General features: G+C 41.6%; 115 non-coding genes across 115 annotated transcripts; 112 read left to right on the plus strand and 3 right to left on the minus strand.

Moving 5' to 3' along the window:
• The first annotated feature begins 3,311 nt into the window (after window positions 1-3,311).
• trnai-uau (transfer RNA isoleucine (anticodon UAU)) lies at window positions 3,312-3,384 on the plus strand. Its single transcript has one exon. It is a non-coding gene; the product is annotated as a tRNA-Ile (tRNA).
• A 1,110-nt stretch (window positions 3,385-4,494) lies between these two features.
• On the plus strand, window positions 4,495-4,567 carry trnak-uuu (transfer RNA lysine (anticodon UUU)). Its single transcript has one exon. It is a non-coding gene; the product is annotated as a tRNA-Lys (tRNA).
• Window positions 4,568-4,693: 126 nt separating this feature from the next.
• trnas-aga (transfer RNA serine (anticodon AGA)) lies at window positions 4,694-4,775 on the plus strand. Its single transcript has one exon. It is a non-coding gene; the product is annotated as a tRNA-Ser (tRNA).
• A 181-nt stretch (window positions 4,776-4,956) lies between these two features.
• On the plus strand, window positions 4,957-5,028 carry trnah-gug (transfer RNA histidin (anticodon GUG)). The gene has a single exon. It is a non-coding gene; the product is annotated as a tRNA-His (tRNA).
• Window positions 5,029-5,680: 652 nt separating this feature from the next.
• Window positions 5,681-5,753, plus strand: trnak-uuu (transfer RNA lysine (anticodon UUU)). The gene has a single exon. It is a non-coding gene; the product is annotated as a tRNA-Lys (tRNA).
• A 125-nt stretch (window positions 5,754-5,878) lies between these two features.
• On the plus strand, window positions 5,879-5,960 carry trnas-aga (transfer RNA serine (anticodon AGA)). The gene has a single exon. It is a non-coding gene; the product is annotated as a tRNA-Ser (tRNA).
• Window positions 5,961-6,141: 181 nt separating this feature from the next.
• On the plus strand, window positions 6,142-6,213 carry trnah-gug (transfer RNA histidin (anticodon GUG)). The gene has a single exon. It is a non-coding gene; the product is annotated as a tRNA-His (tRNA).
• A 10,778-nt stretch (window positions 6,214-16,991) lies between these two features.
• Window positions 16,992-17,065, plus strand: trnat-agu (transfer RNA threonine (anticodon AGU)). Its single transcript has one exon. It is a non-coding gene; the product is annotated as a tRNA-Thr (tRNA).
• Window positions 17,066-17,790: 725 nt separating this feature from the next.
• On the plus strand, window positions 17,791-17,864 carry trnat-cgu (transfer RNA threonine (anticodon CGU)). Its single transcript has one exon. It is a non-coding gene; the product is annotated as a tRNA-Thr (tRNA).
• An 840-nt stretch (window positions 17,865-18,704) lies between these two features.
• trnat-ugu (transfer RNA threonine (anticodon UGU)) lies at window positions 18,705-18,778 on the plus strand. Its single transcript has one exon. It is a non-coding gene; the product is annotated as a tRNA-Thr (tRNA).
• A 141-nt stretch (window positions 18,779-18,919) lies between these two features.
• Window positions 18,920-19,008, plus strand: trnar-ucu (transfer RNA arginine (anticodon UCU)). The gene is given in 2 exon segments: window positions 18,920-18,956; window positions 18,973-19,008. It is a non-coding gene; the product is annotated as a tRNA-Arg (tRNA).
• Window positions 19,009-20,216: 1,208 nt separating this feature from the next.
• trnat-agu (transfer RNA threonine (anticodon AGU)) lies at window positions 20,217-20,290 on the plus strand. Its single transcript has one exon. It is a non-coding gene; the product is annotated as a tRNA-Thr (tRNA).
• Window positions 20,291-21,914: 1,624 nt separating this feature from the next.
• trnat-ugu (transfer RNA threonine (anticodon UGU)) lies at window positions 21,915-21,988 on the plus strand. Its single transcript has one exon. It is a non-coding gene; the product is annotated as a tRNA-Thr (tRNA).
• Window positions 21,989-22,129: 141 nt separating this feature from the next.
• On the plus strand, window positions 22,130-22,218 carry trnar-ucu (transfer RNA arginine (anticodon UCU)). The gene is given in 2 exon segments: window positions 22,130-22,166; window positions 22,183-22,218. It is a non-coding gene; the product is annotated as a tRNA-Arg (tRNA).
• Window positions 22,219-22,730: 512 nt separating this feature from the next.
• Window positions 22,731-22,804, plus strand: trnat-agu (transfer RNA threonine (anticodon AGU)). Its single transcript has one exon. It is a non-coding gene; the product is annotated as a tRNA-Thr (tRNA).
• Window positions 22,805-23,530: 726 nt separating this feature from the next.
• trnat-cgu (transfer RNA threonine (anticodon CGU)) lies at window positions 23,531-23,604 on the plus strand. Its single transcript has one exon. It is a non-coding gene; the product is annotated as a tRNA-Thr (tRNA).
• Window positions 23,605-24,431: 827 nt separating this feature from the next.
• Window positions 24,432-24,505, plus strand: trnat-ugu (transfer RNA threonine (anticodon UGU)). Its single transcript has one exon. It is a non-coding gene; the product is annotated as a tRNA-Thr (tRNA).
• Window positions 24,506-24,652: 147 nt separating this feature from the next.
• trnar-ucu (transfer RNA arginine (anticodon UCU)) lies at window positions 24,653-24,741 on the plus strand. The gene is given in 2 exon segments: window positions 24,653-24,689; window positions 24,706-24,741. It is a non-coding gene; the product is annotated as a tRNA-Arg (tRNA).
• Window positions 24,742-25,252: 511 nt separating this feature from the next.
• Window positions 25,253-25,326, plus strand: trnat-agu (transfer RNA threonine (anticodon AGU)). The gene has a single exon. It is a non-coding gene; the product is annotated as a tRNA-Thr (tRNA).
• A 726-nt stretch (window positions 25,327-26,052) lies between these two features.
• On the plus strand, window positions 26,053-26,126 carry trnat-ugu (transfer RNA threonine (anticodon UGU)). Its single transcript has one exon. It is a non-coding gene; the product is annotated as a tRNA-Thr (tRNA).
• Window positions 26,127-26,967: 841 nt separating this feature from the next.
• On the plus strand, window positions 26,968-27,041 carry trnat-ugu (transfer RNA threonine (anticodon UGU)). The gene has a single exon. It is a non-coding gene; the product is annotated as a tRNA-Thr (tRNA).
• Window positions 27,042-27,182: 141 nt separating this feature from the next.
• On the plus strand, window positions 27,183-27,271 carry trnar-ucu (transfer RNA arginine (anticodon UCU)). The gene is given in 2 exon segments: window positions 27,183-27,219; window positions 27,236-27,271. It is a non-coding gene; the product is annotated as a tRNA-Arg (tRNA).
• A 513-nt stretch (window positions 27,272-27,784) lies between these two features.
• trnat-agu (transfer RNA threonine (anticodon AGU)) lies at window positions 27,785-27,858 on the plus strand. The gene has a single exon. It is a non-coding gene; the product is annotated as a tRNA-Thr (tRNA).
• Window positions 27,859-28,584: 726 nt separating this feature from the next.
• Window positions 28,585-28,658, plus strand: trnat-cgu (transfer RNA threonine (anticodon CGU)). The gene has a single exon. It is a non-coding gene; the product is annotated as a tRNA-Thr (tRNA).
• An 838-nt stretch (window positions 28,659-29,496) lies between these two features.
• On the plus strand, window positions 29,497-29,570 carry trnat-ugu (transfer RNA threonine (anticodon UGU)). The gene has a single exon. It is a non-coding gene; the product is annotated as a tRNA-Thr (tRNA).
• A 147-nt stretch (window positions 29,571-29,717) lies between these two features.
• trnar-ucu (transfer RNA arginine (anticodon UCU)) lies at window positions 29,718-29,806 on the plus strand. Its single transcript is given in 2 exon segments — window positions 29,718-29,754; window positions 29,771-29,806. It is a non-coding gene; the product is annotated as a tRNA-Arg (tRNA).
• A 513-nt stretch (window positions 29,807-30,319) lies between these two features.
• trnat-agu (transfer RNA threonine (anticodon AGU)) lies at window positions 30,320-30,393 on the plus strand. The gene has a single exon. It is a non-coding gene; the product is annotated as a tRNA-Thr (tRNA).
• Window positions 30,394-31,119: 726 nt separating this feature from the next.
• On the plus strand, window positions 31,120-31,193 carry trnat-cgu (transfer RNA threonine (anticodon CGU)). Its single transcript has one exon. It is a non-coding gene; the product is annotated as a tRNA-Thr (tRNA).
• An 833-nt stretch (window positions 31,194-32,026) lies between these two features.
• trnat-ugu (transfer RNA threonine (anticodon UGU)) lies at window positions 32,027-32,100 on the plus strand. Its single transcript has one exon. It is a non-coding gene; the product is annotated as a tRNA-Thr (tRNA).
• A 141-nt stretch (window positions 32,101-32,241) lies between these two features.
• Window positions 32,242-32,330, plus strand: trnar-ucu (transfer RNA arginine (anticodon UCU)). Its single transcript is given in 2 exon segments — window positions 32,242-32,278; window positions 32,295-32,330. It is a non-coding gene; the product is annotated as a tRNA-Arg (tRNA).
• Window positions 32,331-32,842: 512 nt separating this feature from the next.
• On the plus strand, window positions 32,843-32,916 carry trnat-agu (transfer RNA threonine (anticodon AGU)). Its single transcript has one exon. It is a non-coding gene; the product is annotated as a tRNA-Thr (tRNA).
• A 726-nt stretch (window positions 32,917-33,642) lies between these two features.
• trnat-ugu (transfer RNA threonine (anticodon UGU)) lies at window positions 33,643-33,716 on the plus strand. Its single transcript has one exon. It is a non-coding gene; the product is annotated as a tRNA-Thr (tRNA).
• Window positions 33,717-34,554: 838 nt separating this feature from the next.
• On the plus strand, window positions 34,555-34,628 carry trnat-ugu (transfer RNA threonine (anticodon UGU)). Its single transcript has one exon. It is a non-coding gene; the product is annotated as a tRNA-Thr (tRNA).
• A 147-nt stretch (window positions 34,629-34,775) lies between these two features.
• On the plus strand, window positions 34,776-34,864 carry trnar-ucu (transfer RNA arginine (anticodon UCU)). Its single transcript is given in 2 exon segments — window positions 34,776-34,812; window positions 34,829-34,864. It is a non-coding gene; the product is annotated as a tRNA-Arg (tRNA).
• A 513-nt stretch (window positions 34,865-35,377) lies between these two features.
• trnat-agu (transfer RNA threonine (anticodon AGU)) lies at window positions 35,378-35,452 on the plus strand. The gene has a single exon. It is a non-coding gene; the product is annotated as a tRNA-Thr (tRNA).
• A 726-nt stretch (window positions 35,453-36,178) lies between these two features.
• trnat-cgu (transfer RNA threonine (anticodon CGU)) lies at window positions 36,179-36,252 on the plus strand. The gene has a single exon. It is a non-coding gene; the product is annotated as a tRNA-Thr (tRNA).
• Window positions 36,253-37,091: 839 nt separating this feature from the next.
• On the plus strand, window positions 37,092-37,165 carry trnat-ugu (transfer RNA threonine (anticodon UGU)). Its single transcript has one exon. It is a non-coding gene; the product is annotated as a tRNA-Thr (tRNA).
• A 147-nt stretch (window positions 37,166-37,312) lies between these two features.
• trnar-ucu (transfer RNA arginine (anticodon UCU)) lies at window positions 37,313-37,401 on the plus strand. The gene is given in 2 exon segments: window positions 37,313-37,349; window positions 37,366-37,401. It is a non-coding gene; the product is annotated as a tRNA-Arg (tRNA).
• Window positions 37,402-37,914: 513 nt separating this feature from the next.
• On the plus strand, window positions 37,915-37,988 carry trnat-agu (transfer RNA threonine (anticodon AGU)). Its single transcript has one exon. It is a non-coding gene; the product is annotated as a tRNA-Thr (tRNA).
• Window positions 37,989-38,714: 726 nt separating this feature from the next.
• Window positions 38,715-38,788, plus strand: trnat-cgu (transfer RNA threonine (anticodon CGU)). Its single transcript has one exon. It is a non-coding gene; the product is annotated as a tRNA-Thr (tRNA).
• Window positions 38,789-39,626: 838 nt separating this feature from the next.
• On the plus strand, window positions 39,627-39,700 carry trnat-ugu (transfer RNA threonine (anticodon UGU)). Its single transcript has one exon. It is a non-coding gene; the product is annotated as a tRNA-Thr (tRNA).
• A 147-nt stretch (window positions 39,701-39,847) lies between these two features.
• On the plus strand, window positions 39,848-39,936 carry trnar-ucu (transfer RNA arginine (anticodon UCU)). Its single transcript is given in 2 exon segments — window positions 39,848-39,884; window positions 39,901-39,936. It is a non-coding gene; the product is annotated as a tRNA-Arg (tRNA).
• A 513-nt stretch (window positions 39,937-40,449) lies between these two features.
• On the plus strand, window positions 40,450-40,524 carry trnat-agu (transfer RNA threonine (anticodon AGU)). Its single transcript has one exon. It is a non-coding gene; the product is annotated as a tRNA-Thr (tRNA).
• Window positions 40,525-41,250: 726 nt separating this feature from the next.
• On the plus strand, window positions 41,251-41,324 carry trnat-cgu (transfer RNA threonine (anticodon CGU)). The gene has a single exon. It is a non-coding gene; the product is annotated as a tRNA-Thr (tRNA).
• Window positions 41,325-42,162: 838 nt separating this feature from the next.
• Window positions 42,163-42,236, plus strand: trnat-ugu (transfer RNA threonine (anticodon UGU)). The gene has a single exon. It is a non-coding gene; the product is annotated as a tRNA-Thr (tRNA).
• A 147-nt stretch (window positions 42,237-42,383) lies between these two features.
• trnar-ucu (transfer RNA arginine (anticodon UCU)) lies at window positions 42,384-42,472 on the plus strand. Its single transcript is given in 2 exon segments — window positions 42,384-42,420; window positions 42,437-42,472. It is a non-coding gene; the product is annotated as a tRNA-Arg (tRNA).
• Window positions 42,473-42,985: 513 nt separating this feature from the next.
• On the plus strand, window positions 42,986-43,059 carry trnat-agu (transfer RNA threonine (anticodon AGU)). The gene has a single exon. It is a non-coding gene; the product is annotated as a tRNA-Thr (tRNA).
• Window positions 43,060-43,785: 726 nt separating this feature from the next.
• trnat-ugu (transfer RNA threonine (anticodon UGU)) lies at window positions 43,786-43,859 on the plus strand. Its single transcript has one exon. It is a non-coding gene; the product is annotated as a tRNA-Thr (tRNA).
• Window positions 43,860-44,697: 838 nt separating this feature from the next.
• trnat-ugu (transfer RNA threonine (anticodon UGU)) lies at window positions 44,698-44,771 on the plus strand. The gene has a single exon. It is a non-coding gene; the product is annotated as a tRNA-Thr (tRNA).
• Window positions 44,772-44,918: 147 nt separating this feature from the next.
• trnar-ucu (transfer RNA arginine (anticodon UCU)) lies at window positions 44,919-45,007 on the plus strand. Its single transcript is given in 2 exon segments — window positions 44,919-44,955; window positions 44,972-45,007. It is a non-coding gene; the product is annotated as a tRNA-Arg (tRNA).
• Window positions 45,008-45,520: 513 nt separating this feature from the next.
• On the plus strand, window positions 45,521-45,594 carry trnat-agu (transfer RNA threonine (anticodon AGU)). The gene has a single exon. It is a non-coding gene; the product is annotated as a tRNA-Thr (tRNA).
• A 726-nt stretch (window positions 45,595-46,320) lies between these two features.
• On the plus strand, window positions 46,321-46,394 carry trnat-cgu (transfer RNA threonine (anticodon CGU)). The gene has a single exon. It is a non-coding gene; the product is annotated as a tRNA-Thr (tRNA).
• An 838-nt stretch (window positions 46,395-47,232) lies between these two features.
• trnat-ugu (transfer RNA threonine (anticodon UGU)) lies at window positions 47,233-47,306 on the plus strand. Its single transcript has one exon. It is a non-coding gene; the product is annotated as a tRNA-Thr (tRNA).
• A 147-nt stretch (window positions 47,307-47,453) lies between these two features.
• On the plus strand, window positions 47,454-47,542 carry trnar-ucu (transfer RNA arginine (anticodon UCU)). The gene is given in 2 exon segments: window positions 47,454-47,490; window positions 47,507-47,542. It is a non-coding gene; the product is annotated as a tRNA-Arg (tRNA).
• A 513-nt stretch (window positions 47,543-48,055) lies between these two features.
• trnat-agu (transfer RNA threonine (anticodon AGU)) lies at window positions 48,056-48,129 on the plus strand. Its single transcript has one exon. It is a non-coding gene; the product is annotated as a tRNA-Thr (tRNA).
• A 726-nt stretch (window positions 48,130-48,855) lies between these two features.
• trnat-cgu (transfer RNA threonine (anticodon CGU)) lies at window positions 48,856-48,929 on the plus strand. The gene has a single exon. It is a non-coding gene; the product is annotated as a tRNA-Thr (tRNA).
• An 838-nt stretch (window positions 48,930-49,767) lies between these two features.
• On the plus strand, window positions 49,768-49,841 carry trnat-ugu (transfer RNA threonine (anticodon UGU)). The gene has a single exon. It is a non-coding gene; the product is annotated as a tRNA-Thr (tRNA).
• Window positions 49,842-49,982: 141 nt separating this feature from the next.
• On the plus strand, window positions 49,983-50,071 carry trnar-ucu (transfer RNA arginine (anticodon UCU)). Its single transcript is given in 2 exon segments — window positions 49,983-50,019; window positions 50,036-50,071. It is a non-coding gene; the product is annotated as a tRNA-Arg (tRNA).
• A 513-nt stretch (window positions 50,072-50,584) lies between these two features.
• On the plus strand, window positions 50,585-50,658 carry trnat-agu (transfer RNA threonine (anticodon AGU)). Its single transcript has one exon. It is a non-coding gene; the product is annotated as a tRNA-Thr (tRNA).
• A 726-nt stretch (window positions 50,659-51,384) lies between these two features.
• On the plus strand, window positions 51,385-51,458 carry trnat-cgu (transfer RNA threonine (anticodon CGU)). The gene has a single exon. It is a non-coding gene; the product is annotated as a tRNA-Thr (tRNA).
• Window positions 51,459-52,296: 838 nt separating this feature from the next.
• On the plus strand, window positions 52,297-52,370 carry trnat-ugu (transfer RNA threonine (anticodon UGU)). Its single transcript has one exon. It is a non-coding gene; the product is annotated as a tRNA-Thr (tRNA).
• A 147-nt stretch (window positions 52,371-52,517) lies between these two features.
• trnar-ucu (transfer RNA arginine (anticodon UCU)) lies at window positions 52,518-52,606 on the plus strand. Its single transcript is given in 2 exon segments — window positions 52,518-52,554; window positions 52,571-52,606. It is a non-coding gene; the product is annotated as a tRNA-Arg (tRNA).
• Window positions 52,607-53,119: 513 nt separating this feature from the next.
• On the plus strand, window positions 53,120-53,193 carry trnat-agu (transfer RNA threonine (anticodon AGU)). Its single transcript has one exon. It is a non-coding gene; the product is annotated as a tRNA-Thr (tRNA).
• A 726-nt stretch (window positions 53,194-53,919) lies between these two features.
• On the plus strand, window positions 53,920-53,993 carry trnat-cgu (transfer RNA threonine (anticodon CGU)). The gene has a single exon. It is a non-coding gene; the product is annotated as a tRNA-Thr (tRNA).
• A 735-nt stretch (window positions 53,994-54,728) lies between these two features.
• On the plus strand, window positions 54,729-54,802 carry trnat-agu (transfer RNA threonine (anticodon AGU)). The gene has a single exon. It is a non-coding gene; the product is annotated as a tRNA-Thr (tRNA).
• A 726-nt stretch (window positions 54,803-55,528) lies between these two features.
• trnat-cgu (transfer RNA threonine (anticodon CGU)) lies at window positions 55,529-55,602 on the plus strand. Its single transcript has one exon. It is a non-coding gene; the product is annotated as a tRNA-Thr (tRNA).
• An 838-nt stretch (window positions 55,603-56,440) lies between these two features.
• On the plus strand, window positions 56,441-56,513 carry trnat-ugu (transfer RNA threonine (anticodon UGU)). Its single transcript has one exon. It is a non-coding gene; the product is annotated as a tRNA-Thr (tRNA).
• A 147-nt stretch (window positions 56,514-56,660) lies between these two features.
• On the plus strand, window positions 56,661-56,749 carry trnar-ucu (transfer RNA arginine (anticodon UCU)). The gene is given in 2 exon segments: window positions 56,661-56,697; window positions 56,714-56,749. It is a non-coding gene; the product is annotated as a tRNA-Arg (tRNA).
• Window positions 56,750-57,260: 511 nt separating this feature from the next.
• On the plus strand, window positions 57,261-57,334 carry trnat-agu (transfer RNA threonine (anticodon AGU)). The gene has a single exon. It is a non-coding gene; the product is annotated as a tRNA-Thr (tRNA).
• A 726-nt stretch (window positions 57,335-58,060) lies between these two features.
• Window positions 58,061-58,134, plus strand: trnat-ugu (transfer RNA threonine (anticodon UGU)). The gene has a single exon. It is a non-coding gene; the product is annotated as a tRNA-Thr (tRNA).
• An 838-nt stretch (window positions 58,135-58,972) lies between these two features.
• On the plus strand, window positions 58,973-59,046 carry trnat-ugu (transfer RNA threonine (anticodon UGU)). The gene has a single exon. It is a non-coding gene; the product is annotated as a tRNA-Thr (tRNA).
• A 147-nt stretch (window positions 59,047-59,193) lies between these two features.
• trnar-ucu (transfer RNA arginine (anticodon UCU)) lies at window positions 59,194-59,282 on the plus strand. Its single transcript is given in 2 exon segments — window positions 59,194-59,230; window positions 59,247-59,282. It is a non-coding gene; the product is annotated as a tRNA-Arg (tRNA).
• Window positions 59,283-59,795: 513 nt separating this feature from the next.
• On the plus strand, window positions 59,796-59,869 carry trnat-agu (transfer RNA threonine (anticodon AGU)). The gene has a single exon. It is a non-coding gene; the product is annotated as a tRNA-Thr (tRNA).
• A 726-nt stretch (window positions 59,870-60,595) lies between these two features.
• On the plus strand, window positions 60,596-60,669 carry trnat-cgu (transfer RNA threonine (anticodon CGU)). The gene has a single exon. It is a non-coding gene; the product is annotated as a tRNA-Thr (tRNA).
• Window positions 60,670-61,507: 838 nt separating this feature from the next.
• On the plus strand, window positions 61,508-61,581 carry trnat-ugu (transfer RNA threonine (anticodon UGU)). Its single transcript has one exon. It is a non-coding gene; the product is annotated as a tRNA-Thr (tRNA).
• Window positions 61,582-61,728: 147 nt separating this feature from the next.
• Window positions 61,729-61,817, plus strand: trnar-ucu (transfer RNA arginine (anticodon UCU)). Its single transcript is given in 2 exon segments — window positions 61,729-61,765; window positions 61,782-61,817. It is a non-coding gene; the product is annotated as a tRNA-Arg (tRNA).
• A 514-nt stretch (window positions 61,818-62,331) lies between these two features.
• Window positions 62,332-62,405, plus strand: trnat-agu (transfer RNA threonine (anticodon AGU)). The gene has a single exon. It is a non-coding gene; the product is annotated as a tRNA-Thr (tRNA).
• A 726-nt stretch (window positions 62,406-63,131) lies between these two features.
• On the plus strand, window positions 63,132-63,205 carry trnat-cgu (transfer RNA threonine (anticodon CGU)). Its single transcript has one exon. It is a non-coding gene; the product is annotated as a tRNA-Thr (tRNA).
• An 838-nt stretch (window positions 63,206-64,043) lies between these two features.
• On the plus strand, window positions 64,044-64,117 carry trnat-ugu (transfer RNA threonine (anticodon UGU)). Its single transcript has one exon. It is a non-coding gene; the product is annotated as a tRNA-Thr (tRNA).
• A 147-nt stretch (window positions 64,118-64,264) lies between these two features.
• On the plus strand, window positions 64,265-64,353 carry trnar-ucu (transfer RNA arginine (anticodon UCU)). Its single transcript is given in 2 exon segments — window positions 64,265-64,301; window positions 64,318-64,353. It is a non-coding gene; the product is annotated as a tRNA-Arg (tRNA).
• A 513-nt stretch (window positions 64,354-64,866) lies between these two features.
• Window positions 64,867-64,940, plus strand: trnat-agu (transfer RNA threonine (anticodon AGU)). The gene has a single exon. It is a non-coding gene; the product is annotated as a tRNA-Thr (tRNA).
• Window positions 64,941-65,666: 726 nt separating this feature from the next.
• trnat-cgu (transfer RNA threonine (anticodon CGU)) lies at window positions 65,667-65,740 on the plus strand. Its single transcript has one exon. It is a non-coding gene; the product is annotated as a tRNA-Thr (tRNA).
• Window positions 65,741-66,582: 842 nt separating this feature from the next.
• Window positions 66,583-66,656, plus strand: trnat-ugu (transfer RNA threonine (anticodon UGU)). The gene has a single exon. It is a non-coding gene; the product is annotated as a tRNA-Thr (tRNA).
• Window positions 66,657-66,797: 141 nt separating this feature from the next.
• trnar-ucu (transfer RNA arginine (anticodon UCU)) lies at window positions 66,798-66,886 on the plus strand. The gene is given in 2 exon segments: window positions 66,798-66,834; window positions 66,851-66,886. It is a non-coding gene; the product is annotated as a tRNA-Arg (tRNA).
• A 513-nt stretch (window positions 66,887-67,399) lies between these two features.
• On the plus strand, window positions 67,400-67,473 carry trnat-agu (transfer RNA threonine (anticodon AGU)). The gene has a single exon. It is a non-coding gene; the product is annotated as a tRNA-Thr (tRNA).
• Window positions 67,474-68,199: 726 nt separating this feature from the next.
• trnat-cgu (transfer RNA threonine (anticodon CGU)) lies at window positions 68,200-68,273 on the plus strand. The gene has a single exon. It is a non-coding gene; the product is annotated as a tRNA-Thr (tRNA).
• Window positions 68,274-69,111: 838 nt separating this feature from the next.
• trnat-ugu (transfer RNA threonine (anticodon UGU)) lies at window positions 69,112-69,185 on the plus strand. The gene has a single exon. It is a non-coding gene; the product is annotated as a tRNA-Thr (tRNA).
• Window positions 69,186-69,326: 141 nt separating this feature from the next.
• trnar-ucu (transfer RNA arginine (anticodon UCU)) lies at window positions 69,327-69,415 on the plus strand. The gene is given in 2 exon segments: window positions 69,327-69,363; window positions 69,380-69,415. It is a non-coding gene; the product is annotated as a tRNA-Arg (tRNA).
• Window positions 69,416-69,928: 513 nt separating this feature from the next.
• On the plus strand, window positions 69,929-70,002 carry trnat-agu (transfer RNA threonine (anticodon AGU)). The gene has a single exon. It is a non-coding gene; the product is annotated as a tRNA-Thr (tRNA).
• Window positions 70,003-70,728: 726 nt separating this feature from the next.
• Window positions 70,729-70,802, plus strand: trnat-cgu (transfer RNA threonine (anticodon CGU)). Its single transcript has one exon. It is a non-coding gene; the product is annotated as a tRNA-Thr (tRNA).
• Window positions 70,803-71,643: 841 nt separating this feature from the next.
• Window positions 71,644-71,717, plus strand: trnat-ugu (transfer RNA threonine (anticodon UGU)). The gene has a single exon. It is a non-coding gene; the product is annotated as a tRNA-Thr (tRNA).
• A 141-nt stretch (window positions 71,718-71,858) lies between these two features.
• trnar-ucu (transfer RNA arginine (anticodon UCU)) lies at window positions 71,859-71,947 on the plus strand. The gene is given in 2 exon segments: window positions 71,859-71,895; window positions 71,912-71,947. It is a non-coding gene; the product is annotated as a tRNA-Arg (tRNA).
• Window positions 71,948-72,461: 514 nt separating this feature from the next.
• On the plus strand, window positions 72,462-72,535 carry trnat-agu (transfer RNA threonine (anticodon AGU)). The gene has a single exon. It is a non-coding gene; the product is annotated as a tRNA-Thr (tRNA).
• Window positions 72,536-73,261: 726 nt separating this feature from the next.
• trnat-cgu (transfer RNA threonine (anticodon CGU)) lies at window positions 73,262-73,335 on the plus strand. Its single transcript has one exon. It is a non-coding gene; the product is annotated as a tRNA-Thr (tRNA).
• An 842-nt stretch (window positions 73,336-74,177) lies between these two features.
• On the plus strand, window positions 74,178-74,251 carry trnat-ugu (transfer RNA threonine (anticodon UGU)). Its single transcript has one exon. It is a non-coding gene; the product is annotated as a tRNA-Thr (tRNA).
• Window positions 74,252-74,392: 141 nt separating this feature from the next.
• Window positions 74,393-74,481, plus strand: trnar-ucu (transfer RNA arginine (anticodon UCU)). The gene is given in 2 exon segments: window positions 74,393-74,429; window positions 74,446-74,481. It is a non-coding gene; the product is annotated as a tRNA-Arg (tRNA).
• A 513-nt stretch (window positions 74,482-74,994) lies between these two features.
• On the plus strand, window positions 74,995-75,068 carry trnat-agu (transfer RNA threonine (anticodon AGU)). The gene has a single exon. It is a non-coding gene; the product is annotated as a tRNA-Thr (tRNA).
• Window positions 75,069-76,330: 1,262 nt separating this feature from the next.
• Window positions 76,331-76,404, plus strand: trnat-cgu (transfer RNA threonine (anticodon CGU)). Its single transcript has one exon. It is a non-coding gene; the product is annotated as a tRNA-Thr (tRNA).
• An 840-nt stretch (window positions 76,405-77,244) lies between these two features.
• On the plus strand, window positions 77,245-77,318 carry trnat-ugu (transfer RNA threonine (anticodon UGU)). Its single transcript has one exon. It is a non-coding gene; the product is annotated as a tRNA-Thr (tRNA).
• A 141-nt stretch (window positions 77,319-77,459) lies between these two features.
• trnar-ucu (transfer RNA arginine (anticodon UCU)) lies at window positions 77,460-77,548 on the plus strand. The gene is given in 2 exon segments: window positions 77,460-77,496; window positions 77,513-77,548. It is a non-coding gene; the product is annotated as a tRNA-Arg (tRNA).
• Window positions 77,549-78,155: 607 nt separating this feature from the next.
• Window positions 78,156-78,229, plus strand: trnat-ugu (transfer RNA threonine (anticodon UGU)). Its single transcript has one exon. It is a non-coding gene; the product is annotated as a tRNA-Thr (tRNA).
• A 141-nt stretch (window positions 78,230-78,370) lies between these two features.
• On the plus strand, window positions 78,371-78,459 carry trnar-ucu (transfer RNA arginine (anticodon UCU)). Its single transcript is given in 2 exon segments — window positions 78,371-78,407; window positions 78,424-78,459. It is a non-coding gene; the product is annotated as a tRNA-Arg (tRNA).
• A 512-nt stretch (window positions 78,460-78,971) lies between these two features.
• trnat-agu (transfer RNA threonine (anticodon AGU)) lies at window positions 78,972-79,045 on the plus strand. Its single transcript has one exon. It is a non-coding gene; the product is annotated as a tRNA-Thr (tRNA).
• Window positions 79,046-79,771: 726 nt separating this feature from the next.
• Window positions 79,772-79,845, plus strand: trnat-cgu (transfer RNA threonine (anticodon CGU)). The gene has a single exon. It is a non-coding gene; the product is annotated as a tRNA-Thr (tRNA).
• An 841-nt stretch (window positions 79,846-80,686) lies between these two features.
• Window positions 80,687-80,760, plus strand: trnat-ugu (transfer RNA threonine (anticodon UGU)). The gene has a single exon. It is a non-coding gene; the product is annotated as a tRNA-Thr (tRNA).
• Window positions 80,761-80,895: 135 nt separating this feature from the next.
• Window positions 80,896-80,984, plus strand: trnar-ucu (transfer RNA arginine (anticodon UCU)). The gene is given in 2 exon segments: window positions 80,896-80,932; window positions 80,949-80,984. It is a non-coding gene; the product is annotated as a tRNA-Arg (tRNA).
• Window positions 80,985-81,496: 512 nt separating this feature from the next.
• On the plus strand, window positions 81,497-81,570 carry trnat-agu (transfer RNA threonine (anticodon AGU)). The gene has a single exon. It is a non-coding gene; the product is annotated as a tRNA-Thr (tRNA).
• Window positions 81,571-82,659: 1,089 nt separating this feature from the next.
• On the plus strand, window positions 82,660-82,733 carry trnat-ugu (transfer RNA threonine (anticodon UGU)). The gene has a single exon. It is a non-coding gene; the product is annotated as a tRNA-Thr (tRNA).
• Window positions 82,734-82,874: 141 nt separating this feature from the next.
• trnar-ucu (transfer RNA arginine (anticodon UCU)) lies at window positions 82,875-82,963 on the plus strand. The gene is given in 2 exon segments: window positions 82,875-82,911; window positions 82,928-82,963. It is a non-coding gene; the product is annotated as a tRNA-Arg (tRNA).
• A 26,713-nt stretch (window positions 82,964-109,676) lies between these two features.
• On the minus strand, window positions 109,677-109,750 carry trnat-ugu (transfer RNA threonine (anticodon UGU)). Its single transcript has one exon. It is a non-coding gene; the product is annotated as a tRNA-Thr (tRNA).
• Window positions 109,751-110,256: 506 nt separating this feature from the next.
• On the minus strand, window positions 110,257-110,330 carry trnat-cgu (transfer RNA threonine (anticodon CGU)). The gene has a single exon. It is a non-coding gene; the product is annotated as a tRNA-Thr (tRNA).
• Window positions 110,331-111,053: 723 nt separating this feature from the next.
• Window positions 111,054-111,127, minus strand: trnat-agu (transfer RNA threonine (anticodon AGU)). The gene has a single exon. It is a non-coding gene; the product is annotated as a tRNA-Thr (tRNA).
• A 12,149-nt stretch (window positions 111,128-123,276) lies between these two features.
• On the plus strand, window positions 123,277-123,349 carry trnak-uuu (transfer RNA lysine (anticodon UUU)). Its single transcript has one exon. It is a non-coding gene; the product is annotated as a tRNA-Lys (tRNA).
• A 126-nt stretch (window positions 123,350-123,475) lies between these two features.
• Window positions 123,476-123,557, plus strand: trnas-aga (transfer RNA serine (anticodon AGA)). The gene has a single exon. It is a non-coding gene; the product is annotated as a tRNA-Ser (tRNA).
• Window positions 123,558-123,738: 181 nt separating this feature from the next.
• trnah-gug (transfer RNA histidin (anticodon GUG)) lies at window positions 123,739-123,810 on the plus strand. Its single transcript has one exon. It is a non-coding gene; the product is annotated as a tRNA-His (tRNA).
• Window positions 123,811-129,668: the final 5,858 nt, after the last annotated feature.

A 129,668-nucleotide genomic window follows, 5' to 3' on the forward strand; every position in this document is an offset into this window, starting at 1 on the left:
TTCCTCTCGAACAGGGGGATTGATGTTCTGCAGACTTTGGGTTTGGTCCTGCTGCTGAACTTCACTTGCCTTATTCAACCTGCTACGTAAGAAGTAACGGTCAATGCGAGTTCCCTGTTGCGTTGACAGCAAGCACTTTTTCAATCCTTGGTGTCTTCTCAGGCCTGCATAGGATGTTTCCTTGGTCCAGCCACATCTACAACTCTGGAGCTTAATTCCTGGAGTAGGTGTTGTCATCTCAGGTGTCTTATTGATCATCATTCTCGTTGTCAGTTTCGTTCCTGGGTCAGTAGCCATGTAGTCTGTCGGTGAGTCATCATCCTCCCCCGCTCTCGCTGACTCTGGGGGTGTTTTCTTCCTTGAACTTTTTGTAGCCAGAGATGGGTGGGACCTGTACACTAATAGTGCCAGGTCCCTCCTACCACAGGGAGCTAACCTGGGGCAGGCCCGTTGGGGTCTTTCCCTCCTGGCAGCTGTCTTTCCAAGCTGTCACCAGGTCTTTCCCTAGTTGCCAGCTGCTCTCTTCACAGCAGTCACTGGGTAGATCCAGATGATCAATTATGATTTAGGACTAGGTGAAACAATCCCCTGTTTAAGACCTGAGGTATGAGTGGATACCTCAGGTCATGTATGTAGCTCGTCATCAAGACAGGCTACTTACAGGACGTTTTAGGTCCCCTAAAAAGAAAGCTGTCTTCACACCTGGTGTCGACAGCACAAAGAGATGTGTTTTGGCTTCTAGCGGCTCTCCAGCACAGTGGCCTAATTGTTGTCGCCTTGTTGAAATGATTTTCATAAGGTTGTGTAGCATCCACCGAAGCCCCAAAAAACAGAGGAAACAATCTCTGTCTAGATGGGATCTCATTCTTCGCGATTACAGAAGAATTCGGCAGCTAATCCTGAGCAATGGAACGGTGATGAGCGAAACAACCCTTCAGCTAGTTGAGGTTAACCAGAGGACCCTTACAACGTGGCACAATGAACGTTTAAAGGGTCAGGAGGTCTTAGTGCTGTTGCAAGGGCTTGAGCTTCCTGAGGCACGTCCAGTGGCATTAGATGCTCTGCCTCCAGCACGAGTACAGCCTGTTGTGCCTCCACAATATAGCCACCAGTTGCATAACTACCAGATGCCACCAGACACAGCTGGACAGGCAAAGACAAAGTTTAGAAAGATCCAGCCCTCAGCTGCCTGTACATCTGCCACAGCATCTTCATTTGAGCCATCAGCCTTACACCCTCAGCGTTCAGCCACATTCAGCCAGCTAAGGACAATTTATCCCAGGCCGACAGCACCGCACCCATTAGTTTCTGACACACCCACTGCCCCTGTTGTGTCTCAGATGGTACTATTGCCCTGTCCAGCCCCATTTTCCACCATTAACCCTGGAGCAATTTCCTCTGATCCACCTGCAATTGACACAGCCACCCCAACCAAACGGTCGTACAATCGTACTGTTAAGGCAAATATGTGCAGAAAGTGTGGCCAATTTCGTACACAAGAAACTGGCCATAGCCAGTACAAAGGCAAAATATTTTGCCCAAATAAAGAAACAATCACTAAGGAGCAGTGGTTACAGAACATGAGAAAATAACCCTTGTGTGCTATAACACATATTCACTATAACACATATGGAAATATATAATAAATATTAAACAACATTAAACTATTATATTTATTTAAGTTTTTAATTTAAGTTATTTTTACTTATTTTTTTTTACCTATTTTAACTTATTTTTATGTTTGTATTCTTGTGTTGTTCCATATGGTAAATTCAGTACTTTTCCACATTTTTCTAATATGTATATAGTTAATAAATCTATTTCTCTATGAAGACTGGTGTGTTGTATTTATTTGTTTTATTACAAACAGCTATTTGTGTCAAGTAGCTGTTCCTTTTCACTCTGAATGAAATAGTATATTAATATAGTGTGAATGCAGTAATAAGGGGGTTATTTTGCCCCTACTGCCATAGAAAACGATTAACTTAATGAATGCGTTTGGACAAAAATGACTATCTTAGTATTACGGATGAAATTTTATAATGAATTCAAATGGTTTACTCCAAAAGAAAAATTAAACTTAGAAATAAAACAATCGATAAAAATCAAATGCACACACTACTTTCTAAATCAAACTTAGAAACGAAACAATCGATAAAATAAAATTTTTTTATGTGACGTGTGGATTCGAACCTATGACTTCCTGATTTTCTCACTTTTTTTCTTTCCTTTTCTCCCCCTTCTTCCGCTTCTTACCCGTCTTATACAGACTATTATACCCCAGCTTTAGCTCAGTCGGTAGAGCATCAGACTTTTAATCTGAGGGTCCAGGGTTCAAGTCCCTGTTCGGGCGATCGAGCCTCTTTTTTTTGAGGAGCGCTACGTTTTGCTGTTGAGTTCGTGCACCTGCACAGCATGCGCCTGCTTTAGGTTGAAACCTTGCTTAAACTTTAGGAAAAGAAAAAAAGTCCCTGTGACAATATTACCCTTGAAAAGAGTTATGTTGGCAAGGAATAGTTTTGTCTGCAAGCTAAAGATGACAAGGGCCCTTTTGTACTCAGCCACACGTCGGGGAGACCGGTAGCTCGCCGTGATCGTATAGTGGTTAGTACTCTGCGATGTGGCCGCAGCAACCCCGGTTCGAATCCAGGTCACGGCAAGTTTTTCTGGGTGCCTTTGAAATTGAGCTCCACGTTACCACCTCTCCTCACCCCGTCCGTCAGACCACTTTTTATGTTGTTGCACGGTGCGTCCTTGACGTGCTCTGGATGTTTGAGTGAATTGCCACTGGGACCTTCTTTGAGAGCACGAGCTCTCAGGTTTGAACCCTCAGAGAAAAGACTGAAAACCAAACGCTCCCATTTAGTTTGGAAGAATCTTGCTTCAGAGAGAATATGGTGCTGGTATACTTTCTAATCGCTAGGTGTTAGTACACTCGCTGGCTGTTACCTAGAGTGCAGTGGTCTTGCTATTTGCTCCAAACAACTGCGCCTTTGAAGCAAGTTTACAATAACGAAAAGAGCGCGGCAAGTCCACAGCATTAAAGCATGTAAAGATGCTTTCCAGACAAGAAGCAGTGAGATGTTGTTCTTTTTCCTAGCATTATCGACGGTTGATTATTATTATCCGTCTAATAGGCTGCATTCCCACTAATGCGCAAGTATATTTTGACATAGCAGACGTTTGGACGGCCGTTCTTAATCGTCGAAGAATTGAATGCGATGCAAGGGAGAATTTTTTTTTTTTCTTTCAGCCGATACGATTCATTTTGATGTGGGTTCCCACGCAACACGCACACATCTCGGGCAAGAGCCCGGATAGCTCAGTCGGTAGAGCATCAGACTTATAATCTGAGGGTCCAGGGTTCAAGTCCCTGTTTGGGCGATCGAGCCTCTTTTTTTTGAGGAGCGCTACGTTTTGCTGTTGAGTTCGTGCACTGCACCTGCACTGGCCTCGGGCAGCGACGCTGCAAGGCACCAAGCGAAATGACAAGCCCCCTTCAGCCAGCTTGTAGTCGTGGCCGAGTGGTTAAGGCGATGGACTAGAAATCCATTGGAGTCTCCCCGCGCAGGTTTGAATCCTGCTGACTACGTTTGACAGCATGCGCCTGCTTTAGGTTGAAACCTTGCTAAAACTTTAGGAAAAGAAAAAAAGTCCCTGTGACAATATTACCCTTGAAAAGAGTTATGTTGGCAAGGAATAGTTTTGTCTGCAAGCTAAAGATGACAAGGGCCCTTTTGTACTCAGCCACACGTCGGGGAGACCGGTAGCTCGCCGTGATCGTATAGTGGTTAGTACTCTACGTTGTGGCCGCAGCAACCCCGGTTCGAATCCGGGTCACGGCAAGTTTTTCTCGGTGCCTTTGTAATTGAGCTCCACGTTACCACCTCTCCTCACCCCGTCCGTCAGACCACTTTTTTTGTTGTTGCACGGTGCATCCTTGACGTGCTCTGGATGTCTGAGTGAATTGCCACTGGGACCTTCTTTGAGAGCACGAGCTCTCAGGTTTGAACCCTCAGAGAAAAGACTGAAAACCAAACGCTCCCATTTAGTTTGGAAGAATCTTGCTTCAGAGAGAATATGGTGCTGGTATACTTTCTAATCGCTAGGTGTTAGTACACTCGCTGGCTGTTACCTAGAGTGCAGTGGTCTTGCTATTTGCTCCAAACAACTGCGCCTTTGAAGCAAGTTTACAATAACGAAAAGAGCGCGGCAAGTCCACAGTATTAAAGCATGTAAAGATGCTTTCCAGACAAGAAGCAGTGAGAGGTTGTTCTTTTTCCTAGCATTATCGTCGGTTTATTATTCTTATCCGTCTAATAGGCTGCATTCCCACTAATGCGCAAGTATATTTTGACATAGCAGACGTTTGGATGGCCGTTCTTAATCGTCGAAGAATTGAATGCGATGGATGGGAGAATCTTTTTTTCTTTCAGCCGATACGATTCATTTTGATGTGGGTTCCCACGCAACACGCACGCATCTCAGGCAAGAGCCCGGATAGCTCAGTCGGTAGAGCATCAGACTTTTAATCTGAGGGTCCAGGGTTCAAGTCCCTGTTCGGGCGATCGAGCCTCTTTTTTTTGAGGAGCGCTACGTTTTGCTGTTGAGTTCGTGCACTGCACCTGCACTGGCCTCGGGCAGCGATGCTGCAAGGCACCAAGCGAAATGACAAGCCCCCTTCAGCCAGCTTGTAGTCGTGGCCGAGTGGTTAAGGCGATGGACTAGAAATCCATTGGGGTCTCCCCGTGCAGGTTCGAATCCTGCCGACTACGTTTGACAGCATGCGCCTGCTTTAGGTTGAAACCTTGCTAAAACTTTAGGAAAAGAAAAAAAGTCCCTGTGACAATATTACCCTTGAAAAGAGTTATGTTGGCAAGGAATAGTTTTGTCTGCAAGCTAAAGATGACAAGGGCCCTTTTGTACTCAGCCACACGTCGGGGAGACCGGTAGCTCGCCGTGATCGTATAGTGGTTAGTACTCTGCGTTGTGACCGCAGCAACCCCGGTTCGAATCCGGGTCACGGCAAGTTTTTCTCGGTGCCTTTGAAATTGAGCTCCACGTTACCACCTCTCCTCACCCCGTCCGTCAGACCACTTTTTTTGTTGTTGCACGGTGCATCCTTGACGTGCTCTGGATGTTTGAGTGAATTGCCACTGGGACCTTCTTTGAGAGCACGAGCTCTCAGGTTTGAACCCTCAGAGAAAAGACTGAAAACCAAACGCTCCCATTTAGTTTGGAAGAATCTTGCTTCAGAGAGAATATGGTGCTGGTATACTTTCTAATCGCTAGGTGTTAGTACACTCGCTGGCTGTTACCTAGAGTGCAGTGGACTTGCTATTTGCTCCAAACAACTGCGTCTTTGAAGCAAGTTTACAATAACGAAAAGAGCGCGGCAAGTCCACAGCATTAAAGCATGTAAAGATGCTTTCCAGACAAGAAGCAGTGAGATGTTGTTCTTTTTCCTAGCATTATCGTCGGTTTATTATTCTTATCCGTCTAATAGGCTGCATTCCCACTAATGCGCAAGTATATTTTGACATAGCAGACGTTTGGACGGCCGTTTTTAATCGTCGAAGAATTGAATGCGATGCATGGGAGAATCTTTTTTTTTTCTTTCAGCCGATACGATTCATTTTGATGTGGGTTCCCACGCAACACGCACGCATCTCGGGCAAGAGCCCGGATAGCTCAGTCGGTAGAGCATCAGACTTTTAATCTGAGGGTCCAGGGTTCAAGTCCCTGTTTGGGCGATCGAGCCTCTTTTTTTGAGGAGCGCTACGTTTTGCTGTTGAGTTCGTGCACTGCACCTGCACTGGCCTCGGGCAGCGATGCTGCAAGGCACCAAGCGAAATGACAAGCCCCCTTCAGCCAGCTTGTAGTCGTGGCCGAGTGGTTAAGGCGATGGACTAGAAATCCATTGGGGTCTCCCCGTGCAGGTTCGAATCCTGCCGACTACGTTTGACACCATGCGCCTGCTTTAGGTTGAAACCTTCCTAAAATTTTAGGGGAAAAAAAGAAGTCCCTGTGACAATATTACCCTTGAAAAGAGTTATGTTGGCAAGGAATAGTTTTGTCTGCAAGCTAAAGATGACAAGGGCCCTTTTGTACTCAGCCACACGTCGGGGAGACCGGTAGCTCGCCGTGATCGTATAGTGGTTAGTACTCTGCGTTGTGGCTGCAGCAACCCCGGTTCGAATCCGGGTCACGGCAAGTTGTTCTGGGTGCCTTTGAAATTGAGCTCCACGTTACCACCTCTCCTCACCCCGTCCGTCAGACCACTTTTTTTTTTGTTGCACGGTGCGTCCTTGACATGCTCTGGATGTTTGAGTGAATTGCCACTGGGACCTTCTTTGAGAGCACGAGCTCTCAGGTTTGAACCCTCAGAGAAAAGACTGAAAACCAAACGCTCCCATTTAGTTTGGAAGAATCTTGCTTCAGAGAGAATATGGTGCTGGTATACTTTCTAATCGCTAGGTGTCAGTACACTCGCTGGCTGTTACCTAGAGTGCAGTGGACTTGCTATTTGCTCCAAACAACTTTGAAGCAAGTTTACAATAACGAAAAGAGTGCGGCAAGTCCACAGCATTAAAGCATGTAAAGATGCTTTCCATCTTCTTCCTATTGTTCTTTTTCCTAGCATTATCGTCGGTTGAATATTATTATCCGTCTAATAGGCTGCATTCCCACTAATGCGCAAGTATATTTTGACATAGCAGACGTTTGGACGGCCGTTCTTAATCGTTGAAGAATTGAATGCGATGCATGGGAGAATCTTTTTTTTTTCTTTCAGCCGATACAATTCATTTTGATGTGTGTTCTCACGCAACACGCACACATCTCGGGCAAGAGCCTGGATAGCTCAGTCGGTAGAGCATCAGACTTTTAATCTGAGGGTTCAGGGTTCAAGTATAGTGGCTAGTACTCTGAGTTGTGGCTGCAGCGAATCCGGGTCACGGCAAGTTTTTCTGGGTGCCTTTGAAATTGAGCTCCACGTTACCACCTCTCCTCACCCCGTCCGTCAGACCACTTTTTTTGTTGTTGCACGGTGCGTCCTTGACGTGCTCTTGATGTTTGAGTGAATTGCCACTGGGACCTTCTTTGAGAGCACGAGCTCTCAGGTTTGAACCCTCAGAGAAAAGACTGAAAACCAAACGCTCCCATTTAGTTTGGAAGAATCTTGCTTCAGAGAGAATATGGTGCTGGTATACTTTCTAATCGCTAGGTGTTAGTACACTCGCTGGCTGTTACCTAGAGTGCAGTGGACTTGCTATTGGGAGAATCTTTTTTTTTCTTTCAGTCGATACGATTCATTTTGATGTGGGTTTCCACGCAACAGTCACACATCTCGGGCAAGAGCCCGGATGGCGGTACCTGACAGCCGTGCGTCTGTAAAATCTATCCAATACAATGTCGAGCTCCATCTTTTACAAAACCAATTACGTTACGAGCTCCATTTTTGGCCGTCCAATGAAATTTCAAGGTCCATTTTTCATAGACAAATCACCGCACATAGTCCATTTTTGTCCATCTTTGAGTTTGAGCAGATTCCATCCAATCTCCGTTCATATTCTCTTTTTTGGCCGTCCAATGAAATGGCAATGTCCATTTTTCATACACCAATCACCGCGCGTTGAGCATAAACGCATCACCGCTGTTATTTATATTCCGCTCAGGTAACGTTATGTTATTTATAGTTATTGTATTTATTGTTAATGAACGTTTTCTGTATTTTAGGAATAGCAAGATTGCTCCGTAAAACGATCAGGTAAGTTAACGTTAACTGTCATTGTAAGTAATAGGGTATAATTGTCGCAGCTCAATTTGTAATGTAAATAGTTTTATTCGATTTTGTCTGACTTTGTGTAACTTCAGTCAGCAAGCAAACCTTATTTTTTTGTATAGGTAACGTTACCTAACGTTACGTTAGCTATAGCTAACGTTATCATCAAGCTTGGCAATTGTACATTTTTGTCAGTAACGAAACTTATTTTGTTTTCTGACAGGATTAACTAGTAAAATAGCATCTGATAGTGTTTGTTACTTTATAGGAAATGGATAAATCAATGTACAATAAATCTCATTGTACTAGTCTATTGTAACACTGGCATAAAATGTAACAAAATAAATTTGGATAATGTCAAGTCAAGTCAAGTCATCTTCATTTATATAGCGCTTTTAACAATGAATTGTTTCAAAGCAGCTTTACAGAGATAAACATATAATTTAAGGTAACAGATTGTTTTGGCGTTATAGCGGTTCTTGAATAATGTTACTTCCAGCTAAAGTTAACTTTGATTGATTCACCTCCGTCGAAATGATCAGACTTTAAACGCGAACCTGTGATTAACGCTGACGGCATTCACATGCTCATTCAGAATTCTATAGTTATGTGCTTTTTAAAATATGTGCGCAGGTTTGTAATTAATACAACCCAGCCTAAACAAACTACTTTTCTTGCCTATAAATTGATACAGAATACGCGAGCCGGAATTCACAGCGCTTTATCTGTAGAGTGGGAAAGGGATCCTCCATAGGGAGAGGATAGTGGATACTTCAGCACTGCATTGTCATCGGGTCCAGGCGAATCTCCTTCGTCAGATCTGGACACGGCCTGGATCCGGCAGGCTGCGGGAAAACCTCGGGATAAACAAAGACACTAATATTAGCGTAGATGCCATTTTTCTTATGATGTAGCGAGTACATCAAGATTTAAGGGAAGTGTTCCCAGTTCTCTAACTGTCTCTAACTGTTGGGTGTTTGTTTAACTTTTATACACTTGTGGTAAAAAATGACCAGTCATAAGTGAATGGATGAGAATACAATAAGTATATAAAATAAAATTCAGGCACATGTTCATTTTAACACATGGGCACAGTTGAAATAACACAATGTTTAATCTGAGTATGTGTTATAGTCAAAATAATCCATAACAGTTACATTATACGTTTTACTACAAAACAATTTGTCTGAGCCCAGGTCAATGAGGCATACAGGCCATAAATAGCAAATAGAAGTTCAAAATTTGTAATGTTTACAAAAACTCTATCACAAGATCTATCACAACATTAGGTGATGATATATACAGTATGCATTATTTTGGATTTATAAACTGCTATAATGTGGCGGTCATTTTGGACCAGGAAAAATGACCACGTAGTCAATTTTTGTCAATCTTTGAGCACAAACACCGCTTAAGTTATTTATATCCTGCTGTTATTTATATTCCGCTCAGGTATGTTATTTATAGTTATTTTATTTATTGTTAATGAAATGGCTTACGTTTTCTGTTTTTTAGGAATAGTAAGATTGCCTCCGTAAAACATCTCTGTAATCCCTCATTTTGGGCCCTTGCCATGATGACTTAATGTAATTACACTATAACATGAATAAAACTGCGTATCTGTCATTACAGAAAATGTCCAAACAACAATCCAAAAGCCACAAGGCTATGAATGATACTGAGTGGGTCTCGCGCTTTAGGTCTTTTGCCTCCACTGGTGTCTGGCCATCAGATGCAGGTAACCGACCTGCTCCAAGGCAAAAGAAGTGGTACAGTCTGTATCAGAAGGTATGTAGAAAAAGTATCAAAAGGAATATATATATATATATATATATATATATATATATATATATATATTAATTTTGAGTAGTAGACATATTATATTTTCAGTATGTACAGTATGAGCATAAAACAAGAACTTGTACAAATAAATATAAGTGGCATCTTTTGTTTTGTTTACAGATAGAGAAGTGCCCTCTGCAGCTGAGAGGACAGCTAACGCTTTTCTCCCAGCCACAGATGTGTTTGTGTGGATTTCATCCTCATAAGGTAGGCTAATTTGGGCTCTTTCAGTTTAACTACAGTTGATGCAGTGTGCACACAATATAAAGATGTGGTATTTCTTAACATTAATGTATTCTTGGACAATTTCTGTTGTTTCTATCTGGGTTGGTTTGGCAACAGGTCTGTTCCACAGCAGAGGAAATTGCATAGTAGGTAAAAGAAGGTCATAAGGTTGAAACTAACTACATCACTAATAACTGAATAAAAAACCCACATCTAAATTTGTCACGTCATTTGCATGAAAGGGGTTCTTATACATTATTGTTTATACTATTAACATAGAATAGAACAGTAGTATTGTGCTTTCTTTAAATCACTGGTGATTTTGTCCATCATCTTTCTAAGTCTTTCATACTGTATTTCATACTGTAAAAATGCACTGTTTTATACATTTTTGTTATGCAGCAGCAAGTGCCTACAGCCTCATCTAGACCCACAAGCAGTGCAGACCAATCAACTAGTGGTCAATGTAGCTCCTTAATGGTAGGTAGATTTTATAGCTTTATGTGAGAGAGAATTCATAACGGAAATATTTTATATTCTTGTCATATTTCAGCTCCCAACCACTGCTCCAGTAGAACGTCCCACAGCTGACACTACACCCGCAAGTTTGGTGAAAAGGCCCAAGCTCACCCTTTCCTCGGTACATATGATGGCATGTGTTTTAAAATGGTAAACAATTGTCATATTAATACTTCTCTCTTTAAAGTTTAATAAGTCCAGATTTGGTGGAAAGCATGTGGAGAGTGCAAAGCCAAATTTACATGTTGGACGGAAAGCTCATGTAAGTAATAAATAATTATTATTTCTTTGCTACAAAAAAAAATTCCAATGATACAATTTTTTTATACCTTGTATTTTTAGACTCATTCAACCACTGCTACAAATGCAGCTGCCCGTGTGTGTGAGGCTCCAGTGCTAGCAGGTGGTCCTCCTCAAACCATCTCTCCACCACAGCCTCCAAGTGCAGAATCATTTTTTCTTGCTCCTCCATTACCGCCTCCAAAACAACGGCATCGGCCAGTGGAGGGGCAGAGTTTAGGAGTGAATGTGGTAAAACATTGCACTTGTTACTATGTTTGGTTAGTATTTTTTGTCTTTATTTGACCTGTCCTTTTCTGTCTACAGAGCGCATTCCAGCCTGAGCACTCTGCTGCAGTTCCTCTCCTGTGGCCTAAAACCATGCCCCAGGAGGATCACCAATGGGTCTCCACAGGATTGTTCAGAGTTGGTGCTCGTGGGAATTTGGAGCTCCAGGATCATCTCCAGTTGTGGTATTTCCCTCCACAGCCATCCCTTATTTACCACCAGGCACCAACATCAGCCAGATTTTTTGCCCATCCCTTACTGCTGTGGATGCCGTATAGGCTGTGGAAAGTCAGGCTGCTGTGCGCGGACCAAGCCTGTAAAAGCCCTCTGACTAGTGGAGGTCTTCACAGACGGGTGCGTCAGGTCCTTGACATTGACCGCTTTTACAACCTGGTCACAGAGACTCTGATTTGCTCCAAGTGCCGCCGCAGCTACCTGTCTTGGAATAGGGAAATACTTGAGCAGCTGGACATGGCCCATCGTTCTGAGTTTAGGGTCATTCTTACCCGCCGGTATGTTACATTATTGTGTGATTTTTGTCAGTTGCTTATCCATGTATATTTAATTTATTTCTTATTACAGATATGCCTGTGACATCAGGGTGATACGCCTCCTACGGGAACGTGGTCTGGGGAATGGCCCTGTCCGACTGATTGGCCAATTGAAAGAGAACCACAGTGAAGAGTGGCTGAAAAGGGTTGCGCGGTATACCAGCGAGTGTGCTTCTTTTACCAGCAAAAGTTGCCTGATGCCACCAACATTTGAAGAGCCTCCCCAACCTGTGGCAATTCCCAGCTATAAGTGGCTTTCAGTGGTGTACAGCCAAGACATCCTGTTCAGGCTGGAGGATATCAAGGCTAGTATCACCTCCACTTATGGATCCATCTTAAAACTGGATTCCACCAGAAAGGTACATCTTTAATTATTATTGTACTGAGGTTATGCAAATTCTATTTATATTTAAATCTAAATAGAAATGGAACCTCAAATGAATGAACAACTTAAACAATAACATAAGATGGAATGTCAAATTGAGGGACAATTCAAAGATTAAAACAAGAAGAACATTGCAGAGATAACCACTAAATTTTTTTATGACATTACACGCATAAGCTCTATATTAATGCAATAGAACCACTGAAGGTGTTGCTACTATTGGTTTAATATATATGTTTGTTTTAGATCACTAAAAAGCTCTCAGGACCGGCAAAAGGCACTGCACAGTGGCTGACATCCGTTGGTAACGAGATGGGTCAAGTGCTCATCAGTGTCTTGACTGCTGGTGAGGGACCAGGTTTGGATCTTATGGCAGCTGGCTTGGTAGACAGGTATGTTACCTGTAATACATTTTCACTTACATGTAATTTAACTTGTCCTTAGTTTAGAATTTACTATTTACAATTTGCATTTGTAATTTACTGTTGTTTGATGATGAAATTCTTTAATTATTTTTGATAATTATTTCTCGCAGGTATAAAGCTGCAGGTGTAGACCCTCCTGTTGCTCTCTATGTGGACTGTGGCTGCTGCAAGGATGTGGGTGAGACCAAGCTGAAGGCCAGATTTGCTGGATGGCCTAACTTGATTGTTCGCCTCGACATCTGGCACTATATGCGACGCCTGGCTGTGGGATGCACCACTGATGCACACCAGCTCTATCCCACTTTCATGGCTCGCATATCAGCATGTATTTTTGAGCGGGATGCTGCTGATGTCAACAAGTTGAGAGAGGCAAAAAGAGCACAGCTAAAAGAGCAAGGCCTGATGGCTCTGACGGAGAAGCACCTAGATCGGCACATAAAAAAAGAAGAGTTAGAGCTGCACTGCAGGAGGAGGACTCGTGGAGAAGACCAAACCATCCGGCTGTTGGATCAGCTCATCAGTGAGCTCATCAGTGACAAGGGTAAGGATGCCCTTGGTGTTCCTCTTCTGGACCCCATCAGAATGCAGCACATCTGGCGTGTTCAGAAGAGACATGTTAAGTGCATTCAGGACCCACCTGGTGTGGCGCTGTACACACAGACTGGCACCATCACCAAGGGAGGAGTGCAACTGCAGACACTGCGCTGTGCCAGAGGTTCTACATCTTTGGAGTCATTCCACTGTCACTTAAACCGGTTCATTCCAGGTACGTGCAACTCAATAATGTTTATGTTTAACAGAAATACTTGACCTTATTCCTTTTTGCCGTTTTTTTGTATTTACTTTAGGAAACAGTGCAAACTCGCTCAACTTCCAGATCTACCTACTAGATGGGCTACATCGCTGGAACCACAACAGGGCAGCAGCTGCTCTGGAGGCAGAGACCTCGGGCCTGCGCACATACTCGGGCGAGCTGGTTCACAGCGTGAATAAAGATTATGAGAAGGTTTTTGGCAGGAAGCTGATTCCTTCTTTTACACCACCCGCAAAGTACACAGGTATTCATATTTAATATTGTATGTTTATGCTCATAGTTCTTTCTCTGTTTCTATGTAGTTTTTTTTTTTTTTTTTTTCAATATTGGTTTTGCATTTTCAGGTGAACTGATTGGAGTGCAGTACCTGTTGAGGCAGAACAATGAACCTCTACAGTGTATGGCGCCAGACTCCGAGGAGGCAAATACATTGCTGGAGCAGTTGGAAGAGCCAGTAGAGACTGATGAGGGCTTTGAAGAACTTGAACATATTGAGGTCACTCTTGCCGATTTACTTTTGGACACATCTGATATGATCTCAGTGCTACCTGCTTCTTGTGCTCCTGAGCTTTCTGGTCAGTCCGCTCCTCCTGTCCAGTCCACTCACCTGCTGGGGGTCCCATCTGCACCCGCTCCTCCTGTCCAGTCCACTCACCTGCTGGGGGTCCAACATGCATCTGCTCCTCCTGTCCAGTCCACTCACCTGCTGGGGGTCCAACATGCGTCTGCTCCTCCTGTCCAGTCCACTCACCTGCTGGGGGTCCAACATGCGTCTGCTCCTCCTGTCCAGTCCACTCACCTGCTGGGGGTCCAACATGCGTCTGCTCATCCTGTCCAGTCCACTCACCTGCTGGGGGTCCAACATGCGTCTGCTCCTCCTGTCCAGTCCACTCACCTGCTGGGGGTCCAACATGCGTCTGCTCCTCCTGTCCAGTCCACTCACCTGCTGGGGGTCCAACATGCGTCTGCTCCTCCTGTCCAGTCCACTCACCTGCTGGGGGTCCAACATGCATCTGCTCCTCCGGTCCAGTCCACTCACCTGCTGGGGGTCCAACATGCGTCTGCTCCTCCTGTCCAGTCCACTCACCTGCTGGGGGTCCAACATGCGTTTGCTCCTCCTGTCCAGTCCACTCGCCTGCTGGGGGTCCAACATGCATCTGCTCCTCCTGTCCAGTCCACTCACCTGCTGGGGGTCCAACATGCGTCTGCTCCTCCTGTCCAGTCCACTCACCTGCTGGGGGTCCAACATGCGTCTGCTCCTCCTGTCCAGTCCACTCACCTGCTGGGGGTCCAACATGCGTCTGCTCCTCCTGTCCAGTCCACTCACCTGCTGGGGGTCCAACATGCGTCTGCTCCTCCTGTCCAGTCCACTCACCTGCTGGGGGTCCAACATGCGTCTGCTCCTCCTGTCCAGTCCACTCACCTGCTGGGGGTCCAACATGCGTCTGCTCCTCCTGTCCAGTCCACTCACCTGCTGGGGGTCCAACATGCGTCTGCTCCTCCTGTCCAGTCCACTCACCTGCTGGGGGTCCAACATGCGTCTGCTCCTCCTGTCCAGTCCGCTCACCTGCTGGGGGTCCAACATGTGTCTGCTCCTCCTGTCCAGTCCACTCACCTGCTGGGGGTCCCGTCTGGGTTACCTGGACAATCTACATCTTCAGAGCAAGTTGTAAGAGAAATACCAGTATGCTTTATATTTATTGATGTTTGACCTTCTTGAAATACTTCAAATCTAATGTAATACTTCCTCCTAGGCCGTGGATGAACAGAGTTTGGCAGGAATGGATCGTGTCGATGAGCTTGCGGAATACTTGGTGGAGCTAAGAAATGAAAAAGGCCTCACTCTTACCAATCAGCAGGCCAGCACCATTGTGGGTCTTTGGCAGAACTTGGAGCAACACGATAAGGACCGGATTTCTTACGCTGCTCGACATCAGGAGAGACTGCTCACTGGTCGGTTTAGGTCTCCGAAAAAAAAGAATGTATTTGCAGGAGTTGAAAGCACAAAAAGGTGTGTACTTGGTTCTACTGGTTCAGCTGCTCAGTGGCCAAACTGCAGCCGTCTTGTAGAAACAATATTTATCAGATTGAGCAACATTCATAATAGCCCCAAGAAAATTGGACACCAAACCCTTTCAAGATGGTCACTAATTCTAAATGATTATAAAAAGATTCGACAGCTCATTTTAATCAACGGCATTATTATGAAAGATACAACTCTGCAACTTGTTACTGTAAATCAGACCACGTTGATACAGTGGCATAACAAAAGATTCAAGGCACAAGAAGTTGCAATTCTGATGCAAGGGTTGGTACTGCCTGATGAACGCCCTGTTGCCAGTGAACCACTACTCCCAGTAAACACTAGGCCCACTCAAGTCACACCACACATGCATGAACACACTTACAACATGCCACCTGACACGGCTGGGTTGGCAAAAACCAAGCTAGTTGTCAAAGATAGAGCTGAGCTGAGAACCATACAGCCAAAACAACATACAGCTCAGCCAGGAGTTTTTTACATGCCACTAATAGTGCCACCAACCACTACAGCAAGTAGCATTCTGCTTCTGCCGCCACCCCAGACCACTGCACCCAGTAGAGTTTGCACACCACATTCTGAGAGCACAACTGGCCCTTGTCAAATGCAAGACACTCCACAAAAAGAAAAGCGTAAATACACTAGAACAGTCACATCCAACAGATGCACTAAATGTGGAGAGCCACGCACCACAGACACTAGCCAGTTCAAAGGCAGAATTTACTGCCCAAACAGGGAGACCCTAACCAAAGAGCAGTGGCTTAGAATGATGAGAAAATAGTACATCATTGTATTTTATGTTGTGAAGATTTTGTTTTTATTATAGTAAAATATTTAGTTGTTTTGCAAAACTAATACCGAAATAATTGCACTATTTTTTTTTTTTTTTTTTTTTTTTTTTTAATTTGATTGTGATTCATTGTGCTGCCCACAACATATACACAAACTGTTATATTTGTTCTAGGTTAATGGGTTGTATATAGTTCAGTTCTGTTTGTTTGTTTGTTTTCTTTTTACTTGTAAATAGTGATTTATTTTAAATACTATACCAAACGTGATTTGTTTGTACATATTTTGTTGAATGTTGTATATTTGTATGTATATTATAAAGTGTACATTATATGTTTTATATTTCGACATGAAAAGAATAAAAATATTTTTTAAATATTTTATTGATCTGTTTTATGTTTATTGTTTTGTTAATGGCTGATAGTGACAGTGATGTGATATAGCAGGCTTAGGTGGAGTGTTCGAAGTCAAATTACATAAAAGAAGAGATACATGCAGAATGCCCATACTGTTTATTTATTTTTTAAATCAAGGTTACAGTAATAGGTGGTAGTTTACTATTAATCATTATTAGATACTCCTGCAATATATCAGTACACTAAATGTTCTTCCATTCTACCATTTGATAATACTGGGTCATCAATGCAGAGTGTTTATAAAGTTAGATCATTGGGAAGTCCCTAAAAATGTGGTTCAGTACCTCCTTTTGATCAAAAGAAGAAAAAATTTAAATGCAATGTGTTAATAATTAAATAAATGGTTAATTGCCTGCAAGCTGAACTGCATCCCTTATATTGCACTAAATAAATCTTGAAATGAATAAAAAAGACATTAGACCCAGCAAGAAAACTCATGTTCTTGCTGGGGATCGAACCATGAAATGGTTTGAGATATTCCCATGTCCCTGAACAGAAGCCTGCACACCTTTCAGGTTTTGGAAATAACCCTCTAACTTCAAAGGGACATATTCATGATGTAATCAGCTATTCTCCTGACGTGCTACCTCTTTTAGACTTTGTATACAAAAGCATCGAATCAGGGACAGCACCTGGCGCTGTGGCTTAGTTGGTCAAAGCGCCTGTCTAGTAAACAGGAGATCCTGGGTTCGAATCCCAGCAGTGCCTAATCTGTGGCTTCTAAGAGTAGTCGTTCAACCTTTTCAGATGTTAAAGTCTCGGCAGGAAAGACAATCTGGACCTCTCGGTTGCAAATGAAGGCTTTATAAAGGTTGTTGGTTTTTGGGTCCCACCTGAGTCACGAATGGTGTCCCTTTGCATAGACGTCTTTGCCAGACTGACATTTGCTTAAACCTGGGGTTTTCCAACTTTTTCAGGAGCCGACACAGCACATTTTTCTTGTTTTCCTTATTGGGCACACACAAGTCAGATCATTGAGTACGTTACTAATCAGTCAATTATTTGATTCACCTGTTTTAAATGAGAGAGAGATAATAAAAACATATATGTGGTGCAGATGCGCTTCAAGAATGGTTTGCAAGCCCCTGGCTTAGGGCCGAAATCTGCTACTACCTATTGATAAAGTCAAGCCTATGGATATTTGTACAAACAAAGTCTTTACATATATGAAGAATAATACATGGATATCTTTCTGGATTTTGCCCTTTCATATCAGAAGAAAGCTCAGGAAACATTTTAGGCATGAGTGTTGAGAGTGTAGAGCCAAAATGAAATGAGTTCAGACATTCCCTTGAGGCCTGAAAGGCCATCATGTTTTGGAAACAATCCTCTTACCTCTAAGGACCTCTTTCATAACGTAATCAGCTTTTTTCCTCATGTGCTACCTCTTTTAGACTTGTTTTAGCGGCAAATTTCACCGCACTTTTGTAACTGGCGCGGTGGCTTAGCTGGTCAAAGCGCCTGTCTCGTAAACAGGAGATCCTGGGTTCAAATCCCAGCAGTGCCTATGCCACAGGATATGGGAGTGCTTAAACTTTTCACATATGAAAGTCTTTGCATGCCGAACAGTGTGTACCTGCACAAAATTGGAAAAACGAAGAAGCGCTGCGCATGCAATACTTCCTTGAAGTGGGTCATTTTATGGCTCTGTGGTGCAATTGATGGAGCTTTGGACTTCTAGGATGCGAATGGAGAAATTCCCTGGTTGTGGTTTTGAGTCCCACCAGAAGTGTGAATGGCCTCTTTTGCTCTGATGTCTCTGTGAGTCAGACATATGTTCAAAACTGGGGTCCACAAACTACTTCAGAAGCCTACCCCTCACATTCTGCTCATCTCCCTTATTGGACACAGCCAACTCGGATCACAGAGTACTCTAGTAATTAGCTCAATTCACCGTTTTGAAATAAGGAGGATAACGAAAATGTATAGCGTCTGGGAGGTTTCGAGAATGGTTTGAAAACCACTGGCTTAGGCCAAAATCTGCTACTTCCTATTGTTGAGATCTAGCCTCTGGATGTGTGTTCAAAACAGTCTTTACAAATATGAATATTTAATTCATGAAAATCTTTCGGGATTTTGTCTTTCAGATCAGCTGAAAGCATAGCAAAAATTGCTTTCCATTTCTCCAAGCTGAGACAGAGTTGAGATGGATTGTAACTGGAGGTTCCAAAAACATTTCAGACACAAGTATTGAGAGTTTCAGATATTCCCTCGGATATCTCGGGTTTTGGAAATAATCCCCTAACCTCTTTCATGATGTAATCCGCTATTTTCCTGACCTGCAACCTCTTTTTTTTTATTTTTTTTTTTTTTTTTATTCCAACACATCGCAGAAGGTTTAGCAAGTGGCGCTGTGGCTTAGTTGGTCAAAGCGCCTGTCTTGTAAACAGGAGATTCTGGGCTCGAATCCCAGCAGTGCCTGTGCCGTGGCATGTGGGCACCGCTCACCTACCCTTTTTACATACGTAAATCTTTGGATGCTGAACAGTGTGTATCTGCACAAAAAGTGGAAATCTAAGAAGTGATGTGCATGCAATAGCGTCTTAAAACTTGGCTTTTTGTGGCTCTGTGGCGCAATGGATAGCGCATTGGACTTCTAGATTGTGAATGGAGATATTCAAAGGTTGTGGGTTCGAGTCCCACCAGAGTCGTGCATTCCCTCTTTTGCTCAGATATCTTTGTGTTGGACAAGCATACGCTTAAACCCTTGGATCCACAAACTACTTCTGAAGCATCCCCTTCACGCTCTGCTTATTTCGCTTATTGCACACACCCAACTCGGATCATAGAGTACTCTACTAATTAGCTTAAGGGGGCTTTCACACTGGCAGTTTAGTTCGGAACGGGGCACGGTTCGCATGAAAAATCGCTAATGTGAACCCTGTCATGGGACCCGGGTGCGCACTGGGGTACCGAACCCGAGACTACCTGGAAGAGGTGGTCTGAGTTCGGTTGCTCCCGAACCGTGCCGCGGTTCGCGTGAATGTGAAAGCAACACGGACTCGGGTGCGCACTTGTTCAGGAACTAAAGTAACCTGCGCATGCTTTTATAGCTTATTGTGATGTATTTAGTTAAATAAAACGCTTGTAAGGGATGATAGTGTTGATGATTTACCTTGGATACGAGCGAGAGTGAGCCTGCTGTGTATTCGTGCATTGCGCGTGGAATCAGGGAAACAAAGTTGGAAATCCACTGTCTCCTAAAAAGAGTCCGTTTGTAAGCAGCAGAAGTCCACCTTATGTGACACACGCACAGTAAACCTGTAGTGTTCACTCAACTACGCATAATAGCAGCGAATTAATAAAAAAAAACACAATATTGACCCACGTTCTGTTTTCTATCATGCGCCGTGCACGTTTGCGATGACGTCATATGCACGCAAACGCACCAGGGTTCGATAGAATCAAGTTGTGTGTGAAACCAGACCAACGCTGCGGGGGATGCCGGGAACAAACGCGCTCGGGCTCGGACCGCAGCAAACGAGCCCAGTGTAAAAGCCCCCTTAGTCACCTATTTAAATAAGGGAGATAACAAGAATGGGTTGAAATCCAATGGCTCAGGCCAAAATCTGCAACTACCTATTGTTGGCCACCTACCTAGCAAAAGAAAAAAAAAACATGCTTTCCATTTCTCCTAGCTGAAACAGCGTTTAGATGTATCGTAACTGAGAGTTTCGATCCAAAATGAAATGGTTTGAGATATTCCCATGTCCCTGAACAGAAGCCTGCACACCTTTCAGGTTTTGGAAATAACCCTCTAACTTCAAAGGGACATATTCATGATGTAATCAGCTATTCTCCTGACGTGCTACCTCTTTTAGACTTTGTATACAAAAGCATAGAATCAGGGACAGCACCTGGTGCTGTGGCTTAGTTGGTCAAAGCGCCTGTCTAGTAAACAGGAGATCCTGGGTTCGAATCCCAGCAGTGCCTAATCTGTTGCTTCTGAAAGTAGTCGTTCAACCTTTTCAGATGTTAAAGTCTCGGCAGGAAAGACAATCTGGACCTCTCGGTTGCAAATGAAGGCTTTATAAAGGTTGTTGGTTTTTGGGTCCCACCTGAGTCACGAATGGTGTCCCTTTGCATAGACGTCTTTGCCAGACTGACATTTGCTTAAACCTGGGGTTTTCCAACTTTTTCAGGAGCCGACACAGCACATTTTTCTTGTTTTCCTTATTGGGCACACACAAGTCAGATCATTGAGTACGTTACTAATCAGTCAATTATTTGATTCACCTGTTTTAAATGAGAGAGAGATAATAAAAACATATATGTGGTGCAGATGCGCTTCAAGAATGGTTTGCAAGCCCCTGGCTTAGGGCCGAAATCTGCTACTACCTATTGATAAAGTCAAGCCTATGGATATTTGTACAAACAAAGTCTTTACATATATGAAGAATAATACATGGATATCTTTCTGGATTTTGCCCTTTCATATCAGAAGAAAGCTCAGGAAACATTTTAGGCATGAGTGTTGAGAGTGTAGAGCCAAAATGAAATGAGTTCAGACATTCCCTTGAGGCCTGAAAGGCCATCATGTTTTGGAAACAATCCTCTTACCTCTAAAGGACCTCTTTCATAACGTAATCAGCTTTTTTCCTCATGTGCTACCTCTTTTAGACTTGTTTTAGCGACAAATTTCACCGCACTTTTGTAACTGGCGCGGTGGCTTAGCTGGTCAAAGCGCCTGTCTCGTAAACAGGACATCCTGGATTCAAATCCAAGCAGTGCCTATGCCACAGGATATGGGAGTGCTTAAACTTTTCACATATGAAAGTCTTTGCATGCCGAACAGTGTGTACCTGCACAAAATTGGAAAAACGAAGAAGCGCTGCGCATGCAATACTTCCTTGAAGTGGGTCATTTTATGGCTCTGTGGTGCAATTGATGGAGCTTTGGACTTCTAGGATGCGAATGGAGAAATTCCCTGGTTGTGGTTTTGAGTCCCACCAGAAGTGTGAATGGCCTCTTTTGCTCTGATGTCTCTGTGAGTCAAACATATGTTCAAAACTGGGGTCCACAAACTACTTCAGAAGCCTACCCCTCACATTCTGCTCATCTCCCTTATTGGACACAACCAAGTCGGATCACAGAGTACTCTAGTAATTAGTTCAATTCACCGTTTTGAAATAAGGAGGATAACGAAAATGTATAGCGTCTGGGAGGTTTCGAGAATGGTTTGAAAACCACTGGCTTAGGCCAAAATCTGCTACCAGAGATCTAGCCTCTGGATGTGTGTTCAAAACAGTCTTTACAAATATGAATATTTAATTCATGAAAATCTTTCGGGATTTTGTCTTTCAGATCAGCTGAAAGCATAGCAAAAATTGCTTTCCATTTCTCCAAGCTGAGACAGAGTTTAGATGGATTGTAACTGGAGGTTCCAAAAACATTTCAGACACAAGTATTGAGAGTTTCAGATATTCCCTCGGATATCTCGGGTTTTGGAAATAATCCCCTAACCTCTTTCATGATGTAATCCGCTATTTTCCTGACCTGCAACCTATTTTTTTTTCTTTTTTTTTTATTCCAACACATCGCAGAAAGTTTAGTAAGTGGCGCTGTGGCTTAGTTGGTCAAAGCGCCTGTCTTGTAAACAGGAGATTCTGGGTTCGAATCCCAGCAGTGCCTGTGCCATGGGATGTGGGCACCGCTCACCTACCCTTTTTACCTACGTAAATCTTTGGATGCTGAACAGTGTGTATCTGCACAAAAAGTGGAAATCTAAGAAGTGATGTGCATGCAATAGCGTCTTAAAGCTTGGATTTTTGTGGCTCTGTGGCGCAATGGATAGCGCATTGGACTTCTAGGTTGTGAATGGAGGGATTCAAAGGTTGTGGGTTCGAGTCCCACCAGAGTCGTGCATTCCCTCTTTTGCTCAGATGTCTTTGTGTTGGACAAGTATACGCTTAAACCCTTGGATCCACAAACTACTTCTGAAGCATCCCCTTCACGCTCTGCTTATTTCGCTTATTGCACACACCCAACTCGGATCATAGAGTACTCTACTAATTAGCTTAAATCACCTATTTAAATAAGGGAGATAACAAGAATGGGTTGAAATCCAATGGCTCAGGCCAAAATCTGCAACTACCTATTGTTGGCCACCTACCTAGCAAAAGAAAAAAAAACATGCTTTCCATTTCTCCTAGCTGAAACAGCGTTTAGATGTATCGTAACTGAGAGTTTCGATCCAAAATGAAATGGTTTGAGATATTCCCATGTCCCTGAACAGAAGCCTGCACACCTTTCAGGTTTTGGAAATAACCCTCTAACTTCAAAGGGACATATTCATGATGTAATCAGCTATTCTCCTGACGTGCTACCTCTTTTAGACTTTGTATACAAAAGCATCGAATCAGGGACAGCACCTGGTGCTGTGGCTTAGTTGGTCAAAGCGCCTGTCTAGTAAACAGGAGATCCTGGGTTCGAATCCCAGCAGTGCCTAATCTGTGGCTTCTAAGAGTAGTCGTTCAACCTTTTCAGATGTTAAAGTCTCGGCAGGAAAGACAATCTGGACCTCTCGGTTGTAAATGAAGGCTTTATAAGGGTTGTTGGGTTTTGGGTCCCACCTGAGTCACGAATGGTGTCCCTTTGCATAGACGTCTTTGCCAGACTGACATTTGCTTAAACCTGGGGTTTTCCAACTTTTTCAGGAGCCGACACAGCACATTTTTCTTGTTTTCCTTATTGGGCACACACAAGTCAGATCATTGAGTACGTTACTAATCAGTCAATTATTTGATTCACCTGTTTTAAATGAGAGAGAGATAATAAAAACATATATGTGGTGCAGATGCGCTTCAAGAATGGTTTGCAAGCCCCTGGCTTAGGGCCGAAATCTGCTACTACCTATTGATAAAGTCAAGCCTATGGATATTTGTACAAACAAAGTCTTTACATATATGAAGAATAATACATGGATATCTTTCTGGATTTTGCCCTTTCATATCAGAAGAAAGCTCAGGAAACATTTTAGGCATGAGTGTTGAGAGTGTAGAGCCAAAATGAAATGAGTTCAGACATTCCCTTGAGGCCTGAAAGGCCATCATGTTTTGGAAACAATCCTCTTACCTCTAAGGGACCTCTTTCATAACGTAATCAGCTTTTTTCCTCATGTGCTACCTCTTTTAGACTTGTTTTACCGACAAATTTCACCGCACTTTTGTAACTGGCGCTGTGGCTTAGCTGGTCAAAGCGCCTGTCTCGTAAACAGGAGATCCTGGGTTCAAATCCCAGCAGTGCCTATGCCACAGGATATGGGAGTGCTTAAACTTTTCACATATGAAAGTCTTTGCATGCCGAACAGTGTGTACCTGCACAAAATTGGAAAAACGAAGAAGCGCTGCGCATGCAATACTTCCTTGAAGTGGGTCATTTTATGGCTCTGTGGTGCAATTGATGGAGCTTTGGACTTCTAGGATGCGAATGGAGAAATTCCCTGGTTGTGGTTTTGAGTCCCACCAGAAGTGTGAATGGCCTCTTTTGCTCTGATGTCTCTGTGAGTCAGACATATGTTCAAAACTGGGGTCCACAAACTACTTCAGAAGCCTACCCCTCACATTCTGCTCATCTCCCTTATTGGACACAGCCAACTCGGATCACAGAGTACTCTAGTAATTAGCTCAATTCACCGTTTTGAAATAAGGAGGATAACGAAAATGTATAGCGTCTGGGAGGTTTCGAGAATGGTTTGAAAACCACTGGCTTAGGCCAAAATCTGCTACTTCCTATTGTTGAGATCTAGCCTCTGGATGTGTGTTCAAAACAGTCTTTACAAATATGAATATTTAATTCATGAAAATCTTTCGGGATTTTGTCTTTCAGATCAGCTGAAAGCATAGCAAAAATTGCTTTCCATTTCTCCAAGCTGAGACAGAGTTTAGATGGATTGTAACTGGAGGTTCCAAAAACATTTCAGACACAAGTATTGAGAGTTTCAGATATTCCCTCGGATATCTCGGGTTTTGGAAATAATCCCCTAACCTCTTTCATGATGTAATCCGCTATTTTCCTGACCTGCAACCTCTTTTTTTTTTTTTTTTTTCAACACATCGCAGAAGGTTTAGCAAGTGGCGCTGTGGCTTAGTTGGTCAAAGCGCCTGTCTTGTAAACAGGAGATTCTGGGTTCGAATCCCAGCAGTGCCTGTGCCTGTGCCATGGGATGTGGGCACCGCTTACCTACCCTTTTTACATACGTAAATCTTTGGATGCTGAACAGTGTGTATCTGCACAAAAAGTGGAAATCTAAGAAGTGATGTGCATGCAATAGCGTCTTAAAGCTTGGCTTTTTGTGGCTCTGTGGCGCAATGGATAGCGCATTGGACTTCTAGGTTGTGAATGGAGGTATTCAAAGGTTGTGGGTTCGAGTCCCACCAGAGTCGTGCATACCCTCTTTTGCTCAGATGTCTTTGTGTTGGACAAGCATCCGCTTAAACCCTTGGATCCACAAACTACTTCTGAAGCATCCCCTTCACGCTCTGCTTATTTCGCTTATTGCTCACACCCAACTCGGATCATAGAGTACTCTACTAATTAGCTTAAGTCACCTATTTCAATAAGGGAGATAACAAGAATGGGTTGAAATCCAATGGCTCAGGCCAAAATCTGCAACTACCTATTGTTGGCCACCTACCTAGCAAAAGAAAAAAAAAATGCTTTCCATTTCTCCTAGCTGAAACAGCGTTTAGATGTATCGTAACTGAGAGTTTCGATCCAAAATGAAATGGTTTGAGATATTCCCATGTCCCTGAACAGAAGCCTGCACACCTTTCAGGTTTTGGAAATAACCCTCTGACTTCAAAGGGACATATTCATGATGTAATCAGCTATTCTCCTGACGTGCTACCTCTTTTAGACTTTGTATACAAAAGCATCGAATCAGGGACAGCACCTGGCGCTGTGGCTTAGTTGGTCAAAGCGCCTGTCTAGTAAACAGGAGATCCTGGGTTCGAATCCCAGCAGTGCCTAATCTGTGGCTTCTAAGAGTAGTCGTTCAACCTTTTCAGATGTTAAAGTCTCGGCAGTAAAGACAATCTGGACCTCTCGGTTGCAAATGAAGGCTTTATAAAGGTTGTTGGTTTTTGGGTCCCACCTGAGTCACGAATGGTGTCCCTTTGCATAGACGTCTTTGCCAGACTGACATTTGCTTAAACCTGGGGTTTTCCAACTTTTTCAGGAGCCGACACAGCACATTTTTCTTGTTTTCCTTATTGGGCACACACAAGTCAGATCATTGAGTACGTTACTAATCAGTCAATTATTTGATTCACCTGTTTTAAATGAGAGAGAGATAATAAAAACATATATGTGGTGCAGATGCGCTTCAAGAATGGTTTGCAAGCCCCTGGCTTAGGGCCGAAATCTGCTACTACCTATTGATAAAGTCAAGCCTATGGATATTTGTACAAACAAAGTCTTTACATATATGAAGAATAATACATGGATATCTTTCTGGATTTTGCCCTTTCATATCAGAAGAAAGCTCAGGAAACATTTTAGGCATGAGTGTTGAGAGTGTAGAGCCAAAATGAAATGAGTTCAGACATTCCCTTGAGGCCTGAAAGGCCATCATGTTTTGGAAACAATCCTCTTACCTCTAAGGGACCTCTTTCATAACGTAATCAGCTTTTTTCCTCATGTGCTACCTCTTTTAGACTTGTTTTACCGACAAATTTCACCGCACTTTTGTAACTGGCGCTGTGGCTTAGCTGGTCAAAGCGCCTGTCTTGTAAACAGGAGATCCTGGGTTCAAATCCCAGCAGTGCCTATGCCACAGGATATGGGAGTGCTTAAACTTTTCACATATGAAAGTCTTTGCATGCCGAACAGTGTGTACCTGCACAAAATTGGAAAAACGAAGAAGCGCTGCGCATGCAATACTTCCTTGAAGTGGGTCATTTTATGGCTCTGTGGTGCAATTGATGGAGCTTTGGACTTCTAGGATGCGAATGGAGAAATTCCCTGGTTGTGGTTTTGAGTCCCACCAGAAGTGTGAATGGCCTCTTTTGCTCTGATGTCTCTGTGAGTCAGACATATGTTCAAAACTGGGGTCCACAAACTACTTCAGAAGCCTACCCCTCACATTCTGCTCATCTCCCTTATTGGACACAGCCAACTCGGATCACAGAGTACTCTAGTAATTAGCTCAATTCACCGTTTTGAAATAAGGAGGATAACGAAAATGTATAGCGTCTGGGAGGTTTCGAGAATGGTTTGAAAACCACTGGCTTAGGCCAAAATCTGCTACTTCCTATTGTTGAGATCTAGCCTCTGGATGTGTGTTCAAAACAGTCTTTACAAATATGAATATTTAATTCATGAAAATCTTTCGGGATTTTGTCTTTCAGATCAGCTGAAAGCATAGCAAAAATTGCTTTCCATTTCTCCAAGCTGAGACAGAGTTTAGATGGATTGTAACTGGAGGTTCCAAAAACATTTCAGACACAAGTATTGAGAGTTTCAGATATTCCCTCGGATATCTCGGGTTTTGGAAATAATCCCCTAACCTCTTTCATGATGTAATCCGCTATTTTCCTGACCTGCAACCTCTTTTTTTGTTTTTGTTTTTTTACTTTTTATTCCAACACATCGCAGAAGGTTTAGCAAGTGGCGCTGTGGCTTAGTTGGTCAAAGCGCCTGTCTTGTAAACAGGAGATTCTGGGTTCGAATCCCAGCAGTGCCTGTGTCATGGGATGTGGGCACCGCTCACCTACCCTTTTTACATACGTAAATCTTTGGATGCTGAACAGTGTGTATCTGCACAAAAAGTGGAAATCTAAGAAGTGATGTGCATGCAATAGCGTCTTAAAGCTTGGCTATTTGTGGCTCTGTGGCGCAATGGATAGCGCATTGGACTTCTAGGTTGCGAATGGAGGTATTCAAAGGTTGTGGGTTCGAGTCCCACCAGAGTCGTGCATACCCTCTTTTGCTCAGATGTCTTTGTGTTGGACAAGCATACGCTTAAACCCTTGGATCCACAAACTACTTCTGAAGCATCCCCTTCACGCTCTGCTTATTTCGCTTATTGCACACACCCAACTCGGATCATAGAGTACTCTACTAATTAGCTTAAGTCACCTATTTCAATAAGGGAGATAACAAGAATGGGTTGAAATCCAATGGCTCAGGCCAAAATCTGCAACTACCTATTGTTGGCCACCTACCTAGCAAAAGAAAAAAAAAACATGCTTTCCATTTCTCCTAGCTGAAACAGCGTTTAGATGTATCGTAACTGAGAGTTTCGATCCAAAATGAAATGGTTTGAGATATTCCCATGTCCCTGAACAGAAGCCTGCACACCTTTCAGGTTTTGGAAATAACCCTCTAACTTCAAAGGGACATATTCATGATGTAATCAGCTATTCTCCTGACGTGCTACCTCTTTTAGACTTTGTATAAAAAAGCATCGAATCAGGGACAGCACCTGGCGCTGTGGCTTAGTTGGTCAAAGCGCCTGTCTAGTAAACAGGAGATCCTGGGTTCGAATCCCAGCAGTGCCTAATCTGTGGCTTCTAAGAGTAGTCGTTCAACCTTTTCAGATGTTAAAGTCTCGGCAGGAAAGACAATCTGGACCTCTCGGTTGCAAATGAAGGCTTTATAAAGGTTGTTGGTTTTTGGGTCCCACCTGAGTCACGAATGGTGTCCCTTTGCATAGACGTCTTTGCCAGACTGACATTTGCTTAAACCTGGGGTTTTCCAACTTTTTCAGGAGCCGACACAGCACATTTTTCTTGTTTTCCTTATTGGGCACACACAAGTCAGACCATTGAGTACGTTACTAATCAGTCAATTATTTGATTCACCTGTTTTAAATGAGAGAGAGATAATAAAAACATATATGTGGTGCAGATGCGCTTCAAGAATGGTTTGCAAGCCCCTGGCTTAGGGCCGAAATCTGCTACTACCTATTGATAAAGTCAAGCCTATGGATATTTGTACAAACAAAGTCTTTACATATATGAAGAATAATACATGGATATCTTTCTAGATTTTGCCCTTTCATATCAGAAGAAAGCTCAGGAAACATTTTAGGCATGAGTGTTGAGAGTGTAGAGCCAAAATGAAATGAGTTCAGACATTCCCTTGAGGCCTGAAAGGCCATCATGTTTTGGAAACAATCCTCTTACCTCTAAGGGACCTCTTTCATAACGTAATCAGCTTTTTTCCTCATGTGCTACCTCTTTTAGACTTGTTTTAGCGACAAATTTCACCGCACTTTTGTAACTGGCGCTGTGGCTTAGCTGGTCAAAGCGCCTGTCTCGTAAACAGGAGATCCTGGGTTCAAATCCCAGCAGTGCCTATGCCACAGGATATGGGAGTGCTTAAACTTTTCACGTATGAAAGTCTTTGCATGCCGAACAGTGTGTACCTGCACAAAATTGGAAAAACGAAGAAGCGCTGCGCATGCAATACTTCCTTGAAGTGGGTCATTTTATGGCTCTGTGGTGCAATTGATGGAGCTTTGGACTTCTAGGATGCGAATGGAGAAATTCCCTGGTTGTGGTTTTGAGTCCCACCAGAAGTGTGAATGGCCTCTTTTGCTCTGATGTCTCTGTGAGTCAGACATATGTTCAAAACTGGGGTCCACAAACTACTTCAGAAGCCTACCCCTCACATTCTGCTCATCTCCCTTATTGGACACAGCCAACTCGGATCACAGAGTACTCTAGTAATTAGCTCAATTCACCGTTTTGAAATAAGGAGGATAACGAAAATGTATAGCGTCTGGGAGGTTTCGAGAATGGTTTGAAAACCACTGGCTTAGGCCAAAATCTGCTACTTCCTATTGTTGAGATCTAGCCTCTGGATGTGTGTTCAAAACAGTCTTTACAAATATGAATATTTAATTCATGAAAATCTTTCGGGATTTTGTCTTTCAGATCAGCTGAAAGCATAGCAAAAATTGCTTTCCATTTCTCCAAGCTGAGACAGAGTTTAGATGGATTGTAACTGGAGGTTCCAAAAACATTTCAGACACAAGTATTGAGAGTTTCAGATATTCCCTCGGATATCTCGGGTTTTGGAAATAATCCCCTAACCTCTTTCATGATGTAATCCGCTATTTTCCTGACCTGCAACCTCTTTTTATTTTTATTTTTTACTTTTTATTTCAACACATCGCAGAAGGTTTAGCAAGTGGCGCTGTGGCTTAGTTGGTCAAAGCGCCTGTCTTGTAAACAGGAGATTCTGGGTTCGAATCCCAGCAGTGCCTGTGCCTGTGCCATGGGATGTGGGCACCGCTCACCTACCCTTTTTACATACGTAAATCTTTGGATGCTGAACAGTGTGTATCTGCACAAAAAGTGGAAATCTAAGAAGTGATGTGCATGCAATAGCGTCTTAAAGCTTGGCTTTTTGTGGCTCTGTGGCGCAATGGATAGCGCATTGGACTTCTAGGTTGTGAATGGAGGTATTCAAAGGTTGTGGGTTCGAGTCCCACCAGAGTCGTGCATACCCTCTTTTGCTCAGATGTCTTTGTGTTGGACAAGCATACGCTTAAACCCTTGGATCCACAAACTACTTCTGAAGCATCCCCTTCACGCTCTGCTTATTTCGCTTATTGCACACACCCAACTCGGATCATAGAGTACTCTACTAATTAGCTTAAGTCACCTATTTAAATAAGGGAGATAACAAGAATGGGTTGAAATCCAATGGCTCAGGCCAAAATCTGCAACTACCTATTGTTGGCCACCTACCTAGCAAAAGAAAAAAAAAACATGCTTTCCATTTCTCCTAGCTGAAACAGCGTTTAGATGTATCGTAACTGAGAGTTTCGATCCAAAATGAAATGGTTTGAGATATTCCCATGTCCCTGAACAGAAGCCTGCACACCTTTCAGGTTTTGGAAATAACCCTCTAACTTCAAAGGAACATATTCATGATGTAATCAGCTATTCTCCTGACGTGCTACCTCTTTTAGACTTTGTATACAAAAGCATCGAATCAGGGACAGCACCTGGCGCTGTGGCTTAGTTGGTCAAAGCGCCTGTCTAGTAAACAGGAGATCCTGGGTTCGAATCCCAGCAGTGCCTAATCTGTGGCTTCTAAGAGTAGTCGTTCAACCTTTTCAGATGTTAAAGTCTCGGCAGGAAAGACAATCTGGACCTCTCGGTTGCAAATGAAGGCTTTATAAAGGTTGTTGGTTTTTGGGTCCCACCTGAGTCACGAATGGTGTCCCTTTGCATAGACGTCTTTGCCAGACTGACATTTGCTTAAACCTGGGGTTTTCCAACTTTTTCAGGAGCCGACACAGCACATTTTTCTTGTTTTCCTTATTGGGCACACACAAGTCAGATCATTGAGTACGTTACTAATCAGTCAATTATTTGATTCACCTGTTTTAAATGAGAGAGAGATAATAAAAACATATATGTGGTGCAGATGCGCTTCAAGAATGGTTTGCAAGCCCCTGGCTTAGGGCCGAAATCTGCTACTACCTATTGATAAAGTCAAGCCTATGGATATTTGTACAAACAAAGTCTTTACATATATGAAGAATAATACATGGATATCTTTCTAGATTTTGCCCTTTCATATCAGAAGAAAGCTCAGGAAACATTTTAGGCATGAGTGTTGAGAGTGTAGAGCCAAAATGAAATGAGTTCAGACATTCCCTTGAGGCCTGAAAGGCCATCATGTTTTGGAAACAATCCTCTTACCTCTAAGGGACCTCTTTCATAACGTAATCAGCTTTTTTCCTCATGTGCTACCTCTTTTAGACTTGTTTTACCGACAAATTTCACCGCACTTTTGTAACTGGCGCTGTGGCTTAGCTGGTCAAAGCGCCTGTCTCGTAAACAGGAGATCCTGGGTTCAAATCCCAGCAGTGCCTATGCCACAGGATATGGGAGTGCTTAAACTTTTCACGTATGAAAGTCTTTGCATGCCGAACAGTGTGTACCTGCACAAAATTGGAAAAACGAAGAAGCGCTGCGCATGCAATACTTCCTTGAAGTGGGTCATTTTATGGCTCTGTGGTGCAATTGATGGAGCTTTGGACTTCTAGGATGCGAATGGAGAAATTCCCTGGTTGTGGTTTTGAGTCCCACCAGAAGTGTGAATGGCCTCTTTTGCTCTGATGTCTCTGTGAGTCAGACATATGTTCAAAACTGGGGTCCACAAACTACTTCAGAAGCCTACCCCTCACATTCTGCTCATCTCCCTTATTGGACACAGCCAACTCGGATCACAGAGTACTCTAGTAATTAGCTCAATTCACCGTTTTGAAATAAGGAGGATAACGAAAATGTATAGCGTCTGGGAGGTTTCGAGAATGGTTTGAAAACCACTGGCTTAGGCCAAAATCTGCTACTTCCTATTGTTGAGATCTAGCCTCTGGATGTGTGTTCAAAACAGTCTTTACAAATATGAATATTTAATTCATGAAAATCTTTCGGGATTTTGTCTTTCAGATCAGCTGAAAGCATAGCAAAAATTGCTTTCCATTTCTCCAAGCTGAGACAGAGTTTAGATGGATTGTAACTGGAGGTTCCAAAAACATTTCAGACACAAGTATTGAGAGTTTCAGATATTCCCTCGGATATCTCGGGTTTTGGAAATAATCCCCTAACCTCTTTCATGATGTAATCCGCTATTTTCCTGACCTGCAACCTATTTTTTTTTCTTTTTTTTTTATTCCAACACATCGCAGAAAGTTTAGTAAGTGGCGCTGTGGCTTAGTAGGTCAAAGCGCCTGTCTTGTAAACAGGAGATTCTGGGTTCGAATCCCAGCAGTGCCTGTGCCATGGGATGTGGGCACCGCTCACCTACCCTTTTTACCTACGTAAATCTTTGGATGCTGAACAGTGTGTATCTGCACAAAAAGTGGAAATCTAAGAAGTGATGTGCATGCAATAGCGTCTTAAAGCTTGGATTTTTGTGGCTCTGTGGCGCAATGGATAGCGCATTGGACTTCTAGGTTGTGAATGGAGGGATTCAAAGGTTGTGGGTTCGAGTCCCACCAGAGTCGTGCATTCCCTCTTTTGCTCAGATGTCTTTGTGTTGGACAAGTATACGCTTAAACCCTTGGATCCACAAACTACTTCTGAAGCATCCCCTTCACGCTCTGCTTATTTCGCTTATTGCACACACCCAACTCGGATCATAGAGTACTCTACTAATTAGCTTAAATCACCTATTTAAATAAGGGAGATAACAAGAATGGGTTGAAATCCAATGGCTCAGGCCAAAATCTGCAACTACCTATTGTTGGCCACCTACCTAGCAAAAGAAAAAAAAACATGCTTTCCATTTCTCCTAGCTGAAACAGCGTTTAGATGTATCGTAACTGAGAGTTTCGATCCAAAATGAAATGGTTTGAGATATTCCCATGTCCCTGAACAGAAGCCTGCACACCTTTCAGGTTTTGGAAATAACCCTCTAACTTCAAAGGGACATATTCATGATGTAATCAGCTATTCTCCTGACGTGCTACCTCTTTTAGACTTTGTATACAAAAGCATCGAATCAGGGACAGCACCTGGCGCTGTGGCTTAGTTGGTCAAAGCGCCTGTCTAGTAAACAGGAGATCCTGGGTTCGAGTCCCAGCAGTGCCTAATCTGTGGCTTCTAAGAGTAGTCGTTCAACCTTTTCAGATGTTAAAGTCTCGGCAGTAAAGACAATCTGGACCTCTCGGTTGCAAATGAAGGCTTTATAAAGGTTGTTGGTTTTTGGGTCCCACCTGAGTCACGAATGGTGTCCCTTTGCATAGACGTCTTTGCCAGACTGACATTTGCTTAAACCTGGGGTTTTCCAACTTTTTCAGGAGCCGACACAGCACATTTTTCTTGTTTTCCTTATTGGGCACACACAAGTCAGATCATTGAGTACGTTACTAATCAGTCAATTATTTGATTCACCTGTTTTAAATGAGAGAGAGATAATAAAAACATATATGTGGTGCAGATGCGCTTCAAGAATGGTTTGCAAGCCCCTGGCTTAGGGCCGAAATCTGCTACTACCTATTGATAAAGTCAAGCCTATGGATATTTGTACAAACAAAGTCTTTACATATATGAAGAATAATACATGGATATCTTTCTGGATTTTGCCCTTTCATATCAGAAGAAAGCTCAGGAAACATTTTAGGCATGAGTGTTGAGAGTGTAGAGCCAAAATGAAATGAGTTCAGACATTCCCTTGAGGCCTGAAAGGCCATCATGTTTTGGAAACAATCCTCTTACCTCTAAGGGACCTCTTTCATAACGTAATCAGCTTTTTTCCTCATGTGCTACCTCTTTTAGACTTGTTTTACCGACAAATTTCACCGCACTTTTGTAACTGGCGCTGTGGCTTAGCTGGTCAAAGCGCCTGTCTTGTAAACAGGAGATCCTGGGTTCAAATCCCAGCAGTGCCTATGCCACAGGATATGGGAGTGCTTAAACTTTTCACATATGAAAGTCTTTGCATGCCGAACAGTGTGTACCTGCACAAAATTGGAAAAACGAAGAAGCGCTGCGCATGCAATACTTCCTTGAAGTGGGTCATTTTATGGCTCTGTGGTGCAATTGATGGAGCTTTGGACTTCTAGGATGCGAATGGAGAAATTCCCTGGTTGTGGTTTTGAGTCCCACCAGAAGTGTGAATGGCCTCTTTTGCTCTGATGTCTCTGTGAGTCAGACATATGTTCAAAACTGGGGTCCACAAACTACTTCAGAAGCCTACCCCTCACATTCTGCTCATCTCCCTTATTGGACACAGCCAACTCGGATCACAGAGTACTCTAGTAATTAGCTCAATTCACCGTTTTGAAATAAGGAGGATAACGAAAATGTATAGCGTCTGGGAGGTTTCGAGAATGGTTTGAAAACCACTGGCTTAGGCCAAAATCTGCTACTTCCTATTGTTGAGATCTAGCCTCTGGATGTGTGTTCAAAACAGTCTTTACAAATATGAATATTTAATTCATGAAAATCTTTCGGGATTTTGTCTTTCAGATCAGCTGAAAGCATAGCAAAAATTGCTTTCCATTTCTCCAAGCTGAGACAGAGTTTAGATGGATTGTAACTGGAGGTTCCAAAAACATTTCAGACACAAGTATTGAGAGTTTCAGATATTCCCTCGGATATCTCGGGTTTTGGAAATAATCCCCTAACCTCTTTCATGATGTAATCCGCTATTTTCCTGACCTGCAACCTCTTTTTATTTTTATTTTTTACTTTTTATTTCAACACATCGCAGAAGGTTTAGCAAGTGGCGCTGTGGCTTAGTTGGTCAAAGCGCCTGTCTTGTAAACAGGAGATTCTGGGTTCGAATCCCAGCAGTGCCTGTGCCTGTGCCATGGGATGTGGGCACCGCTCACCTACCCTTTTTACATACGTAAATCTTTGGATGCTGAACAGTGTGTATCTGCACAAAAAGTGGAAATCTAAGAAGTGATGTGCATGCAATAGCGTCTTAAAGCTTGGCTTTTTGTGGCTCTGTGGCGCAATGGATAGCGCATTGGACTTCTAGGTTGTGAATGGAGGTATTCAAAGGTTGTGGGTTCGAGTCCCACCAGAGTCGTGCATACCCTCTTTTGCTCAGATGTCTTTGTGTTGGACAAGCATACGCTTAAACCCTTGGATCCACAAACTACTTCTGAAGCATCCCCTTCACGCTCTGCTTATTTCGCTTATTGCACACACCCAACTCGGATCATAGAGTACTCTACTAATTAGCTTAAGTCACCTATTTCAATAAGGGAGATAACAAGAATGGGTTGAAATCCAATGGCTCAGGCCAAAATCTGCAACTACCTATTGTTGGCCACCTACCTAGCAAAAGAAAAAAAAAACATGCTTTCCATTTCTCCTAGCTGAAACAGCGTTTAGATGTATCGTAACTGAGAGTTTCGATCCAAAATGAAATGGTTTGAGATATTCCCATGTCCCTGAACAGAAGCCTGCACACCTTTCAGGTTTTGGAAATAACCCTCTAACTTCAAAGGGACATATTCATGATGTAATCAGCTATTCTCCTGACGTGCTACCTCTTTTAGACTTTGTATACAAAAGCATCGAATCAGGGACAGCACCTGGCGCTGTGGCTTAGTTGGTCAAAGCGCCTGTCTAGTAAACAGGAGATCCTGGGTTCGAAATCCCAGCAGTGCCTAATCTGTGGCTTCTAAGAGTAGTCGTTCAACCTTTTCAGATGTTAAAGTCTCGGCAGGAAAGACAATCTGGACCTCTTGGTTGCAAATGAAGGCTTTATAAAGGTTGTTGGTTTTTGGGTCCCACCTGAGTCACGAATGGTGTCCCTTTGCATAGACGTCTTTGCCAGACTGACATTTGCTTAAACCTGGGGTTTTCCAACTTTTTCAGGAGCCGACACAGCACATTTTTCTTGTTTTCCTTATTGGGCACACACAAGTCAGATCATTGAGTACGTTACTAATCAGTCAATTATTTGATTCACCTGTTTTAAATGAGAGAGAGATAATAAAAACATATATGTGGTGCAGATGCGCTTCAAGAATGGTTTGCAAGCCCCTGGCTTAGGGCCGAAATCTGCTACTACCTATTGATAAAGTCAAGCCTATGGATATTTGTACAAACAAAGTCTTTACATATATGAAGAATAATACATGGATATCTTTCTAGATTTTGCCCTTTCATATCAGAAGAAAGCTCAGGAAACATTTTAGGCATGAGTGTTGAGAGTGTAGAGCCAAAATGAAATGAGTTCAGACATTCCCTTGAGGCCTGAAAGGCCATCATGTTTTGGAAACAATCCTCTTACCTCTAAGGGACCTCTTTCATAACGTAATCAGCTTTTTTCCTCATGTGCTACCTCTTTTAGACTTGTTTTACCGACAAATTTCACCGCACTTTTGTAACTGGCGCTGTGGCTTAGCTGGTCAAAGCGCCTGTCTCGTAAACAGGAGATCCTGGGTTCAAATCCCAGCAGTGCCTATGCCACAGGATATGGGAGTGCTTAAACTTTTCACGTATGAAAGTCTTTGCATGCCGAACAGTGTGTACCTGCACAAAATTGGAAAAACGAAGAAGCGCTGCGCATGCAATACTTCCTTGAAGTGGGTCATTTTATGGCTCTGTGGTGCAATTGATGGAGCTTTGGACTTCTAGGATGCGAATGGAGAAATTCCCTGGTTGTGGTTTTGAGTCCCACCAGAAGTGTGAATGGCCTCTTTTGCTCTGATGTCTCTGTGAGTCAGACATATGTTCAAAACTGGGGTCCACAAACTACTTCAGAAGCCTACCCCTCACATTCTGCTCATCTCCCTTATTGGACACAGCCAACTCGGATCACAGAGTACTCTAGTAATTAGCTCAATTCACCGTTTTGAAATAAGGAGGATAACGAAAATGTATAGCGTCTGGGAGGTTTCGAGAATGGTTTAAAAACCACTGGCTTAGGCCAAAATCTGCTACTTCCTATTGTTGAGATCTAGCCTCTGGATGTGTGTTCAAAACAGTCTTTACAAATATGAATATTTAATTCATGAAAATCTTTCGGGATTTTGTCTTTCAGATCAGCTGAAAGCATAGCAAAAATTGCTTTCCATTTCTCCAAGCTGAGACAGAGTTTAGATGGATTGTAACTGGAGGTTCCAAAAGCATTTCAGACACAAGTATTGAGAGTTTCAGATATTCCCTCGGATATCTCGGGTTTTGGAAATAATCCCCTAACCTCTTTCATGATGTAATCCGCTATTTTCCTGACCTGCAACCTCTTTTTTTTTTTTTTTTTTTTTTTTTTTTTTTAACACATCGCAGAAGGTTTAGCAAGTGGCGCTGTGGCTTAGTTGGTCAAAGCGCCTGTCTTGTAAACAGGAGATTCTGGGTTCGAGTCCCAGCAGTGCCTGTGCCTGTGCCATGGGATGTGGGCACCGCTCACCTACCCTTTTTACATACGTAAATCTTTGGATGCTGAACAGTGTGTATCTGCACAAAAAGTGGAAATCTAAGAAGTGATGTGCATGGAATAGCGTCTTAAAGCTTGGCTATTTGTGGCTCTGTGGCGCAATGGATAGCGCATTGGACTTCTAGGTTGCGAATGGAGGTATTCAAAGGTTGTGGGTTCGAGTCCCACCAGAGTCGTGCATACCCTCTTTTGCTCAGATGTCTTTGTGTTGGACAAGCATACGCTTAAACCCTTGGATCCACAAACTACTTCTGAAGCATCCCCTTCACGCTCTGCTTATTTCGCTTATTGCACACACCCAACTCGGATCATAGAGTACTCTACTAATTAGCTTAAGTCACCTATTTCAATAAGGGAGATAACAAGAATGGGTTGAAATCCAATGGCTCAGGCCAAAATCTGCAACTACCTATTGTTGGCCACCTACCTAGCAAAAGAAAAAAAAAACATGCTTTCCATTTCTCCTAGCTGAAACAGCGTTTAGATGTATCGTAACTGAGAGTTTCGATCCAAAATGAAATGGTTTGAGATATTCCCATGTCCCTGAACAGAAGCCTGCACACCTTTCAGGTTTTGGAAATAACCCTCTAACTTCAAAGGGACATATTCATGATGTAATCAGCTATTCTCCTGACGTGCTACCTCTTTTAGACTTTGTATACAAAAGCATCGAATCAGGGACAGCACCTGGCGCTGTGGCTTAGTTGGTCAAAGCGCCTGTCTAGTAAACAGGAGATCCTGGGTTCGAATCCCAGCAGTGCCTAATCTGTGGCTTCTAAGAGTAGTCGTTCAACCTTTTCAGATGTTAAAGTCTCGGCAGGAAAGACAATCTGGACCTCTCGGTTGCAAATGAAGGCTTTATAAAGGTTGTTGGTTTTTGGGTCCCACCTGAGTCACGAATGGTGTCCCTTTGCATAGACGTCTTTGCCAGACTGACATTTGCTTAAACCTGGGGTTTTCCAACTTTTTCAGGAGCCGACACAGCACATTTTTCTTGTTTTCCTTATTGGGCACACACAAGTCAGATCATTGAGTACGTTACTAATCAGTCAATTATTTGATTCACCTGTTTTAAATGAGAGAGAGATAATAAAAACATATATGTGGTGCAGATGCGCTTCAAGAATGGTTTGCAAGCCCCTGGCTTAGGGCCGAAATCTGCTACTACCTATTGATAAAGTCAAGCCTATGGATATTTGTACAAACAAAGTCTTTACATATATGAAGAATAATACATGGATATCTTTCTAGATTTTGCCCTTTCATATCAGAAGAAAGCTCAGGAAACATTTTAGGCATGAGTGTTGAGAGTGTAGAGCCAAAATGAAATGAGTTCAGACATTCCCTTGAGGCCTGAAAGGCCATCATGTTTTGGAAACAATCCTCTTACCTCTAAGGGACCTCTTTCATAACGTAATCAGCTTTTTTCCTCATGTGCTACCTCTTTTAGACTTGTTTTACCGACAAATTTCACCGCACTTTTGTAACTGGCGCTGTGGCTTAGCTGGTCAAAGCGCCTGTCTCGTAAACAGGAGATCCTGGGTTCAAATCCCAGCAGTGCCTATGCCACAGGATATGGGAGTGCTTAAACTTTTCACGTATGAAAGTCTTTGCATGCCGAACAGTGTGTACCTGCACAAAATTGGAAAAACGAAGAAGCGCTGCGCATGCAATACTTCCTTGAAGTGGGTCATTTTATGGCTCTGTGGTGCAATTGATGGAGCTTTGGACTTCTAGGATGCGAATGGAGAAATTCCCTGGTTGTGGTTTTGAGTCCCACCAGAAGTGTGAATGGCCTCTTTTGCTCTGATGTCTCTGTGAGTCAGACATATGTTCAAAACTGGGGTCCACAAACTACTTCAGAAGCCTACCCCTCACATTCTGCTCATCTCCCTTATTGGACACAGCCAACTCGGATCACAGAGTACTCAAGTAATTAGCTCAATTCACCGTTTTGAAATAAGGAGGATAACGAAAATGTATAGCGTCTGGGAGGTTTCGAGAATGGTTTGAAAACCACTGGCTTAGGCCAAAATCTGCTACTTCCTATTGTTGAGATCTAGCCTCTGGATGTGTGTTCAAAACAGTCTTTACAAATATGAATATTTAATTCATGAAAATCTTTCGGGATTTTGTCTTTCAGATCAGCTGAAAGCATAGCAAAAATTGCTTTCCATTTCTCCAAGCTGAGACAGAGTTTAGATGGATTGTAACTGGAGGTTCCAAAAACATTTCAGACACAAGTATTGAGAGTTTCAGATATTCCCTCGGATATCTCGGGTTTTGGAAATAATCCCCTAACCTCTTTCATGATGTAATCCGCTATTTTCCTGACCTGCAACCTCTTTTTATTTTTATTTTTTACTTTTTATTTCAACACATCGCAGAAGGTTTAGCAAGTGGCGCTGTGGCTTAGTTGGTCAAAGCGCCTGTCTTGTAAACAGGAGATTCTGGGTTCGAATCCCAGCAGTGCCTGTGCCTGTGCCATGGGATGTGGGCACCGCTCACCTACCCTTTTTACATACGTAAATCTTTGGATGTTGAACAGTGTGTATCTGCACAAAAAGTGGAAATCTAAGAAGTGATGTGCATGCAATAGCGTCTTAAAGCTTGGCTTTTTGTGGCTCTGTGGCGCAATGGATAGCGCATTGGACTTCTAGGTTGTGAATGGAGGTATTCAAAGGTTGTGGGTTCGAGTCCCACCAGAGTCGTGCATACCCTCTTTTGCTCAGATGTCTTTGTGTTGGACAAGCATACGCTTAAACCCTTGGATCCACAAACTACTTCTGAAGCATCCCCTTCACGCTCTGCTTATTTCGCTTATTGCACACACCCAACTCGGATCATAGAGTACTCTACTAATTAGCTTAAGTCACCTATTTAAATAAGGGAGATAACAAGAATGGGTTGAAATCCAATGGCTCAGGCCAAAATCTGCAACTACCTATTGTTGGCCACCTACCTAGCAAAAGAAAAAAAAAACATGCTTTCCATTTCTCCTAGCTGAAACAGCGTTTAGATGTATCGTAACTGAGAGTTTCGATCCAAAATGAAATGGTTTGAGATATTCCCATGTCCCTGAACAGAAGCCTGCACACCTTTCAGGTTTTGGAAATAACCCTCTAACTTCAAAGGGACATATTCATGATGTAATCAGCTATTCTCCTGACGTGCTACCTCTTTTAGACTTTGTATACAAAAGCATCGAATCAGGGACAGCACCTGGCGCTGTGGCTTAGTTGGTCAAAGCGCCTGTCTAGTAAACAGGAGATCCTGGGTTCGAAATCCCAGCAGTGCCTAATCTGTGGCTTCTAAGAGTAGTCGTTCAACCTTTTCAGATGTTAAAGTCTCGGCAGGAAAGACAATCTGGACCTCTCGGTTGCAAATGAAGGCTTTATAAAGGTTGTTGGTTTTTGGGTCCCACCTGAGTCACGAATGGTGTCCCTTTGCATAGACGTCTTTGCCAGACTGACATTTGCTTAAACCTGGGGTTTTCCAACTTTTTCAGGAGCCGACACAGCACATTTTTCTTGTTTTCCTTATTGGGCACACACAAGTCAGATCATTGAGTACGTTACTAATCAGTCAATTATTTGATTCACCTGTTTTAAATGAGAGAGAGATAATAAAAACATATATGTGGTGCAGATGCGCTTCAAGAATGGTTTGCAAGCCCCTGGCTTAGGGCCGAAATCTGCTACTACCTATTGATAAAGTCAAGCCTATGGATATTTGTACAAACAAAGTCTTTACATATATGAAGAATAATACATGGATATCTTTCTAGATTTTGCCCTTTCATATCAGAAGAAAGCTCAGGAAACATTTTAGGCATGAGTGTTGAGAGTGTAGAGCCAAAATGAAATGAGTTCAGACATTCCCTTGAGGCCTGAAAGGCCATCATGTTTTGGAAACAATCCTCTTACCTCTAAGGGACCTCTTTCATAACGTAATCAGCTTTTTTCCTCATGTGCTACCTCTTTTAGACTTGTTTTACCGACAAATTTCACCGCACTTTTGTAACTGGCGCTGTGGCTTAGCTGGTCAAAGCGCCTGTCTCGTAAACAGGAGATCCTGGGTTCAAATCCCAGCAGTGCCTATGCCACAGGATATGGGAGTGCTTAAACTTTTCACGTATGAAAGTCTTTGCATGCCGAACAGTGTGTACCTGCACAAAATTGGAAAAACGAAGAAGCGCTGCGCATGCAATACTTCCTTGAAGTGGGTCATTTTATGGCTCTGTGGTGCAATTGATGGAGCTTTGGACTTCTAGGATGCGAATGGAGAAATTCCCTGGTTGTGGTTTTGAGTCCCACCAGAAGTGTGAATGGCCTCTTTTGCTCTGATGTCTCTGTGAGTCAGACATATGTTCAAAACTGGGGTCCACAAACTACTTCAGAAGCCTACCCCTCACATTCTGCTCATCTCCCTTATTGGACACAGCCAACTCGGATCACAGAGTACTCTAGTAATTAGCTCAATTCACCGTTTTGAAATAAGGAGGATAACGAAAATGTATAGCGTCTGGGAGGTTTCGAGAATGGTTTGAAAACCACTGGCTTAGGCCAAAATCTGCTACTTCCTATTGTTGAGATCTAGCCTCTGGATGTGTGTTCAAAACAGTCTTTACAAATATGAATATTTAATTCATGAAAATCTTTCGGGATTTTGTCTTTCAGATCAGCTGAAAGCATAGCAAAAATTGCTTTCCATTTCTCCAAGCTGAGACAGAGTTTAGATGGATTGTAACTGGAGGTTCCAAAAACATTTCAGACACAAGTATTGAGAGTTTCAGATATTCCCTCGGATATCTCGGGTTTTGGAAATAATCCCCTAACCTCTTTCATGATGTAATCCGCTATTTTCCTGACCTGCAACCTCTTTTTATTTTTATTTTTTACTTTTTATTTCAACACATCGCAGAAGGTTTAGCAAGTGGCGCTGTGGCTTAGTTGGTCAAAGCGCCTGTCTTGTAAACAGGAGATTCTGGGTTCGAATCCCAGCAGTGCCTGTGCCTGTGCCATGGGATGTGGGCACCGCTCACCTACCCTTTTTACATACGTAAATCTTTGGATGCTGAACAGTGTGTATCTGCACAAAAAGTGGAAATCTAAGAAGTGATGTGCATGCAATAGCGTCTTAAAGCTTGGCTTTTTGTGGCTCTGTGGCGCAATGGATAGCGCATTGGACTTCTAGGTTGTGAATGGAGGTATTCAAAGGTTGTGGGTTCGAGTCCCACCAGAGTCGTGCATACCCTCTTTTGCTCAGATGTCTTTGTGTTGGACAAGCATACGCTTAAACCCTTGGATCCACAAACTACTTCTGAAGCATCCCCTTCACGCTCTGCTTATTTCGCTTATTGCACACACCCAACTCGGATCATAGAGTACTCTACTAATTAGCTTAAGTCACCTATTTCAATAAGGGAGATAACAAGAATGGGTTGAAATCCAATGGCTCAGGCCAAAATCTGCAACTACCTATTGTTGGCCACCTACCTAGCAAAAGAAAAAAAAAACATGCTTTCCATTTCTCCTAGCTGAAACAGCGTTTAGATGTATCGTAACTGAGAGTTTCGATCCAAAATGAAATGGTTTGAGATATTCCCATGTCCCTGAACAGAAGCCTGCACACCTTTCAGGTTTTGGAAATAACCCTCTAACTTCAAAGGGACATATTCATGATGTAATCAGCTATTCTCCTGATGTGCTACCTCTTTTAGACTTTGTATACAAAAGCATCGAATCAGGGACAGCACCTGGCGCTGTGGCTTAGTTGGTCAAAGCGCCTGTCTAGTAAACAGGAGATCCTGGGTTCGAGTCCCAGCAGTGCCTAATCTGTGGCTTCTAAGAGTAGTCGTTCAACCTTTTCAGATGTTAAAGTCTCGGCAGGAAAGACAATCTGGACCTCTCGGTTGCAAATGAAGGCTTTATAAAGGTTGTTGGTTTTTGGGTCCCACCTGAGTCACGAATGGTGTCCCTTTGCATAGACGTCTTTGCCAGACTGACATTTGCTTAAACCTGGGGTTTTCCAACTTTTTCAGGAGCCGACACAGCACATTTTTCTTGTTTTCCTTATTGGGCACACACAAGTCAGATCATTGAGTACGTTACTAATCAGTCAATTATTTGATTCACCTGTTTTAAATGAGAGAGAGATAATAAAAACATATATGTGGTGCAGATGCGCTTCAAGAATGGTTTGCAAGCCCCTGGCTTAGGGCCGAAATCTGCTACTACCTATTGATAAAGTCAAGCCTATGGATATTTGTACAAACAAAGTCTTTACATATATGAAGAATAATACATGGATATCTTTCTGGATTTTGCCCTTTCATATCAGAAGAAAGCTCAGGAAACATTTTAGGCATGAGTGTTGAGAGTGTAGAGCCAAAATGAAATGAGTTCAGACATTCCCTTGAGGCCTGAAAGGCCATCATGTTTTGGAAACAATCCTCTTACCTCTAAGGGACCTCTTTCATAACATAATCAGCTTTTTTCCTCATGTGCTACCTCTTTTAGACTTGTTTTACCGACAAATTTCACTGCACTTTTGTAACTGGCGCTGTGGCTTAGCTGGTCAAAGCGCCTGTCTTGTAAACAGGAGATCCTGGGTTCAAATCCCAGCAGTGCCTATGCCACAGGATATGGGAGTGCTTAAACTTTTCACATATGAAAGTCTTTGCATGCCGAACAGTGTGTACCTGCACAAAATTGGAAAAACGAAGAAGCGCTGCGCATGCAATACTTCCTTGAAGTGGGTCATTTTATGGCTCTGTGGTGCAATTGATGGAGCTTTGGACTTCTAGGATGCGAATGGAGAAATTCCCTGGTTGTGGTTTTGAGTCCCACCAGAAGTGTGAATGGCCTCTTTTGCTCTGATGTCTCTGTGAGTCAGACATATGTTCAAAACTGGGGTCCACAAACTACTTCAGAAGCCTACCCCTCACATTCTGCTCATCTCCCTTATTGGACACAGCCAACTCGGATCACAGAGTACTCTAGTAATTAGCTCAATTCACCGTTTTGAAATAAGGAGGATAACGAAAATGTATAGCGTCTGGGAGGTTTCGAGAATGGTTTGAAAACCACTGGCTTAGGCCAAAATCTGCTACTTCCTATTGTTGAGATCTAGCCTCTGGATGTGTGTTCAAAACAGTCTTTACAAATATGAATATTTAATTCATGAAAATCTTTCGGGATTTTGTCTTTCAGATCAGCTGAAAGCATAGCAAAAATTGCTTTCCATTTCTCCAAGCTGAGACAGAGTTTAGATGGATTGTAACTGGAGGTTCCAAAAACATTTCAGACACAAGTATTGAGAGTTTCAGATATTCCCTCGGATATCTCGGGTTTTGGAAATAATCCCCTAACCTCTTTCATGATGTAATCCGCTATTTTCCTGACCTGCAACCTCTTTTTATTTTTATTTTTTACTTTTTATTTCAACACATCGCAGAAGGTTTAGCAAGTGGCGCTGTGGCTTAGTTGGTCAAAGCGCCTGTCTTGTAAACAGGAGATTCTGGGTTCGAATCCCAGCAGTGCCTGTGCCTGTGCCATGGGATGTGGGCACCGCTCACCTACCCTTTTTACATACGTAAATCTTTGGATGCTGAACAGTGTGTATCTGCACAAAAAGTGGAAATCTAAGAAGTGATGTGCATGCAATAGCGTCTTAAAGCTTGGCTTTTTGTGGCTCTGTGGCGCAATGGATAGCGCATTGGACTTCTAGGTTGTGAATGGAGGTATTCAAAGGTTGTGGGTTCGAGTCCCACCAGAGTCGTGCATACCCTCTTTTGCTCAGATGTCTTTGTGTTGGACAAGCATACGCTTAAACCCTTGGATCCACAAACTACTTCTGAAGCATCCCCTTCACGCTCTGCTTATTTCGCTTATTGCACACACCCAACTCGGATCATAGAGTACTCTACTAATTAGCTTAAGTCACCTATTTAAATAAGGGAGATAACAAGAATGGGTTGAAATCCAATGGCTCAGGCCAAAATCTGCAACTACCTATTGTTGGCCACCTACCTAGCAAAAGAAAAAAAAAACATGCTTTCCATTTCTCCTAGCTGAAACAGCGTTTAGATGTATCGTAACTGAGAGTTTCGATCCAAAATGAAATGGTTTGAGATATTCCCATGTCCCTGAACAGAAGCCTGCACACCTTTCAGGTTTTGGAAATAACCCTCTAACTTCAAAGGGACATATTCATGATGTAATCAGCTATTCTCCTGACGTGCTACCTCTTTTAGACTTTGTATACAAAAGCATCGAATCAGGGACAGCACCTGGCGCTGTGGCTTAGTTGGTCAAAGCGCCTGTCTAGTAAACAGGAGATCCTGGGTTCGAATCCCAGCAGTGCCTAATCTGTGGCTTCTAAGAGTAGTCGTTCAACCTTTTCAGATGTTAAAGTCTCGGCAGGAAAGACAATCTGGACCTCTCGGTTGCAAATGAAGGCTTTATAAAGGTTGTTGGTTTTTGGGTCCCACCTGAGTCACGAATGGTGTCCCTTTGCATAGACGTCTTTGCCAGACTGACATTTGCTTAAACCTGGGGTTTTCCAACTTTTTCAGGAGCCGACACAGCACATTTTTCTTGTTTTCCTTATTGGGCACACACAAGTCAGATCATTGAGTACGTTACTAATCAGTCAATTATTTGATTCACCTGTTTTAAATGAGAGAGAGATAATAAAAACATATATGTGGTACAGATGCGCTTCAAGAATGGTTTGCAAGCCCCTGGCTTAGGGCCCAAATCTGCTACTACCTATTGATAAAGTCAAGCCAATGGATATTTGTACAAACAAAGTCTTTACATATATGAAGAATAATACATGGATATCTTTCTAGATTTTGCCCTTTCATATCAGAAGAAAGCTCAGGAAACATTTTAGGCATGAGTGTTGAGAGTGTAGAGCCAAAATGAAATGAGTTCAGACATTCCCTTGAGGCCTGAAAGGCCATCATGTTTTGGAAACAATCCTCTTACCTCTAAGGGACCTCTTTCATAACGTAATCAGCTTTTTTCCTCATGTGCTACCTCTTTTAGACTTGTTTTACCGACAAATTTCACCGCACTTTTGTAACTGGCGCTGTGGCTTAGCTGGTCAAAGCGCCTGTCTCGTAAACAGGAGATCCTGGGTTCAAATCCCAGCAGTGCCTATGCCACAGGATATGGGAGTGCTTAAACTTTTCACGTATGAAAGTCTTTGCATGCCGAACAGTGTGTACCTGCACAAAATTGGAAAAACGAAGAAGCGCTGCGCATGCAATACTTCCTTGAAGTGGGTCATTTTATGGCTCTGTGGTGCAATTGATGGAGCTTTGGACTTCTAGGATGCGAATGGAGAAATTCCCTGGTTGTGGTTTTGAGTCCCACCAGAAGTGTGAATGGCCTCTTTTGCTCTGATGTCTCTGTGAGTCAGACATATGTTCAAAACTGGGGTCCACAAACTACTTCAGAAGCCTACCCCTCACATTCTGCTCATCTCCCTTATTGGACACAGCCAACTCGGATCACAGAGTACTCTAGTAATTAGCTCAATTCACCGTTTTGAAATAAGGAGGATAACGAAAATGTATAGCGTCTGGGAGGTTTCGAGAATGGTTTGAAAACCACTGGCTTAGGCCAAAATCTGCTACTTCCTATTGTTGAGATCTAGCCTCTGGATGTGTGTTCAAAACAGTCTTTACAAATATGAATATTTAATTCATGAAAATCTTTCGGGATTTTGTCTTTCAGATCAGCTGAAAGCATAGCAAAAATTGCTTTCCATTTCTCCAAGCTGAGACAGAGTTTAGATGGATTGTAACTGGAGGTTCCAAAAACATTTCAGACACAAGTATTGAGAGTTTCAGATATTCCCTCGGATATCTCGGGTTTTGGAAATAATCCCCTAACCTCTTTCATGATGTAATCCGCTATTTTCCTGACCTGCAACCTCTTTTTATTTTTATTTTTTACTTTTTATTTCAACACATCGCAGAAGGTTTAGCAAGTGGCGCTGTGGCTTAGTTGGTCAAAGCGCCTGTCTTGTAAACAGGAGATTCTGGGTTCGAATCCCAGCAGTGCCTGTGCCTGTGCCATGGGATGTGGGCACCGCTCACCTACCCTTTTTACATACGTAAATCTTTGGATGCTGAACAGTGTGTATCTGCACAAAAAGTGGAAATCTAAGAAGTGATGTGCATGCAATAGCGTCTTAAAGCTTGGCTTTTTGTGGCTCTGTGGCGCAATGGATAGCGCATTGGACTTCTAGGTTGTGAATGGAGGTATTCAAAGGTTGTGGGTTCGAGTCCCACCAGAGTCGTGCATACCCTCTTTTGCTCAGATGTCTTTGTGTTGGACAAGCATACGCTTAAACCCTTGGATCCACAAACTACTTCTGAAGCATCCCCTTCACGCTCTGCTTATTTCGCTTATTGCACACACCCAACTCGGATCATAGAGTACTCTACTAATTAGCTTAAGTCACCTATTTCAATAAGGGAGATAACAAGAATGGGTTGAAATCCAATGGCTCAGGCCAAAATCTGCAACTACCTATTGTTGGCCACCTACCTAGCAAAAGAAAAAAAAAACATGCTTTCCATTTCTCCTAGCTGAAACAGCGTTTAGATGTATCGTAACTGAGAGTTTCGATCCAAAATGAAATGGTTTGAGATATTCCCATGTCCCTGAACAGAAGCCTGCACACCTTTCAGGTTTTGGAAATAACCCTCTAACTTCAAAGGGACATATTCATGATGTAATCAGCTATTCTCCTGACGTGCTACCTCTTTTAGACTTTGTATACAAAAGCATCGAATCAGGGACAGCACCTGGCGCTGTGGCTTAGTTGGTCAAAGCGCCTGTCTAGTAAACAGGAGATCCTGGGTTCGAATCCCAGCAGTGCCTAATCTGTGGCTTCTAAGAGTAGTCGTTCAACCTTTTCAGATGTTAAAGTCTCGGCAGGAAAGACAATCTGGACCTCTCGGTTGCAAATGAAGGCTTTATAAAGGTTGTTGGTTTTTGGGTCCCACCTGAGTCACGAATGGTGTCCCTTTGCATAGACGTCTTTGCCAGACTGACATTTGCTTAAACCTGGGGTTTTCCAACTTTTTCAGGAGCCGACACAGCACATTTTTCTTGTTTTCCTTATTGGGCACACACAAGTCAGATCATTGAGTACGTTACTAATCAGTCAATTATTTGATTCACCTGTTTTAAATGAGAGAGAGATAATAAAAACATATATGTGGTACAGATGCGCTTCAAGAATGGTTTGCAAGCCCCTGGCTTAGGGCCGAAATCTGCTACTACCTATTGATAAAGTCAAGCCAATGGATATTTGTACAAACAAAGTCTTTACATATATGAAGAATAATACATGGATATCTTTCTAGATTTTGCCCTTTCATATCAGAAGAAAGCTCAGGAAACATTTTAGGCATGAGTGTTGAGAGTGTAGAGCCAAAATGAAATGAGTTCAGACATTCCCTTGAGGCCTGAAAGGCCATCATGTTTTGGAAACAATCCTCTTACCTCTAAGGGACCTCTTTCATAACGTAATCAGCTTTTTTCCTCATGTGCTACCTCTTTTAGACTTGTTTTACCGACAAATTTCACCGCACTTTTGTAACTGGCGCTGTGGCTTAGCTGGTCAAAGCGCCTGTCTCGTAAACAGGAGATCCTGGGTTCAAATCCCAGCAGTGCCTATGCCACAGGATATGGGAGTGCTTAAACTTTTCACGTATGAAAGTCTTTGCATGCCGAACAGTGTGTACCTGCACAAAATTGGAAAAACGAAGAAGCGCTGCGCATGCAATACTTCCTTGAAGTGGGTCATTTTATGGCTCTGTGGTGCAATTGATGGAGCTTTGGACTTCTAGGATGCGAATGGAGAAATTCCCTGGTTGTGGTTTTGAGTCCCACCAGAAGTGTGAATGGCCTCTTTTGCTCTGATGTCTCTGTGAGTCAGACATATGTTCAAAACTGGGGTCCACAAACTACTTCAGAAGCCTACCCCTCACATTCTGCTCATCTCCCTTATTGGACACAGCCAACTCGGATCACAGAGTACTCTAGTAATTAGCTCAATTCACCGTTTTGAAATAAGGAGGATAACGAAAATGTATAGCGTCTGGGAGGTTTCGAGAATGGTTTGAAAACCACTGGCTTAGGCCAAAATCTGCTACTTCCTATTGTTGAGATCTAGCCTCTGGATGTGTGTTCAAAACAGTCTTTACAAATATGAATATTTAATTCATGAAAATCTTTCGGGATTTTGTCTTTCAGATCAGCTGAAAGCATAGCAAAAATTGCTTTCCATTTCTCCAAGCTGAGACAGAGTTTAGATGGATTGTAACTGGAGGTTCCAAAAACATTTCAGACACAAGTATTGAGAGTTTCAGATATTCCCTCGGATATCTCGGGTTTTGGAAATAATCCCCTAACCTCTTTCATGATGTAATCCGCTATTTTCCTGACCTGCAACCTCTTTTTATTTTTATTTTTTACTTTTTATTTCAACACATCGCAGAAGGTTTAGCAAGTGGCGCTGTGGCTTAGTTGGTCAAAGCGCCTGTCTTGTAAACAGGAGATTCTGGGTTCGAATCCCAGCAGTGCCTGTGCCATGGGATGTGGGCACCGCTCACCTACCCTTTTTACATACGTAAATCTTTGGATGCTGAACAGTGTGTATCTGCACAAAAAGTGGAAATCTAAGAAGTGATGTGCATGCAATAGCGTCTTAAAGCTTGGCTTTTTGTGGCTCTGTGGCGCAATGGATAGCGCATTGGACTTCTAGGTTGTGAATGGAGGTATTCAAAGGTTGTGGGTTCGAGTCCCACCAGAGTCGTGCATACCCTCTTTTGCTCAGATGTCTTTGTGTTGGACAAGCATACGCTTAAACCCTTGGATCCACAAACTACTTCTGAAGCATCCCCTTCACGCTCTGCTTATTTCGCTTATTGCACACACCCAACTCGGATCATAGAGTACTCTACTAATTAGCTTAAGTCACCTATTTAAATAAGGGAGATAACAAGAATGGGTTGAAATCCAATGGCTCAGGCCAAAATCTGCAACTACCTATTGTTGGCCACCTACCTAGCAAAAGAAAAAAAAAACATGCTTTCCATTTCTCCTAGCTGAAACAGCGTTTAGATGTATCGTAACTGAGAGTTTCGATCCAAAATGAAATGGTTTGAGATATTCCCATGTCCCTGAACAGAAGCCTGCACACCTTTCAGGTTTTGGAAATAACCCTCTAACTTCAAAGGGACATATTCATGATGTAATCAGCTATTCTCCTGACGTGCTACCTCTTTTAGACTTTGTATACAAAAGCATCGAATCAGGGACAGCACCTGGCGCTGTGGCTTAGTTGGTCAAAGCGCCTGTCTAGTAAACAGGAGATCCTGGGTTCGAATCCCAGCAGTGCCTAATCTGTGGCTTCTAAGAGTAGTCGTTCAACCTTTTCAGATGTTAAAGTCTCGGCAGGAAAGACAATCTGGACCTCTCGGTTGCAAATGAAGGCTTAATAAAGGTTGTTGGTTTTTGGGTCCCACCTGAGTCACGAATGGTGTCCCTTTGCATAGACGTCTTTGCCAGACTGACATTTGCTTAAACCTGGGGTTTTCCAACTTTTTCAGGAGCCGACACAGCACATTTTTCTTGTTTTCCTTATTGGGCACACACAAGTCAGATCATTGAGTACGTTACTAATCAGTCAATTATTTGATTCACCTGTTTTAAATGAGAGAGAGATAATAAAAACATATATGTGGTGCAGATGCGCTTCAAGAATGGTTTGCAAGCCCCTGGCTTAGGGCCGAAATCTGCTACTACCTATTGATAAAGTCAAGCCTACGGATATTTGTACAAACAAAGTCTTTACATATATGAAGAATAATACATGGATATCTTTCTAGATTTTGCCCTTTCATATCAGAAGAAAGCTCAGGAAACATTTTAGGCATGAGTGTTGAGAGTGTAGAGCCAAAATGAAATGAGTTCAGACATTCCCTTGAGGCCTGAAAGGCCATCATGTTTTGGAAACAATCCTCTTACCTCTAAGGGACCTCTTTCATAACGTAATCAGCTTTTTTCCTCATGTGCTACCTCTTTTAGACTTGTTTTACCGACAAATTTCACCGCACTTTTGTAACTGGCGCTGTGGCTTAGCTGGTCAAAGCGCCTGTCTCGTTAACAGGAGATCCTGGGTTCAAATCCCAGCAGTGCCTATGCCACAGGATATGGGAGTGCTTAAACTTTTCACGTATAAAAGTCTTTGCATGCCGAACAGTGTGTACCTGCACAAAATTGGAAAAACGAAGAAGCGCTGCGCATGCAATACTTCCTTGAAGTGGGTCATTTTATGGCTCTGTGGTGCAATTGATGGAGCTTTGGACTTCTAGGATGCGAATGGAGAAATTCCCTGGTTGTGGTTTTGAGTCCCACCAGAAGTGTGAATGGCCTCTTTTGCTCTGATGTCTCTGTGAGTCAGACATATGTTCAAAACTGGGGTCCACAAACTACTTCAGAAGCCTACCCCTCACATTCTGCTCATCTCCCTTATTGGACACAGCCAACTCGGATCACAGAGTACTCTAGTAATTAGCTCAATTCACCGTTTTGAAATAAGGAGGATAACGAAAATGTATAGCGTCTGGGAGGTTTCGAGAATGGTTTGAAAACCACTGGCTTAGGCCAAAATCTGCTACTTCCTATTGTTGAGATCTAGCCTCTGGATGTGTGTTCAAAACAGTCTTTACAAATATGAATATTTAATTCATGAAAATCTTTCGGGATTTTGTCTTTCAGATCAGCTGAAAGCATAGCAAAAATTGCTTTCCATTTCTCCAAGCTGAGACAGAGTTTAGATGGATTGTAACTGGAGGTTCCAAAAACATTTCAGACACAAGTATTGAGAGTTTCAGATATTCCCTCGGATATCTCGGGTTTTGGAAATAATCCCCTAACCTCTTTCATGATGTAATCCGCTATTTTCCTGACCTGCAACCTCTTTTTATTTTTATTTTTTACTTTTTATTTCAACACATCGCAGAAGGTTTAGCAAGTGGTGCTGTGGCTTAGTTGGTCAAAGCGCCTGTCTTGTAAACAGGAGATTCTGGGTTCGAATCCCAGCAGTGCCTGTGCCTGTGCCATGGGATGTGGGCACCGCTCACCTACCCTTTTTACATACGTAAATCTTTGGATGCTGAACAGTGTGTATCTGCACAAAAAGTGGAAATCTAAGAAGTGATGTGCATGCAATAGCGTCTTAAAGCTTGGCTTTTTGTGGCTCTGTGGCGCAATGGATAGCGCATTGGACTTCTAGGTTGTGAATGGAGGTATTCAAAGGTTGTGGGTTCGAGTCCCACCAGAGTCATGCATACCCTCTTTTGCTCAGATGTCTTTGTGTTGGACAAGCATACGCTTAAACCCTTGGATCCACAAACTACTTCTGAAGCATCCCCTTCACGCTCTGCTTATTTCGCTTATTGCACACACCCAACTCGGATCATAGAGTACTCTACTAATTAGCTTAAGTCACCTATTTAAATAAGGGAGATAACAAGAATGGGTTGAAATCCAATGGCTCAGGCCAAAATCTGCAACTACCTATTGTTGGCCACCTACCTAGCAAAAGAAAAAAAAAACATGCTTTCCATTTCTCCTAGCTGAAACAGCGTTTAGATGTATCGTAACTGAGAGTTTCGATCCAAAATGAAATGGTTTGAGATATTCCCATGTCCCTGAACAGAAGCCTGCACACCTTTCAGGTTTTGGAAATAACCCTCTAACTTCAAAGGGACATATTCATGATGTAATCAGCTATTCTCCTGACGTGCTACCTCTTTTAGACTTTGTATACAAAAGCATCGAATCAGGGACAGCACCTGGCGCTGTGGCTTAGTTGGTCAAAGCGCCTGTCTAGTAAACAGGAGATCCTGGGTTCGAATCCCAGCAGTGCCTAATCTGTGGCTTCTAAGAGTAGTCGTTCAACCTTTTCAGATGTTAAAGTCTCGGCAGGAAAGACAATCTGGACCTCTCGGTTGCAAATGAAGGCTTTATAAAGGTTGTTGGTTTTTGGGTCCCACCTGAGTCACGAATGGTGTCCCTTTGCATAGACGTCTTTGCCAGACTGACATTTGCTTAAACCTGGGGTTTTCCAACTTTTTCAGGAGCCGACACAGCACATTTTTCTTGTTTTCCTTATTGGGCACACACAAGTCAGATCATTGAGTACGTTACTAATCAGTCAATTATTTGATTCACCTGTTTTAAATGAGAGAGAGATAATAAAAACATATATGTGGTGCAGATGCGCTTCAAGAATGGTTTGCAAGCCCCTGGCTTAGGGCCGAAATCTGCTACTACCTATTGATAAAGTCAAGCCTATGGATATTTGTACAAACAAAGTCTTTACATATATGAAGAATAATACATGGATATCTTTCTAGATTTTGCCCTTTCATATCAGAAGAAAGCTCAGGAAACATTTTAGGCATGAGTGTTGAGAGTGTAGAGCCAAAATGAAATGAGTTCAGACATTCCCTTGAGGCCTGAAAGGCCATCATGTTTTGGAAACAATCCTCTTACCTCTAAGGGACCTCTTTCATAACGTAATCAGCTTTTTTCCTCATGTGCTACCTCTTTTAGACTTGTTTTACCGACAAATTTCACCGCACTTTTGTAACTGGTGCTGTGGCTTAGCTGGTCAAAGCGCCTGTCTCGTAAACAGGAGATCCTGGGTTCAAATCCCAGCAGTGCCTATGCCACAGGATATGGGAGTGCTTAAACTTTTCACGTATGAAAGTCTTTGCATGCCGAACAGTGTGTACCTGCACAAAATTGGAAAAACGAAGAAGCGCTGCGCATGCAATACTTCCTTGAAGTGGGTCATTTTATGGCTCTGTGGTGCAATTGATGGAGCTTTGGACTTCTAGGATGCGAATGGAGAAATTCCCTGGTTGTGGTTTTGAGTCCCACCAGAAGTGTGAATGGCCTCTTTTGCTCTGATGTCTCTGTGAGTCAGACATATGTTCAAAACTGGGGTCCACAAACTACTTCTGAAGCATCCCCTTCACGCTCTGCTTATTTCGCTTATTGCACACACCCAACTCGGATCATAGAGTACTCTACTAATTAGCTTAAGTCACCTATTTAAATAAGGGAGATAACAAGAATGGGTTGAAATCCAATGGCTCAGGCCAAAATCTGCAACTACCTATTGTTGGCCACCTACCTAGCAAAAGAAAAAAAAAACATGCTTTCCATTTCTCCTAGCTGAAACAGCGTTTAGATGTATCGTAACTGAGAGTTTCGATCCAAAATGAAATGGTTTGAGATATTCCCATGTCCCTGAACAGAAGCCTGCACACCTTTCAGGTTTTGGAAATAACCCTCTAACTTCAAAGGGACATATTCATGATGTAATCAGCTATTCTCCTGACGTGCTACCTCTTTTAGACTTTGTATACAAAAGCATCGAATCAGGGACAGCACCTGGCGCTGTGGCTTAGTTGGTCAAAGCGCCTGTCTAGTAAACAGGAGATCCTGGGTTCGAATCCCAGCAGTGCCTAATCTGTGGCTTCTAAGAGTAGTCGTTCAACCTTTTCAGATGTTAAAGTCTCGGCAGGAAAGACAATCTGGACCTCTCGGTTGCAAATGAAGGCTTTATAAAGGTTGTTGGTTTTTGGGTCCCACCTGAGTCACGAATGGTGTCCCTTTGCATAGACGTCTTTGCCAGACTGACATTTGCTTAAACCTGGGGTTTTCCAACTTTTTCAGGAGCCGACACAGCACATTTTTCTTGTTTTCCTTATTGGGCACACACAAGTCAGATCATTGAGTACGTTACTAATCAGTCAATTATTTGATTCACCTGTTTTAAATGAGAGAGAGATAATAAAAACATATATGTGGTGCAGATGCGCTTCAAGAATGGTTTGCAAGCCCCTGGCTTAGGGCCGAAATCTGCTACTACCTATTGATAAAGTCAAGCCTATGGATATTTGTACAAACAAAGTCTTTACATATATGAAGAATAATACATGGATATCTTTCTAGATTTTGCCCTTTCATATCAGAAGAAAGCTCAGGAAACATTTTAGGCATGAGTGTTGAGAGTGTAGAGCCAAAATGAAATGAGTTCAGACATTCCCTTGAGGCCTGAAAGGCCATCATGTTTTGGAAACAATCCTCTTACCTCTAAGGGACCTCTTTCATAACGTAATCAGCTTTTTTCCTCATGTGCTACCTCTTTTAGACTTGTTTTACCGACAAATTTCACCGCACTTTTGTAACTGGCGCTGTGGCTTAGCTGGTCAAAGCGCCTGTCTCGTAAACAGGAGATCCTGGGTTCAAATCCCAGCAGTGCCTATGCCACAGGATATGGGAGTGCTTAAACTTTTCACGAATGAAAGTCTTTGCATGCCGAACAGTGTGTACCTGCACAAAATTGGAAAAACGAAGAAGCGCTGCGCATGCAATACTTCCTTGAAGTGGGTCATTTTATGGCTCTGTGGTGCAATTGATGGAGCTTTGGACTTCTAGGATGCGAATGGAGAAATTCCCTGGTTGTGGTTTTGAGTCCCACCAGAAGTGTGAATGGCCTCTTTTGCTCTGATGTCTCTGTGAGTCAGACATATGTTCAAAACTGGGGTCCACAAACTACTTCAGAAGCCTACCCCTCACATTCTGCTCATCTCCCTTATTGGACACAGCCAACTCGGATCACAGAGTACTCTAGTAATTAGCTCAATTCACCGTTTTGAAATAAGGAGGATAACGAAAATGTATAGCGTCTGGGAGGTTTCGAGAATGGTTTGAAAACCACTGGCTTAGGCCAAAATCTGCTACTTCCTATTGTTGAGATCTAGCCTCTGGATGTGTGTTCAAAACAGTCTTTACAAATATGAATATTTAATTCATGAAAATCTTTCGGGATTTTGTCTTTCAGATCAGCTGAAAGCATAGCAAAAATTGCTTTCCATTTCTCCAAGCTGAGACAGAGTTTAGATGGATTGTAACTGGAGGTTCCAAAAACATTTCAGACACAAGTATTGAGAGTTTCAGATATTCCCTCGGATATCTCGGGTTTTGGAAATAATCCCCTAACCTCTTTCATGATGTAATCCGCTATTTTCCTGACCTGCAACCTCTTTTTATTTTTATTTTTTACTTTTTATTTCAACACATCGCAGAAGGTTTAGCAAGTGGCGCTGTGGCTTAGTTGGTCAAAGCGCCTGTCTTGTAAACAGGAGATTCTGGGTTGAATCCCAGCAGTGCCTGTGCCTGTGCCATGGGATGTGGGCACCGCTCACCTACCCTTTTTACATACGTAAATCTTTGGATGCTGAACAGTGTGTATCTGCACAAAAAGTGGAAATCTAAGAAGTGATGTGCATGCAATAGCGTCTTAAAGCTTGGCTTTTTGTGGCTCTGTGGCGCAATGGATAGCGCATTGGACTTCTAGGTTGTGAATGGAGGTATTCAAAGGTTGTGGGTTCGAGTCCCACCAGAGTCGTGCATACCCTCTTTTGCTCAGATGTCTTTGTGTTGGACAAGCATACGCTTAAACCCTTGGATCCACAAACTACTTCTGAAGCATCCCCTTCACGCTCTGCTTATTTCGCTTATTGCACACACCCAACTCGGATCATAGAGTACTCTACTAATTAGCTTAAGTCACCTATTTCAATAAGGGAGATAACAAGAATGGGTTGAAATCCAATGGCTCAGGCCAAAATCTGCAACTACCTATTGTTGGCCACCTACCTAGCAAAAGAAAAAAAAAATGCTTTCCATTTCTCCTAGCTGAAACAGCGTTTAGATGTATCGTAACTGAGAGTTTCGATCCAAAATGAAATGGTTTGAGATATTCCCATGTCCCTGAACAGAAGCCTGCACACCTTTCAGGTTTTGGAAATAACCCTCTAACTTCAAAGGGACATATTCATGATGTAATCAGCTATTCTCCTGACGTGCTACCTCTTTTAGACTTTGTATACAAAAGCATCGAATCAGGGACAGCACCTGGCGCTGTGGCTTAGTTGGTCAAAGCGCCTGTCTAGTAAACAGGAGATCCTGGGTTCGAGTCCCAGCAGTGCCTAATCTGTGGCTTCTAAGAGTAGTCGTTCAACCTTTTCAGATGTTAAAGTCTCGGCAGGAAAGACAATCTGGACCTCTCGGTTGCAAATGAAGGCTTTATAAAGGTTGTTGGTTTTTGGGTCCCACCTGAGTCACGAATGGTGTCCCTTTGCATAGACGTCTTTGCCAGACTGACATTTGCTTAAACCTGGGGTTTTCCAACTTTTTCAGGAGCCGACACAGCACATTTTTCTTGTTTTCCTTATTGGGCACACACAAGTCAGATCATTGAGTACGTTACTAATCAGTCAATTATTTGATTCACCTGTTTTAAATGAGAGAGAGATAATAAAAACAAATATGTGGTGCAGATGCGCTTCAAGAATGGTTTGCAAGCCCCTGGCTTAGGGCCGAAATCTGCTACTACCTATTGATAAAGTCAAGCCTATGGATATTTGTACAAACAAAGTCTTTACATATATGAAGAATAATACATGGATATCTTTCTGGATTTTGCCCTTTCATATCAGAAGAAAGCTCAGGAAACATTTTAGGCATGAGTGTTGAGAGTGTAGAGCCAAAATGAAATGAGTTCAGACATTCCCTTGAGGCCTGAAATGCCATCATGTTTTGGAAACAATCCTCTTACCTCTAAGGGACCTCTTTCATAACATAATCAGCTTTTTTCCTCATGTGCTACCTCTTTTAGACTTGTTTTACCGACAAATTTCACCGCACTTTTGTAACTGGCGCTGTGGCTTAGCTGGTCAAAGCGCCTGTCTTGTAAACAGGAGATCCTGGGTTCAAATCCCAGCAGTGCCTATGCCACAGGATATGGGAGTGCTTAAACTTTTCACATATGAAAGTCTTTGCATGCCGAACAGTGTGTACCTGCACAAAATTGGAAAAACGAAGAAGCGCTGCGCATGCAATACTTCCTTGAAGTGGGTCATTTTATGGCTCTGTGGTGCAATTGATGGAGCTTTGGACTTCTAGGATGCGAATGGAGAAATTCCCTGGTTGTGGTTTTGAGTCCCACCAGAAGTGTGAATGGCCTCTTTTGCTCTGATGTCTCTGTGAGTCAGACATATGTTCAAAACTGGGGTCCACAAACTACTTCAGAAGCCTACCCCTCACATTCTGCTCATCTCCCTTATTGGACACAGCCAACTCGGATCACAGAGTACTCTAGTAATTAGCTCAATTCACCGTTTTGAAATAAGGAGGATAACGAAAATGTATAGCGTCTGGGAGGTTTCGAGAATGGTTTGAAAACCACTGGCTTAGGCCAAAATCTGCTACTTCCTATTGTTGAGATCTAGCCTCTGGATGTGTGTTCAAAACAGTCTTTACAAATATGAATATTTAATTCATGAAAATCTTTCGGGATTTTGTCTTTCAGATCAGCTGAAAGCATAGCAAAAATTGCTTTCCATTTCTCCAAGCTGAGACAGAGTTTAGATGGATTGTAACTGGAGGTTCCAAAAACATTTCAGACACAAGTATTGAGAGTTTCAGATATTCCCTCGGATATCTCGGGTTTTGGAAATAATCCCCTAACCTCTTTCATGATGTAATCCGCTATTTTCCTGACCTGCAACCTCTTTTTATTTTTATTTTTTACTTTTTATTTCAACACATCGCAGAAGGTTTAGCAAGTGGCGCTGTGGCTTAGTTGGTCAAAGCGCCTGTCTTGTAAACAGGAGATTCTGGGTTCGAATCCCAGCAGTGCCTGTGCCTGTGCCATGGGATGTGGGCACCGCTCACCTACCCTTTTTACATACGTAAATCTTTGGATGCTGAACAGTGTGTATCTGCACAAAAAGTGGAAATCTAAGAAGTGATGTGCATGCAATAGCGTCTTAAAGCTTGGCTTTTTGTGGCTCTGTGGCGCAATGGATAGCGCATTGGACTTCTAGGTTGTGAATGGAGGTATTCAAAGGTTGTGGGTTCGAGTCCCACCAGAGTCGTGCATACCCTCTTTTGCTCAGATGTCTTTGTGTTGGACAAGCATACGCTTAAACCCTTGGATCCACAAACTACTTCTGAAGCATCCCCTTCACGCTCTGCTTATTTCGCTTATTGCACACACCCAACTCGGATCATAGAGTACTCTACTAATTAGCTTAAGTCACCTATTTAAATAAGGGAGATAACAAGAATGGGTTGAAATCCAATGGCTCAGGCCAAAATCTGCAACTACCTATTGTTGGCCACCTACCTAGCAAAAGAAAAAAAAAACATGCTTTCCATTTCTCCTAGCTGAAACAGCGTTTAGATGTATCGTAACTGAGAGTTTCGATCCAAAATGAAATGGTTTGAGATATTCCCATGTCCCTGAACAGAAGCCTGCACACCTTTCAGGTTCTGGAAATAACCCTCTAACTTCAAAGGGACATATTCATGATGTAATCAGCTATTCTCCTGACGTGCTACCTCTTTTAGACTTTGTATACAAAAGCATCGAATCAGGGACAGCACCTGGCGCTGTGGCTTAGTTGGTCAAAGCGCCTGTCTAGTAAACAGGAGATCCTGGGTTCGAATCCCAGCAGTGCCTAATCTGTGGCTTCTAAGAGTAGTCGTTCAACCTTTTCAGATGTTAAAGTCTCGGCAGGAAAGACAATCTGGACCTCTCGGTTGCAAATGAAGGCTTTATAAAGGTTGTTGGTTTTTGGGTCCCACCTGAGTCACGAATGGTGTCCCTTTGCATAGACGTCTTTGCCAGACTGACATTTGCTTAAACCTGGGGTTTTCCAACTTTTTCAGGAGCCGACACAGCACATTTTTCTTGTTTTCCTTATTGGGCACACACAAGTCAGATCATTGAGTACGTTACTAATCAGTCAATTATTTGATTCACCTGTTTTAAATGAGAGAGAGATAATAAAAACATATATGTGGTGCAGATGCGCTTCAAGAATGGTTTGCAAGCCCCTGGCTTAGGGCCGAAATCTGCTACTACCTATTGATAAAGTCAAGCCTATGGATATTTGTACAAACAAAGTCTTTACATATATGAAGAATAATACATGGATATCTTTCTAGATTTTGCCCTTTCATATCAGAAGAAAGCTCAGGAAACATTTTAGGCATGAGTGTTGAGAGTGTAGAGCCAAAATGAAATGAGTTCAGACATTCCCTTGAGGCCTGAAAGGCCATCATGTTTTGGAAACAATCCTCTTACCTCTAAGGGACCTCTTTCATAACGTAATCAGCTTTTTTCCTCATGTGCTACCTCTTTTAGACTTGTTTTACCGACAAATTTCACCGCACTTTTGTAACTGGCGCTGTGGCTTAGCTGGTCAAAGCGCCTGTCTCGTAAACAGGAGATCCTGGGTTCAAATCCCAGCAGTGCCTATGCCACAGGATATGGGAGTGCTTAAACTTTTCACGTATGAAAGTCTTTGCATGCCGAACAGTGTGTACCTGCACAAAATTGGAAAAACGAAGAAGCGCTGCGCATGCAATACTTCCTTGAAGTGGGTCATTTTATGGCTCTGTGGTGCAATTGATGGAGCTTTGGACTTCTAGGATGCGAATGGAGAAATTCCCTGGTTGTGGTTTTGAGTCCCACCAGAAGTGTGAATGGCCTCTTTTGCTCTGATGTCTCTGTGAGTCAGACATATGTTCAAAACTGGGGTCCACAAACTACTTCAGAAGCCTATCTCTCACATTCTGCTCATCTCCCTTATTGGACACAGCCAACTCGGATCACAGAGTACTCTAGTAATTAGCTCAATTCACCGTTTTGAAATAAGGAGGATAACGAAAATGTATAGCGTCTGGGAGGTTTCGAGAATGGTTTGAAAACCACTGGCTTAGGCCAAAATCTGCTACTTCCTATTGTTGAGATCTAGCCTCTGGATGTGTGTTCAAAACAGTCTTTACAAATATGAATATTTAATTCATGAAAATCTTTCGGGATTTTGTCTTTCAGATCAGCTGAAAGCATAGCAAAAATTGCTTTCCATTTCTCCAAGCTGAGACAGAGTTTAGATGGATTGTAACTGGAGGTTCCAAAAACATTTCAGACACAAGTATTGAGAGTTTCAGATATTCCCTCGGATATCTCGGGTTTTGGAAATAATCCCCTAACCTCTTTCATGATGTAATCCGCTATTTTCCTGACCTGCAACCTCTTTTTATTTTTATTTTTTACTTTTTATTTCAACACATCGCAGAAGGTTTAGCAAGTGGCGCTGTGGCTTAGTTGGTCAAAGCGCCTGTCTTGTAAACAGGAGATTCTGGGTTCGAGTCCCAGCAGTGCCTGTGCCTGTGCCATGGGATGTGGGCACCGCTCACCTACCCTTTTTACATACGTAAATCTTTGGATGCTGAACAGTGTGTATCTGCACAAAAAGTGGAAATCTAAGAAGTGATGTGCATGCAATAGCGTCTTAAAGCTTGGCTTTTTGTGGCTCTGTGGCGCAATGGATAGCGCATTGGACTTCTAGGTTGTGAATGGAGGTATTCAAAGGTTGTGGGTTCGAGTCCCACCAGAGTCGTGCATACCCTCTTTTGCTCAGATGTCTTTGTGTTGGACAAGCATACGCTTAAACCCTTGGATCCACAAACTACTTCTGAAGCATCCCCTTCACGCTCTGCTTATTTCGCTTATTGCACACACCCAACTCGGATCATAGAGTACTCTACTAATTAGCTTAAGTCACCTATTTAAATAAGGGAGATAACAAGAATGGGTTGAAATCCAATGGCTCAGGCCAAAATCTGCAACTACCTATTGTTGGCCACCTACCTAGCAAAAGAAAAAAAAAAACATGCTTTCCATTTCTCCTAGCTGAAACAGCGTTTAGATGTATCGTAACTGAGAGTTTCGATCCAAAATGAAATGGTTTGAGATATTCCCATGTCCCTGAACAGAAGCCTGCACACCTTTCAGGTTTTGGAAATAACCCTCTAACTTCAAAGGGACATATTCATGATGTAATCAGCTATTCTCCTGACGTGCTACCTCTTTTAGACTTTGTATACAAAAGCATCGAATCAGGGACAGCACCTGGCGCTGTGGCTTAGTTGGTCAAAGCGCCTGTCTAGTAAACAGGAGATCCTGGGTTCGAATCCCAGCAGTGCCTAATCTGTGGCTTCTAAGAGTAGTCGTTCAACCTTTTCAGATGTTAAAGTCTCGGCAGGAAAGACAATCTGGACCTCTCGGTTGCAAATGAAGGCTTTATAAAGGTTGTTGGTTTTTGGGTCCCACCTGAGTCACGAATGGTGTCCCTTTGCATAGACGTCTTTGCCAGACTGACATTTGCTTAAACCTGGGGTTTTCCAACTTTTTCAGGAGCCGACACAGCACATTTTTCTTGTTTTCCTTATTGGGCACACACAAGTCAGATCATTGAGTACGTTACTAATCAGTCAATTATTTGATTCACCTGTTTTAAATGAGAGAGAGATAATAAAAACATATATGTGGTGCAGATGCGCTTCAAGAATGGTTTGCAAGCCCCTGGCTTAGGGCCGAAATCTGCTACTACCTATTGATAAAGTCAAGCCTATGGATATTTGTACAAACAAAGTCTTTACATATATGAAGAATAATACATGGATATCTTTCTGGATTTTGCCCTTTCATATCAGAAGAAAGCTCAGGAAACATTTTAGGCATGAGTGTTGAGAGTGTAGAGCCAAAATGAAATGAGTTCAGACATTCCCTTGAGGCCTGAAAGGCCATCATGTTTTGGAAACAATCCTCTTACCTCTAAGGGACCTCTTTCATAACGTAATCAGCTTTTTTCCTCATGTGCTACCTCTTTTAGACTTGTTTTACCGACAAATTTCACCGCACTTTTGTAACTGGCGCTGTGGCTTAGCTGGTCAAAGCGCCTGTCTCGTAAACAGGAGATCCTGGGTTCAAATCCCAGCAGTGCCTATGCCACAGGATATGGGAGTGCTTAAACTTTTCACGTATGAAAGTCTTTGCATGCCGAACAGTGTGTACCTGCACAAAATTGGAAAAACGAAGAAGCGCTGCGCATGCAATACTTCCTTGAAGTGGGTCATTTTATGGCTCTGTGGTGCAATTGATGGAGCTTTGGACTTCTAGGATGCGAATGGAGAAATTCCCTGGTTGTGGTTTTGAGTCCCACCAGAAGTGTGAATGGCCTCTTTTGCTCTGATGTCTCTGTGAGTCAGACATATGTTCAAAACTGGGGTCCACAAACTACTTCAGAAGCCTACCCCTCACATTCTGCTCATCTCCCTTATTGGACACAGCCAACTCGGATCACAGAGTACTCTAGTAATTAGCTCAATTCACCGTTTTGAAATAAGGAGGATAACGAAAATGTATAGCGTCTGGGAGGTTTCGAGAATGGTTTGAAAACCACTGGCTTAGGCCAAAATCTGCTACTTCCTATTGTTGAGATCTAGCCTCTGGATGTGTGTTCAAAACAGTCTTTACAAATATGAATATTTAATTCATGAAAATCTTTCGGGATTTTGTCTTTCAGATCAGCTGAAAGCATAGCAAAAATTGCTTTCCATTTCTCCAAGCTGAGACAGAGTTTAGATGGATTGTAACTGGAGGTTCCAAAAACATTTCAGACACAAGTATTGAGAGTTTCAGATATTCCCTCGGATATCTCGGGTTTTGGAAATAATCCCCTAACCTCTTTCATGATGTAATCCGCTATTTTCCTGACCTGCAACCTCTTTTTATTTTTATTTTTTACTTTTTATTTCAACACATCGCAGAAGGTTTAGCAAGTGGCGCTGTGGCTTAGTTGGTCAAAGCGCCTGTCTTGTAAACAGGAGATTCTGGGTTCGAATCCCAGCAGTGCCTGTGCCTGTGCCATGGGATGTGGGCACCGCTCACCTACCCTTTTTACATACGTAAATCTTTGGATGCTGAACAGTGTGTATCTGCACAAAAAGTGGAAATCTAAGAAGTGATGTGCATGCAATAGCGTCTTAAAGCTTGGCTTTTTGTGGCTCTGTGGCGCAATGGATAGCGCATTGGACTTCTAGGTTGTGAATGGAGGTATTCAAAGGTTGTGGGTTCGAGTCCCACCAGAGTCGTGCATACCCTCTTTTGCTCAGATGTCTTTGTGTTGGACAAGCATACGCTTAAACCCTTGGATCCACAAACTACTTCTGAAGCATCCCCTTCACGCTCTGCTTATTTCGCTTATTGCACACACCCAACTCGGATCATAGAGTACTCTACTAATTAGCTTAAGTCACCTATTTAAATAAGGGAGATAACAAGAATGGGTTGAAATCCAATGGCTCAGGCCAAAATCTGCAACTACCTATTGTTGGCCACCTACCTAGCAAAAGAAAAAAAAAACATGCTTTCCATTTCTCCTAGCTGAAACAGCGTTTAGTTGTATCGTAACTGAGAGTTTCGATCCAAAATGAAATGGTTTGAGATATTCCCATGTCCCTGAACAGAAGCCTGCACACCTTTCAGGTTTTGGAAATAACCCTCTAACTTCAAAGGGACATATTCATGATGTAATCAGCTATTCTCCTGACGTGCTACCTCTTTTAGACTTTGTATACAAAAGCATCGAATCAGGGACAGCACCTGGCGCTGTGGCTTAGTTGGTCAAAGCGCCTGTCTAGTAAACAGGAGATCCTGGGTTCGAATCCCAGCAGTGCCTAATCTGTGGCTTCTAAGAGTAGTCGTTCAACCTTTTCAGATGTTAAAGTCTCGGCAGGAAAGACAATCTGGACCTCTCGGTTGCAAATGAAGGCTTTATAAAGGTTGTTGGTTTTTGGGTCCCACCTGAGTCACGAATGGTGTCCCTTTGCATAGACGTCTTTGCCAGACTGACATTTGCTTAAACCTGGGGTTTTCCAACTTTTTCAGGAGCCGACACAGCACATTTTTCTTGTTTTCCTTATTGGGCACACACAAGTCAGATCATTGAGTACGTTACTAATCAGTCAATTATTTGATTCACCTGTTTTAAATGAGAGAGAGATAATAAAAACATATATGTGGTGCAGATGCACTTCAAGAATGGTTTGCAAGCCCCTGGCTTAGGGCCGAAATCTGCTACTACCTATTGATAAAGTCAAGCCTATGGATATTTGTACAAACAAAGTCTTTACATATATGAAGAATAATACATGGATATCTTTCTAGATTTTGCCCTTTCATATCAGAAGAAAGCTCAGGAAACATTTTAGGCATGAGTGTTGAGAGTGTAGAGCCAAAATGAAATGAGTTCAGACATTCCCTTGAGGCCTGAAAGGCCATCATGTTTTGGAAACAATCCTCTTACCTCTAAGGGACCTCTTTCATAACGTAATCAGCTTTTTTCCTCATGTGCTACCTCTTTTAGACTTGTTTTACCGACAAATTTCACCGCACTTTTGTAACTGGCGCTGTGGCTTAGCTGGTCAAAGCGCCTGTCTCGTAAACAGGAGATCCTGGGTTCAAATCCCAGCAGTGCCTATGCCACAGGATATGGGAGTGCTTAAACTTTTCACGTATGAAAGTCTTTGCATGCCGAACAGTGTGTACCTGCACAAAATTGGAAAAACGAAGAAGCGCTGCGCATGCAATACTTCCTTGAAGTGGGTCATTTTATGGCTCTGTGGTGCAATTGATGGAGCTTTGGACTTCTAGGATGCGAATGGAGAAATTCCCTGGTTGTGGTTTTGAGTCCCACCAGAAGTGTGAATGGCCTCTTTTGCTCTGATGTCTCTGTGAGTCAGACATATGTTCAAAACTGGGGTCCACAAACTACTTCAGAAGCCTACCCCTCACATTCTGCTCATCTCCCTTATTGGACACAGCCAACTCGGATCACAGAGTACTCTAGTAATTAGCTCAATTCACCGTTTTGAAATAAGGAGGATAACGAAAATGTATAGCGTCTGGGAGGTTTCGAGAATGGTTTGAAAACCACTGGCTTAGGCCAAAATCTGCTACTTCCTATTGTTAAGATCTAGCCTCTGGATGTGTGTTCAAAACAGTCTTTACAAATATGAATATTTAATTCATGAAAATCTTTCGGGATTTTGTCTTTCAGATCAGCTGAAAGCATAGCAAAAATTGCTTTCCATTTCTCCAAGCTGAGACAGAGTTTAGATGGATTGTAACTGGAGGTTTTCAAAAAACATTTCAGACACAAGTATTGAGAGTTTCAGATATTCCCTCGGATATCTCGGGTTTTGGAAATAATCCCCTAACCTCTTTCATGATGTAATCCGCTATTTTCCTGACCTGCAAGCTCTTTTTCTTTTTTCTTTTTTTTCTTTTTATTTCAACACATCGCAGAAGGTTTAGCAAGTGGCGCTGTGGCTTAGTTGGTCAAAGCGCCTGTCTTGTAAACAGGAGATTCTGGGTTCGAATCCCAGCAGTGCCTGTGCCATGGGATGTGGGCACCGCTCACCTACCCTTTTTACATACGTAAATCTTTGGATGCTGAACAGTGTGTATCTGCACAAAAAGTGGAAATCTAAGAAGTGATGTGCATGCAATAGCGTCTTAAAGCTTGGCTTTTTGTGGCTCTGTGGCGCAATGGATAGCGCATTGGACTTCTAGGTTGTGAATGGAGGTATTCAAAGGTTGTGGGTTCGAGTCCCACCAGAGTCGTGCATACCCTCTTTTGCTCAGATGTCTTTGTGTTGGACAAGCATACGCTTAAACCCTTGGATCCACAAACTACTTCTGAAGCATCCCCTTCACGCTCTGCTTATTTCGCTTATTGCACACACCCAACTCGGATCATAGAGTACTCTACTAATTAGCTTAAGTCACCTATTTAAATAAGGGAGATAACAAGAATGGGTTGAAATCCAATGGCTCAGGCCAAAATCTGCAACTACCTATTGTTGGCCACCTACCTAGCAAAAGAAAAAAAAAACATGCTTTCCATTTCTCCTAGCTGAAACAGCGTTTAGATGTATCGTAACTGAGAGTTTCGATCCAAAATGAAATGGTTTGAGATATTCCCATGTCCCTGAACAGAAGCCTGCACACCTTTCAGGTTTTGGAAATAACCCTCTAACTTCAAAGGGACATATTCATGATGTAATCAGCTATTCTCCTGACGTGCTACCTCTTTTAGACTTTGTATACAAAAGCATCGAATCAGGGACAGCACCTGGCGCTGTGGCTTAGTTGGTCAAAGCGCCTGTCTAGTAAACAGGAGATCCTGGGTTCGAATCCCAGCAGTGCCTAATCTGTGGCTTCTAAGAGTAGTCGTTCAACCTTTTCAGATGTTAAAGTCTCGGCAGGAAAGACAATCTGGACCTCTCGGTTGCAAATGAAGGCTTTATAAAGGTTGTTGGTTTTTGGGTCCCACCTGAGTCACGAATGGTGTCCCTTTGCATAGACGTCTTTGCCAGACTGACATTTGCTTAAACCTGGGGTTTTCCAACTTTTTCAGGAGCCGACACAGCACATTTTTCTTGTTTTCCTTATTGGGCACACACAAGTCAGATCATTGAGTACGTTACTAATCAGTCAATTATTTGATTCACCTGTTTTAAATGAGAGAGAGATAATAAAAACATATATGTGGTGCAGATGCGCTTCAAGAATGGTTTGCAAGCCCCTGGCTTAGGGCCGAAATCTGCTACTACCTATTGATAAAGTCAAGCCTATGGATATTTGTACAAACAAAGTCTTTACATATATGAAGAATAATACATGGATATCTTTCTAGATTTTGCCCTTTCATATCAGAAGAAAGCTCAGGAAACATTTTAGGCATGAGTGTTGAGAGTGTAGAGCCAAAATGAAATGAGTTCAGACATTCCCTTGAGGCCTGAAAGGCCATCATGTTTTGGAAACAATCCTCTTACCTCTAAGGGACCTCTTTCATAACGTAATCAGCTTTTTTCCTCATGTGCTACCTCTTTTAGACTTGTTTTACCGACAAATTTCACCGCACTTTTGTAACTGGCGCTGTGGCTTAGCTGGTCAAAGCGCCTGTCTCGTAAACAGGAGATCCTGGGTTCAAATCCCAGCAGTGCCTATGCCACAGGATATGGGAGTGCTTAAACTTTTCACGTATGAAAGTCTTTGCATGCCGAACAGTGTGTACCTGCACTAAATTGGAAAAACGAAGAAGCGCTGCGCATGCAATACTTCCTTGAAGTGGGTCATTTTATGGCTCTGTGGTGCAATTGATGGAGCTTTGGACTTCTAGGATGCGAATGGAGAAATTCCCTGGTTGTGGTTTTGAGTCCCACCAGAAGTGTGAATGGCCTCTTTTGCTCTGATGTCTCTGTGAGTCAGACATATGTTCAAAACTGGGGTCCACAAACTACTTCAGAAGCCTACCCCTCACATTCTGCTCATCTCCCTTATTGGACACAGCCAACTCGGATCACAGAGTACTCTAGTAATTAGCTCAATTCACCGTTTTGAAATAAGGAGGATAACGAAAATGTATAGCGTCTGGGAGGTTTCGAGAATGGTTTGAAAACCACTGGCTTAGGCCAAAATCTGCTACTTCCTATTGTTGAGATCTAGCCTCTGGATGTGTGTTCAAAACAGTCTTTACAAATATGAATATTTAATTCATGAAAATCTTTCGGGATTTTGTCTTTCAGATCAGCTGAAAGCATAGCAAAAATTGCTTTCCATTTCTCCAAGCTGAGACAGAGTTTAGATGGATTGTAACTGGAGGTTCCAAAAACATTTCAGACACAAGTATTGAGAGTTTCAGATATTCCCTCGGATATCTCGGGTTTTGGAAATAATCCCCTAACCTCTTTCATGATGTAATCCGCTATTTTCCTGACCTGCAACCTCTTTTTATTTTTATTTTTTACTTTTTATTTCAACACATCGCAGAAGGTTTAGCAAGTGGCGCTGTGGCTTAGTTGGTCAAAGCGCCTGTCTTGTAAACAGGAGATTCTGGGTTCGAATCCCAGCAGTGCCTGTGCCGTGGGATGCGGGCACCGCTCACCTACCCTTTTTACATACGTAAATCTTTGGATGCTGAACAGTGTGTATCTGCACAAAAAGTGGAAATCTAAGAAGTGATGTGCATGCAATAGCGTCTTAAAGCTTGGCTTTTTGTGGCTCTGTGGCGCAATGGATAGCGCATTGGACTTCTAGGTTGTGAATGGAGGTATTCAAAGGTTGTGGGTTCGAGTCCCACCAGAGTCGTGCATACCCTCTTTTGCTCAGATGTCTTTGTGTTGGACAAGCATACGCTTAAACCCTTGGATCCACAAACTACTTCTGAAGCATCCCCTTCACGCTCTGCTTATTTCGCTTATTGCACACACCCAACTCGGATCATAGAGTACTCTACTAATTAGCTTAAGTCACCTATTTAAATAAGGGAGATAACAAGAATGGGTTGAAATCCAATGGCTCAGGCCAAAATCTGCAACTACCTATTGTTGGCCACCTACCTAGCAAAAGAAAAAAAAAACATGCTTTCCATTTCTCCTAGCTGAAACAGCGTTTAGATGTATCGTAACTGAGAGTTTCGATCCAAAATGAAATGGTTTGAGATATTCCCATGTCCCTGAACAGAAGCCTGCACACCTTTCAGGTTTTGGAAATAACCCTCTAACTTCAAAGGGACATATTCATGATGTAATCAGCTATTCTCCTGACGTGCTACCTCTTTTAGACTTTGTATACAAAAGCATCGAATCAGGGACAGCACCTGGCGCTGTGGCTTAGTTGGTCAAAGCGCCTGTCTAGTAAACAGGAGATCCTGGGTTCGAATCCCAGCAGTGCCTAATCTGTGGCTTCTAAGAGTAGTCGTTCAACCTTTTCAGATGTTAAAGTCTCGGCAGGAAAGACAATCTGGACCTCTCGGTTGCAAATGAAGGCTTTATAAAGGTTGTTGGTTTTTGGGTCCCACCTGAGTCACGAATGGTGTCCCTTTGCATAGACGTCTTTGCCAGACTGACATTTGCTTAAACCTGGGGTTTTCCAACTTTTTCAGGAGCCGACACAGCACATTTTTCTTGTTTTCCTTATTGGGCACACACAAGTCAGATCATTGAGTACGTTACTAATCAGTCAATTATTTGATTCACCTGTTTTAAATGAGAGAGAGATAATAAAAACATATATGTGGTGCAGATGCGCTTCAAGAATGGTTTGCAAGCCCCTGGCTTAGGGCCGAAATCTGCTACTACCTATTGATAAAGTCAAGCCTATGGATATTTGTACAAACAAAGTCTTTACATATATGAAGAATAATACATGGATATCTTTCTAGATTTTGCCCTTTCATATCAGAAGAAAGCTCAGGAAACATTTTAGGCATGAGTGTTGAGAGTGTAGAGCCAAAATGAAATGAGTTCAGACATTCCCTTGAGGCCTGAAAGGCCATCATGTTTTGGAAACAATCCTCTTACCTCTAAGGGACCTCTTTCATAACGTAATCAGCTTTTTTCCTCATGTGCTACCTCTTTTAGACTTGTTTTACCGACAAATTTCACCGCACTTTTGTAACTGGCGCTGTGGCTTAGCTGGTCAAAGCGCCTGTCTCGTAAACAGGAGATCCTGGGTTCAAATCCCAGCAGTGCCTATGCCACAGGATATGGGAGTGCTTAAACTTTTCACGTATGAAAGTCTTTGCATGCCGAACAGTGTGTACCTGCACAAAATTGGAAAAACGAAGAAGCGCTGCGCATGCAATACTTCCTTGAAGTGGGTCATTTTATGGCTCTGTGGTGCAATTGATGGAGCTTTGGACTTCTAGGATGCGAATGGAGAAATTCCCTGGTTGTGGTTTTGAGTCCCACCAGAAGTGTGAATGGCCTCTTTTGCTCTGATGTCTCTGTGAGTCAGACATATGTTCAAAACTGGGGTCCACAAACTACTTCAGAAGCCTACCCCTCACATTCTGCTCATCTCCCTTATTGGACACAGCCAACTCGGATCACAGAGTACTCTAGTAATTAGCTCAATTCACCGTTTTGAAATAAGGAGGATAACGAAAATGTATAGCGTCTGGGAGGTTTCGAGAATGGTTTGAAAACCACTGGCTTAGGCCAAAATCTGCTACTTCCTATTGTTGAGATCTAGCCTCTGGATGTGTGTTCAAAACAGTCTTTACAAATATGAATATTTAATTCATGAAAATCTTTCGGGATTTTGTCTTTCAGATCAGCTGAAAGCATAGCAAAAATTGCTTTCCATTTCTCCAAGCTGAGACAGAGTTTAGATGGATTGTAACTGGAGGTTTTCAAAAAACATTTCAGACACAAGTATTGAGAGTTTCAGATATTCCCTCGGATATCTCGGGTTTTGGAAATAATCCCCTAACCTCTTTCATGATGTAATCCGCTATTTTCCTGACCTGCAAGCTCTTTTTCTTTTTTTTTTTTTTCTTTTTATTTCAACACATCGCAGAAGGTTTAGCAAGTGGCGCTGTGGCTTAGTTGGTCAAAGCGCCTGTCTTGTAAACAGGAGATTCTGGGTTCGAATCCCAGCAGTGCCTGTGCCATGGGATGTGGGCACCGCTCACCTACCCTTTTTACATACGTAAATCTTTGGATGCTGAACAGTGTGTATCTGCACAAAAAGTGGAAATCTAAGAAGTGATGTGCATGCAATAGCGTCTTAAAGCTTGGCTTTTTGTGGCTCTGTGGCGCAATGGATAGCGCATTGGACTTCTAGGTTGTGAATGGAGGTATTCAAAGGTTGTGGGTTCAAGTCCCACCAGAGTCGTGCATACCCTCTTTTGCTCAGATGTCTTTGTGTTGGACAAGCATACGCTTAAACCCTTGGATCCACAAACTACTTCTGAAGCATCCCCTTCACGCTCTGCTTATTTCGCTTATTGCACACACCCAACTCGGATCATAGAGTACTCTACTAATTAGCTTAAGTCACCTATTTAAATAAGGGAGATAACAAGAATGGGTTGAAATCCAATGGCTCAGGCCAAAATCTGCAACTACCTATTGTTGGCCACCTACCTAGCAAAAGAAAAAAAAAAACATGCTTTCCATTTCTCCTAGCTGAAACAGCGTTTAGATGTATCGTAACTGAGAGTTTCGATCCAAAATGAAATGGTTTGAGATATTCCCATGTCCCTGAACAGAAGCCTGCACACCTTTCAGGTTTTGGAAATAACCCTCTAACTTCAAAGGGACATATTCATGATGTAATCAGCTATTCTCCTGACGTGCTACCTCTTTTAGACTTTGTATACAAAAGCATAGAATCAGGGACAGCACCTGGCGCTGTGGCTTAGTTGGGCAAAGCGCCTGTCTAGTAAACAGGAGATCCTGGGTTCGAATCCCAGCAGTGCCTAATCTGTGGCTTCTAAGAGTAGTCGTTCAACCTTTTCAGATGTTAAAGTCTCGGCAGGAAAGACAATCTGGACCTCTCGGTTGCAAATGAAGGCTTTATAAAGGTTGTTGGTTTTTGGGTCCCACCTGAGTCACGAATGGTGTCCCTTTGCATAGACGTCTTTGCCAGACTGACATTTGCTTAAACCTGGGGTTTTCCAACTTTTTCAGGAGCCGACACAGCACATTTTTCTTGTTTTCCTTATTGGGCACACACAAGTCAGATCATTGAGTACGTTACTAATCAGTCAATTATTTGATTCACCTGTTTTAAATGAGAGAGAGATAATAAAAACATATATGTGGTGCAGATGCGCTTCAAGAATGGTTTGCAAGCCCCTGGCTTAGGGCCGAAATCTGCTACTACCTATTGATAAAGTCAAGCCTATGGATATTTGTACAAACAAAGTCTTTACATATATGAAGAATAATACATGGATATCTTTCTGGATTTTGCCCTTTCATATCAGAAGAAAGCTCAGGAAACATTTTAGGCATGAGTGTTGAGAGTGTAGAGCCAAAATGAAATGAGTTCAGACATTCCCTTGAGGCCTGAAAGGCCATCATGTTTTGGAAACAATCCTCTTACCTCTAAGGGACCTCTTTCATAACGTAATCAGCTTTTTTCCTCATGTGCTACCTCTTTTAGACTTGTTTTACCGACAAATTTCACCGCACTTTTGTAACTGGCGCTGTGGCTTAGCTGGTCAAAGCGCCTGTCTCGTAAACAGGAGATCCTGGGTTCAAATCCCAGCAGTGCCTATGCCACAGGATATGGGAGTGCTTAAACTTTTCACATATGAAAGTCTTTGCATGCCGAACAGTGTGTTCCTGCACAAAATTGGAAAAACAAAGAAGCGCTGCGCATGCAATACTTCCTTGAAGTGGGTCATTTTATGGCTCTGTGGTGCAATTGATGGAGCTTTGGACTTCTAGGATGCGAATGGAGAAATTCCCTGGTTGTGGTTTTGAGTCCCACCAGAAGTGTGAATGGCCTCTTTTGCTCTGATGTCTCTGTGAGTCAGACATATGTTCAAAACTGGGGTCCACAAACTACTTCAGAAGCCTACCCCTCACATTCTGCTCATCTCCCTTATTGGACACAGCCAACTCGGATCACAGAGTACTCTAGTAATTAGCTCAATTCACCGTTTTGAAATAAGGAGGATAACGAAAATGTATAGCGTCTGGGAGGTTTCGAGAATGGTTTGAAAACCACTGGCTTAGGCCAAAATCTGCTACTTCCTATTGTTGAGATCTAGCCTCTGGATGTGTGTTCAAAACAGTCTTTACAAATATGAATATTTAATTCATGAAAATCTTTCGGGATTTTGTCTTTCAGATCAGCTGAAAGCATAGCAAAAATTGCTTTCCATTTCTCCAAGCTGAGACAGAGTTTAGATGGATTGTAACTGGAGGTTTTCAAAAAACATTTCAGACACAAGTATTGAGAGTTTCAGATATTCCCTCGGATATCTCGGGTTTTGGAAATAATCCCCTAACCTCTTTCATGATGTAATCCGCTATTTTCCTGACCTGCAAGCTCTTTTTCTTTTTTCTTTTTTTACTTTTTATTTCAACACATCGCAGAAGGTTAAGCAAGTGGCGCTGTGGCTTAGTTGGTCAAAGCGCCTGTCTTGTAAACAGGAGATTCTGGGTTCGAATCCCAGCAGTGCCTGTGCCATGGGATGTGGGCACCGCTCACCTACCCTTTTTACATACGTAAATCTTTGGATGCTGAACAGTGTGTATCTGCACAAAAAGTGGAAATCTAAGAAGTGATGTGCATGCAATAGCGTCTTAAAGCTTGGCTTTTTGTGGCTCTGTGGCGCAATGGATAGCGCATTGGACTTCTAGGTTGTGAATGGAGGTATTCAAAGGTTGTGGGTTCAAGTCCCACCAGAGTCGTGCATACCCTCTTTTGCTCAGATGTCTTTGTGTTGGACAAGCATACGCTTAAACCCTTGGATCCACAAACTACTTCTGAAGCATCCCCTTCACGCTCTGCTTATTTCGCTTATTGCACACACCCAACTCGGATCATAGAGTACTCTACTAATTAGCTTAAGTCACCTATTTAAATAAGGGAGATAACAAGAATGGGTTGAAATCCAATGGCTCAGGCCAAAATCTGCAACTACCTATTGTTGGCCACCTACCTAGCAAAAGAAAAAAAAAACATGCTTTCCATTTCTCCTAGCTGAAACAGCGTTTAGATGTATCGTAACTGAGAGTTTCGATCCAAAATGAAATGGTTTGAGATATTCCCATGTCCCTGAACAGAAGCCTGCACACCTTTCAGGTTTTGGAAATAACCCTCTAACTTCAAAGGGACATATTCATGATGTAATCAGCTATTCTCCTGACGTGCTACCTCTTTTAGACTTTGTATACAAAAGCATAGAATCAGGGACAGCACCTGGCGCTGTGGCTTAGTTGGGCAAAGCGCCTGTCTAGTAAACAGGAGATCCTGGGTTTGAATCCCAGCAGTGCCTAATCTGTGGCTTCTAAGAGTAGTCGTTCAACCTTTTCAGATGTTAAAGTCTCGGCAGGAAAGACAATCTGGACCTCTCGGTTGCAAATGAAGGCTTTATAAAGGTTGTTGGTTTTTGGGTCCCACCTGAGTCACGAATGGTGTCCCTTTGCATAGACGTCTTTGCCAGACTGACATTTGCTTAAACCTGGGGTTTTCCAACTTTTTCAGGAGCCGACACAGCACATTTTTCTTGTTTTCCTTATTGGGCACACACAAGTCAGATCATTGAGTACGTTACTAATCAGTCAATTATTTGATTCACCTGTTTTAAATGAGAGAGAGATAATAAAAACATATATGTGGTGCAGATGCGCTTCAAGGGTTAAACTCAACACTGGCAATTATGGGGTTACATGAGAATGGATTATGTGATGCATGTGGTGTATCTGAAAATGTATGTCATGTATTATTTATTTGTAGTAAGTATAATATTTTTCGGGATGTATTATTCAGTCATTTGAAAAATGGAGAGGATAGAATGAAGAATGAGGATATTCTAGGAAAAGGTTTAATAGACAGGCAGATATATAGAGCATTAATTGCGTTTATATATGATTCAGGTTTGGGATTTAGATTATAATGTGTGTAACGTTGAACCCGCCATGGGGGCTGAGTGTGGACGGAGGAGCTGAACACGCAGCGCCGAATGAAGCTCAATGAAACCTCTATTGCAGGTATGATAAATAATGATGATGTATGTGGGATGATATAGTTAGTAGACAGGCAGACAGTTTTTAAAATTCAGACTTATCACCCAAGGTTAATTTTCCATCCAGCACAGTAGGTGGCGATAATGCTCCTTAGGAGTTAATCGCCATTAAACAACAAGAAGAAGAAGAAGAAGATGCGCTTCAAGAATGGTTTGCAAGCCCCTGGCTTAGGGCCGAAATCTGCTACTACCTATTGATAAAGTCAAGCCTATGGATATTTGTACAAACAAAGTCTTTACATATATGAAGAATAATACATGGATATCTTTCTGGATTTTGCCCTTTCATATCAGAAGAAAGCTCAGGAAACATTTTAGGCATGAGTGTTGAGAGTGTAGAGCCAAAATGAAATGAGTTCAGACATTCCCTTGAGGCCTGAAAGGCCATCATGTTTTGGAAACAATCCTCTTACCTCTAAGGGACCTCTTTCATAACGTAATCAGCTTTTTTCCTCATGTGCTACCTCTTTTAGACTTGTTTTACCGACAAATTTCACCACACTTTTGTAACTGGCGCTGTGGCTTAGCTGGTCAAAGCGCCTGTCTCGTAAACAGGAGATCCTGGGTTCAAATCCCAGCAGTGTCTATGCCACAGGATATGGGAGTGCTTAAACTTTTCACATATGAAAGTCTTTGCATGCCGAACAGTGTGTACCTGCACAAAATTGGAAAAACGAAGAAGCGCTGCGCATGCAATACTTCCTTGAAGTGGGTCATTTTATGGCTCTGTGGTGCAATTGATGGAGCTTTGGAGTTCTAGGATGCGAATGGAGAAATTCCCTGGTTGTGGTTTTGAGTCCCACCAGAGGTGTGAATGGCCTCTTTTGCTCTGATGTCTCTGTAAATCAGACATTTGTTCAAAACTGGGGTCCACAAACTACTTCAGAAGCCTACCCCTCACATTCTGCTCATCTCCCTTATTGGACACAGCCAACTCGGATCACAGAGTACTCTAGTAATTAGCTCAATTCACCGTTTTGAAATAAGGAGGATAACGAAAATGTATAGCGTCTGGGAGGTTTCGAGAATGGTTTGAAAACCCCTGGCTTAGGCCAAAATCCGCTACTTCCTATTGTTGAGATCTAGCCTCTGGATGTGTGTTCAAAACAGTCTTTACAAATATGAATATTTAATTCATGAAAATCTTTCGGGATTTTGTCTTTCAGATCAGCTGAAAGCATAGCAAAAATTGCTTTCCATTTCTCCAAGCTGAGACAGAGTTTAGATGGATTGTAACTGGAGGTTCCAAAAACATTTCAGACACAAGTATTGAGAGTTTCAGATATTCCCTCGGATATCTCGGGTTTTGGAAATAATCCCCTAACCTCTTTCATGATGTAATCCACTATTTTACTGACCTGCAACCTCTTTTTCTTTTTTCTTTTTTTACTTTTTATTTCAACACATCGCAGAAGGTTTAGCAAGTGGCGCTGTGGCTTAGTTGGTCAAAGTGCCTGTCTTGTAAACAGGAGATTCTGGGTTAGAAACCCAGCAGTGCCTGTGCCGTGGGATGTGGGCACCGCTCACCTAGCCTTTTTACATACGTAAATCTTTGGATGCTGAACAGTGTGTATCTGCACAAAAAGTGGAAATCTAAGAAGTGATGTGCATGCAATAGCGTCTTAAAGCTTGGCTTTTTGTGGCTCTGTGGCGCAATGGATAGCGCATTGGACTTCTAGGTTGTGAATGGAGGTATTCAAAGGTTGTGGGTTCGAGTCCCACCAGAGTCGTGCATACCCTCTTTTGCTCTGATGTCTCTGTGAGTCAGACATATGTTCAAAACTGGGGTCCACAAACTACTTCAGAAGCCTACCCCTCACATTCTGCTCATCTCCCTTATTGGACACAGCCAACTCGGATCACAGAGTACTCTAGTAATTAGCTCAATTCACCGTTTTGAAATAAGGAGGATAACGAAAATGTATAGCGTCTGGGAGGTTTCGAGAATGGTTTGAAAACCACTGGCTTAGGCCAAAATCTGCTACTTCCTATTGTTGAGATCTAGCCTCTGGATGTGTGTTCAAAACAGTCTTTACAAATATGAATAATTAATTCATGAAAATCTTTCGGGATTTTGTCTTTCAGATCAGCTGAAAGCATAGCAAAAATTGCTTTCCATTTCTCCAAGCTGAGACAGAGTTTAGATGGATTGTAACTGGAGGTTCCAAAAACATTTCAGACACAAGTATTGAGAGTTTCAGATATTCCCCCGGATATCTCGAGTTTTGGAAATAATCCCCTAACCTCTTTCATGATGTAATCCGCTATTTTCCTGACCTGCAACCTCTTTATTTTTTTTATTTTTTTTTTCAACACATCGCAGAAGGTTTAGCAAGTGGCGCTGTGGCTTAGTTGGTCAAAGCGCCTGTCTTGTAAACAGGAGATTCTGGGTTCGAATCGCAGCAGTGCCTGTGCCATGGGATGTGGGCACCGCTCACCTACCCTTTTTACATACCTAAATCTTTGGATGCTGAACAGTGTGTATCTGCACAAAAAGTGGAAATCTAAGAAGTGATGTGCATGCAATAGCGTCTTAAAGCTTGGCTTTTTGTGGCTCTGTGGCGCAATGGATAGCGCATTGGACTTCTAGGTTGTGAATGGAGGTATTTAAAGGTTGTGGGTTCGAGTCCCACCAGAGTCGTTCATACCCTCTTTTGCTCAGAGGTCTTTGTGTTGGACAAGCATACGCTTAAACCCTTGGATCCACAAACTACTTCTGAAGCATCCCCTTCACGCTCTGCTTATTTCGCTTATTGCACACACCCAACTCGGAACATAGAGTACTCTACTAATTAGCTTAAGTCACCTATTTAAATAAGGGAGATAACAAGAATGGGTTGAAATCCAATGGCTCAGGCCAAAATCTGCAACTACCTATTGTTGGCCACCTACCTAGCAAAAGAAAAAAAAACATGCTTTCCATTTCTCCTAGCTGAAACAGCGTTTAGATGTATCGTAACTGAGAGTTTCGATCCAAAATGAAATGGTTTGAGATATTCCCATGTCCCTGAACAGAAGCCTGCACACCTTTCAGGTTTTGGAAATAACCCTCTAACTTCAAAGGGACATATTCATGATGTAATCAGCTATTCTCCTGACGTGCTACCTCTTTTAGACTTTGTATACAAAAGCATCGAATCAGGGACAGCACCTGGCGCTGTGGCTTAGTTGGTCAAAGTGCCTGTCTAGTAAATAGGAGATCCAGGGTTTGAATCCCAGCAGTGCCTAATCTGTGGCTTCTAAGAGTAGTCGTTCAACCTTTTCAGATGTTAAAGTCTCGGCAGGAAAGACAATCTGGACCTCTCGGTTGCAAATGAAGGCTTTATAAAGGTTGTTGGTTTTTGGGTCCCACCTGAGTCACGAATGGTGTCCCTTTGCATAGACGTCTTTGCCAGACTGACATTTGCTTAAACCTGGGGTTTTCCAACTTTTTCAGGAGCCGACACAGCACATTTTTCTTGTTTTCCTTATTGGGCACACACAAGTCAGATCATTGAGTACGTTACTAATCAGTCAATTATTTGATTCACCTGTTTTAAATGAGAGAGAGATAATAAAAACATATATGTGGTGCAGATGCGCTTCAAGAATGGTTTGCAAGCCCCTGGCTTAGGGCCGAAATCTGCTACTACCTATTGATAAAGTCAAGCCTATGGATATTTGTACAAACAAAGTCTTTACATATATGAAGAATAATACATGGATATCTTTCTGGATTTTGCCCTTTCATATCAGAAGAAAGCACAGGAAACATTTTAGGCATGAGTGTTGAGAGTGTAGAGCCAAAATGAAATGAGTTCAGACATTCCCTTGAGGCCTGAAAGGCCATCATGTTTTGGAAACAATCCTCTTACCTCTAAGGGACCTCTTTCATAACGTAATCAGCTTTTTTCCTCATGTGCTACCTCTTTTAGACTTGTTTTACCGACAAATTTCACCGCACTTTTGTAACTGGCGCTGTGGCTTAGCTGGTCAAAGCGCCTGTCTCGTTAACAGGAGATCCTGGGTTCAAATCCCAGCAGTGCCTATGCCACAGGATATGGGAGTGCTTAAACTTTTCACATATGAAAGTCTTTGCATGCCGAACAGTGTGTACCTGCACAAAATTGGAAAAACGAAGAAGCGCTGCGCATGCAATACTTCCTTGAAGTGGGTCATTTTATGGCTCTGTGGTGCAATTGATGGAGCTTTGGACTTCTAGGATGCAAATGGAGAAATTCCCTGGTTGTGGTTTTGAGTCCCACCAGAAGTGTGAATGGCCTCTTTTGCTCTGATGTCTCTGTGAGTCAGACATATGTTCAAAACTGGGGTCCACAAACTACTTCAGAAGCCTACCCCTCACATTCTGCTCATCTCCCTTATTGGACACAGCCAACTCGGATCACAGAGTACTCTAGTAATTAGCTCAATTCACCGTTTTGAAATAAGGAGGATAACGAAAATGTATAGCGTTTGGGAGGTTTCGAGAATGGTTTGAAAACCACTGGCTTAGGCCAAAATCTGCTACTTCCTATTGTTGAGATCTAGCCTCTGGATGTGTGTTCAAAACAGTCTTTACAAATATGAATATTTAATTCATGAAAATCTTTAGGGATTTTGTCTTTCAGATCAGCTGAAAGCATAGCAAAAATTGCTTTCCATTTCTCCAAGCTGAGACAGAGTTTAGATGGATTGTAACTGGAGGTTCCAAAAACATTTCAGACACAAGTATTGAGAGTTTCAGATATTCCCCCGGATATCTCGGGTTTTGGAAATAATCCCCTAACCTCTTTCATGATGTAATCCGCTATTTTCCTGATCTGCAACCTCTTTTTTTGTTTTTGTTTTTTTACTTTTTATTCCAACACATCGCAGAAGGTTTAGCAAGTGGCGCTGTGGCTTAGTTGGTCAAAGCGCCTGTCTTGTAAACAGGAGATTCTGGGTTCGAATCCCAGCAGTGCCGTGGGATGTGGGCACCGCTCACTTACCCTTTTTACGTACGTAAATCTTTGGATGCTGAACAGTGTGTCTCTGCACAAAAAGTGGAAATCTAAGAAGTGATGTGCATGCAATAGCGTCTTAAAACTTGGCTTTTTGTGGCTCTGTGGCGCAATGGATAGCGCATTGGACTTCTAGGTTGTGAATGGAGGTATTCAAAGGTTGTGGGTTCGAGTCCCACCAGAGTCATGCATACCCTGTTTTGCTCAGATGTCTTTGTGTTGGACAAGCATACGCTTAAACCCTTGGATCCACAAACTACTTCTGAAGCATCCCCTTCACGCTCTGCTTATTTTGCTTATTGCACACACCCAACTCGGATCATAGAGTACTCTACTAATTAGCTTAAGTCACCTATTTAAATAAGGGAGATAACAAGAATGGGTTGAAATCCAATGGCTCAGGCCAAAATCTGCAACTACCTATTGTTGGCCACCTACCTAGCAAAAGAAAAAAAAACATGCTTTCCATTTCTCCTAGCTGAAACAGCGTTTAGATGTATCGTAACTGAGAGTTTCGATCCAAAATGAAATGGTTTGAGATATTCCCATGTCCCTGAACAGAAGCCTGCACACCTTTCAGGTTTTGGAAATAACCCTCTAACTTCAAAGGGACATATTCATGATGTAATCAGCTATTCTCCTGACGTGCTACCTCTTTTAGACTTTGTATACAAAAGCATCGAATCAGGGACAGCACCTGGCGCTGTGGCTTAGTTGGTCAAAGCGCCTGTCTAGTAAATAGGAGATCCTGGGTTTGAATCCCAGCAGTGCCTAGTCTGTGGCTTCTAAGAGTAGTCGTTCAACCTTTTCAGATGTTAAAGTCTCGGCAGGAAAGACAATCTGGACCTCTCTGTTGCAAATGAAGGCTTTATAAAGGTTGTTGGTTTTTGGGTCCCACCTGAGTCACGAATGGTGTCCCTTTGCATAGACGTCTTTGCCAGACTGACATTTGCTTAAACCTGGGGTTTTCCAACTTTTTCAGGAGCCGACACAGCACATTTTTCCAATAAGGAAATATTTCCTTATATCCTTATTGGATATGGGAGTGCTTAAACTTTTCACATATGAAAGTCTTTGCATGCCGAACAGTGTGTACCTGCACAAAATGGGAAAAACGAAGAAGCGCTGCGCATGCAATACTTCCTTGACGTGGTTCATTTTATGGCTCTGTGGTGCAATTGATGGAGCTTTGGACTTCTAGGATGCGAATGGAGAAATTCCCTGGTTGTGGTTTTGAGTCCCACCAGAAGTGTGAATGGCCTCTTTTGCTCTGATGTCTCTGTGAGTCAGACATATGTTCAAAACTGGGGTCCACAAACTACTTCAGAAGCCTACCCCTCACATTCTGCTCATCTCCCTTATTGGGCACAGCCAACTCGGATCACAGAGTACTCTAGTAATTAGCTCAATTCACCGTTTTGAAATAAGCAGGATAACGAAAATGTATAGCGTCTGGGAGGTTTCGAGAATGGTTTGAAAACCACTGGCTTAGGCCAAAATCTGCTACTTCCTATTGTTGAGATCTAGCCTCTGGATGTGTGTTCAAAACAGTCTTTACAAATATGAATATTTAATTCATGAAAATCTTTCTGGATTTTGTCTTTCAGATCAGCTGAAAGCATAGCAAAAATTGCTTTCCATTTCTCCAAGCTGAGACAGAGTTTAGATGGATTGTAACTGGAGGTTCCAAAAACATTTCAGACACAAGTATTGAGAGTTTCAGATATTCCCTCGGATATCTCGGGTTTTGGAAATAATCCCCTAACCTCTTTCATGATGTAATCCGCTATTTTCCTGACCTGCAACCTCTTTTTTTTTTTTTTTACTTTTTATTCCAACACATCGCAGAAGGTTTAGCAAGTGGCGCTGTGGCTTAGTTGGTCAAAGCGCCTGTCTTGTAAACAGGAGATTCTGGGTTCGAATCCCAGCAGTGCCTGTGCCGTGGGATGTGGGCACCGCTCACCTACCCTTTTTACATACGTAAATCTTTGGATGCTGAACAGTGTGTATCTGCACAAAAAGTGGAAATCTAAGAAGTGATGTGCATGCAATAGCGTCTTAAAGCTTGGCTTTTTGTGGCTCTGTGGCGCAATGGATAGCGCATTGGACTTCTAGGTTGTGAATGGAGGTATTCAAAGGTTGTGGGTTCGAGTCCCACCAGAGTCGTGCATACCCTCTTTTGCTCAGATGTCTTTGTGTTGGACAAGCATACGCTTAAACCCATGGATCCACAAACTACTTCTGAAGCATCCCCTTCACGCTCTGCTTATTTCGCTTATTGCACACTGTAAATAAAAGCTCATCAGAGGAGGGTATTGACCTGGTTTCCCAGAAATCCTCACCAAAGTCTAGGTCGTCTTTTAAGAGCAAAAATCGAAAAGGGCATAATAAGAAAAAATATGTGATGCAAAGCAAAGAGGAACGACTGAAGGAACTGTCTGAGTTATTGGATGTAATGGACAGGCTGAATATATGAAAAACCTGTACTGTGTTCGAAATTCTATTTCAGGGGTTAAAAGGTTATAACCGTTAGTTGAACGATGATTCATGGGAACTTGTGTTAGGTAAAAAGTGATAACCATCTCTGAATAGATATGATTTCTGCAAGCATAAAGGAAGCATGAGTTGTCTTTAACCTACAGTGAAACTCTTGCATGTGTGTCCTTAAAAGGAAAATATGAGCTGCTTCTAAGCAACCGCAATGCTTTTTACGTATGTGTTAATTCTGCAAATATGAACTGTATGAAAGAAGGGGACGAAGAGGAGATCTTCGCTCTTCCTTGCAACCACCACTTTGACACGCCAGCAGTTGTCAGAGGCGAGAAGCTTCAAGCCTAGCTAGTATCCATCTGTTAGTTAATACTCATTTATGATCTGTAACAAGTATTCATTTTCATTTGATTATTGTAATAAATTTTGTAACATTTATTATAATCATCTGACTGGACCTTGGATCATTGAGTGTTAGTCACACTCTTTTAATTGGGCCGGGAGGACCCTTCCTGAAGAGAATGACATCGGAGGGTGAGAATTCTTTTGAGATAAGAATAACCCATATGAGATTTGATTGATCAAAATAGCCTAGCCAAAGAGGCAGCATATAATAATTGTATATGTATAGGGAGATACGTATGTGTCACAGGTCGGGGTGTGAGCGCCAGCGGGCCGCCCTCCCCCTCAAATCGGAACACCGCCCCGAGGAGCATGACCGTGGGACACATGAGGCAGACAAAGGGAATAAAATAAATATGTCTTCTTTATTAAAAAATAAAAAAGTCTCTGGAACATTCTCTCTTTGGGGACACTCCGCAGTTTCAGACAGCGAGAGGAATGGACATAATTCACAGCTTCCGCGTTTTCTTCTTCAGCGTTCTCTTCGGGGCTCAGACAGAGAGAGATGCACACACACATGGACGTACCTCCAGTTTCAGACAGAGAGAGGAATGAACATAATTCACAGCTTCCGCATTCTCTTCTTCAGCGTTCTCTTCGGGGCTCAGACAGAGAGAGATGTAAACATGCTGTGACTGCGAGTGAACAGCAGCAACACCATTCCCACACTCGCATATTCACCAATACACTGCAAGATTTCACTCGTGCTCACCGTAGAACTGCAATTCAACAGACTCACTGTGTAATCAAGGCTTACACCCGCAATCCAGCCGAAATCTCCTCTCTCTCGTTCTCGCTCACCCTCTCTCGCTCCCGCAGCCTCCCTCCGCTGTTTCGGCCGCGGCCTCGGCCTAGGCCTCTCGCCCACTGCGGGCACCCTCTGCTCGGTGCACCCCCCTCTCTCCACCATGGCTGCCGCGTCTTCTTTTTATCATCCATTTTGGAAACTGCGTCCCAATGGCCAGCCCGAACTCTCCTCCTCTCACACCTGTCAGCAATTCCACTCATTAATTTCCCCGATCGGCGATAACACACGGGGAAAACCGGAACCGGACTGGTGTTACAGCCGGAAGTGCTCTCCCAGGGGACTATTGGCTAAAAAATTTAGTTCCTGTCTTAGTCACCCGGTGACATCCTCCCCCACCAAAAAAAACGGTCGCCCCATGGTCCATGGCCGCTCAACTTGGGGCGGAATCCTGCCGGCTACGCCACTTTGTCACAGGTCAGGGTGTGAGCGCCAGCGGGCCGCCCTCCCCCTCAAATCGGAACACCGCACCGAGGAGCATGACCGTGGGACACATGAGGCAGACAAAGGGAATAAAATAAATATGTCTTCTTTATTAAATAATAAAAACAACTTTAAAAGTCTCTGGAACATTCTCTCTTTGGGGACACTCTGCAGTTTCAGACAGCGAGAGGAATGAATATAATTCACAGCTTCCGCGTTCTCTTCTTCAGCGTTCTCTTCGGGGCTCAGAGAGAGAGAGATGCACACACACATGGACGTACCTCCAGTTTCAGACAGAGAGAAGAATGAACATAATTCACAGCTTCCGCGTTCTCTTCGGGGCTCAGACCCCAATGGATTTCTAGTCCATCGCCTTAACCACTCGGCCACGACTACAAGCTGGCTGAAGGGGGCTTGTCATTTCACTTGGTGCCTTGCAGCGTCGCTGCCCGAGGCCAGTGCAGGTGCAGTGCACGAACTCAACAGCAAAACGTTGCGCTCCTCAAAAAAAAGAGGCTCGATCGCCCGAACAGGGACTTGAACCCTGGACCCTCAGATTAAAAGTCGGATGCTTTTTAAATTTTTTTATTACATCTCTCATTCTTTGTTTTATTTTTTATTTTTAGGGGTTCAAGCACTTCAGTGCTGAAACCCTATTGTTATTGTTAATTTTCCCATCATGCAACATTCTCCATGTAAAACTGATTGGGCAGGACGAACCGTAAGTCGTAGAGACTTGAAACTTTGGGGGCTGGTAGTACTCACACCGCCTACAGCCTCACCAAGGCACGCCCCGATTGGCCCATAGGTGGCACTACAGCGGGCAAAAGTACGAAATGGCTCATAACTCCTCAACCGTCGGGCGTAGGCTCAAGTGTCTTACATCGTTGGAATCCTTGGCTCGAGCCGGACAAGATGCATGCCTCGGATTGGCTCGTCACCCTGGGTGCATTTTCGGGTATTTTGGGTTTTCCGTAAAACCTACTTTTGCGAACTAGTCCTAGGTTTTTGGGCCGGCCGGAACCAAACCAGTGCGGCAAGATTCTATGGAGTCCGAAAGTCAATAATTACCAAAAAAAAGTGGAAATTTGGGTTCACGGTCTCTAAGGGCCGCCGAAACGTTGCGAGTGGGAGGGGCCCCTTTTACTAAATTGCCTATAACTCGTCAACGGAACGAGATATTTGCACCAAACTCAACGCGCCTGTGTGAGAGCTCATTCTGTGGTCGCGTGAAAAAGGACGGGGCGACCGGCCACTTGGTGGCGCTATAACTGTTAAACAGGTGCCAAAATGATGTGTTTCTATGGCAAATCCCATGAAATGGCTGAAAGCGGCCCTCTTCCTGCCTGATTTGCATACAACCTCACAAAACCGGCCGTGCGCATGCGTCACCTGACCCTAAAGAGGCCTGGAAGCTTTTATGGACGTCGGGCCACCGGTGGCCCTTTAACTGTTATAAAGGTGTAAAATGCTCTATAATATCCTATGCAAAATGACATTTAAATGACTGAAAAAGGGTCTGCTCTGCTCAAAACTTCACCAAATTAGCTGAGCATGTGCGCCATATTATTCTGAGGAAGCGTGCAAAGTTTGACGGAGATCGGGCCATCGGTGGAGGTGTCGCAGTTTAAAAGGTAAAACAAAAATCACCACATTTCCATGAAAAATGAGCCAAAAAGGCAAAAAAGCGACTTTCTCCTCTCCGAGGCACATGTTAAAAGGCTTGATAAAGTTTTTGGAAAGCAGCAGCACAAGCGTCAAGTGCGTGGACCCTAAGGGTTTTTTTTTATAGGCCTTTTTAGTCCCTTTTTATTAGGGGTTCAAGCACTTCAGAGCTGAAACCCTATTGTTATTGTTAATTTTCCCATCATGCAACGTTCTCCATGTAAAACTGATCGGGCAGGACGAACCGTAAGTCGTAGAGACTTGAAACTTTGGGGGCTGGTAGTACTCACACCGCCTACAGCCTCACCAAGGCACGCCCCGATTGGCCCATAGGTGGCGCTACAGCGGGCAAAAGTACGAAATGGCTCATAACTCCTCAACCGTCGGGCGTAGGCTCAAGTGTCTTACATCGTTGGAATCCTTGGCTTGAGCCGGACAAGATGCATGCCTCGGATTGGCTCGTCACCCTGGGTGCATTTTCGGGTATTTTGGGTTTTCCGTAAAACCTACTTTTGCAAACTAGTCCTAGGTTTTTGGCCTGATCGGAACCAAACCACTGCAGAAATATTCTCTGGAGTCCGATTGTCAATAATCATAAAAAAAAAATTAAATTTCAATTGTCGGTTGCTAAGGGGAACCAAAACGTTTGATGGCACCAGAGCCACTTTTACTAAAATGGTTATAACTTGTGAACGGAAAGAGATATTTTCGCTAAATTTGGGACATATGTTCATGAGCACAATCTGAGGTGGCATGAAAAAAGTTGCGACGATTGGCCACTTGGTGGCGCTATAACATGGAAAAAAATCATGACAATGGTTATAACCGCATCCAAACGTTAGTCTAATGAAAGATGGCATGCAGTGTCTTTGTCCAGGGTACCTTGATAGTCTATGAGAACATTGGTGTAGCTAAAAAAACTCAGTATACGTCATCGGCAAAATGCCCTGAAGGAGCCTGAGACTTTTCAAGCCAGCGTTTTTTCACGGGAGTGACCTCCTTATACTCCTGAATCCTTGCCGAGTCCAACAATACCAAACATGCCAGGTTTTGCCTTTTGGTTTTGTAACGTGTCATTTAGAGCTTAAAAAGAATTACTGTTATCTTTAAAGACCATTAGTCCGATCGAGACAAAAAAAAATATATACAGGCAATTTGAAAACATAAGTAAATAGCTAAACAATAATGCCCAAATGTCAAAATTATGATAGGAACTGAAAAAAAAAAAAAAATCCAATCAATATCACCGATTTTTTATGCTCTCATAAATATAAGTGTCTCAACTTCAAAACAAAATGAGATATTTACAACAAATTTGAGACATGTATATGGGCACACTTTTAGGACTACTAATAAAAGTGGTGCAGATCAGGCAGGTCAAGCTGCTATAACTGTCAAAAAAAAACTTACAAAAAATATCATTCCTCAGTAAATTGCCTGTATTGGCTGTAAATGGTCTTTCCTATGATCTAAGATCATTTATTTATTTATTTGGATCCCCATTAGCCAGTACAGAGGCAGAGGCTTCTCTTCTTGGGGTCCCAACAATTAAATACAAATACTACATTTAATCAAAAAAATAAAAAGTTAAGTCAATTAACCTAACATTCATTCCAAATATCAAAATCATCAATTTACTATATATAGTGCTTTTAAATGTTCCTTAAAATATTTTTTAAAACTCATTTTTCTTGTGTAGAGTGTCTCTTGTCAAAATGTGTAATATCAATGGTAAATCCTTCAATAGTTTCATTCTTCTTTACATACAGTCCGATGTTTTGCAGTGGTTTTCGAAATAAAATAAAAATCCCATTTATGCATGGCTGCTGTTAAAATCATGACTAGCACTACTATACAAAAATTGAGAGTAAAGGAAATTAGAAATTCTAGACACAGAAATATTTCTTATAAAACAAAGCAGAGACAATCTTTCACCTGTACATTTTTTGTCTATATGCAATCGACCAAACAACTGGGCAATAATCTAAGCTAGAACCATTGTTTTAGAAATACATTTGTAACCCGGGTAACCCAGGCCACCAGTAAATGACTTGAGAGTTGGAAAAAGTTAAGAAATATAAAGAATTAAAGTGTTCTACAAAGAAACGCGATTCATCCAATCACTGATTGTGCTGCATTGACTGACAGCCCTAAGAACCAACAGTAGCGGCATATTCATTAGGCCCGCCCACAGTTCGCGCCGGTGCCGTCGTCAGCATTCAACAGACGGAATCAGACGAGAACAGGTCAGACAGGCAGCAGCACACGGAGCATTTCTCCACAAACTTCTTTCACAAAATCATAATCGAACGGGAACTGTGATTGAGTGCACTTGGAAACTTTGGATATGTCAGGCTGGTGTGTTGTCATAGAGAGAAAAGTGGAGTGGAAATCTGTATTGAATTTGGTTTTGGTGAGTGATTTTTTAAAATATTAAATCTGAATATAAAAAGACATATGAAAGATATAGCTCAGGGCTCTAGAGTGCGACCAAAATTTGTAAGGGTGCGACTAAATTTTTTCATAGGTCGCACCAGTGCACCTAATAACGTTCTCGCATGATCGCATCCGTTGCCTCTCCACAAACGAGTCTTTTGTTCTCCTTGCACGCATGGTTGGATCATATCGTGGTCTAAACCAATCAGAGATAGAGATTGGGAGGGTCTTTGCCTCTGATTGGCTGTGGTTATGCTCCGTGCTGAAAATGCTCTAAAATGCTCTGTGCTGTGTGATTGAAATAAATTGCGACATGAGCACCAGAGAATCAGTTACGGCAATCAGCAGCATCAGCTAAATAAACGCAAGAAAACAGACGACGAAGAAACTTTTAAAAATGTAGGCTACTTGAACTAGGGCTAGGTGAAAAATATTGATTTCTCGATTTTAATCGATTCTCATTTTTACGAACCGGTTGGGCTATGCTGTTTTCAGTTGATGAATGAATGGAACATTGTAGCGAGCATCCCATCCAATAAATCGCAATAATCTTTGTGCTTTGTTACTATTGATATGAAACAAAGTCTCAGATTTCAAATTAGGTCCATTTTCTTATGAAATTCAAAAACATAAATAGTGTGTTGAGTCAACGCTGTGGTGGAGATCGCTCTGGCTTAGCTCAGCTCAAGAGAAGCAGCAGCGCGGCGCGCACATGATCTTCTCTTCCGCCTTAATAATACCAGTTACAGCGCGAAATAAACATGAAAGAGCATCTGAAAGTGTGCTAAAAGATAGAGTACAACTTATCGAAATCCGTATCTTTCACATGGAATCGCTCAATCAGTGTTTCAACCGTGGAAAGACATCAGTAAAACGCTTGTAAACAATGTAATGTAACGTCACATTTAACTTACCTCAGAAAAAACATATCCAGTGCCCATAAACTCGTTAGCTAGCTAGAAAAATTACAGTTTTTTTCAATTGCTTACACACTAAAATTAAAACTTTCCCACTATTAGCAAAACCTTACACTCAAGGAGCAAAACACCAGCCTAGATTTGCACAATTGTAAGCACGTTGTCAGCTTCACCCTTTTTGCAAAACATTACACACAGTAATTTGTAAAACTCTACACACATTTTCACACCTTAGACACAGATAAGGATTGTGAGGTTACTTCCTTGTCATTACAAAGCCCCGGTTTGCCATTGACCACACTAATGAATGAATTGGATATGCACATTCACCAGGTGTGGAAGCACACATGTGCTAATTTGAAAACGCAGCACTCAGGTGTGCTATAAAAGGCAGCAGGTTCACCTGTCTTCAAGTTCACCTGTCTTCAACAAAAATGGAAGGAGCTAGAAGAAGATGAAGAAGAAGAAGAAGAAGAAGAAGAAGAGTGAGAATAAGAGGGGGAGCTCAAAGAGGAGGTGAAGGAGGTAGAGGAAGAGGAGAAGGAGGTAGAGGAAGAGGTGAAGGAGGTAGAGGAGGAGGAGAAGGAGGTAGAGGAAGAGGTGAAGGAGGTAGAGGAGGAGGCCCAGGTAGAGGAAGAGGAGAAGAAGGAGATAGAGGAAGAGGAGAAGGAGATAGAGGAAGAGCCCTAGGTAGAGGAAGAGGTAGAGAAGGACTTGAAGAGTTGATAGAACCTGAACAAAGAAGACGAGGACCAAATTTGACTCAAGAAATACGTGCAACACTTATTGACCATGTTATCAACAATGGACTGACACTGATGGAAGCTGGACAAAGAGATCAACCAAATCTCTGGTTGATACTGTAACTGAATAGTTACAGTATTCTTGTTGCTTTTACAGTAGTTTTTATCAAACTGTATGTAGTCAAACTGTTGTACTTCATGCAGTAATTTTTATTTGTCTACAGATTTTATTTTTTTCATTGATTTCTTTGTTGGTTGATTACTGTAACTGATTATGGTAAGAAATACTGTAAATAAATACTTGAAATATGAGTCTGCAGAAATCAGTGTTGTGCAGTGCTTGGCAAGTTTATAGTAGGCCTGTTTGTGTACATTCTCCCTATATCTCAAACTAATCATGAAGAATGTTGTGGGTTTGTCACTATTTTTTTTTTTTTCATCTAAATAATCTCTTACATAACAATGTCTGGCCAAAAATCTAGCACTTGCTATTTCCTAAAAATAGTTTTTTTACAAATGTGTTTTTTATTTATCACAGCCGTGTGAAACTGGCTGCAATATTGTCTGATCATTGAGGACTGTGTTGGTTAAATGAAAACTAATAGCATTTTCACAAATATGTGTATATCTTTTGACTGAAGTGTGTATGTTTTGACAGAAGTGTGTCATTTTGCAAACAATCTAGGAATTATGCAAATTGAGTGTGGTGTTTGGATAATTGTGATTATATTTTGAAAAAAAGAACCCGGTTTTCAAAATTGCGTGTAAACAATTGAAAAAAACTGTAACTCTAGAGAGGAGCATTTTGCCAAATATATGCACCATATTGCATATTCATTATAATTTTTTATGTTTTTCAATATTTAATGCATGTTGTTTGAAAAAATCTGGCAAGTTTTTATGCAGCCACCATTTAAATGTTTATATTTCATATAACTTTATTATTATAAAAATAAATAAAAGTGTAATTTAGGTGTTTGTGGACAAATCAGGTAATTTTTACCTTCAATATTATAGTAGGCTAATGAAGCATAGTGGGCTACAACTGACTCCCAATTTACAGCATTAGTTAAGAGATTTGTTTTCCTTGAGAAAATTTGCCATGTATTGTACCTGATATCCAAAATAATCAATATTGAATCGAATTGTGAAATTTGTGTCAATACCCTGCCATAACTTGAACAATGTAAAAACAGCACTTTAAATGTTTTTTTTTTTTTTAAAGATTTATATTTTTATATACAGTATAATTGTGCTAAAAATAAAAAATAAACTACACCTTATTATTCTTATTCTTGTTTAAAAGCATTTACATAATATATATGAATGTATATGGAGCGTGATAAAAAGGTGTCCTTGAAATTGTGGCGTTAAAGGCGACGCGAGACGAGGAAAATTTTTAGTGCACCTAAATTTTGTGCTGGTGCACCTAAATAAAAAAGTTAGGCGCACCAGTGCAACCAAGGCAAAAAGTTAGTCTGGAGCCCTGTAGCTAGATATGTCAATTTCAGAAATGATTTGATATGAGTAGGCCGCACTCACAGCGCGAGCTGAGCTAGTTAGCTAAAGCTACCACGTGTAACGATGCTTATTGTATCATGAGTTGAGACAATGAGTGATTTATGAGTGTTGATCTGTTCTATAAATGTCGATAAGTTAGATTAATGTGTCATTTGAGATGCGCATACTTAATTATTGTACGTTTGTCTTGTGTTTTGCAGGCTGTGTTTCCTTGTTCTCATTTTTTTTCTATGTGAACGTGATCCACAAGTATCCTGTTTTGAAACTATCTACTGGTAAAGATGTTTCCAATTTTCTTTTGTTTTTCGGACTCAAAGGACTTTGATTCATGGGATTTAGTGATTGATTGGTTTATTTTTGCTTCTGAAATGGACAGACTTTGTTTTTTGTACTTGAACTGATCGGAGAAGTTTGAACAACTCTTTAAACTGAATCCTTTGATTCACGAACTTTGTTCAACTGAGTCGTTTTATTCATGAACTTTGTTCAACTGAATCTTTTCATCTTTCCAGCATTTCCTATTCATATTGTGGAACATACTGTTTCCTATTGACAGTAAATGTGTTTATTGGAAGGAATTCTGAATCATTGTGTTTTGAGTCGTATCCAATATCTGATTACATTTCTTTTTTTACATTTCATCATTCATTCATCCCAAAATAAATGACTAGTCGTTAAGGCTGTAAGGTTAGTCAACCAGAGAAATCCGTAGTCAACTAAAGTCCTGTCCTGCACAACGATCAGTCAACAAAATAAAAATAAAAAAAGATGCAACGTTTTGCATTTTTATTGAACATTTATTAAACAATTGTCATAGAGCATTTATAAAACAACAACGAAAAATCAATACTACATAAAACTATAATAATAAAATTACTTGAAAAGTGATTTTAGTAGTGTTTTTTTTAACGGCAAAGTGAGAAGTTCTGTCCTAGATCTATAGTGTCACAATCGCGCACCTGATCACACACCACACGCTACAAAAAATATAACTGCTAAAACTGCCAAATAATGAAAAATCCTAAGAAAAAAAAAAGTTTATACTGGTGTATATTCTTCTTTACTTTCAAAGCTTTGGGTTAACTTTTGTTCAGCCGATCTAGGCATTTTAAAACACACAAACCCAAATAGCCTAAAAAACAATCCTAATAATTATAGCCTGTATAGTAGGAAGGCATATAGGTTTATTTTCATTTTGTTACATTATTTAGGCTATTTTCAAACGCGTCAAGTGTACAAATAAAAACAAAAACATAAAACACAATCTATTGAGTCAGTCTAATAAAGCTGTTAAGGCTACTTACAGATTTTCAGGCCTAGTCCACCTTTTTTATGTTGTGGACCAAAAACACTAACATTTCCACATTCTTGGGTAAAAGACAGCTCCTCGACTTAACAATAAATCCTGCTTTGGAAAATATGTGCTCTGCAGGAATGGAGGTTGCAGGGATGCAGAGCAGGCGTCTTTTGTGCGCTCAAGTACGTTATTTCAAATGTAGGCGCACGGCATGCGCGCTCATAATGGAAGCGGTGCGACATGCTCATTTTTTCCAAGCGCGTTCGCGCCGCATCGAGATAAAAACATCTTAACTTTTCAGAATGCTGCAAGCGCACCGTAGGTCACGTGACAAGAACCTTAACAACAACAAGCTTAGAAACGACAGACGCCTCCGGAGCGCAACCGCCCTAGCGCTTTGGAAAAAGGAGAACGCGCCGCGCCTAGCGTTTTGTGAATGGCGCAGCAGCATAGCTTGCACTCCACAGTCTTGTCTTTTTTTGTAAAATGCAGCCAGACAAAAGATTTAGATTTCTTGGAGATTTTGTTGACTAAAGCCAAAACAAATAGCGTTCTAACTGAATGAATACAGCAAAACTACCTATATTCCTTACTGAGCACGAAGCAGCAGTGCAGCCAGCCGCAGGTGCGGTTCCCGAGTGTTCTACGTGCTGCGCTAAACTGGCGCAGAATAGCCTAAATTAAAACATTTAAATTTGGGGATAAAACATAGGCTAATTATATTTAAAATACAGTAATATATAACTGCTTATAAAGGAATAAATATCAGTAAATCAATTAATTTATTTCTGTTGGTAAAAAATTATGCAACTGGTCGACCAATGAGAATGAGAAGATGGCATCAACTGATTAGTCGACTAAACGACTAAAGTTGACAGCCCTACTAGTCAGTGATGTCTGTTTTGATTTATTGACTGTTATAAATTGTTTATATTTGTCACTCATCTTTCTTAAACAAACTACAAAGAGAACTAATTCCTTTTTATAAGGAAATAAATATAATTTTCTATTTGATAGCAATACCACTGTCACATGACGACTACCACAGGTCTGAGCTCGTCACTGTCATCACTACAAAAAACAAAACAAAAAAAACCTTTACATGTTAAAGGTATAGGGGAGGATTTTCTTTTTCTGGGTGGGTAGCCTATACTATTGGTCCACCTAATTGTTAATCATTCTGGTGATATGTTTACGTAAGGCCGTCGTACGTGCTCGTCCTTATGTAGTTTTCGCATGCGCATGAGCACTTTCAGTTGTATTATGTGTGATGAGTTACGGTTTCAGCCGTTCCTTTGAAAATGGCTGAGGGTCGAAAGAGAAAAAATGTATACGAAGTGTATGATAAGAAGAGAAAGGCCGCAGAATATAGAAACAAGACCAGAGTGATTTTGGGTGAATATTTCGCACGCTGGCGTGCGCTAAAAGCACAGGTTGGGCTTCACACTGATGCCGCAGTCGCAAAAATTCTACTAGACAGGTAAAGTTTGTCATGCAAACTTTTTAAAATCCATTTAAAATCACTGCTAGTAAAAGTTAATGTAAGCTATGATGAGCGATGCTAGCCCTGGCACAAGTCATGCACCGCGTAGACACGGTAAACATCTCAATTTGTCTAAAGTAGCCTTATGACCAAATGGTAAATGATATCACGCTGAAATATTCTAAAACCTTGTGTGTTCATTTTCGATAATTCCAATGTATTCACCATAGTATTTATTACACAAATGCAACAAGCTACTTCTCCATTGCATATCATGTCTTGAGTCCTCGGTCACTCAATCGATCAGTATAATAAGTAAATAAAACACAGAAGGGCATTTGACATTTTGTCTTGCATGAATGTTTTTGAGTTAGTTTATAATTTGCAACATAATTGTGCCACCAAACGTGACTACCCAAATTTGGATGCCCTTCCAAACAATCTACTTTGCATATCTGTGGGCCCTCCCGGGAGCAAATAGAGTTGCGCATGTGCATTTTTAAAAAAATTGGAGAGGGCGGGTCTTCTCTAAAATTCGGAAAGATCCTCCGCTATACCTTTAACATTGTGTCGAATAACATGGATTCATTGATTGTAATGACATGGATTGTGTCTAATAGGGGTGGAACGGTACATGTATTCGTATCGAACCGAAACGGTACGGGCGTCACGGTTCGGTGCACGAATTTACACGGAGAATACACGGTATAAAAATAAATAAAACTCGCGTGCAAATTAATTAATGTAATGCGGAACTACTGTTAGATACGCGGGTTCTTAGCTAATCTGTACCATCGGCTTAGCTCTGAACGCGCATTCACTTCAAACGTTGGCTTTATACGCGCGTCCTATTCGCTTTGGACTAGCGTCGAAATAGACGCGAATTTGACGCTCTATTCGCGTTTGGTGTGACCGTGACCGCATAATGAACAGGCTGCGATGTCAAAATTGCAATGCTGCAATGCTGGAGTGTGAGAGAGTGTGAGAGAGTGTGAGAGAGTGTGAGAGAGAGAGAGAGAGACGCGCAATAAAACACAACATTGTGCTTTTGTCACACTGTAAACTCTTGTCAAACTGTAACCTACAACTGTCACCCAACCAGAAACACACAAACACACACAGTTTTAAAAGCAAAACATATTTATCCAACTCCATTTCAAAACAGTCTGTGGGTCCCATCTTTTGGACATTCGTCACATTGCATTGGTTTTCATTTCTCGTCCTCGGAGCACTAATCTTACACATTCTACATTGATTAAAAAAAGAAAATCGAATGCGTTATTAATGGTAGTATTATTTTATACAGAAATCAATTATTTATAATTCAGATGAGAATAATGTTACATTGTAAATTAATAATGTTAATTAAAATTAAGGAAAACAAATATATTGATCTGAAATATAGCAAAATAATTTTAAATTAATTCAGGTACAATTACCAAACATATCGCAAGGTCTTTTTGTCTTTTTATTAATTTAATTAATAAACTAATTATATAAAACTATTGTCAGTGCACTACAAATAAACTGGTTCTATGCCTTTATTAATAAAACTTCTTTAAAAAATACAATGCCTTCTGCATTTTTGTTTTGCTTTTCCCTCCATTGTACCGAAATCGTACCGAACCGTGATGTCTGAACTGAGGTATGAACCGAACCGTGACTTCTGTGTACCGTTCCACCCCTAGTGTCTAATGACATTGTGTCTTACATGGATTCATGGTTTTCTAAACAAACCTTATCAAAACATGGAGCAAATCCGACCTTTCGCGAGTTGGGGCGCGCAATGTTCCATGACGCATAATAACATTCCATTCGTAGGGTATTGACTGTAACCCCTTATTTACACTCTTAGTGCGTTAGAGCTGTGATGCTCGGAGCTGATTGCGCCCAATCTAATGAATGCTTGATTGACGCAGCATTTCAGAAGCATCTCTCCACGCCACTTCCCTAAAGATAGGCGCCTAGTTTATATTCGACGGACACCATGTCCAAGCCACACCACACCGTATACAAAATAAGAGTAAAAGTCAATTTCAAATATTTTGCAAACTAGTCCCTGGTTGTTTTGCCCAAACGGGACCAGACCAGTCTAGGACAATTCTCTGGACTCTCTAGGTTAATAATTATCGAAAAAGTTGAACTTTTGCATTTTTCATATTGTTATAACAGGATGATTTAGAAAAGGGGCATGGCAATAAAAACTCAAAAGCCTATAAATCATAAATAAAAACTCAGAACTTCACAAATTGGTGAGCATGTGACAACATAGTTAACAAACATGCTACATTTTATGGAGATCGGACCATAGGTGGCGCTATACCTGTTAAAAAGCTTTAAAACCATATATTTCTTATGGTAAATTGCCTGTATTGGCTGTCAATTGTTGTTTCCATCTATTATGTCACTGGTTAGGGTTAAGAGGTGCAAAATGAACGTTTTGGGAGGAGCCTATTTTTCTAAAATGGCTATAACTCGAGAAGTAAATGATATCTTCACCAAACTTGGTACACATGTGAATGAGTTCAATCTGAGCTCACAGTAAGAAAATTGCAACGATTGAACAGTAGGTGGCGCTATAACATGGAAAAAACATAAAAATGGCTATGACCACGTGACCGTTAGTCCGATTGACCTGAAATTTGGTGTGCAGTGTCTTGGTACCATGTATGTGTAAAAGGATAATGGCGTTTATAAAAAAAACAAGGCCGCCATCGACCAATGAAGTTTGAGCACCTATTAAACAAGGTTAACGGAGGCCGATCAGAACGAAACTCGATGGGCATGTTCAACTCGTGGCCCTAAAGGTCTGTAAGAATTTTGAAATAAATCGGCCACTTGTTGGCGCTAACGAGTTTTACAGCTCTGTAATCACGTGGTGTAGCACACATCCACACAATATGCATATCGTTTGATACATCTAGTTATTAACGAAAATGTTAAAAACCTACTTTTGCGAACTAGTCCTAGCTTTTTCCCTCAATCGGAACCAAACCAGTCTAGGACAATTCTCTGGACTCTGTTGAATTTCCTATGGTAAAATGCCTGTATTGGCTGTAAATGGTCTTTTACATCTATTATGTCAGTGGTTAAATGTATGCTAAATAAAACTTAATGTCTTAAATGCTTATGTGCTTAAAGGCCTTAACTGCTTGAACCCCGATAAATGCTGCTTGCAGCTTTAATTTTATTATTTTTTTATAAGCACGTAAAATACATTTACTTTTACAAGTTGTAAAACACCTTTTACAAATCAACCCAAAAAACCTTGAACATTTACCACTCATTTTCATTTCTCAAAACAGCATTTTTACAGTGGCAGCTTTACTTTCACAGTACTCAAGATGTGTCATACTTCTGAAGTCACAAAATTTTCAAAATAGTCCACCCTATCCTCCATTTCCAAGTAACTGTACAGTATTTCTAAATACTCCTCCAATTTTCTTTTGAATAACATCCATAGATTTATTTTTAACTTCTGTTTCACAATGTTTCTTCTACTCCATATTGAGTACTTTGCCAATGCAAACATTACATTTATTACTTTCTTATTTTTACACTTAACATTGACACCAAACATCATTATTTCATTCCAATTAATTTGTTCTTCCTCGACATTTCCCATTAACTTTGGCATAATTTTCTTTAAAAATCCCATCAATTCTTCCAGTTCTGTACAATATAAAAACAAGTGTAAAATTCCTTCATTCTTTTCCTCACACACTTTACATATTGCATTTCTTTGCCATTCCAATTTTACACAACCTCATTTCTGAAAAAATCAAGTTTTGTCTTATATAATAGTCCAAACATTCTACTTTGGTATCCAAATACTTCCAATTGATATTACTCCATATCTTCTTCTCATCAATTTCAGGAAATATCTTTTGCCAGAATTGGTTTGCTATTGGTTTTCTAAAAACAGAATCTCTAAAACAAATATAAAACACTTTCACAGTACACAATTTAAAATCCAAATGCTTTCCCTCTACTTTAAATAAAACCTCCATTTTGTTATCTTCCCTTTCTTTACTCTATTCTTTTAACCCATTCTTTTGGTATTGATTGTTTTAAATCCTCATATTGCTTTTTTAAAATAGTCATCTCAAAATCTTCTTTTGCCTCAACCCTAGCATCTACTACTACTTGTATTGGCAAAAAACCCTCTTTTACTTCATATAAAACATCCTTAACTTTTTTAATCCCCACCTCAAACTAGGGCTGGGCGATAAAACGATAACGATAATTATCGAGATATAATTTTTCTCGATAAAACGATATCAAGAGGTCGATAAATGTTCGATAATGTTTATGCGCCAAAAGCGGAACGAAACTCATTTGAACCGCGCGCCACACGGACCGTTTATCCGCTCGGCTCAAAGTCCAAACGCAGCGCGAGCTCACTAGAGCAGACGCGTTTACTCTGATCGTCTCGCTCACGAGATCCAGTGATTAAAATCAGTTTAAATCAGTTTAAAGGAAGATGAAACACCGCTGACAAACAGGAGAAACACTGCGCAGCGAAACAGTCAGAATCTGAATTGATACCTAATCCATTTAGCCTACCATGGATTTACTGTAACGTTAGCCTAGTAATATTAACTGCACCATGAAATGTGGGATATACATATTGAATTGTATAATATTATTAATGTAGACAATGTATTAAATGACTAATGGAATATAATTACAGTATTTAATAATGTATTTAACTGTTAGGCTACTGTTTTTCATACAAATACCATAGAAACCATAAAGTTACATTTTGCCATGATAGTGAGGTGCCATAGGCTGTACCTGGCTTTATCTGTGGTTATCATGATCTAAATGCATGATACTGGATGACCAATGGTTAATTTTAATAAAACTCAAACAGTCAGAATATTACATTTTACCAAATAAAAATGTGGTCCTTAAAAAAAAACAAAAAAAAAAACAGATGTTACTGTTTTTGTTAATGAACATAAATTTAACATAGTAGCATTAGCTTGAGTTAGATGTAGATTTACTGTCAACTCACTGTCAAATATGCATTTCGAGACAAAACATGTAATTTGAATATTGCAGCCTGCACTGCAAACTGTGCTGAAGAAATATTTTTCTTTTCAGATATTTATTTTGTTAAGGAAAAATGACAAATGTTTGAATGTTCTACCTCAGATTTTTAAAACCACAACGCTCTGGTTTATACAACTTTCACTAAGGAGCAAAAATCTGCCTTTAAACTTGAAAGAAATAAAGATTTGACATTTATCGTGATAATTATCGATATCGACTGATATAAAAAAAAATATCGTGATACATTTTTTTGGCCATATCGCCCAGCCCTACCTCAAACCACTTTTTATAAAAAACCTCTTTGTTTTTCAATAAAATGTATCTATTTAAAAACAATGGTTGATTTATAATCACTTCTCTTCCTTGTGGGTTAAAAGAGACACGTGGTAAAAAAATCAATCCACGCATCTAAAACTTCTTTATAAAAATCCGGAATCCCCTTTATACTTCTTTTTTTCAGTTTCATCCACAAAATATCATCTTCCAGCCCCATGTCTCCACATTTATTCAGAAAATATTTCATTATTATTTTCCAGTCACCCTTATTTTCTTCATTTAAATATTTCCTTACTATTTTAACCCTCTGGGGACCAAGGTTTTTTTTGAGGCCCTTGGGATGTTTTGACATGCACTGACATTTGTGCTTTTTTCAGTTATTTATAAACATGTTAATGGCAACGGTGTAAATTCACTCTATATAGCACAAACGGGGCTACCATAATATTTGAGCAACATGTATGTACATGTTTGTATTTTTGAGAGAATATTATTTATGCATGGTTATTGAAAAACTTAAAAATAAAAGTTTCTGAAATAAGGCCACAAAACACATATTGATTATTTCTTCACAAGACTTTTGAAAATTGTATCACATAGCCTAGAATATTTGCTCCAAAACTATGTGAGAATCATCCTGACTACTCATTCAGATAAGTCAATCAAGTCTTTTATAATGTGCATGACGTGTTTAGTGTGAGAAAGCTTTATGCGAGGAGGCGTGATCTCTCATTAATATGTATGGGATTTCACACCTGAGAAAGACAAAGACCCTCCCATAATGGCCCTATGAGGTGCTATCAGGCCCTATCATTAGGAGCCTTGCACAAAGAATGAGGAGATTTAAAAAAGAATGGCTTTTAGATTGTTTGGATTTATTTACAACACAACATAATCCAAAGATACACAACAAAGGACTGGTTTCTGGTTAAAATTGCTTTTTAATGATATATATATATACACACACACACTGCTTAGAATAAGTGAAAACACCCATGCTAAAGTTGACTAAAAAGAGGCCTTAATGCCTTAATTTAAAAAATGAGGAAAACTCCAACCTTTAGGGAAATGAATAATGTCCCTGAATTCTTTGTGAATGAATAATGTATCGCAAATAATTAAATGTTCTTCTTTAAAATACAGGGTGCATACGTCTGGACACTTCTATCACACACCCTTCACCATATAGACATGGTTTTATTTCAGTTCAAAGTTAGAGTTGGAAACATCTTGAAAAGAAAATAGTCTTTTTCCATAAATGTCTTAGTTTGATCATACATATTTCAAAGTTGAGGATTCATTATTTTCATATAGCTTGCATTGGAACAAACATCTTAGTTGATTAGTTTATTGACAAAACATAAGCTTATTTGATGTCTTTATTTTGAAGCTTATTTGAAGCTTATTTGATGCTTATTTGATTTGAAAAACTTTATCCAAAACTAGTCAAAGAAATGTTCTTTTATTTTGTCTGTAACAGTGCGTATCTGTGCGTTCATTCATTCACACACACACACACACACACACACACACACACACACACACACACACACACACACACACACACACACACACACACACACACACACACACAGAAACATGATTCACATTTAAACAGTAGGCTATGCTATTTTTCCGTTTACAGACACTAACGTTATTCTATATCGCGATTAGAACAAAGCACAAAACACTTACACTTCTCAGCTGAATCTGTTGCTCCTCCTCGAAGTGAAAATAAACCAGCACTTCTGTGGTAAATGTCCCAGGATTATTCCTCATAGAAGGAATACGAATTCGCAAGACGAATCTTAATCTGACTAAAAAATATTGTGTGCTTACAGCATTTACCTGGGGGCGTTTATCTATTTTGCAAATGGCCTCAACGCATTATCTTATGAATAGCGCGCTCTGCGAGTGGGTGTGAACAAATTAACGATAATGAGCTGAGACAGGAGAAACTGAACTTCTCTTTAGTTTCAGACAGATTACATTGCATGAGAATATTTGTTTTAAATGTGAATTGTTTTATTTAAAAGTATAAATTTAAAGTGTTCTTTAGACGTATGTTTCATGTTTGTGTGATAAGTATTAGCGGAGTTTCCGTTCATTTTCCAGACATGTTTCAGAAAGATTTTTGCAGAGACAGAGTGAGCTGAAAGCGCACCCTGTTTATTTTATTTATTTTAAAAAAAACACAAGGTTTTGATGTTAATGTGAGTGTACACAAAAAAAGAAGACCCTCTATAGTTTATAATCATGTATTGATTTTATTTATATGACCATAAATGACAGAGTATTTTAAGTCTATGTTGCTGCTATGTGAAAAAAAAAACAGCAAAACGCACGGGCGCGTTCTTGGTCCCCAGAGGGTTAATTCTCAAAAAAAAAAAATCTTTGCTCCACATCCATCAATCCAATACCTCCCTTCTCGACTGGTCCAATTAGCGTATCATATGCTATTCTCGAAGGCTTGCCATCCCATTAAAAGTTTAGAATACATTTTTTTTAATCTCTTATCCGCCCATATTTGTATTGGCATTACTGATAACACATACCACATTTTGGTACATTTACATTTTACATTTAGTCATTTCGCAGACGCTTTTATCCAAAGCGACTTACAACTGAGGACTAAACCAAGCGAGTCATCGTGAAGAGACAAAAACAACGCAAGAAGTGCTCAAAATACAAAGTTCAGACATTGCTCGGAGTAGCATAAGCCAGACAAGGGAGGATTTAAAGGAAAAGGAAAGATTTTTTTTTATTTTATTTTTTATGTTAAGTGCTCACGGAAGAGATGAGTTTTCAGTTGTCTTTTGAATGCTGTCAGGGATTCTGCATTCCGATGAGGGTGGGCAGATCATTCCACCAGCATGGTACCGTGAATGAGAATGTTCTGGAGAGTGATTTTGAGGCTCTCTGTGATGGTCCCACGAGCCGTCGCTCCTTGACTGATCGTAGGCTTCTGGTAGGGATGTAGACTTGTAGTAGTGAGTGGAAGTAAGAGGGAGCTGATCCTGTAGTCAATCTGTAAGCAAGTGTCAACACCTTGAACTTGATGCGAGCAGCGAGTGGTAGCCAGTGCAGAGAGATGAATAGAGGAGTGACGTGGGCCCTTTTGGGCTCATTGAAGACCAGATGAGCTGCAGCATTCTGGATCATTTGTAGAGGTTTAGTTGCACATGATGGAAGTCCAGCCAGAAGAGCATTGCAGTAATCAAGCCTAGAAATTACCAGGGCCTGGACGAGAAGTTGTGTTGCATGCTCAGTTAGGAAAGGCCTGATCTTCCTGATGTTGTACATAGCAAACCTGCATGATCGAGCTGTCTTTGTGATGTGGTCTGTGAAGGTCAGCTGATCATCAAAGATTACTCCAAGATTTCTGACTGACCTTGATGGGGTGATTGAGGAAGAATCTAGCTGGATAGTGAAGTCGTGCTGTAGAGACGGATTGGCAGTGTAGAAGAGGAGGTCAGCGGCGCCATCTGCTGGAAAACTTTATTATACATTTAACAAATATACCAACAAGCCGACATAGTGATCATGCCCCGATCACGCTGTCATGCCCTGATCACTGATGGACAGCCAATCAAACCACAGCATTGGTCGGGTGACTGTGTGGAGAACTTTTAGTTTCGCTTCGCTTTATCATTGAGAGTTGGTTCGTGTGTTAATTTCTTCCTAATTCCTGCTTGAGTCGTGTGCGTCAATGACTAAAAGTAAGTGTTTATTTATCTTGTATATTGCTGTTGTTGCTGCTGATCAAGACTAGCCTCTGAGTTGTTTATATATGATAAAATGAAGCACGAAAGACCCGCGGCTCCGCCCAAGCGAATGTTCGTATAAACAGAAGCGCCTAAACCCGAATACATTTATTTGGAATCGTGCTATGTGAACCCGTTTAGGCCATTGTGTCATATTTCCGCCTAATAGAAATGTTAGTTTGATTATGTGTATGATGAATCTGTCAAATGTACACTCAATGTATATTGACCAGGCATTTGCATGTGTATTTGGTTCATGAAGCTAACAAGTTTAATGATGTACATTATTTATGTATATTGTGTTACAATGCTTAGTACAGCTTTACATCTGCTATGTTATCTAGTAATTTACATGTGGTAATGTTATGTTATTTGAGACTCACTTAATTTACGTAATTTATTTCTTCTTTCCTGTGTTTAGACCACACATATACACAAGCACCTAAGTTACCATCCATTCTAATGTAAACAGTGAACTTGATGGACATTAAAGTCATTTAAATGGGTTTCCTGTCTCCGTGTCCTTACAGACACACCATGGCGATGACACAAGTCTACCTAAGAACCAGTCCACCTTCAGTACAGGCAGGGAGGATGAGAAGCTCAGTCTTTGCCAGGTTGAACAGGTGATGTTCCTTCATCCATGCTGAGATGTCCGCCAGACAGCTTGAGATCGGTACAGCTACTGTGGGATCATCTGGTTGAAATGAGAGGTAGAGCTGGGTGTCATCAGCATAGCAATGGTAAGAGAAACCATGTGCCTGTATGATGGTCCCAGTGATGTGGTGTAAATGGAGAAGAGGAGCGGTCCAAGCACTGAACCCTGGGGAACCCCTGTGGTCAGTTGATGTGCTTTGGATACCTCACCTCTCCATGTGACCCTGAAGGACCTACCTGTGAGATAGGACTCAAACCAGTGGAGAGGAGTACCTGTGATGCCCAGTGATGAGAGGGTGGACAGAAGGATCTGATGATTCACAGTGTCGAAGGCAGCAGACAGATCCAGGAGGATGAGAACTGATGATTTGGAAGCAGCTTTTGCGATCCGCAGGGCTTCGGTGACCGACAGCAATGCAGTCTCGGTTGAATGGCCTTTCTTGAAGCCAGATTGGTTGACATCCAGCTGGTTGTTCAGAGACAGGAAAGATGATACTTGGTTGAAAGCAACTCGTTCAAGTGTTTTCGCAATGGATGGTAGGAGAGAGACAGGTCTGTAATTCACTAAAAGTGATGTGTTTAACGTTGTTTTTTTAAGCAATGGAGTTACCCGAGCCTGCTTGAATGCTGTAGGGAAAATGCCAGTGTGGAGGGATGAGTTGATGATGGGTGTTTGCTATTAGGACCTTCCCTTTCAGATTTAAATTTCTTTGCTTCCAAAAATGTAATCTTCTTTCCATTCCTCCCAATATCTCCTCCCACTTCATATTCACACTATTCTTCTCATCTTTCCCAAAGTTTATTCCTAAAATTTTCATGTGCTCCTCTTCTTTAAAAGCTAAATTAGTTGGTAACATTTTGGCTTCTCCAGTCCTCATGAACACAGTTTTTTCCACATTCACCTTTGCCCCAAAACCTCTACAATATGTTTGCACAGTCTCTATTGCTTTACTTATACTTTCCACATCTTTCACTATTAAAGTTGTATCATCCGCATATTGAAAGACTTTTTGTGCTTCTGTTACCCCCAATTTTTATTCCTTTAATATCTATATTTCTTTGGATAGCAATGCCTAAGCGCTCTGCTACCAAAGAATAAAGTTGAGGTGACAATGGACAACCTTGACTAATTGACCTTGTTATTTTAAAAGCATTTGTTAAAAACCCATTGCACTTTATCTTACTCATTGCTCCTTTATATAAAACTTTAATCCACTTAATAAAATTCTCTCCAAAACCAAATTTCTTTAAAATATCAAATAAAAACTCATGTTCCACTCTATCAAACGCCTTTTCTAAATCCAGACTACGTAATAACATAACCACTCTTCTTTTCCGTTTCTGTGTAGCTTACCATGTCTCTCACATTATTAATCGTATCCGATATATCTCTTCCTTTAACAGCATATGCTTGGTTTGTTTCAATTATTTTTGGTAAAATATTCTTCAATCTGTTTGCTAAGATTTTAGCTAAAATTTTTAAATCACTGTTTAATATTGTGATAGGTCTAACATTATTCAAAGCTGATTTGTCCCCTCTCTTTTCATATATAATTTTCACTAAACCCATCCTCATAACTTGATTCACTTCTTCTTTCTTAAAAATGTCATCATATACTTCTTTTAAAATTGGTATTAACTTATCTTTAAAAACCTTATAAAACTCATTCGTTAAACCATCTACTCCTGGACTTTTCCCTCCTTTTAGTTGCAATATTGCCATTTCAATTTCATCCTGTTGTATCTCTTTTTCTCCTGCTTCCTTGTCTTGTTCTTCTACTCTTGATGTGATATGTTCTAATAAAAACTCTTTCCTCATTTGATCTATTCCTTTTCCATTAAACAAGTCTTCATAATAGTCCTTTATTTCTTTAAGTATTTATTTTGCTTCCTTAACTCTTCTCCCATCTTTCCCTATTATTTCTTTTATTACATCTGCTTTTCCCCTACTTTTTTCTAAATTGAAAAACAACTTGGTGCATTTTTCCCCTTCAACTGTATACCTTGCTTTACTTCTTATCATAGCACCTCTGTACTTGTCTTCTTCTATTTCACTTAATTTTTCTTCCAGCATTATTTTTTTTTGCAAATTACTTTCTTCTTTACTTAATTCCCCCTTTAAATCCTTTCTCACTTGTCTTTCCTTCATTCCTTTCACCCTCTGTATTAAATTACTATACTTTATTGAACATTTCTTTATGTCATACTTTATATTATCCCACCAAATTCTTTTGTCTTCTTTATACATTCTATTTTTCTCTCTATTTTCTATTAGTCTTTCTACTTCCATCCTATAATACATTTTTCTTAAAATTCCTGAATTTAGAACCCATACTCCTGGCCCTCGCTCAAATTCATTAAAATCCATCTGTACAAACAAAAACTTATGATCACTCAGAGTTGTCTCTTTATAATAAACCTTCTCTACATATTTTCCCAGAGCTCTTTTAATTAAAATAAAATCAACTCTAGTTTGGCACAGGAAGTTTTGTACTATATGCTGTCTTGAGTATTCTCTTTTTTTCTCATTTCTTTCCCTCCATACATCAATTAGATAATTTTCTTCCATTAAGATATTGAGCTCTTTTCTCCCTTTATCTGATTTATACACCATTCTTTCTGCCATGTCAATTTTACTAAAACGTGTATTAAAATCACCCATTATAAAAACATCTTCCCTTTTTGAAATCAAAACTCTTAAATTGTTAAAAATCTTTTTTCTTTTTTCCCTCCCCTGGTGCGTGTATATTATATAATATCATCTTTTGTTCCCCACTATTCATTTCCACCGCTAAACTTTTACCAGCTCCATCATCATATATCACTTTAACTTGTCCTCACACATCTCTTTCAGTTAAAATGGCTACCCCACTTCCTCTTCCACTTTCATCACCATTGTTATAAAAAACATCTCCATTCCACCTGCTTTTAAAATCCTCCATTTTTTTTTTTCCCAGTTTGTTTCTTGTTGTAAAATATCATTTGCTCCTTTACATAGCTCCATCATCTTTTCAAATTTTCCCACACTCAATAATCCTCTAGCATTCCATGATACAATATTCAAAATCATTAAAATAAATAAATAATTAAAAACAATCATCATTTTCAGTCTTTCTTTTCCTACTTCTAGGTTTCTTAATACTTCAAATCTGTTTACACTTTTCAAATTGTCCTTTCTTTTTTTACATGCTTCTAAATTTGGTGTTACATTAAATGATCTTCTTCTCAACGTTTTTCCAAAGTCTTTGTCTCTCCTTTTATCCTCCAGTCCTTTTCCTTCTTCTTTTCCATTGCTCATGTCCATGTTTTTGCTATTTTCTCCTTCATTATGCTCATCCATAGTGTTTGTTTTTACTTCCATTGGCGTACATATTCCTCCCTCCATGCTTTCCTCCTCATCTCTTCCACCATCGTTGCTCTCAGTTTGTTCATTGTCATTCTCCCACTCCTCTTCCATTGTTAAATCCCGCTGCTCCTCTGTTTCGTGCATTTCTTTCCTTCTCATAGTCCCCTCTTGACTCTGCCCGCTATCCTCTTGTTCCTCTTCTTCTTCTTCTTCTCTGCTATTCATCAAGCATTCACATTTGTTTAAAATTTTGAAACAGTCCGGGCACTTGACTGCTGTACAATCCCTTGCGAAGTGGCCTTGATGCTCACATTTAAAACACCTGAACTCCGGACAGTCCTTGAGCATATGCTGTGGACTCATGCACAAACGACATGTCTTCACCTGCTGACTGTGGATAATCCTAAAGTGCTGTGTTCCCTCAGTTGTCTTAAAGCGTGTGCTGTAAGGTAATGATGCCACTGCTCTTTGGAATTTCACCTTTATGAATCTGGTACCGTCCTCAATGTCCGTTCCTGGATAGCATCGTCTCCTTATTTGAGAGGTGGGTATTACTCTCAAGCCCTCTAGCTTGTCCAGAATGTCCGTGTCCTCTAGGTAAGCGGGCAAATGCATAAAGGAGACCATATACTCCCTGTCCTGTAGCTTTTTAATTTCACACATTTTTCCTTTGATTTGTAGTCTGTTTACAAGTTCATCACAAATATCTTCTTTGTCTAAAGTTACCTCATATAGTCCATGTTGTTTTGGTCTTACAACTAGGATTTTTCCTACTCCCACCTGAAAAAGTTGGAAAACCCCAGGTTTAAGCAAATGTCAGTCCTTTATAATATAAACAACCTTTATAAAGCCTTCATTTGCAACCGAGAGACTTTAACATCTGAAAAGGTTGAACGACTACTCTTAGAAGCCACAGAATAGGCACTGCTGGGATTCGAACCCAGGATCTTTGAAATTAGAGGGTTATTTCCAAAACCTGAAAGGTGTGCAGGCTTCTGTTCAGGGACATGGGAATATCTCAAACCATTTCATTTTGGATCGAAACTCTCAGTTACGATACATCTAAACGCCGTTTCAGCTAGGAGAAATGGAAAGCATGTTTTTTTTCTTTTGCTAGGTAGGTGGCCAACAATAGGTAGTTGCAGATTTTGGCCTGAGCCATTGGATTTCAACCCATTCTTGTTATCTCCCTTATTTAAATAGGTGACTTAAGCTAATTAGTAGAGTACTCTATGATCTGAGTTGGGTGTGTGCAATAAGCGAAATAAGCAGAGCGTGAAGGGGATGCTTCAGAAGTAGTTTGTGGATCCAAGGGTTTAAGCGTATGCTTGTCCAACACAAAGACATCTGAGCAAAAGAGGGTATGCACGACTCTGGTGGGACTCGAACCCACAACCTTTGAATACCTCCATTCACAACCTAGAAGTCCAATGCTATCCATTGCGCCACAGAGCCACAAAAAGCCAAGCTTGAAGATGCTATTGCATGCACATCCCTTCTTAGATTTCCACTTTTTGTGCAGATACACACTGTTCAGCATCCAAAGATTTACGTATGTAAAAAGGGTAGATGAGCGGTGCCCACATCCCACGGCACAGGCACTGCTGGGATTCAAACCCAGAATCTCCTGTTTACAAGACAGGCGCTTTGACCAACTAAGCCACAGCGCCACTTGCTAAACCTTCTGCGATGTGTTGGAATAAAAAGTAAAAAAAAAAAAAAAAAAGAGGTTGCAGGTCAGGAAAATAGCGGATTACATCATGAAAGAGGTTAGGGGATTATTTCCAAAACCCGAGATATCCTAGGGAATATCTGAAACTCTCAATACTTGTGTCTGAAATGTTTTTGGAACCTCCAGTTACAATCCATCTAAACTCTGTCTCGGCTTGAAGAAATGGAAAGCCATTTTTCCTATGCTTTCAGCTGATCTGAAAGACAAAATCCAGAAAGATTTTAATTAATTAACTCAAAAACACAACCAGGGATTTTCTCCATTCGCATCCTAGAAGTCCAAAGCTCCATCAATTGCACCACAGAGCCATAAAATGACCCACTTCAAGGAAGTATTGCATGCGCAGCGCTTCTTCGTTTTTCCAATTTTGTGCAGGTACACACTGTTCGGCATGCAAAGACTTTCTAATGTGAAAAGTTTAAGCACTCCCACATCCTGTGGCATAGGCACTGCTGGGATTTGAACCCAGGATCTCCTGTTTACGAGACAGGCTCTTTGACCAGCTAAGCCAAAGCGCCAGTTACGAAAGTGTGGTGAAATTTGTCGGTAAAACAAGTCTAAAAGAGGTAGCACATGAGGAAAAAAGCTGATTACGTTATGAAAGAGGTCCCTTAGAGGATTGTTTCCAAAACATGATGGCCTTTCAGGCCTCAAGGGAATGTCTGAACTCATTTCATTTTGGCTCTACACTCTCGACACTCATGCCTAAAATGTTTCCTGAGCTTTCTGCTGATATGAAAGGCCAAAATCCAGAAAGATATCCATGTATTATTCTTCATATATGTAAAGACAAATATATGTTTGTACATATATCCATATGCCTGACTTTATCAATAGGTAGTAGCAGATTTCGGCCCTAAGCCAGGGGCTTGCAAACCATTCTTGAAGCGCATCTGCACCACATATATGTTTTATTATCTCTCTCTCATTTAAAACAGGTGAATCAAATAATTGACTGATTAGTAACGTACTCAATGATCTGACTTGGGTGTGCCCAATAAGGAAAACAAGAAAAATGTGCTGCGTCGGCTCCTGAAAAAGTTGGAAAACCCCAGGTTTAAGCAAATGTCAGTCTGGCAAAGACGTCTATGCAAAGGGACACCATTCGTGACTCAGGTGGGACCCAAAAACCAACAACCTTTATAAAGCCTTCATTTGCAACCGAGAGGACCAGATTGTCTTTCCTGCCGAGACTTTTACATCTGAAAAGGTTGAACGACTACTCTTAGAAGCCACAGATTAGGCACTGCTGGGATTCGAACCCAGGATCTCCTGTTTACTAGACAGGCGCTTTGACCAACTAAGCCACAGCGCCAGGTGCTGTCCCTGATTCGATGCTTTTGTATTCAAAGTCTAAAAGAGGTAGCATGTCAGGAGAATAGCTGATTACATCATGAATATGTCCCTTTGAAGTTAGAGGGTTATTTCCAAAACCTGAAAGGTGTGCAGGCTTCTGTTCAGGGACATGGGAATATCTCAAACCATTTCATTTTGGATCGAAACTCTCAGTTATGATACATCTAAACGCTGTTTCAGCTAGGAGAAATGGAAAGCATGTTTTTTTTTTCTCTTTTGCTAGGTAGGTGGCCAACAATAGGTAGTTGCATATTTTGGCCTGAGCCATTGGATTTCAACCCATTCTAGTTATCTCCCTTATTTAAATAGGTGACTTAAGCTAAATAGTAGAGTACTCTATGATCTGAGTTGGGTGTGTTGTGATGGATTCTCACGATTAATACCATTCCTAATTATACAATATCCCATCCCTGATATTAATATAATCTCGCGGTAACTAAAGAGCCTATCCTTTAGTCGTGTCCTCAAGAGTTAGGCGATCAGTCTATATAAATTCGTATTCTATTATTGAAATAATAGATTTCCCCTTTATATAATAAGTCTCCCTTTCGCGGTGCTCTTCAACCTTGTTTACATCATAACAATTAGTCATATGTAACCGTTTCCCAAAGCCAAGGGTTAATAACCACATTCCGGAGGAGCCGACACCAAATGCACCAATCAGGCAAGACAGCAGGTAATGTAAAAACTCTTCTTTTTATTTATTAATTAATAACACTTAAAACAGCAACGGAATGACTTTGGGTTCCTTTTCTTCACTCCCGGATGTCCCAGCTCGTAGAATCGCAGCAGATCGAGCGCAACAGTCAGCAGATTCACTTCAGAAGGATGGTTCCCAGGATCTTTCAGTTTATAGAACGACAGCAGATTGAACGCAGCAGTCAGCAGACTCACTTCAGAAGGATGATTCACAGGATCTCTCCGTTCACAGAACGACAGCAGATGGAACACAGCAGATTGAACACAAAATAAATTATCCCATGAACTCAACTGCGGCTCTTCTCACCAGCACACCAGGCCTACTCCTTTCTCCAATGTAACGTCGGATGGTTGGGAACCTGGACACAACTTCACAATCGACAGATCAGATTTAACTCTTGATGTCCCACTGGTTAGGCTTCCCCGAACAAAGATGATAGAGTGAGGGTAATGATTTGGTCTCCCACACTCGTGCATGCATTAATACTATAACTCTTTACACGTGCTCACTTCACACTTTCAGACACTGCAATGCCACATCACCTCTCGTGAACAACAGGCCTTCACTCCATCTTTGCAGGGTCAGACAATCCACAGATGGCTTTTCACATGGGGGTATCAGGTTTCAAGAACGATCCTATAAAGCCCAGTTTCTTCTTTGGATCTCTGAGACTCACAATGAGAGAAACAACACACACTGCCAGCGCAAGTCAGTATTCAAAATGTTCTTGGTAAATCTTCATCACATCACCCTTTCGTACGTTGATGTACGCTTAACTTCCCTTAACTGTGCCCTTAACTTCTCTCCTTTATAACAGCATAGATCTTCAGCGCGGCCCTTAATCACTCTGTCCTCTCAGTCGCATCAGTTGCACTTCCGACTCTTCTGCCATGTCCAGCACTGTCACAAGTGCCATGACAAGGAGGACACCATCGCCTGCCTGCAGTCCCAGGATGTTCATTCAGACTGTCTCTCCTCTGTCTCTTCCTCCCTCTCCTGTGTCCACAACCACATCTTCGATACCATCGGTAGCTGCTAGAGCTGTGAGAAACTCTTAAATTAAGTGGTTTTCTTCACAATGACACTTAACTTCAAATAATCATCCTTCATTATTTGCCTTTTTTATTTATAAAGGAAGTGTCCGCTGCTGCCGCCTCCTCCTCTGGTACCTCCTCTGCTCCTCCTGCCACTGCACCCTCTGGTCCATCACCTGCCACCACCAGCTCAGCCGTCATTCCAACTCCCACCTCTCTCCAGGCCACTGATGGACCTGCTGGACCTTCAGGACCTGCATCTGTTGCACTTGAGCAACGACTGGTAATTATGCCTGTCACATTTTATTTTTATCACACCGTGTACTGATCATTTAGTAGACTTTTATTGTATTGCAATATTTATTATTATTGTTGTGTAATAATAATAATCATTATTATAATAATAATTAGAAAATGTATTTGTAAATCACTTTTAAAAAACTTTTTCAAATCACAAAAAATACACAATGCAATCATGAAATAGACAGAGATTTAAGACAATGAATAGAAATCTGAAGAATACATAAATGAATAAAAGCATAATGCTCTAATTAAAAATTCATTTTTATAATAATGTGTTTTAAAAAGAGTATTCAATTTTCCAGATTGTGCATGCTTGTACCGGCTCTGCTGCTGCTAGTCCCTCCTCTTCACTGCCATCACCCGTCACCCCTGCAGCCCCACAACAACTGGCAAGTCTTTTGTAACATGTTGTATCAGTGGTGTTATTGTCTTGCTTATAATTGAATTATTTTGATATTTGTTTAATTATTTTTTATTTTATTTATTATTATTACATTTAACAGGTTTCAAATGAGGACACCACTGCACCCTCTGTCCCCACCAGCCTAGCCTCTGCTCCTCCTTACTTCCCCATCGTCCCAGCCTCTCTTCCCACTGCTACAACTACAAGTCCCTCTGGGACACCTGCCATGACTCCAGCAGCACCACAGCAAGAGCTGGTAGGTCTTTTGTGACATGTTAACAGTGTGAAAGATGTGCTATTTTTCTGCCTGTGATATTGTTGTTATTTTATTTTTATATATTCATAAATTTACCAGGCTGTGGATGAGCGCAGTATCCCAGGGATGGACAGAGTGGACAGCCTGGCAGAGTACTTGGTGGGACTGAGGAATGAAACTGGACAAACACTTAACTCCCAGCAGGCCAGTACCATCAAAGCTCTGTGGCAGAACCTTCTACCGTATGACCAGCAGCGTGTAGCGTACCCTCCACGGTACAAGTCGCGCCTGACAACAGGACGCTTCAGGTGCTCTAAAAAGAAACCTGAATTTACGCCAGGTGTGGAGAGCATGACACGTTGCGTCCTAGGATCGACAGGATCCCCTACCCAGTGGCCAGACTGTTGTCGTCTGGTAGAGTGCATTTTTGTAAAACTCTGTGACATCTTTAAATGTCCAAAAAAAACAGGGTACATATGCACTGACTAGATGGACTCTAATTCTCAGAGACTATAGCAAGATCAGACAGCAAGTCCTGGGTAATGGTGCAGTCATGCAGAGCTCTACTCTGCAGTTGTTTGATGTTAATCAAACAACTCTAATTCAATGGCACAACAAGCGACTGAAGAGGCAGGAATGTAGTATTCTGCTGCAAGGGGTCAACTTGCCTGCCTCCATTCCTGTTGCTCCCGTACCTCTCCCACCAGTACAGGTATGCCCCACTGCTGCACCACCACAGCCTGCCCCTCAACATCAGTACCACTTGCCTCAAAGTACAGCAGGACAAGTCTATTCAGTTCAATTTTAATCCCACATAACACACTGTATATTACAGTTTTTTGTGTGAGCCTTGTAAGGAGTGTTGATTTTGTTTTTTGTATATTTTTTACCAGTTGATCAGAATCTTCTACCTTTATTGCTTGCTTTATTTATTTATTTAATATTTGTATTTTATATTTAATTATTCAATTCATTTGTATATGTGCCATGCTTACTGTGTGTGTGAGAGAGAAAGAGATAATTAAGATGTATATTTTGTAATAAATTTTTTATATATTTAAACAGCAAGGCCTTTATTTATTGCCAACATTCACTCAGAGAAGACAATTACATTGTTGCAGTACTTTCAATTCTAATTTCTTTCATGTTTAAATTTGATTGTATTAATGAATTGGGTATTTTTTCTCAAGCAAATATGTAAAATACATACATACAAACAACACATATGAATATAGTTATAACTTTTTATACATTTAAGTCGAAACATATGGTAATATTTCAGTTAGGGTTTTTGGTTAGAGATATTTCTATCTTTGTGTGTTTACTGCAATTATAATTTATCATCAGACATTTTTATCGTGTGTATATATATATATATATATCTTTAAAAAAAAAATTATTATAAAAGTGTCTCTTTCATTAATCATTTTGTGAGCCTGAGTCAAAACATTATTATAATAATTACTATTATTATTATTATTATTATAGGCCTATATATTATTATTATTATAGACCTATATATCTAATGTTTATAGTACATTTCAAGGAACTCCATATTCATATGGGTAATAAATAAATATAAACATGTATCCATACAATGAGAAAAACAGTAATAAAATAAACATATGAAACCATTTGAAATTCCAGTGAAATATCACTATAATATAGAAAAGAGTAATTTAAAAAAAGATAATAAAGATTTCTTATATTCAATGGTGAACTAATAAAATAAATAATACATTTCAAGAAACCACATATTCATATAATAAATACATTTTAACAATTATCCATACATGTAAAAAAATACGTTTTTATAAAATAAGTGTTAAGGCATAAAAGCACATTAAATTTATACATATGTGTTCATTCATTAAGAAAAGATATTGGGTGATTTCAACCTTGTCCGAGGTGGGACTCGAACCGACGTCGTACACGTCAGTGATTTGCCCATGAAATATATAAAAAGGCAATTTTCTATCAAATATGAATACCAATCTACCAAAAAATCACACAGAAGTGTGAAAGGTGGGTTGATCTTTTCCCTTTCCTTTCCTTTTCCTATTTTTTTCCTTCTCTTTTCTCTCTTTTTCCTTCTTCCTCTTCTTCCCCTTCTTTTTCCTTCTCCCCTTCCTCAAACAGACTATTGTTCCCCAGCTTTAGCTCAGTCGGTAGAGCATCAGACTTTTAATCTGAGGGTCCAGGGTTCAAGTCCCTGTTCGGGCGATCGAGCCTCTTTTTTTTGAGGAGCGCAACGTTTTGCTGTTGAGTTCGTGCACTAAACCTGCACTGGCCTCGGGCAGCGACGCTGCAAGGCACCAAGTGAAATGACAAGCCCCCTTCAGCCAGCTTGTAGTCGTGGCCGAGTGGTTAAGGCGATTGACTAGAAATCCATTGGGGTATCCCCGCGCAGGTTCGAATCCTGCTGACTACGTTTGACAGCATGCGCCTGCTTAAGGTTTAAACCTTGCTAAAACTTTAGGAAAAGAAAAAAAGTCACTGTGACAATATTACCCTTGAAAAGAGTTATGTTGGCAAGGAATAGTTTTGTCTGCAAGCTAAAGATGACAAGGGCCCTTTTGTACTCAGCCACACGTCAGGGAGACCGGTAGCTCGCCGTGATCTTATAGTGGTTAGTACTCTGCGTTGTGGCCGCAGCAACCCCGGTTCGAATCCGGGTCACGGCAAGTTGTTCTGGGTGCCTTTGAAATTGAGCTCCATGTTACCACCTCTCCTCACCCCGTCCGTCAGACCACTTTTTTTTGTTGTTGCACGGTGCGTCCTTGACGTGCTCTGGATGTTTGAGTGAATTGCCACTGGGACTTTCTTTGAGAGCACGAGCTCTCAGGTTTGAACCCTCAGAGAAAAGACTGAAAACCAAACGCTCCCATTTAGTTTGGAAGAATCTTGCTTCAGAGAGAATATGGTGCTGGTATACTTTCTAATCGCTAGGTGTCAGTACACTCGCTGGCTGTTACCTAGAGTGCAGTGGACTTGCTATTTGCTCCAAACAACTGCGCCTTTGAAGCAAGTTTACAATAACGAAAAGAGCGCGGCAAGTCCACAGCATTAAAGCATGTAAAGATGCTTTCCAGACAAGAAGCAGTGAGATGTTGTTCTTTTTCCTAGCATTATCGTCGGTTGATTATTATTAGCCGTCTAATAGGCTGCATTCCCACTAATGCGCAAGTATATTTTGACATAGCAGACGTTTGGACGGCCGTTCTTAATCGTCGAAGAATTGAATGCGATGCATGGGAGAATCTTTTTTTTTTCTTTTTTAGCCGATACGATTCATTTTGATGTGGGTTCCCACGCAACACGCACACATCTCGGGCAAGAGCCCGGATAGCGGTGCCTGGGGACCGTTCGTCTGTCTAATTTCGACAAATCACGTCTCTGCATGTCCATCTTTTCCATTTTTATGACAGCCAATCAGATCTCAGCATTTCCATTTTCTAAATTTTAAGACAGCCAATCACCGTGGCCCGTCCATCTTTACAATTTTAAGACAGCCAATGACCGTGGCCCTTTCCATCATTGCCGGAGCATGCGCAGTAAGTCTACCTCCTATCGCTCACAGCCAATCAATAATATTTGTGAGTTATTTTTGGAAAAGCCGCGTGAAGTCTGTATTTGAATTTAGCGACTTGGGAATTTAATCCACCGAGGTAAGATTCCTCTATTTAATTAACTAGCTTTAATTCATATGTTTTTTTTTTTTAAATAAACTTTTACATTGTTTTAGGTAAGACGTTGACGGTGACACCGAGGTAAGATTTCTCTATTTAATTAACGTTAACTATCTTTAATTAATAGTTTTTTTCTTAAATAAACTGTTACATTGTGTTAGGTAAGACGTCAACGTTGTTGCTTTGTTTAGTCTGCTAACGTTAACTAACTTAGCTAAGAATGAATGAATGAATGAATGGAGTAACGTTAAGTTAGCTGAAACGTATTTTCGACAGAGAGAAACGACAGTTATAATTGGTATAACATTGGTATAACACCCACAATGATTTAATTTGAATGAATGAATGAGTTTTGTGTTGTATTCAGGTGTTGCACCTGTTATAACAGGAGACTTTGTGTTTACCAACTGATAATAATCATAATATGATTGTACTAAATTACTTTTATATCTGCTACTACTATGTATTAATATAGTATACACTGAGGTTGTCAGGATTCAGGCTCGGAGACAGAGGTAAGTGATAAACATAAATGTATCTTTATTTAACTCAAAGGTAAGTATGCAGGGTTTCGGGAGTTCAACGGTGATCTCGAAGAGGATATATGTGGCAGGAATGCATCCAGGTGAGTGAATCCTCTTCTTAAGGAATAACGTGGCGGGTAACACAGATCAGTAACTTGAGTTTTTCTCTCTTTTCAGATCGTTCGTGGATAGGCGTGATTCAGGAAGGATTCCAGGTGAGTAGATCCTTTGAAGTGCACTTGACAATGAGCTCACCAGTTCAGTGATACTTTCACTTTCTCTTGCAGCTCATCCAGTGGGAAACGGGACTCGTGGCGGATTCCAGGAAACGGAGAACATGAGTCATGGAGCGGATCCTGGGAACATCAGAACAAGGACAACAAGGTTAGTTTCTTTCAGGTAAGTATACTTTACGTCCGTTGCTGAAGGATGGCTCAGAGTGAGACAAGTGGTGACTGGTAAGGGTCGTTCCTGTTGGAGGCTTGACAATGACTGGGAGTGAATCGGGTGCTTTTGTGCTGGCTGGGAAGTGAGTGCTGAGTGGAAACAGGTGCAGGTGATCAGTAATCTGGGGACAGTGATCTTTGCGTGGTGACATGTGAGGGATCTGATTGGCTCCTGACAGTACCCCCCCCTCCAGAGTCCGCGTCAGCGGACCTTGGACCTCGACGTCGTGGGGGTCTGCCTCTGGGTCGTGGTGCAGGTTTCTCGGGATGCTGAGCATGGAATTCTAGGAGCAGACTGGGATCAAGAACATCATTACGAGGTACCCAACTTCTCTCTTCTGGCCCATATCCCTCCCAATCAATGAGGTATTCTAACTGACCTCCCCGACGTCGAGAGTCCAAGATCTCCTTGATGAGGTAGATGGGCTCGGGTTCAACGGGTGGTATCGGGGGGTTTTCTTCGGGTTCGACCTCGTTGACTGACTGGGGAATCTGTGGATGATGGGGTTTCAGAAGTGAGACGTGAAACGTGGGATGGATACGGTATTCTGGGGGCAACCGGAGCTGGTAAGTGACTGGGTTGACTTGCTTGACAATTGGAAAGGGTCCGATGTACTTGGGATTTAATTTCTTACATGACTGGCGCAGCTTGATATCTCGAGTGAAAAGCCAGACTAGTTGCTCAGGTTGGTATTCTGGCGTGGATCTTCGGCGGGTGTCAGCGAACTGCTGTTGTCTATTCACAGCTTGTCGGATGTGCTGATGAGTTTGGTTCCAGACCTGTTCGCTCTCCTCAAACCATTTGTTAACCGCGGGCACTTCTGAAGGTTCACCGGACCATGGGAATAACGGAGGTTGGTAACCAAGGATACATTGGAATGGAGTCAATTGAGTGGATGCTTGTCGGAGGGAATTCTGTGCATATTCTGCCCAGATGAGGTACCTACTCCAGATGTTCTGGTTGGAGTGGCAGAATGTGCGCAAGAACCGACCTAGATCCTGGATCTTTCTCTCGGTTTGTCCATTGGTTTGTGGATGATACCCGGAAGACAGACTCACTGTCACATTCATGAGAGTGAAAAATGATCGCCAGACTCGGGAAATGAACTGTGGCCCTCGATCGGAGACAATGTCCTCTGGCAGACCGAAATTTCGAAAGACATGTTCCATGAGAAGCTCAGCAGTATCAAAGGCGGTTGGAAGTCCCTTTAATGGAATGAACTTGCATTATTTCGCGAAACGATCGATGGCTACTAGGATGCAAGTATTTCCGTCAGAAATCGGAAGGTCAGTAACAAAGTCCACTCCGATGTGGGACCAAGGTCTATTTGGAATAGGCAAGGGGACCAGTTTCCCCACTGGCAGATTTCTTGGGACCTTGGAGATGGCACATGGGATGCAACCTTGAATGAACTGAGTGATATCTTGGCGCATGTGAGCCCACCAATACTTCTCCTGAAGTGTGGCTAAGGTCTTGGTTATACCTGGGTGTCCAGTGGCCACTGAAGAATGAGCTGAGGAAATCAAGGCGTTGCGAAATTCTTCAGGGACATGAATCCTCCCGGGAGGACATCCGGGAACTCTGGGTTGCTGATGAGCCAATTCTTGAAGCTGTTCGTTTATTTCCCACTGGATAGGATTTACGAATAACCTCTCGGATAGAATGGTCTCAGGTTGATCAACAGGGCTCTCAGGGGCATGGATATATTTCTTCATGGATTCTTGCTCTGGAATGGACAAGGAGTAAATCCGACCCTTGGGGAGACGTGCATCAGGGATCAGGTCTATAGCACAATCCCATGGTCGATGAGGGGGTAACTTGGAAGCAGTGACAGGATTGAAGACGTCAGAGAACTTAGAATAACAGGCTGGGATATTAGTTGACAAGTTTTCTGTGGGACTCTCTATGGACGTGGAGTTAACTTTGAGCACTTGGGTCCTTGGGTTACTGGATGAACGGGATACTGGATCGTTGATCTCTGGACATTGACATCCCCATTGCAGGATTTTCCCAGACGTCCAATCAATGGTGGGTTGGTGATGGACGAGCCATGGCCGACCAAGGATGAGATCTGTTTGGCTGTTTATCAACACAAATGGTTCAAACCACTCTTGGTGCGTCTCTTCCACACACAATTGAATAGGACCAATCTGGGTAGTAACGTTCGTCTTGTTAATTAACTCACCCGTTACAGCGTAGATGGCGTAAGACTTGGGAGTGTTGATCTCTCGCAGACTGAGCCTCTTACAGAGTTCTCCAGAAATGAAGTTTCCCGCGGACCCTGAGTCGATGATAGCTGTTACAGAGATGTGTTTTTCTTGAATCTTTAATATCACAGGAATCCTGAGTGGTGCTGAGACAATGGGTTGATTAAAGACTGAGCTTACCATCATTTTCCCCGGTCGAATTGGGCAGTTAAGTCTGAAGTGACCCTTGGTACCACAGTACATACATAACTTCATCTCTCTTCGACGAACACGTTCAGCCTGAGAAATTTTTGAAGTGTCGACTTGCATCTCTTCAACTTGATTTTCTGGATTGAGATTCTTGGGATTCTGAAAAGACACAGGATGGTGATGAGACTGATCAGCGTAACAACTCAAAGATCGTTGATGGACTCGCTTGGCTTGCTGAATGAATTTCTCAATTCCTAAGCTGTCATCATAGATCGCCAGTTGGAGGCGCAAAGCTGGGTTTAAACCTCGACGGAAAACAGAAATCAGAGCTCTCTCATTCCATCCACTATTTGATGCAAGTGTGCGAAATTCCACAGAATACTCAGTCAATGACTTCTTTCCTTGACGTAATTGTAGGAGCTGTTCTCCAAATGAGGAATCATCCGCGGGTCGTCCGAAAACTTCCTTAAAATGTTTGACAAACTCTTGAACTGACGCAACCACTGTGGATTCCTGCATCCATAACACCTCTGCCCACCTCAGAGCTGCTCCAGAGAGTTGCTGAATGATAAATGCCACTTTCGATCTCTCATTGGGATAGAGCTGAACTTGCTGTTCCAGAGCTAGCGAACACTGGAGTAAAAATCCGTTGCAGTCCTCCGCCCGGCCAGAGAAGGGCGCTGGGCGCGACGGGGGAGTTGCAAAGCAGGTAATCGAAGAAGCGGCGCTCGCGGAAGTTCTCACTGGAGTAAACATGGGTTCTGTCGGAGGATCGGTGGTAGGTGTGGAGCTGGTAGCAACAGCGGGCTGTCCGGAATCCATCTCTCACCTCTTTCTGTTGTTAGGTCAAGCCTTCTGTCAGGATTCAGGCTCGGAGACAGAGGTAAGTGATAAACATAAATGTATCTTTATTTAACTCAAAGGTAAGTATGCAGGGTTTCGGGAATTCAACGGTGATCTTGAAGAGGATATATGTGGCAGGAATGCATCCAGGTGAGTGAATCCTCTTCTTAAGGAATAACGTGGCGGGTAACACAGATCAGTAACTTGAGTTCTTAATCGTCGAAGAATTGAATGCGATGCATGGGAGAATCTTTTTTTTTTCTTTCAGCCGATACGATTCATTTTGATGTGGGTTCCCACGCAACACGCACGCATCTCGGGCAAGAGCCCGGATAGCTCAGTCGGTAGAGCATCAGACTTTTAATCTGAGGGTCCAGTGTTCAAGTCCCTGTTCGGGCGATCGAGCCTCTTTTTTTTGAGGAGCGCAACGTTTTGCTGTTGAGTTCGTGCACTGCACCTGCACTGGCCTCGGGCAGCGACACTGCAAGGCACCAAGCGAAATGACAAGCCCCCTTCAACCAGCTTGTAGTCGTGGCCGAGTGGTTAAGGCGATGGACTAGAAATCCATTGGGGTATCCCCGCGCAGGTTCGAATCTTGCCTACTACGTTTGACAGCATGCGCCTGCTTTAGGTTGAAACCTTGCTAAAACTTTAGGAAAAGAAAAAAAGTCACTGTGACAATATTACCCTTGAAAAGAGTTATGTTGGCAAGGAATAGTTTTGTCTGCAAGCTAAAGATGACAAAGGCCCTTTTGTACTCAGCCACACGTCGGGGAGACCGGTAGCTCGCCGTGATCGTATAGTGGTTAGTACTCTGCGTTGTGGCCGCAGCAACCCAGGTTCGAATCCGGGTCACGGCAAGTTTTTCTGGGTGCCTTTGAAATTGAGCTCCACGTTACCACCTCTCCTCACCCCGTCCGTCAGACCACTTTTTTTTGTTGTTGCACGGTGCGTCCTTGACGTGCTCTGGATGTTTGAGTGAATTGCCACTGGGACTTTCTTTGAGAGCACGAGCTCTCAGGTTTGAACCCTCAGAGAAAAGACTGAAAACCAAACGCTCCCATTTAGTTTGGAAGAATCTTGCTTCAGAGAGAATATGGTACTGGTATACTTTCTAATCGCTAGGTGTCAGTACACTCGCTGGCAGTTACCTAGAGTGCAGTGGACTTGCTATTTGCTCCAAACAACTGCGCCTTTGAAGCAAGTTTACAATAACGAAAAGAGCGCGGCAAGTCCACAGCATTAAAGCATGTAAAGATGCTTTCCAGACAAGAAGCAGTGAGATGTTGCTCTTTTTCCTAGCATTATCGTCGGTTGATTATTATTAGCCGTCTAATAGGCTGCATTCCCACTAATGCGCAAGTATATTTTGACATAGCAGACGTTTGGACGGCCGTTCTTAATCGTCGAAGAATTGAATGCGATGCATGGGAGAATCTTTTTTTTTTCTTTCAGCCGATACGATTCATTTTGATGTGGGTTCCCACGCAACACGCACGCATCTCGGGCAAGAGCCCGGATAGCTCAGTCGGTAGAGCATCAGACTTTTAATCTGAGGGTCCAGGGTTCAAGTCCCTGTTCGGGCGATCGAGCCTCTTTTTTTTGAGGAGCGCTACGTTTTGCTGTTGAGTTCGTGCACTGCACCTGCACTGGCCTCGGGCAGCGACGCTGCAAGGCACCAAGTGAAATGACAAGCCCCCTTCAGCCAGCTTGTAGTCGTGGCCGAGTGGTTAAGGCGATGGACTAGAAATCCATTGGGGTATCCCCGCGCAGGTTCGAATCCTGCCGACTACGTTTGACAGCATGCGCCTGCTTTAGGTTGAAACCTTGCTAAAACTTTAGGAAAAGAAAAAAAGTCACTGTGACAATATTACCCTTGAAAAGAGTTATGTTGGCAAGGAATAGTTTTGTCTGCAAGCTAAAGATGACAAGGGCCCTTTTGTACTCAGCCACACGTCGGGGAGACCGGTAGCTCGCCGTGATCGTATAGTGGTTAGTACTCTGCGTTGTGGCCGCAGCAACCCCGGTTCGAATCCGGGTCACGGCAAGTTTTTCTGGGTGCCTTTGAAATTGAGCTCCACGTTACCACCTCTCCTCACCCCGTCCGTCAGACCACTTTTTTTTGTTGTTGCACGGTGCGTCCTTGACGTGCTCTGGATGTTTGAGTGAATTGCCACTGGGACCTTCTTTGAGAGCACGAGCTCTCAGGTTTGAACCCTCAGAGAAAAGACTGAAAACCAAACGCTCCCATTTAGTTTGGAAGAATCTTGCTTCAGAGAGAATATGGTGCTGGTATACTTTCTAATCACTAGGTGTCAGTACACTCGCTGGCTGTTACCTAGAGTGCAGTGGACTTGCTATTTGCTCCAAACAACTGCGCCTTTGAAGCAAGTTTACAATAACGAAAAGAGCGCGGCAAGTCCACAGCATTAAAGCATGTAAAGATGCTTTCCAGACAAGAAGCAGTGAGATGTTGTTCTTTTTCCTAGCATTATCGTCGGTTGATTATTATTAGCCGTCTAATAGGCTGCATTCCCACTAATGCGCAAGTATATTTTGACATAGCAGACGTTTGGACGGCCGTTCTTAATCGTCGAAGAATTGAATGCGATGCATGGGAGAATCTTTTTTTTTTCTTTCAGCCGATACGATTCATTTTGATGTGGGTTCCCACGCAACACGCACGCATCTCGGGCAAGAGCCGGGATGGCGGTACCTGACAGCCGTGCGTCTGTAAAATCTATCCAATACAATGACGAGCTCCATCTTTAAAAAACCAATTACGTTACGAGCTCCATTTTTGGCCGTCCAATGAAATGTCAAGGTCCATTTTTCATAGACCAATCACCGCACATAGTCCATTTTTGTCCATCTTTGAGTTTGAGCAGATTCCATCCAATCTCCGCTCATATTCTCTTTTTTGGCCGTCCAATGAAATGGCAATGTCCATTTTTCATACACCAATCACCGCACGTTGAGCATAAACGTCACCGCTGTTATTTATATTCCGCTCAGGTAACGTTATGTTATTTATAGTTATTGTATTTATTGTTAATGAACGTTTTCTGTATTTTAGGAATAGCAAGATTGCTCCGTAAAACGATCAGGTAAGTTAACGTTAACTGTAATTGTAAGTAATAGGGTATAATTGTCGCAGCTCAATTTGTAATGTAAATAGTTTTATTCGATTTTGTCTGACTTTGTGTAACTTCAGTCATCAAGCAAACCTTATTTTTTTTGTATAGGTAACGTTAGCTAACGTTACGTTAGCTATAGCTAACGTTATCATCGAGCTTGGCAATTGTACATTTTTGTCAGTAACGAAACTTATTTTGTTTTCTGACAGGATTAACTAGTAAAATAGCATATCTGATAGTGTTTGTTACTTTATAGGAAATGGATAAATCAATGTACAATAAATCTCATTGTACTAGTCTACTGTAACACTGGCATAAAATGTAACAAAATAAATTTGGATAATGTCTCTAACTGTTGGGTGTTTGTTTAACTTTTATACACTTGTGGTAAAAAATGACCAGTCATAAGTGAATGGATGAGAATACAATAAGTATATAAAATAAAATTCAGGCACATGTTCATTTTAACACATGGGCACAGTTGAAATAACACAATGTTTAATCTGAGTATTTGTTATAGTCAAAATAATCCATAACAGTTACATTATACGTTTTACTACAAAACAATTTGTATGAAGCCCAGGTCAATGAGGCATACAGGCCATAAATAGCAAATAGAAGTTCAAAATTTGTAATGTTTACAAAAACTCTATCACAAGATCTATCACAACATTAGGTGATGATATATACAGTATGCATTATTTTGGATTTATAAACTGCTATAATGTGGCGGTCATTTTGGACCAGGAAAAATGACCACGTAGTCAATTTTTGTCAATTTTTGAGCACAAACACCGCTTAAGTTATTTATATCCCGCTGTTATTTATATTCCGCTCAGGTATGTTATTTATAGTTATTTTATTTATTGTTAATGAAATGGCTTACGTTTTCTATTTTTTAGGAATAGTAAGATTGCCTCCGTAAAACATCTCTGTAATCCCTCATTTTGGGCCCTTGCCATGATGACTTAATGTAATTACACTATAACATGAATAAAACTGCGTATCTGTCATTACAGAAAATGTCCAAACAACAATCCAAAAGCCACAAGGCTATGGATGATACTGAGTGGGTCTCGCGCTTTAGGTCTTTTGCCTCCACTGGTGTCTGGCCATCAGATGCAGGTAACCGACCTGCTCCAAGGCAAAAGAAGTGGTACAGTCTGTATCAGAAGGTATGTAGAAAAAGTATCAAAAGGAATATATAAATATATATATATATATTAATTTTGAGTAGTAGACATATTATATTTTCAGTATGTACAGTATGAGCATAAAACAAGAACTTGTACAAATAAATATAAGTGGCATCTTTTGTTTTGTTTACAGATAGAGAAGTGCCCTCTGCAGCTGAGAGGACAGCTAACGCTTTTCTCCCAGCCACAGATGTGTTTGTGTGGATTTCATCCTCATAAGGTAGGCTAATTTGGGCTCTTTCAGTTTAACTACAGTTGATGCAGTGTGCACACAATATAAAGATGTGGTATTTCTTAACATTAATGTATTCTTGGACAATTTCTGTTGTTTCTATCTGGGTTGGTTTGGCAACAGGTCTGTTCCACAGCAGAGGAAATTGCTTAGTAGGTAAAAGAAGGTCATAAGGTTGAAACTAACTACATCACTAATAACTGAATAAAAAACCCACATCTAAATTTGTCACGTCATTTGCATGAAAGGGGTTCTTATACATTATTGTTTATACTATTAACATAGAATAGAACAGTAGTATTGTGCTTTCTTTAAATCACTGGTGATTTTGTCCATCATCTTTCTAAGTCTTTCATACTGTATTTCATACTGTATATATGCACTGTTTTATACATTTTTGTTATGCAGCAGCAAGTGCCTACAGCCTCATCTAGACCCACAAGCAGTGCAGACCAATCAACTAGTGGTCAATGTAGCTCCTTAATGGTAGGTAGATTTTATAGCTTTATGTGAGAGAGAATTCATAACGGAAATATTTTATATTCTTGTCATATTTCAGCTCCCAACCACTGCTCCAGTAGAACGTCCCACAGCTGACACTACACCCGCAAGTTTGGTGAAAAGGCCCAAGCTCACCCTTTCCTCGGTACATATGATGGCATGTGTTTTAAAATGGTTAACAGTTGTCATATTAATACTTCTCTCTTTAAAGTTTAATAAGTCCAGATTTGGTGGAAAGCATGTGGAGAGTGCAAAGCCAAATTTACATGTTGGACGGAAAGCTCATGTAAGTAATAAATAATTATTATTTCTTTGCTACAAAAAAAAATTCCAATGATACAATTTTTTTATACCTTGTATTTTTAGACTCATTCAACCACTGCTACAAATGCAGCTGCCCGTGTGTGTGAGGCTCCAGTGCTAGCAGGTGGTCCTCCTCAAACCATCTCTCCACCACAGCCTCCAAGTGCAGAATCATTTTTTCTTGCTCCTCCATTACCGCCTCCAAAACAACGGCATCGGCCAGTGGAGGGGCAGAGTTTAGGAGTGAATGTGGTAAAACATTGCACTTGTTACTATGTTTGGTTAGTATTTTTTTGTCTTTATTTGACCTGTCCTTTTCTGTCTACAGAGCGCATTCCAGCCTGAGCACTCTGCTGCAGTTCCTCTCCTGTGGCCTAAAACCATGCCCCAGGAGCATCACCAATGGGTCTCCACAGGATTGTTCAGAGTTGGTGCTCGTGGGAATTTGGAGCTCCAGGATCATCTCCAGTTGTGGTATTTCCCTCCACAGCCATCCCTTATTTACCACCAGGCACCAACATCAGCCAGATTTTTTGCCCATCCCTTACTGCTGTGGATGCCGTATAGGCTGTGGAAAGTCAGGCTGCTGTGCGCGGACCAAGCCTGTAAAAGCCCTCTGACTAGCGGAGGTCTTCACAGACGGGTGCGTCAGGTCCTTGACATTGACCGCTTTTACAACCTGGTCACAGAGACTCTGATTTGCTCCAAGTGCCGCCGCAGCTACCTGTCTTGGAATAGGGAAATACTTGAGCAGCTGGACATGGCCCATCGTTCTGAGTTTAGGGTCATTCTTACCCGCCGGTATGTTACATTATTGTGTGATTTTTGTCAGTTGCATATCCATGTATATTTAATTTATTTCTTATTACAGATATGCCTGTGACATCAGGGTGATACGCCTCCTACGGGAACGTGGTCTGGGGAATGGCCCTGTCCGACTGATTGGCCAATTGAAAGAGAACCACAGTGAAGAGTGGCTGAAAAGGGTTGCGCGGTATACCAGCGAGTGTGCTTCTTTTACCAGCAAAAGTTGCCTGATGCCACCAACATTTGAAGAGCCTCCCCAACCTGTGGCAATTCCCAGCTATAAGTGGCTTTCAGTGGTGTACAGCCAAGACATCCTGTTCAGGCTGGAGGATATCAAGGCTAGTATCACCTCCACTTATGGATCCATCTTAAAACTGGATTCCACCAGAAAGGTACATCTTTAATTATTATTGTACTGAGGTTATGCAAATTCTATTTATATTTAAATCTAAATAGAAATGGAACCTCAAATGAATGAACAACTTAAACAATAACATAAGATGGAATGTCAAATTGAGGGACAATTCAAAGATTAAAACAAGAAGAACATTGCAGAGATAACCACTAAATTTTTTTATGACATTACACGCATAAGCTCTATATTAATGCAATAGAACCACTGAAGGTGTTGCTACTATTGGTTTAATATATATGTTTGTTTTAGATCACTAAAAAGCTCTCAGGACCGGCAAAAGGCACTGCACAGTGGCTGACATCCGTTGGTAACGAGATGGGTCAAGTGCTCATCAGTGTCTTGACTGCTGGTGAGGGACCAGGTTTGGATCTTATGGCAGCTGGCTTGGTAGACAGGTATGTTACCTGTAATACATTTTCACTTACATGTAATTTAACTTGTCCTTAGTTTAGAATTTACTATTTACAATTTGCATTTGTAATTTACTGTTGTTTGATGATGAAATTCTTTAATTATTTTTGATAATTATTTCTCGCAGGTATAAAGCTGCAGGTGTAGACCCTCCTGTTGCTCTCAATGTGGACTGTGGCTGCTGCAAGGATGTGGGTGAGACCAAGCTGAAGGCCAGATTTGCTGGATGGCCTAACTTGATTGTTCGCCTCGACATCTGGCACTATATGCGACGCCTGGCTGTGGGATGCACCACTGATGCACACCAGCTCTATCCCACTTTCATGGCTCGCATATCAGCATGTATTTTTGAGTGGGATGCTGCTGATGTCAACAAGTTGAGAGAGGCAAAAAGAGCACAGCTAAAAGAGCAAGGCCTGATGGCTCTGACGGAGAAGCAGCTAGATCGGCACATAAAAAAAGAAGAGTTAGAGCTGCACTGCAGGAGGAGGACTCGTGGAGAAGACCAAACCATCCGGCTGTTGGATCAGCTCATCAGTGAGCTCATCAGTGACAAGGGTAAGGATGCCCTTGGTGTTCCTCTTCTGGACCCCATCAGAATGCAGCACATCTGGCGTGTTCAGAAGAGACATGTTAAGTGTATTCAGGACCCACCTGGTGTGGCGCTGTACACACAGACTGGCACCATCACCAAGGGAGGCACTGCGCTGTGCCAGAGGTTCTACATCTTTGGAGTCATTCCACTGTCACTTAAACCGGTTCATTCCAGGTACGTGCAACTCAATAATGTTTATGTTTAACAGAAATACTTGACCTTATTCCTTTTTGCCGTTTTTTTGTATTTACTTTAGGAAACAGTGCAAACTCGCTCAACTTCCAGATCTACCTACTAGATGGGCTACA

The sequence above is a fragment of the Rhinichthys klamathensis genome, unplaced genomic scaffold (genome assembly GCF_029890125.1).
Source record: "Rhinichthys klamathensis goyatoka isolate OS25496 unplaced genomic scaffold, OSU_Roscu_1.1 h1tg000313l_1, whole genome shotgun sequence".
Lineage (NCBI taxonomy): Eukaryota > Metazoa > Chordata > Actinopteri > Cypriniformes > Leuciscidae > Rhinichthys > Rhinichthys klamathensis.